The sequence below is a fragment of the Oryzias latipes genome, chromosome 19 (genome assembly GCF_002234675.1).
Source record: "Oryzias latipes chromosome 19, ASM223467v1".
Taxonomy (NCBI): domain Eukaryota; kingdom Metazoa; phylum Chordata; class Actinopteri; order Beloniformes; family Adrianichthyidae; genus Oryzias; species Oryzias latipes.
This window is the reverse complement of record NC_019877.2, coordinates 14,041,291-14,163,186: the sequence shown is the minus strand read 5'-3', so window position 1 is coordinate 14,163,186 and position 121,896 is coordinate 14,041,291. Positions and strand designations below refer to the sequence as shown.

The window sequence follows — 121,896 nt, the reverse complement described above, 5'->3', positions numbered from 1 at the left end:
GATGTTATCATTCAGCAGTCAAGGTATTTCTCAATTAACTTGTTTTAGACCATCACACATGATTATTTTATTTTTTCATTTCTTACTTTTTGAATAAAAACTACTTTTGTATCACTACCCCTCTAATGCGCAACATGGGTACAAAATGACCCACATTCATTTTCTGTGTTATTTCTCATATGGCTCAGTATTTACACATTATAACTTTGAAATAAATTACATCTAATCATTTATTCCTCCATATATATTCAAAATATCTTGTTTTTTGTGCCTCTTGAGCACCATGCATGATAATAAAGCAGTGGATGGCAACAGTCGGAAGAAGAAACCAGAAGTGATCCAATACTATAACAAATCAAAATGAGGTGTGGACAAAATGGATCAAATGGTTAGAAACTATTAATGTCAGCGGAGAACACAGAGGTGGCCCATGGTTCTCTGGTACAACATGCTGGATGTTGCCACCCTCTATGCCTTCACTGCACAACGCTCTGGCTGTTTGGGTGGTGTCAGCGATGTTTTTAATCAGGGAGCTGGGCAAAGAGCTTGTCATGCCACATATGAAGAGGTGCACTGAGGGCACACCCCAACACCAAAAGCATGTTTGGGCAGCAGTAGCTCAGGTGGTTGATCAAGCCAGCCAATGATCGGCGGTTCGATCCCCGCTCCCTTCCAATCAACTGTCGTTGTGTCCTTGGGCAAGACACTTCACCCTCCTTGCCTCCAGTGCAGCTCCACTGGTGTGTGAATGTGCCTGAATGATCCTGGTGATGGTCAGTGGGACCGTAGGCGCCAGCCACGCCTGTGTCAGTCTGCCCCAGGGCAGCTGTGGCTACATCAGTAGTTACCATCACCAAGTATGAATGAGGAGTGAATGAATAATGGACACAATGGAAGAACTTTGAGCGTCTGGAAAAGTGGAGATAAATCTAATCCATTCTTATTATGAAAATACAGGCAATCTGTGCCAGTGTGTGCAGAGCACAAATATCACATTATAATTTGTGAGGAATATGAAAACAAAGGTCGCAATTTGTGCACACGGATGTGCCATACCAGTTTAAAGTTGTTAAAATACTGGAACAATTCCGATTGTTAGACATGTTATGCTATCAGGGGTATGTGTTACAAAATGAAAATAACCATGTTTCAATTAAAGACATTAATGTTTGACCCAACTCATTGCAAAAATATTACTTCAAAACAGATGTTATTATGATAGTATTAAGTAATTTGATTAAAATCACACTTGAATGACTGGGTCTTTTTTGATCCGTGTATGTAAATTTGTTGTAAAAACCATTCTTATACATAAAGTATGAAAGGAAAAATGAAAATAATAATCTGGGTTAATAAAAAACAAGATATGTAAAGAATTCTTGGAATATATTCAACAGTAAAAAATATATATATTTTTAAAGATACGACAAAATAAAAACTCATTTAATCATGGGCATAAACGTACATAGAAAATGAATGCGGGCCATTTTAGACCCATGTTGCGCATCAAAGGGTTAAACCCGATGGAGCCTCGCGCCACGGCGGGAGCCGGACGTCGCCAGCCGGGGATCCAGCAGCGGCAGAGGAGACCGCGGAGCCGCGCGGACTCACTGAGAGGACAGTTGGCTTGTTTTTAAACGGCTGCGTGGCAACGCTGCGCGAGGAGGAGGAGGAGGGAGTGGGGCAAGGTGGTGGGGCAGCGTCGACCCACTGAGACCCAAAGAGCAGAACGAGTCGAAACGCTCATGGCATTGAAACGGCAGATGGAGTGAAAGAGGGAGGGGAAAAAAAGCTTGTTTCTTGCACCTGCTAGCTTTGAGTGGAAGCAGCTGTCGCCGCTAGCCGCTGCCGAGAGTGAGCGGCGGGCTTCAGGTGGAGGGAGACGCGTTCAGGTGCCGCCGCGGAGCAGGATGCTTCGGTGCCCCGTCTCCTGCCGCTGATGTCCATTATCCTTCACCCGGACAACAAAACAATCATGAAGGACACAGGAGAGTCGAAAGATCAGCAACTGACTGTGAGTTGGAGCTATTTTATGAAACTTTTTTTTAAACATGTAAAAAAAAAATGTTTTAAGCATATTTATTAAGTCAGTCGAAGGAGCCATTTCTACTACAACTTTAAACGCAACGTTTTAGTCAAAATACTAATGTCTCGTGCCATTTTCCTTTGATGTCCCCGGCACAACCATGTTCTGCTTGTATTTTTAGTCCAGTTATATCAATGTTAAAACCAATCGTCTGCTTGTCATAGTTTTCTCCAATTCTAATTCTGCTGTTGGTATAATATTCTTATTTTATTCTGCCATGTGCTCTGAGCCTAAACCTAAATTATTGAAGCCACCTGACTCCTCTCATTCAGCTCCTAATACACCTTGAGGGCAGTGTTGACAGAGAAAGAAACGACCCTTTTTTTGTGCCATATCTAGCACCTGGAGAAAAGGAAAGTTGTGTCCTTTTTTCACGTGAGTCATAAAATTAAGATCAAAATTCATCTATCTCCTATTTCAGTGTCACTATGGACATAAAGTTGGGTAAAATGTGGCTCCCCATAAAACCACAATAAAATTCATTTATGGTTTTAAAGCAATTTTTTCCCTTATAATTTAGCTTTTAAAGACTTAAAAAAAATTTGATCTTGTTAAGTAAAAAAGGCTTGTTTGTTAAAGATATCCATCGAGTTATGAAAATGCGAAGGCTTAATGGAGCTCTAAATATTTATCAAAATAAAATACATCCTTTTTCTGTTTCTTTTTATTGTTTGTATTGTTTAAATTTACATTTAAAAAGACATAACCGTTTCTTGCTAATCAGATTAGAACTGTTTTTTTGACACGGAAATGTATGGGAAGTGTCTAAATGTACTTGACATATAAACATCGGGTATTACGTGTATTTGTCCGTATAATGGAAAGGTCACCTGTTGTAGCCTAATGCTGTGTGTTGTTTGTCGTCTTCTTAAGAGCACAACACCTGTGCTGCACACGCTTATTCTAAAATAATCTTAATCTGGGGGCCACAAAAGAGACAAAATGGTGGACTTTTATATTGTGTGTTTGTAGAACAGCTCTAATATTCAAAATCATCAAATTCTACTTTTATATATTTAGATTTATGTATAGATCTTTTGCTAATGGGCATTAAACCATGAAAACACAGCTGTAGAAGTGGACCTTATACAAAAAACAATTGAATTCTTTATTTTAAGTCAAAGAATTATTTGTTCTGTTGTGTGCTACAGGTTGCCTTAAGAATCCGACCCCTCAGCGATGCTGAACAGGAGGAGGGGTCCACAATTGTGGCGCACAGAGTGGACGACCAGGTGAGAAGGACACCCTTAACGCTTATCCGCATCTACTCCTCTGACGGATAGCTTTGCCATCCGTGTGCGTGCACAACAAAAAGCGTCTAGCTCTGGGTTTGGCTTTGTGCCCCCCCCCCCCCCCCCTCCTACCAATCATGGGCTCAGACAGATAAGGTGTCTGCGGGGACCTGGGTGAAACCGGCAGCTCTTTTTTAGGAACTTGTTTGCGAAGCTCAAATGTCACAATTCATTTGTAAGTAAATGCGGGATGAGTCAGACAACAAGATGACCTTTCCGGCTGAAGAAAGGAAAGTCTTTTTATAAAAGTGCGCCTCAGAAGCAAACGCCTGGGGTTAATTTAATATCAGCGACGGCAGAGCTCTGCAGCACTTCTCCCATAAAAAATTCATGCAGATGGTTCTGCAGTTTTCTATTGTAGCTGCTTTTTATGAATTAAATTACAGCCAGGTATAACTCCAGTAATTAATATAGCAGACACCTAAAGATAGGACTGTTCTGTGAGAGCGAGGGCTGAGTATTGTCATTTTATTGTCATTTTATTGTCATATTATTATTCATGTATTTCTTATCTTTTACGATATGTTTCTATGTTGAGCCAAACATTTAAGAAATAATACAAACGAAAACCATTGGAACTTATTTAAATGATTTTTAAAAACCACCACACTGCAACTTGCACACATGGCGTGTGGAAGCTGCACATATGTGAAAGCCCCATTAAGGCCTTATTTACCATTAGACCTTGTTTGCAGCAGTCCCCTTGGAGACCATTTAGCAGAGTGTGGAATTATTATGACGGCAGTGCAAATGCTAATAAGCGGAACCCTGCAGCGGTGTCTCCTGTCTCGTTTGAAGCTGATTGAAGCGTTCGTGTGCTCGCACGAGGTGCGTTTCCGAAGCGGGCCAACAAAGGCAAATGTCGCGGAAACTGACCGGGTCACACATTCTAACAGACAATAGCCGTAACTGTCGGGGTGTACAGGTAAGGCTGTGATGAGAACAGCTTTCTCTTGTCGAGAAAAGTTCCTCTTGGAGAATGGGAGAATTGCCCTCCCTGAGATCTCCGACTTGTTTGTGAGGTGTAGCTTAATTACAGCAGCTCTAGGGGACCACATCAGCACTTGTGTCTATCATGACGTTATTAAAATAGGCTTGGACTCAGGGGATTAAAGCATAACAACAGGATGGTAGTTATGGTGCTGACACAGCCCCCATAACAGGTTCTTGCCGCTCCCACACACTTCAGCAAGAAGACAGTGTTTTTGTGTTTGTTTTGTGTGTATCTTTTGCTCAACTTGCTGAGGAGTCGTGAAATGTGGCGTCCATGCTGCATGGTTTCTGTTAGGTGATATCCCGTCCACTCAGGCACCTTCAGCATGAAGGATTAGTGAGGCTTACGATGCTTGTAATTGAGAGTGGGAGTGTTTTTAATGCGCAGGTTTACCTGGGGCTGTCCCCCACCTGGATGTTAAAGCCAGGGGTGGGGGGTTGGGCTCAACAACCACTTTGATATACGATTGATCGAATCTGTTTAGACATCCAGACATCCTTTAATGGCTTCTGTGTTTGCAGCTCCTTTTAAAACTTGTATCGATCAGTTTGTTTACAAGACAGTAAACATACAGAGACCATATGGTCAACGTGTTGTGCTCAGACAGATTAGCAGCCTTGGTAGCTGACTTGGCTGACTGGACAATAGTAGCCAGATCCGTCTGTAATGGTAGAAAGCAGACAACTTAAGGCTGGTTAAGCCTGTAGGGATGAGCTCATTGGATTGGTTTTTAGCTCAGGTTAAGCCTTCTGCCACCTGCTCTTTTTATTTCCCCCCCAGCAACATCCCCAAGGGTCTGGCTGTTGTATCTCCTACATCACATCAGGCATGTGATGCCCAATCTAGAATATGCTAAATGCACAATTGTCAACAGCAGTATTGCTCAAGGTGGACAAGAAGGGAGGTGCCTTTTTCTTGTTTTTCTGCTGTTTAATTGCACATTTCGCAAGAGGTTTGGTGCGAAATGTCAAAGTGGTGCAAGTCTTGCAAATCTTGCTCCAGGCTTTTTGTTTTAAAGCTCTTTTGCCATAAATAGAATACTTGGTTTCATATCATCCCAGCCGGGAACAGACCAATAATTTCACGTCCATTATCAATTTTCAAACTGTTGAAACTTCTGTGAATTAAGGGGGCGTCCTCTATACATCACAACTACATCCAAGTCCCTGATTGATCAAAGTTCGACCTGGTTTAATTCGCAACATGCTTTCAGTGGCTGCTCGTTTTGTACGTAGAGCCGGAAAACGGGCATAGAAACCTGCGTAGCTAGACGAGAACGCCAGAGTTCTCTAAGCGCGGAAGCCCGAAATGGGCGTTTGCATAACTTTTCATTGGAAGCTTGAATTCGCTTTGCCAAGGGCGATCTGGACGTCACACACAGCTGCTTCAAGGAAGCATGAAATGTTGCCAACAAGAAAAAAAAAATCACCCCCAGATCAAATAGGTTAATATTATAATTATATGTAATAAATTTCAATTTGAAAAAAATAAATAAACTGTGCTAAGTCATGATTGGTTTCTAAAAGGGAACAAAACAACATTAGGGTTAAGAGGTCACACCTTAAGCCATGCTAAGTTTAGCCCCTGAGAGAGGAAGATAGCTTAGACGGTGTTATCTAACTACAAATGGATTTTAAAACCACAAAAACTTTGACCAAATGACTTCTTTCTCATCTCACATTCAGCCCCTGTCTTTCCTACCACAACTACTAAACTGTTGATCATGGGTCCTGCAGAGGTTGGTATGTTGCTCAGCAGGGAATGCTTTATGGTAAAGCCTCGTTGCTATGGAGACGCATTGACAACGTTTGGCCACATTTTGCGTTTTATTTCAAATACGCGTTCCATGCTCGAGACACGGACATAACACGAAATCCGCGGAAGAGTTTTTGTTTTTCAGGGGCTGAAAAGACTCTTAATGGGGATCATTAGCGCCGCTGGGATTGTCTGTGCAACCTGAAGTGTAAGCACAGAAGCAATAAAGCAACTTTATCACAGCACCAGTCGTGACATTTTACGACCAACAGTTACTCTGCTGTTGTGTGAGGAGAGCAAAGAAGCAAGACTTTCTCCTCCTGTAGCCTCCAACACCATAAACAGTATTCATCTGCATTTGTTAAATCCCAGTATGTTTTCAATTTGGGCATTTTTTGTCTTTGGGGATCACAATACCTTCAGTTTCATATTTAATAAGAATGTCAGTGAAGAAAATGCTTTATGGATCCACACCAGACTTCATGTATTTTTCCTTATTCCAATGTTTTTGCTCAAAAACTAAACTTTAATCCATAAAGTACTTTACATAGCATTTAAATTTGCCGTTGTTTACGAATAACATAAAAAAAATCAAGTGAAAAGTAGGCAGGACGCACTTTGTCTTGGAATTTTCGTATTTTCTGTTAGCTCAATCGACGCGACGTGTTTGCACAGCTTGACGTCTCTACAATGGAGAGAACAGCAACACAAATAAGTGTGGCCTTTTCTGACGATTTAATGTTCAAACACAGATACAAAAGCAGAATTGGATTGAAAGTTTGACAGAAGGACCCAAAGGCCAGAAAAACATGTTGTCTTTTTGGCACGCTCAAGTCTTATCAATTGTGCTATCTTGTTGGGTCCAAATAACCCCACTCCCAACATTAAAGTGCCTTCGACTTGTTTGGGAGTGGGGTCATCTGGACCCCACAAGAAAGCACAAAAGTTTTTTTTTTGTTTTTAACAAAAACTAGGTCAATCTGTCGTTCCAGATTCAGTGCCACTCTGGTACTGGTGCTGGACTCCACCTGTGTGCTTTTTGGCTTGGGTGTTGCTAGACCCCACCTCTCCCTGTAGTCTCTTTTGCAGCCGCTCATTGTGTGTTTTTGTTTGTGTTGCTGTGCGTTGTGTGTGACCTCCAGTCGCCCACTGTGGTTTAACACTCTTGATCTTCGTTAGAGAGCTGACCATGCAAGTAGACTAGACACTAAAGTAGGCTGGTTGTTAACTCTGCTGGACTGCTTATGGCTCTTACATAAAGAGGAGACACTCGAGAAGGCCAATAGGTTCAGCCTTTAATTCCATTTTTTTAGAGACAACACATAAACACATGTGGCTATGAGCTGTCGGAGGGGAAAATAGTTTGCATCATAATGTTCGATCAGGGCTTCTGAAGGTGGATGAGAGGGAAAACGCAAAGGACGTTGATACATATATAACGAAAATGTAGAAAAAAAAGGGTCCAGGGGATCACATCCCAGATGTTTTCTGGGTAAAGGTTAAATCACAAGGTATTTTATGTAGCTTAAACCAGATTTCATTTCCTTTTTTAATTGTTGCAATTATTACAATTTGGGTTTAAATCCTCCAAATGTCAATTCAAAGACATTACAGCTGGTGATCAGAAGTCTGACTGACACAAAGGTTAGTGTCACATGTTTCACGTTTCTTGTCCTGTGTCTGTTTCCTCAGTACGCATTCTGATGCACACGTCTCTTTTATCAGGCAGTGATTCGTCCTTCATTAAAAATATATGGAATTTTAGCTTCAATGATAGAGTTTGACAGGAAAACCTAAATTCTATAATAGAATCAAATATGAAGTCGAAAATAGTTTGACCTGCCTGTTCTCTGTTTTTAGGTCCCTTTTGTTTCTGTAAGATGATAATTTGCACCACATAAAACACAGGTTAATGTAGCATTTTTTTTATTAAAATCTAGGGATGATTGATTAAAATGAATTAGAATTTACATGGAGAATATAAGTCATCAGATCAATGAATAGATTTTCCTTTTACTTACCGTTAATTTAGAATTCTCTATTTTTTCTAATAAAAGTTCTAAAATTAAACTGACTTTGTGAGTCAAAAAAGGTTGTTTGTCTTTCTTTTTTTGCTGTTTAAAAAAAAGGTATGAGTGCATCATTTGAAACTTTTTGAAATGCTTCTGTCTAGCGTGAAAATCTTTGCTTTCTGACGGAGGGGAAAGGATCCGACTGGCAGAAAATAACGGGATGTTGATCATAATTTAGCCATTGCTGTGATTACATCTGAGAGTTGATGTGAAGGGACACCGACACGCCGCTGCCGATTGAATCCATAAGCAGCATCTTTTTGAAAAGATGCAAAAAAAAAAAAAAGCTCTCAACGTCATTACTTACTAATGTTCAACACCTTTATTCCTTCTTTGGGATAAATATATGACTGTCCAATTACTGTTAGAAAGTCCTATCTAACACCAAATAATGCACCATCACACTGTGTGCCTAAAGTCCAGAGGCAAAAATGAAAAATAAATTGCACACCATGTTATGTTTCTTATTTTGTTCAACCAATGTCTTCAAGTCACATGCATTCTAGCTAATTAGGATGACTTAAAAATTTGGAATAAAAGAAAAAACATTTTCAGGTGAAATAGTTAATAATAATAGATCTTACTTATAATGCACCTTTCATTAAGCATATCCTCATTCATTAAGCATAAGTGCTACAACAGGATATGAAAGATGAAAGCTCAATAGAAATTAGCACATAGTGATACAAAACTAACTTTAAATTATATAAGCAGCACTAAACAAGCACTGTTTCCAACAAAATACCTATAAACACTATGGTTGTGTCTGAAATCCTTCACTAATCGCTATATACAATTCTAAAATTCAGTACCCTAGTAAATTTCCCAGAAGTCTCTGTGAAAAACCAACACTGACTAGATTGATGAATATAGACTAGAGTTTTCATGTGAAAAAAGCCATAAAAAATGTATTCATATAAACCATCCAATCTTTCATCATCAGAACCCAGTGGATACGATGTTTACTTTGGGAAATTGGTGAGATCATATTGTGTGTTAAAAACAAACAAAAAAGAAAAATAGAAAAGTAGTGAGCCTGGTGTCTAATCTAACACATTCAATTTACAACATTTGGCAAAAAAGCTTAAATCGTTAACTTGGTGTCAAAAATGGCTAGTTGCTTAAGTCAACATTTTTGTGTGATACGGACAGCAGCATTTGGCCTGAAACAATGTTCGACAAAAAAAAGAATCCCTCAGTCCGATGCAACTTTTCATTCATTTACAATCCTGTTTTGAAGTTACTGCACAAACATACTGAGCATTACAAAAGGCATCGTTATCCAGAGGCGTTTTCTTCACATAAGCCTGTTTATTTCTCAGTAGAAGTCTATGGGATTTTGGCTTCTTGGAATCAGTGGGTACTTCCTATTTAGAATCTCAGAGGGGAGGGGTCACTTAGTCCAGTTCTCAATACAGTCAGTGTGGTTGACCCATGAAGACCTTTGGACTAGAACTCTCCACTTTGCAATGTGAGTACACTTCTTGGTTTTGTTGTCTGGGTAATTAATGATTAGCCTAGTTTGGCTCTTACGGGCGCGCTGTGGCTTCAGATTTTCCATCAAATGAGGCATCCTGCCAGACTCGTCAAGTCATCCAAACAATAGAAAACAGAAAATATGTTTGCTTGAAGATCTTGAGGAATACAATTTTGTGTTTTTCAATAAAAGTATCCGCTGCACAGACACGTGATTTTTTTTTTCTATCTTGTTAAATTCCTCCAGGAAAATATCACAGCAAGAGTAGAGAACATCAAAACATAAAACTACAGAGAATCCAGTTGGTCTTTCCAAATGAGCTGCTATGTGACTAAAAAGCTGGAGACCACATTATGTCTACTGTTAAGCCTCGCTGTCACCTCTTGAGGAACCACTTCCAACCATTTGTTAACCATGGCTGGAGCTGTTATATAACTTCCCCTGACAGACAGAGCTTGCTGTCAGGTGCTCTGTATCAGGTGCTCTATGGTCCAGCAGACACCTCTAATCATGAAGCCCCTGAAACAGGATAGTGGTTGGTATTGTTAGGGTGCAGAGGGCAGCACTGAGGGTTTCTATCAAATGACCGCCTGCAATTGTGTCTGTCGTGGATTTTCCAAAGCTTTGGTTGTGCTTCTGAAAGAGCAGATTGAAAGGTCTTCATGAAAGCCACTGCTTGAACTTGATTGCCTTTTTTTTTTCCTCCTTTGTGATCTTGAGCCTTTGTTTTTTTTTTATTTTGTTTGTTAGTTTGTTTGTTTTTCTCGACGCACAGTTGCCGTTGTTAAATGTATGGCTTTTTGTCGTCATGTTGCCCACAGATACTAAAGGGAGGACTTGCACACAGAGATAAACGTACCTCTATCCAGTTCTATACCTGCCTATTTCTATTTAGAGGAACAAAAGCTGGAGACTGTTGTTACTGTGAGAGATGAGGTTAAAAAAGATAAATGCTCTCATAATTTGTGATCACCATTTACCCGAAAATGTATGGGGGGTTTTTTTGTGTGGAAAAAGCAAAAAAAAAAAAAATAACAGAAGAGCATTGCCACAATTAGGCAGGATTTGAACCAGGAACTTTTTTGCTACTGTGCAGAAAAAAGCAACCTTCATTAAGAATATGATGAACGCTGAGTAGTAATTCGGTCAGAAATGATTTCCTGAATAGAAATGAAAAACATAGTTTCTTCTCATTTCTCTATTTGGTGGTGATGACTAATAGCTACCTCATTGTCCACAATGGCTTTCTTGAGTCATAATGTTGCTTCAAAGATAATGGGTGACAAACAAAAAAGCTATTCTGGGTTTTTCAAGTCTCAACAAACCAAATGGTCTTTTTGTCCATGGAGATACTTTAAGAATCTTTTCTGTCTTCAACCTAGCTTCTTTATTTGTCTTTTATTTGATCAAACTCAGGACCAAAAACGTGTTTTGTGAGAAACACTTCCATGGCAACCAGAGAATAGTTAAAGGGACGATCATTTAGGTTGCGGTGGATGAGATGCAGAGATCAACACACCAATGGAAGTGTGACACATGGACAGAACGCATTTACGATCAACCCTTTCAGCTCTTTAACGTCAGCTGGTGAAGGCACCATAAAGACAAGACCTAAATGTAAACAATAAAGCCTCAGCTGAACTGATGGTTTGGCTCTGTCACTTTGATTTAGATGACGTCTGATGTTTTCAAGCTAGAATTTTGTTTTTTTTCTGTTTATATCTGTTTTTATGTACAAATCTAATGTTTAAGTCCTCCTCCTTTTCTTTGCACTCATCAGCTTAAGCCTTAGTCACATGCATCTGCTGCTGCTGGTTTTTGGTTGCCCAAGACCATGGAGGGTCATACATAGAAGTGGCCGCATCAGAAGGGAAGCACAGGTGTTTCGTACAGTTCCACAGTTCCCTTGAGGCTCATACAGCCACCTCTAGGGACATCATAAAAAGTTGAATTGTTGTGCGTGAGGTAAATCTATCTGAAGTACTCATAAGGCTAATGAAAGTTGCACGGACTTATGACGTATGTATGATGATGACGTCACACTGTAGTCATTAGTACTATGCAATTACTGGCCCCTTACTGATTGAGCACAAATGCAGCACACGTACTTGGTGTACGTACACATTGTATGCCATACAAACGATGCTCTGATTGTCTAATTTTCTCATTTGTAACAGTCAGGCTGCACGCAAGCAGTGCGCACTTACCACGTCAACAGGCCTTACAGGCCTCCTGCATCTCCCCTTCTTCACCTTTACGTTTTGGATAGTGCTGCATTCAAATCAAAACCGATTTGAGCATCAGATATGCATCCATCAAACTTGATATGCAATGCTTGTCCAAAAATATGTTCAGAAACTAGACGCTCCAGATGCGTGTGGGAGGAGCTACCATCAAGTTTTTAGCCTTGCTGCCCCGCATTAGTCAAAGGAAGGAAAAATTAGAAAAAGAACAAAATCAGCAGACCTTTTTATTGTTGTTTTGGTGAAAAGAAGAACAAAAATCATAAAGCTCAGGAGGAAAACGATCAGATTCTCCTTCATATTGGTTTTGGACTCCACCTGGGCCTAAGCCTGATTGGTTAACACAACATATCTTTTTCAGCAGTCTAGATATTTGAACTCTGGACTCACCAAGATCCCCAAAACGTGCCGTACTGCCTTAAACACACTGCCAGACCCAAGGCTCCAGACTACGACCAATTGGTTGCATTTTGCGACCAAAATTTTAGAGTGTGCGACTAAATTTTACATCCAGTCGCACATGTGCTACCAGTAAATTTGCCTCCCCCACCCTTTTTATTTTTAATACATTAAACGTAGAAGGGGCACGTCAATGATCAATGAAATAATCAATGAGACGCGAGCCCACACGCACGCAGGCAGACACACACACTCACGCACATACTTATGAAACACGAGCACACATTCGCGTGTGTGCTCATAGGGGGTGGGGCCTAGAGATGTTCGCGCGCGCGTAAACATCTGTGGGAAGGAAACGGAGACAAATGTCATCACAACCTGATATGTGCGCGCGCCTGAGCTATGGGTAAGCTAACTATTGATTTATTCTTCCGACCTGCAGCTGGTGTACCAGGGCCAGAGTCTACAGCAGGGGTCTCAAACTCGCGGCCCGCCAGTTAGTATGTAAGACACTTTTTCAGTGTCGTGCGCGGAGTTGACCAACCAATCACAGTGGGGTTTATGACTCTTGGGGAGCGTGACAATGACAGGGTTTGAAAGCAGGAAACCTGACAGCCCCCTCCCCTGACCACATTAAGGAGTTCCTTACTTTCCTTTAGAACGTATTTTTTCGCTTGTAATTTTTAAATACATGCAGTCCGTGCTCAAATTTCCTGTGGGTCACACAGAACCGGAGGAAAATTTAGGTTTTGGTTACGGTTACGGCGGCGCATCAAACGGTTTATGCACGGCTGTTAGGGCAGCTCACCGCTCCCGCGGAAGTCGGGTCAGCTGAGGAGAATACATGTCCCACACCTACATGCGTGACAGCTAACGGGGCTTGAACTTTAAATATGTGCGAGTGACAAGATTTAGTCTTAGACGCGCTGAAAATACGTGGGGAAAATGCAACGATAGACGTTTTTAAAATGATCCAGTGCCGCGCCTGGATCGTTGGGGAGACCAGGCGGCGCGGGGGGGTTAAAGGCGAATGAAGGACAACAGGAAATTGGAGTTGTCCTTACCATTCAATTTAGTTTTAATATTCCTCTCCCCCTCAGTATGATCTGTGTTATTATATATTTTATACTTATTTGAATGTTTTGTAATGTATGTAGCCTTTTTTTAATCAATTGGTATTTTAAATTGTTTTGATTGATCACTGAACTAAAAAAACCATCAGGACACATGTCCCATAATGCATTGTTTTGTAGTCATCAGGGCAGCTTTCAGTCAGTGCAGTACTAAATTTCCAGCTGTGTTAGCTCAGGTTGGGGTCTTGCTCCCACCCTTTTCTCTGATATTTTTGTTTTGATTGACAGGTGATGTTGGAGCAAAAACAAAAATATACGTCACACACCAGGTGATGTGCGCAGCGTTGAGTCCACCTGGGTGATGTCAAACACACTTTTGGTGTCACCAACATACAGTTCCATCTGTTTTCTTTACTTATTTGTACTGTCATGACAGCGATGGTGCTGTCAGTTTACCTTGTTGCATCTTCAAAAGTGCAGATTAAAATGTGACACTAAATTTGAAACGGCACATTGTAATTTTTGCATCTATTATTAAAGTATTTATTAGTAATACAGTGGAAATTAGTAGATTTGGTTAGCCTGTTGATTTACGGGATGCGCCCCTAAATTTTCTGGTTGTGCCCCTAAAATTTTCAGTTAGGGGCCACTGTGCTCCTAGTAAAAAAAGTTAGTCTGGAGCCCTGAGACCACCGCAGTACACAGTTTCCGCTGCTCAAATCTAGGGATGGGTATCGTTAAGGTTTTAAGGGTACGACTACTTTTATTGATACTGCTTAACGATACGGTATTTTAACGATACTCTTATCGATACTTTTTAAGACGAAAAATAAATAAATAACAAATTAAGAACATAGTATTTGATTTCCTCATTACGCAACAACATTGTTTTTTTAACAAAGCATTTTACTTTATACATGATGTTCCAAAACAGACCTGGAATGCACCAGGCCGACCAGGGGTCGGCAACCTGTACCTCTCAAAGAGCCATTTAGATCAGTTTCCTACTGAGATGAAAGCACAGGGAGCCACAACACTAGGTGTGTCGATCGCATCGCGATAGTTAAAAATAAAATTCAATTGAAAGGATGGAAACAAATTCACTTTGATGCAGACTCCTTTCTATTTATTTATTTTTCTTTAAATCCAGTAAACCCAATAAGTTATTATTAATTTTATGGATGACAGCTATTTTTTATTAGGAAGCAGCTGTTAGTTTGGATTACGATTCTGGATTCATAAGCGGCGAGTCTAAGCCCGGCCCCCGCCTCTCTACTGTTCTTTTATTTCCCCCGCGTGCACGCTGGAGGGGGGATCCAGCGTGTTCTACACAGACGGCGCAATATACGCTCATCAGCGGTGGTACTCATGTGTCTGATTGACTATCCATCCCAAAACAGCTGCAGACACGCCCCCTCCGTGCGTTCACATGATAGTTATTACAAAACCACAGAGAGCCGCAGCACAGGGGGGAAAGCGCCACATGTTGCTCCGGAGCCGCCGGTTGCCGACCCCTGGTTTAGCTCTTTCAGCCATTGTATATCTTTGGTAGCGTTCGTGTGTGCGCTGCCTTGTCTTGTGTGTGTGTACTTGTGGGACACAAGAAAAATGCGGTCAGGTCAGATCTTACGGATACTGCGGTCTTGAAGAATGTTGCCCCGGGGCTCGTTCAAGACCGGGGCTCGGCACCCATCCCTACTAAAATCGCACCCCAGGCCTCAGATCATATTGGTACATTGACTTTATGCTGAAACTGGAGGCCCTTGACACGTGAATCCCATTCAGTGTGAACGCTGCTTAAGTGTTCGCTACAACGCAGCATACCCGTAGAAACATATGAACATTTTCACGCCACAAGGTCACCAAGTGATCTATGACTTTGATATTTCGTGTGGGCCATACAGTTTTGCCCATTTTTGACCACCTGACAGCTCGTACCAAGCTGTAAAGGCATTTGTGACTAAGACTTAATGTGTCTTTTTCTTCTGTTTACATGGACATGATTGCACAGGCCAGTGGACAATTACAGGAATACTAATTTGCCTCTTGTCTGGTGTAATATTCCCAGAGTTGAGGCTGTAACAATATAGGTGATTTGAAATTTCTCCTTTGTCTTCTATCATAGACTACCTGTTATTTGGATGTAATGAACCTGCACTTGTAAAAGTGTCTATCCACCAGCTGACCTTTGTTTTTTGAGCTGGCAGTGTTTGTTGCCTGGCACATAAGGGCGGGGGCCCCCTCGTCAGAGGACCGGCTGGCTCTCCGAAACCGCGCCACGTCCAGGGCTTTGAATTATGAATCTAGAGCAGGAGCGAGCGGCACCACTATCAGTGGGATGGCCAACCGAGTGATCCCTGTCGCTTTAATGAGCGGCGCATCAGGTGCTGTCGATCAGCCAAGAGAGGCACATGCGGCGGTGGCTGCCTGCTCTTTGTGCTGTTCAAAAACCTCCATCACACTAATTGGTTTCATGTCATTGCATAAGCAAGCTGTTGTTTGACTTTTGCTCTTTGCAAGGATATGAATATTTTAGGAGCCTCACGTTTCATAGGGTAGGAATCCACGCTGAGTGATGCCTCGACTTCAAATGAAAAGTGTCGTTGGTATGTTTGTAACAGCAGGCTGCATTTACTTTTGACTCCCTCTGGTCAAAAGGGATGACTGCTTCAGTGACACTGAAGATGGCGGTGGAGTTGATTGACAGCTGGGGTCTATTTACATCGAATGCTGCAGAGAATGCATTGTTTTTCTGCACCAATAATATGAAGATCAATTTTTCAAATTATACGGAATTCACGCTTCTGGCTCTAAGTTGGGCAATTTATTTAATTTCTCTCTTCCATCTGCAGTATAAAGAGATTTTTTTAAATTATGCAACAAAGTTATTTCCATTATTTTTACTCTTATGACTGACAAAAATAATAGACTGCAACTATGAGCCAGAAACAATCCAAAACAAGTTCTAAACACAAAACACAGTATAAATGTCCTGGAGAAAGAGCGCATTGCTTAAATCCCATTGTGAAATGCAAAGAAGCAGGGGCTGTTTACGTTTATGGACTGACAAATGTCGCACTTTCTAATTTGACAACAGTCTGGTCTGGTACTTGAGTACCTTAGGTGGACCTCTCACATTGACCCACTCCAGGAAAAGGCTCAGCAGAGGTTGTACTTCCTGCAACAACCTAAGAAGTTCAACCTGCCTCAGGTGCTGCTGACTGTCTTCTACATTGCAATAATGCAGTCTATCCTGACCACATCCATCATGGTCTGGTTTGGATCAGCAACTAGATGCGACAGGGACGGATCATCAGAATCATCAGATCTGCTGAGAGGATTATTGGTTCCAGCCTTCCCTCCATTCAGAACCTGTACTGGTCCAGGGTCAGGAACCGGGCTGGTAGAATCGCAAAAGACGCCTCTCATCCCGGACAATATCTTTTCAGCCTCCTCCCGTCAGGGCGGTGTTTTAGAACAATGTACACCAAAACCACTCGCCACAAGGTCGGCTTCTTTTCCAGAACCGTCACTCTGATGAACTCCTGACCAGTCACAGAGCACGGAACAGAAACACGAGAATTTTAACACCAAAACTACTGTTGTATTTTTATTTATCTTCATTTTTTTTATTATTAAACCTCTTGTTGTTACCCTTTTACACCTATTCTATACCTTGCTTGGTTTGCACAAGAGCATAAGACACCAAAGCCAAATTCCTTGTATATGCACTGTACTTGGCCAATAAAGCTGTTTCTGATTTACCACCACTGGCCAGTAAAGATGGAATTTCCGGCTCTTAAGAGGTTCTTTGGGATGTACTCAATTCAAAGACTAGCTCATTTAGCTTATCTTTACATTCATTCACTTTTTAGAAGCCAGCCTGGAAAGAATAAGCAGGAGGAACGATGCACTAAGATCTTATATTATATAATAATTTTGAACTTAAATTTCACACCAAAAATCAAATTTTAGTTATTCTAAAATATTAATTGTAGCTTGATTTGACTTGTGGTCAAGAATGTAAAAGTCTGATTCATTTAAAATGTTTCACTGCCATGTCCCTTGGTGTTAATACTGAGATCACTATTGACCCTTGGTATTAAGAGTGTTTATATGTGAAAAACTACCTTGACTTATGTTATTAATGCAACACCTAAACACAAAAAAAGAATAAAGCAGTTTACAATGAAGCTCCATACAAAAGCTTCAGTGAAACATTTTCCCAGAAGAACATTTTTAACAAAACAAAAAAGCTCAGAACAATAACATAATATTAACCAAAGTACATAATATTCCCAAAATGATAAAGCTGCTCCATGCCTCACGGCCTTTACTTCTTGTCTTTCGGCAAATTCTCATTGAGGAAGACGAGCGATCTCACTTTTGCCGGCTTCAGACGACTTCTCCTCTGTGTGAATATTTCTCCAACTTTTGAGAAAATTCTTTCGGCTGGAACTGATGTGGCCACAATGCAAAGCTTCTTGGCCACGAGTTTGCTAAGCCTAGGGTACACGGGGCCCCGAATTTTCCACCATATGAGAGGATCTTCATTTTTTGGAAGAAGAGGCTCCTCTAGGTAGCCCCGCACCTCCATAACAGCGTCTGCCGTGGGGTTACGAGTTGCCATTGTTTCAGCTACCTGCTCCCAGAGGTGGGAAATAAAATATTTTTGTTAGATTATTAGACTATTATTATTAAAGAAAGAAAAAAGACTTTTGACCATCCTTACGTCCTCATGGAAATAGCTCCAAACAATTGATTCTGGATCACCACTGCCTGCTTCTTCCTCCTGGACCGGTTGCTGGATGGGTTTGCTGGTGCTAGTTGTTAGGCTTGCTGCTGCAGCTGATACTCTTTGAAAAGCCTCGTCCGCAGTGCCACCATCCACGAATGCCATCCTTTTGAATCTTGGGTCCAGCGCAGCAGCATCAGCAAGGATGTAGTCGAATTCGATTCTGTAGAATCTAGCTGACATGCCAGAGGAAAGGGCGTTGACCATGTCTTGTGCTGGTTGTGTTGTTGCCCTCCTCTGGAAATCCGCCGTGGCTCTCTGCAACCCCCTGACCAGCAGTATTACTTTGGAGGCAGTCATGTAGCTAGTGAGAGAAAAACATTTTTTTTATAACAACACAATTATTATAAAGTTGTACCGACAATAATAAATGCTATGCTGTATTCAAATAGTCATAATTTAGCATCAGAAAATGTACATGCATGCTAGAATAAAGGCCAGTTGATCCACATACCTTTCTGCAATGAGCTCAACGGTGACCTCTTCAAAAGGCTTCAAGAGGGTGCATATTTCCTGCAATGTAACCCATTCCTCTGGAGATAAAGGCTGGACAGGTGCATTGGTAACAGCCAGGGTGTAGACAATGGGGTTTTTGTTGATGAGGAAACTTTGCAACATGTAATATGTTGAGTTCCATCTTGTGACACAGTCTCGTTTGGGTCGTAGTACGTCCATGTTCATTTGGAGCTGTGTTTCCTTCAGTTGTTGCGCTCCCTCTGTGCTTCCACGAAAGTATTCCACTGCTTCTCTAACTTTATTAATGATGGATTGTGGACCTTTAAGAGCATTTCTTACAACAAGATTGATGGTGTGTGCCAGGCACGGGAGGTGGGTCCATCCTGTTAACTGAATGGCCTCTGTGATGTTCGGGGTGTTGTCTGTTATGCAGCACACCACTTTCTTGTCGACCTCCCACTCTGCTGCAACACCGAGGAGCTTCTTTGCCAAGTTACCTGTGTGCTGCTCATTAAATTCAAAGCAGTCCAGGAGGCAGGAGGACATACGAAAGTCTTCAACAAAGTGACACGTTACAGACACGAATGACGTTGCAGCCTGTGACGTCCAACAGTCTGTTGTGAAGCAAACTGCTGACACTCTGGACAGTCTTGTCTTCAGTGATGCTACTTCTGTCTCATACATGTGAGACACTTTCTGGGTCAGTGCCCCCCAACATGGAAGAACGTAGGAGGGGTTGAGAGCGTAGCAGAAGTTTTCAAAGCCTCTGTCTTCCACAATTTTAAATGGTTGGAAATCACTAACTATCATCTTTGCCAGCTCTTCGTCTATCTCCCCCTGTTTCAATGGGGTCAGTGCAGGAAGGGAGAAGTCCCGACAAAGGCAGGTTTGTTCATGTGTTGGTGAGGGCCCAGTTGTAACAGGGGCTGATGGTGTAGCTGTGGTTTCAGGGACTGCAGCATTACTATAGCACCTCCCTGATGTGGAGACAGACGCTGTGGTTTCTGGGACTGCAGCGTTAGTATTGAGTCTGCCTGAGGTGGAGACAGACGCTGTGGTTTCTGTGACTGCGGCATTCGGACAGCGTCTGCCTGAGGCGGAGGCAAACGTACAGGCACTCTCCACTTCATCGTCAGAATAATGCTCTCTCTTCACCTCTGTGATTTTAACAATGGAGTGTTGAGTTTTTAAATGCCTGTGTAAATTGTTTGTGGAGCCTGACTTATATGAGATTATTTTATGGCAAATATTGCACTTAGACTTACTGTCTGCCTCAAGCGAAAAGTGCATCCAAATGCTGCTCCTCTTTCTGTGGCTCATTTTGCACGATGACAGATGGCCCTTCCCCCTCCTCCTGCTGCGCTTGAACGCACGCCGCTCTCTGCCGACACTCCCTTTTGTTTCTTTTCTTTTCCTCCCGTGAATTGAGCATGCACAGCTCATGTAGCATATAAGGAGGAGCTTTTTTGGGGCATCTGCGTAAACCAAAACTCTGAACAAGAGAGGGAAAAAAAGAACGAAGGAAGGAACGGCTCACAGCCAATCATGACTCGGTTCCCGTCGTTCATGTTAATGAAGCGTTCAGAAGAGTCCGTTCATTCGCGAACGTCACAACTCTACTGGCCAATGTCCCCCCCGCATCTGTTCAGACTTCCTGTTTCCTGTGCTTTGGCTGGACCTTGACGTGTCTTCCAAGGAGCAGCCGCAGCAGCTGCTGTTCCCATCCGTCCACTCCCTGCTGCTGCTTTCATTGGTGGCGTGACGTTCTGTATTTAGGCGACAGTCGGGTAGAGGAAGAGTTTCCTCGAATGTTAGCTTCGTTTAGAGGAGGAGCTGAAAATGATGACGTCACTCCCCTGCCAGAATTTGTGTCCCCTGTTGCTATGGTCGCAGCACAACTTCTGGCATCGTTGATTTGTGACTTTGTGTTGTTGCACTCATATTTTGCCCCCAAAAGTCTAGAAAGAAGGTTGATGTTTATAGTATACTTTATTCTGGGATATTCAGTTTCGAGAGGGGAGCACGACCCCCCCCACTAAAAAAAAGGAGGAAAAAAAACATTGCCAGCCCCCCCCCCCCCTACATGCAGTTTTGCTAGAGCAGTTTTCGCGTACAGTTAATGAAATTAGCTCTGGTGGGGGGGGGGCCTGCAGGTGACTTAAACAGGTAGAGATGGGGGGAGGGGCTTAGAAAAAAAACAGGATTCTGCATCAAATTGAATTTGTTTCCATCAACGCACTCATCTTAACTCTAGGTGTTTGACAGACAGAAAAATTGGAAGTGGAAGAAAAACACTCCAAGCATTAAAGAAATCCGGCGGTGTCCAAAGTTGATGCTTGCTAGGCGCCAAATACGACCAAATTTACTGTTGAGGGAGTAAAAATTTGAGCAACATTTGGCTAATGATGATTTGCACTGAGACTAGTCTTGTTGGCTTATTGGTGGATTTCATCTTCTGCTGTTCTCATATACAGTCAGTGCTTCAGATGAAATGCACACAATCATTTGTCTTTTTTTGTTCAGTTTTATGTGACACTCGTGCACAAAAACAGAAGAATATGTCCTTTAGTTTCCATCGATGTTCATTCATTCATGGAAATGACCAGACTTCATTCATTCATAATTTGTGTCAGGGCGTGTTAACTGTGAACTAACACAGGTGGGGTGAGGACGCTGTCCAGTGTTCTGTCTAGGGCGTCAGACTAGCCTCTGGTTTGGACAGAGATAGAGATAGTTTTGAGAGAGTGTGGAGATTCAGGAGAAATTGTTGTTGCTGTTGTTTTTTTGTTTTTTTTTCTTATAAAACCATTAATGTGTCCCTTAAACACACTGGCCTGATCACAATGTTATAAAAGCACGATCCCGGTGAAACTGACCTGTTCTTCACCCCAGAGGGTTTATTTGTCAGAATCTTAATTCTAAGCCGAGTACAGTCTAACGTCAAGGGCAGCTGCATGTGTTGGTAACGTGCGAAAGGCTCTCTGTGATCTATTATGGGCATCTTAACCCGGCGTCCTCACTCAGGTGTTTAGTGCAGCGTCAGTAGAGCCTCTCCTCAGAGGACGCACCAAACGAGTGGTTTGGAAGGAGCAGCTGCTGTTTGTGTGAGCGCATGCTGATGCTGTGGATGAACTGCAACTCCAGAAAGGCCACAGGCAGGACTCCAGTTATTGACTCGCTTAATGATGGCTCTTAGTGCAGCGCGGGCATCTGATACCCACTACACCTCCTGCGGTTATGTAAGAGCATTGCTGCAGGCTCACGAGCTATTTTAGGTTTCACGGGTAAAGCATGCATATGCAGCAAGGCGGGAGGGATTGAAAAGAGAAGAAAAACAAAATAAATAGTAAAATTTTAGGTCTTTTGATCCACAATGCTGTTGTACCAGTGAGTATAATCTAAAAATCAAAAACAAAGGCTGGTAAAAGTTATTAAAAAGTCTAATAAAAGTCCACACAAAACAGGCAGACAAAAGCTCTATGTGTCTATTTGTGCAACAGCAGCACATCCTTCACAGTCGCTGTAGCAGCAGCAGCTGTCCCAGCATGCTCAGTCTTCTGGGCGGAGTTCTACAGACATGAAGAGCAGAGGCTATTCCTGAGCACCTGTTCACCTGAGGGTTTCCAGCATCTTGCTTACGAACCAGGAAGGGCTTAAACTCCCGGGGTGCTCTTCTTTCTATCCATAGTGGCTGCCGCAAACTTTTCACACCCCTTCGGACTGACCAGCAGGCTGGCCGTGTCCTTCTGGGCCTCTCTTCTCGCTTCCCCCAAGCTCCCCTCTTTTTGTGCTTCTTTGGTCTGGACCCTCTCCCTGCTTCCGGGGATGTGTCCAGCTTATTTGCAAAACCGATTGTCCTGCTGACAGCTAAGAGAACCCTAAAACACCAAACATCACATAGAAATCCATGTGAAAACCTTAAAATACTCCACCCTGTGACATGACTAGAATAACTGTGAACAAATATTAAGATAACCACAGCATAAAGAATATGCTAACAAATCAACTAAACTCTTGATGTCATTAAAAATCCCTAAATACATCGAATTTTTTTGTTTTTTTTTTTTTTTTTTTATTGTACATTTTTCAATTTACAGACATTCACAGTCACTTGCACAATAAACAATTGTTAATATCTAACACACATTTAAGACCGAAAAAACAAAAAACAGTAATATTTTTAACAATGTGTGTACCTTTTTTTTTTACATCGAATTGGGGGTCTCTTTGAAACATCTCACCTAAGCTGGGCGCTTCTGCTTCTGCATTGCTGTCAGTAGCAAACACTGAAACACACACCTACACTGCCCTCTAGTGGTTATTAGTGGGAAAATAGCAAACCATTTATTTTTGAAAAGATCACATAAAAGTCGTATAAACTATGCAAAAAACACAAGTTATACTCCAAAAAAGTACAGTCAAAAGTTTTGTCTAATTCAAGGTATGTATTACACCAAAATTGACACACTTGTTTTTTCATGCTGACATTATAAAAAAAAGGTTTATAAAAGATTTAACAGACTTTCGATTTTAAAATAATACTGCGTCTTTTCTCCAAAGAGTATCTTCCACGACTGCAGCTAAGTGTGAGGGGAAAAAAACACGAAATCTTTGTCATTTCTAGCAGTTCATTTCTTGTCTCTCCTTTGTTGTTTTGTGTCCACTGTTGCGTTCTCCCCTCATCACCCTCGCCCCCTTGCCTTCATGAGTTGTTGGTTTATTATGAGGGAAATCTCTGCTCTTGAATTTGAATTGAGAGGCTTTATTTTTTTTTTTTTTTTTTTTTTTTTTTTTTTAACTTGTCCTGTCCAACAGCTGGGCAGACAGATGAGAGCTGAGGGCCTCTTGTGTTGGACAGATTTTACTTTAACAAGAGGGGTTATTAATCTTCAGACAAATCAAAGGTATGTCTGGATAAACCCCTTTTGTAATTGAGGCCAGACTTTATTAATTTCAATCATGTCTGAAAATCTTTGGTGTTGGACCGGACGGAAAAGGAAAGAGGGGAAGAAGAGAGAGGGACGATAGAGAGAGGGGGGGTAGGGGGTGATAATAGGAGGGGAAGGGGGATAAGACCATGAAGCAGCATAAAGCAACAAGTTTACTGGTTGTTAATCATTATGGTAACGTTCAAATGTAGTACAATAAGGGCGGAGCCTGTCCACACACACACTCAAATGTTATAAACACACCTGCTAGCTGCAAAAAATGTCCACCTGTCGACATATATACAAAACAGATAGTGTTCACACGCATACTTATGCCTTAAAACCAACTAGTGTGAAATATTTCAGTCATTCAGTCATGCAAACTGTAAGTGCAAAGGTGAGCTAACACCTGTGCTCAGGTGAGTGTTTATGTTCTTCTAAAATGGATGGTGGAACGTGGAAAGAAGGAGGGAGAGTGCCCAGCCATCCCCACCCCAAGACCCCCACCGCAGCAGCAGCGGCAGCCGGAATCCCCCCAACGCCACACGGGAACCGGCAGGGAACAACCGCCGCCCGGGCGACCAAGCCCGCCACCCAGGCCAGGGCCAGCAGGACCGCCGCAAGGCCCCCAGAGCCAGAGAGCAGGGAAGCACGGAGGGAGAGAGAGCGCCGCCCCAGCCCAACCAGGAGAGCAGCCCCCCCGCCGCGCCGGGAGAACCCAACGCAGGGCCCCACCGGAGACGGACGCCCACAGCCCCAGACGAGCACCCCACCACCACCCAGGAGTTCCGGGCATCCCCCCGCCCCAACCCCAGGTACGAGCCAGGACCCCCCAAGGGAGACCCGCTCCGCGCTCCAGGCAGCCATCCGCCCGGCCCGCGGCCGGTCCAGGGAGGAGCGGGGCAGGGGCCCGCCGCCCCCGCCCAAGAGGGGGGGAACCCCGGGGAAAAAAAAGAGGGCCCACAAGGGGTGTTGTAAATATGGCCCGACCAGGCTCGGCCACAGTTGGAAATATGGCGGGGCCCAGCGCCCAGGAGCAAGGACCAGAACCCACCCCCCAGGGACACGAACACTCCCGGCTCAGATGTAATGTGAACCCCCCCGCCGCGCGGAGAGAGCACCGCCGGGCCCAGGAAGCCGGCACCCCGGGGACACGGCCGCCGTTGCAAAGGGGCCCGTACCCCCCACCAGGGAAGAGGCAGGGGACAGATGGTCCTAGGTCCCACCTTCCTTGCAAAATGTGTGTGCGTGTATGTGTGTTTGAGAGGGTGTGTGTGTGCATGTGTGTGTGTTTATGTTGGAATGTATATATTGAGGGGGGAGGGGTGTGTGTGCTAAGGGGGGTGCAGTTAAAATTGGCGGGTAGGGCACTGAGGGGACATCTCCTGATTACTCACAGTGACGTCCCCTCACCCTCCCCACCAAGGGACCCTAAATGTCTAAGGTGTTTTGAATTGAGAGGCTTTAGAGTGAGTGACTCAGTGGGGGATTATCAAACACGCTTCTGCATTATACCTCTCAGTGGAGCCTCCAGGTTTGTAGCCTATCAACATGGATCCCACCCTGCAAAACTGGAACTGCATAACACCTAGTCTGTCATATATCAGAATAGAGCTGTGAAAGAAAAAACTGTAGGTGGCAGTCATGCCCTAGTAAACATTAGAAAAAGAACAGAAGAAGCCCCTCCCTGCCGTTTCCCTGCTTGTCCGGTGTGAACACCACAGGCTGATTGTGCGTTCATGAAACCGTATATAGCTCCTTCTTGAACATGCAACACATGCCCAGTGTGAACGTAGCATAAGGATGGCAAACATGTGGAGGGAGTTATTTCCCTTGGATTGAGTGCAGCACTCTACTCTATAGTCATTTATATTCAACACTAAAACAACCATTTTATCATGATGTGTCACTTCAGTTTACCTTTCCACTGCTAAAAAGGATGCAGTGGCCAGTTCTCCACGCTTCCTATAAGGAAGTTTGACCTTCTACGCGCTGACATGAGAACTCCACGTTGGGTCATTATGTGTCTGAGGAGAGCAGCAGAGCTCTGCAAGTGGATGTCAATCTGCATAAACACACAGAAAGGTTGCCCGTGCCACAGAGACGTTTACTGTGGAGCACAGACCGCCATTCCCATTCTCCTTCCATTCCGTCTATTTTTGATGACATTTCCCAACATTTGAGCTCTGGGTTCTTTTCCATCAGTCTGATCATAATGAGCATCTGGACAGATCTTTTCCCGTGCTCCATGTCTTTTTATCACTGCTTTGATTGGATTTAATGTCTGGATAGTCACAATTAGAAACATTAAAGGGATGGTTGTTGATGATCACAGCTTAAACAAAAGTGTAAAAATTCATGTTTTATCAGAGGAATTGTATCTGCGATCAATCTCTGTCCTCCAGATTTAAGTAGAATTTTTTTTATTGTGTTCATATCCATATATATGTTTGCCGCCTTCCTGAACCGACACATGCTTGTTAGCAATTTTGACGGACAGACGGATACATCATTAAAGTAATTGGATGTTTAAATGTCAGCACAGTCTTAGAAGCTAACCGCCCACTCACGCCACCTTCCTTTTCTGTGATTTTACTTTCCTTTTTTTGTTTTGTTTTTTCCTCGCCATCAGATGATAGTTTTGATGGATCCCATGGAAGACCCCGATGACATCCTGCGTGCCAACCGCTCCAGAGAGAAGACATACCTGTTTGATGTGGCGTTCGATTTTTCAGCCAGTCAGGTTAGTCCGACGTTCAAGTCATGTATTGGCTGAAGAGAACAGAATATTTGCTTTTTCTTAGTTCATGTGCTTGGATCTCCTGCTCAGGAAGAGGTGTACCGAGCTACAACCAAACCCCTGATCGAAGGCCTCATATCAGGATACAACGCCACAGTGTTCGCATACGGACCCACAGGTCTGTGCTGCACGTGACACAACACTGTAGTCAGCTGCTAACGTGCTTGGAGGATGATGAGACATGCTGTTGGCACATGTACCACTGCCACTTCTGTCTTATGCCCGGCTGTTGCATTTCAAGAAGCTATGAAGGACTGGCGGAGTGCTGTCAGTACATCAAGTCCTACTCGAAGCTGCAGAAGATGTTCAAAAAGCGGCTTCATTTGCATTGCAAACACTCTTAGATTAGCATAAATTAGAAATGTAAAAATGTCATCGTTTTTTTAAACATCTGAATAAAATGATTTCCATTTTATTACAGCCACTTACCAATACACAAATAGATTTTTTTTTAAATTTAAGCTTGTTTTTAATGAAATATAATTTTGTTTTGGTGTCTTGTGTTGTCAGGGTGTGGGAAGACCTATACCATGTTGGGGACGGACAAAGAACCGGGTATTTACGTCCGAACGCTCAACGATCTGTTCCACGCCATCGAGGAAACCAGTGACGACATGCTCTACAGTGTCTCCATGTCTTATCTTGAGGCAAGTCTCCAAAAAAAAGAGAAAAAAATGACATCCAGGCTTTTATTCTGGACATGAATCCAAATGGTCAAGTGGATCCAACACTACTGTGGCATAAATCAGGACTCATCACCCCTTCATGGTTGACTTTATTTCCAGTTTAAAACAATTCTAATGTTCTGGATTTAATTGTATGTTGTGAATCAGACATACTGCATATTGTGTCTGCTTATGTCCTAATCATAGTTGTGAACTTGTTCTGTTATGAACTTCTGTTATGACAGAAAAATGGCTGAAGTTCTACTTTTTTCCCCTCTTGGTAGCATTTTCTCTGTGAATTACGTCCTACTTTGAAACAAGCACTTTATGTTTGAAGCCATAAGTGTAATTAACAGTGAAACAAGATTTGATGCTCTAATTAGAATCAGCCACAATTCATTATAGTTGTAGTTTTTAGTCTGAGTGGGTGTGGAGCAGAAAACGCTTCCCACTCTGACTGCAGCCTGGACTGACAAAAAGCTTTTCATTTGTTGTGTGAAAAACCTAAGTTTTAAACTAAAAATGGGACTTTTCGTGTCAGCAGTTGGTCTCGCTTTAGTGTCGGTCATTTTGATTGATGGTTTTGTGTTCAGCTATTCTTGTACACAACAGGTTTCTCAGGCAGCACCTACAGTACAGACCAACCGTTTGGACACACCTTCTCATTCAAATGAATGAATGATCACTTTAGATCTGTAGATTTCTTACATTTAAGTTAAAGGTAAAAAGCACTCTACAAGACCTTTTTAAACTGTGCTTTTTTTTTAATCTACCACTGTTGTGGAATCATCATTAACAGTCTAGATAATTTAAGGTTCTCTTGATATTTTTAAGCTATGGTGCAGTCATTTTTTGAAACTCTGAAATATCCACAATTGTGTTTTTTGCATTTGGTTGTTGAAGACTCCCAAAACTTCTATCTTTTCAGTTATGGTATAAAAAAACCTCATGGTTTAGTTTTTCAGGTTTCCATAAACTCACACTATCTGCTCCAAATAGATGAGAACTTCCTTATTTAGATTCCTGCTCAAATGTTGCTTTTCTCCTTTTAAAAACAGCTTAGGAACGACTGTCAGACTTAAATTTGATTTAAAAAAAAACTGTAATTGTTGCTTAGAGAAAAAATAATAATAACTGAGCTTCTGAAAAATTTGACACCCAAATAAAAAGCGATGAAGAATGACTAATAAAGCTGATGTTGATTCTTAGAGTTGAAATGGTATAAAGATGTGAAGAGCTGTCAAGTCCTCTCAAAGTCCACAGGTTGTTGAGCGTCGTCTCATCGCCGGCGAAGGGCGTTCTTCGTGTTTTGTGTTAGTGATTATCGCCGTGCAGCGCCTGGACAAAATGTTCCCATGAGACAGACAACACGGACACCATCTGTGACGTTTATTGATCCTTTTGTGGATAAGCTTCCACTCAGAAGTCCACGGCAGATGTGTGTTTGCCGTCACTGTGGTCAGTCTGTTTCCACAGCTACCTCCGCATTTACAGGCTTCATTGTATCTTAATGGCCGATTGAGCAAAACGCAAACATCAGATCCTTTCCTCATCTTCAAACCTCTTTTCCACATCAGGTTTCAGAAATGTATACAAACATGTAGAGACACCCAGGTGGATGGTAATATTTTTTGGGTTATAAATACTTATAAATAACAAAACCAACTTATTTTGATCCATGCTTACTTTTCTTTTGTCGATATTTTTTCCTTTTGATTTTAAGGTCCAGAAAAGTGTTGAAAAAAAGTACATTTTTAGTTTTACTTTACATCTGAAAAAAACCTTTTAAAGCTTTATTTATATTTGTAAGGATGACAAAAACAACTCTATTTTCTGGCGTCAGACCGCATAAAACAATCGTTATGTCTGGATGTGTCGTAGTGAGCCAACATCTTTTTAGACTGATGGAAGATTGTCATCTGGTGGACACTAGCCCCAATTTTCATTTTTAATCAAATGAAAGCACGTCCACCTGCCACCCAATGAGTTTTTAAATTAATAACTTGGGTAAAAATTTAGCAAATGATTTTAGGTTTAAGTTCTAATCTTTAATCTTAGAAAACAAGAAGAATTTGACCATAAGTCAGAGGTTTCTAGCTCATATTTTTTTATTTGTCACCATAGATCTACAATGAAATGATCCGTGACCTTCTGAACCCATCATCTGGCTTCTTAGACCTCAGAGAAGACTCAAAGGGCGTCATTCAGGTTGCAGGCATCACTGAGGTGTCCACCATCAACGCTCAAGAGGTTAGAGGGCAGCTGACTCTGCGCGGGCTGACACTGACGCGGAGTGAACCAAAACACCATGTCCTTTCAGATCATGGAGTTGCTGGTGAAGGGCAACAAACAGCGCACGCAGGAGCCGACCGCCGCCAACCAGACATCGTCCCGCTCCCACGCCGTGCTGCAAGTGGCGGTCAAACAGCAGAGCCGCTCTCGCGACGTCTCGCAGGAGGTCCGCTTCGCTCGCCTTTTCATGATCGACCTCGCTGGCTCGGAACGAGCAGCACAGGTGTGTGTACGTAACAGAGGAAAGTGGACACAGGCGGAGGTTTTCTTTGAAACTGCGAGGTAGCTTTTGTAGAGTTTTAGGATCCAGTTTGCGTGTCTAACAAAGAAATGCAGCATTTCATTTATGCTTTCAGGATCAAAACAAAGTTAAACCCCTTTGTTATTTAATCAAGAAGGACCCATCCTAATCTTTACTATTTTAAAAGCTGTTTGCTGTTTTTTAGCCACAAAAAAAACAAAAAACTGTCATTTTCTTAGACATAGTTTCTGCAGAGCAGCAGTCATCATTAGACATTTGAGTTGTGGGTGGGAGTGTTGGTGCAGAGCAACCCCCCCTCCCCTTCCCATCGATCACAACTGAGCAATCTGTTTACAAGGTCTCCAACTAGCTTACAGTCCCTCACATGGATGAGGTTAAGCGAGTAGCTTGGGTTTATATGCTCTGGAGAGCTCTACAGAGGCGCCATGTCTGGGATCACCTGATAATTCAGTCTCTCCTGGTGCGGCGTTCGTCCCAGCAGCGGGAGCTGCGCCTCGGTTACGGCCGTTTAAATGTTACTTCCATCCGGAAAGTAACCAGTTAACTTCAGAAAGGGGAAAGATAAAACTGGAGCATCATAAGCCCATGGAGCTGCAGCGATCGTGCCTGCTATGACGGCACCCATAGTGGCTCTGCGTCTGCCAGGCAACCAACCACCGGCGGGCAAGCATAGCAAGCTCCGCCGTGACGCACGCTAGCTCTGCCAGACCCTGGGCAGCAGAGTTGGCTAGCTAGCTCCCTACTCTGTCCACTGGGCGGCTGGCTAGCATGATGGGCTCGATCCCTCCTACTCCATGGGCTCTGTGACAGGCTGGCGACCTGTACAGGGTGTAACCTGCCTTTGCTCAACAGTAACCGGGGCGGTCTCCGGCAACCCCGCCATCCCCAGCCGGTTAAGAAGATGGATAGAAGTTCAGGACAAAACTCTTTGCATCGAGCGGCCATGTTGGATTTTCTTTTCTACCTTTAGATCGCAGCGCCCGACACCCAAATCGCGCCGCAGGACCCCAGATCGTGTCTGTATATCAACTTAACATTAAAACTCTACGCCCCTGATGCACGAACCGCATCTGGCGTGAATGCAGCATTAAACTGAGCTTTAAACCATATTTGTCACCTGTAGTAACTGGTCATTTTGCCGGGGGAAAAAGAAAGAAAAAACCCAACTTTTGGCTTATGGTAGATTGTTCAGAGCATGTCAAGAAAAGAGTCTGATCTGAACAACAAAATCTAGCTACCAAGGGAACCCTGACTGACCCATTTCCTGTGGAAGCACAACTAAGCCTTTTATTCTCAGGTCCAGAGACAGAATCACTGCACAAACTCCAGCGCTTTGCTGCAGGTCGACCAACATGTGGGTCTGTTGTTAGTCACAGCTGTCACAGTTTGTTTTTACCGCACTGCTTGGGTTCTCCTTTTTGTTTATTGCACAAAAGTTGTCCAATTGAAATTCTTATGCAGATTTAGTTTTATTTGTGTTGCTCCGTAACGAACTGGCAACAAGTGGAGCAACCTGGAAGACTAAAGCAAGGTTCTTGAATTCTACCCAAATTGGTGGTTTTATAAATTCCTGTTTCCATAATGTGGTCACACCGTATTGTTCTATGCAGCAAGGCAGGAAAAAAAGAACATCAGACATTGTGTAACATGTTGCCTTTGTTGTGTATTTCCAGTGTTGTTTATACAGGTCAAGCTGGATCTCTGTCGTCTCTTTTCACAGCTATGATCTTTCATGTTATACTATCATGGCCTTCTTTCAGACTCAGAATAGAGGTCAAAGGTTGAAAGAAGGAGCCCACATCAACCGCTCCCTGCTCGCTTTGGGCAACTGTATCAACGCTCTGAGCGACAAAAATGGAAACAAATACGTCAACTACCGAGACAGCAAGTTGACGCGCCTCCTAAAGGTAACGCCGCTCATTCCTGTAGACCTTCGGCTTTACATTTTTGCATGTTTTAAGCATTCTCCGTCGTTGTTTTTAGGATTCCTTGGGTGGGAACAGCCGAACGGTCATGATCGCTCACATCAGCCCGGCATCCACAGCTTTCGAGGAGTCCCGGAACACCCTGACGTACGCTGACCGTGCCAAAAGCATTCGAACGCGGGTAAATCCACAAATACAAATCACTTTTTCATGCCAGTGTTTGATAATGACATGGTGTGTGCTTCTTTGGCCGTTTTAGGTGAAGAAGAACCTGATGAATGTGTCTTACCACATTGCTCAGTACACTAACATCATCTCAGACCTGCGCTGCGAGATCGAGCGACTCAAAAAGAAGATCGCAGAGCAGTCGAGCCGCCAGCTCAGCTCCGAGCGAGCCGACATCCGCAACGTCCAGGGTACATTGTCCTCCCATTTTAATGCTGGACACGGATGTCTTCCGTGTAAACCGTAGTGACTGCTCTCTCCTCTGCACCTCCTGCAGCAGAGGTCCAGGCCCACGCCGGCCTGCAAAGCCGAGCGGATATGGAGCAGTTGCGGGAGCAGCTTCTGCACGCTTTCCGCCAGCAGATGGACATCAGGAAGAGCCTGATGGAGCTGGAGAACTCCAACATGGAGATCCAGATCGATAAATCCAAACACCTCCTCATCATTACAGAGTCAGCATTTCAGATTTGTGAAATGATAGCAGCTCATAACTACAATAATATAACAGAATAAAACATTTCCTCCGCCTTTTTAAACTAGGACCTCTGATACGTCTTTAAAATTTCCACTTCTTTTCTCCTTCCTTAGCTGGGAGCAGGAGAGGAGCAGGCGCAGGAGCAAGTGGCGAGCAGAGAGGAGAAAGGAGAGCGTCAAGAAGGATGAAAGCGAGAAGGATTCTGACTCCACTGAGTCTCCCCCAGACACCACAGAGACCCAGGACGTGCTGCTGGCCCGAGAAAACCTCACCTTCCTGGCTGCAGAACAGAAGAAGATTCAGAAGCAGAAGGTTGGCTTGGTTCTTGTCTCCTCTCTGGATAGTATCACCAAACTGTTGTCGATTTTGCTTCTTGCTTGCTGTCATCAGAATCTGCTGGAGCACCAGTTTGTGGAGCTGCGGGATCAAGCCCGACGCCTGGAGGAGCTGCTGCCTCGGAGGGTGAGCTCAGAGGAGCAGCGGGAGGTCCTGGGCCTCCTCTGTAAGGTCCACGAGCTGGAGATCGAGAACGCCGAGATGCAGTCGCACGCGCTGCTGAAAGACAACGTCATCCGACAGAAAAACTTTGTGGTGCAGCGCTTTGAGCAGTACAGTCACCTGTGTGATGAGATCATTCAGCAGCAGAGACAGTTTATCGACGGTGAGTTCAATGTTAGGGGAGAAATGGGGACCTGGGATCTCAGCATGAGTGACTTTCGGTTACCTTCTTCCAGACCACAGTCTGCCAGTGCCTCCATATCTCCAGGAGCTCTATGACATGTATATGAGGGAGCTTGATGACAGGAAGCTGGACAGAGTCATGGCCCTCGATAAGATGTCCATCCGACACACCATCAAGGTAACCAAAGCATGACAGAGCAGAATATTCGACCACACAGGAATCCAGCTAATACAAATACTTTTCACCTTTTCCAGGACGGCTCCCTGCCGAGGATCGCCCTTCCTGTTCTGGGTAGCGACAGCATGCAGGACATAGACTCAGACCAGGACAGCCTTCGCAACATGTCCGACAACAACCGAGGACAGGCGCGGATGCGCAGACACACCCTGCCCCCCATCCTGCCTGAACCTGAGCTGTAAGAAGCTACTGCCGGAATCCTCCATCGATCTCAGATGTAACGCTCATTCCATGTTCCAACCTTTGTCTGGCAGAGGTTTTAGGGGCAGCCCTCACGTCAGGCCCATGAAGACCTCCTCTGTGATGACTCCACCCCCAATCCACATCAACGGGAAAGGCAACAGAGAGGTACCAACACCCTCATGAGTCACCTGAAAGTGGATGGGAATTCACTCACAATGGATTTCTGTTTAGACTACGATTCCCTTTAATCGTCTAATCTCCAAACCCTCCTCCTGATTTCCTGTTGGAAGAACACATTAAAGATGTGAGGCATCCACTTTTTTCAAATCAAACAAAAACAAATCACATAAATGCAGCTTCCAGTGATCAGAAAGACAAGGAATTACATATTTTCGGCACTATAATGCACGTGTAAAAGCTAACATTTATTTTAAAAATAACCTGAAATGTGGAAATGACGGCTGACATCAGCGTTATAAAACCATGTTCAGAAGAAACTTCAACTTGTTTTAATACTCTGGGATTTAAATTTTATGGAGTAAAAACCAAAATAAAAAGCAATTATTTTAGTTTCTGGATGAAGGTTATCTTTTTATTAGCCAGATGATGTTTGTCAGTCAGACCCTCCCCAGCTGATTTTCAGATGGAGGAGGAAGAACAGGTGCCACCATCTGAGGAGTCCGACGGCGAGGACGCCAACAAGGCTGACTTTCCCTTTTATGGCGGAACAGAAAGGACGGGGGGGGGGACTTTGCCAGCCGCTAAATTCCAGCATCATTGAGGTGCAAAGTGCCCCTGGTGTGGGAGGCGGAGCCTATCTATCATCTGTCAGGATTCCTTTTTTTTTTTTTTTTTTTTTTTTTTTTTTTTTAACTTGTCCTGTCCAACAGCTAGGCAAACAGATGAGAGCTGAGGGCCTCTTGTGTTGGACATATTTTATTTTAACAAGAGGGGTTATTCATCTTCAGACAAACCAAAGGTATGTCTGAATAAACCCCCTTTTGTAATTGAGGCCAAACTTTATTAATTTCAATCATGTTTGAAAATCTTTGGTGTTGGACCGGACGGAAAAGGAAAGAGGGGAAGAAGAGAGAGGGACGTTAGAGAGAGGGGGGGGTAGGAGGGTGATAATCGGAGGGGAAAGGGGGTAAGACCATGAAGCAGCATAGAGCAGACAGGCTTACTGGTTGTTTATCGTTACGGTACGGTTCAAATGTAGTACAAAAAGGGCAGGGCCTGTTCACACACACTCAAATATTGTCAACACACCTGCTAGCCGCAAAAATGTCCACATGTCAACATGCACACAAAACAGATAGTGTTCACGAACGCATACCTATGCCTTTAAACCAACTAGTGTGAAATCTTTCATTCATTCAATCATGCAAACTATTAGTGCAAAGGTGAGCCAACACCTGTGCTCAGGTGAGTGTTTATGTTCTTCTAAAATGGATGGTGGAATGTGAAAAGAAGGAGGAGGAGCACCCAGCCACACCCATACCCCCGCCGCAGCAGCAGCGGCAGCCGGAATTCCCCCAACGCCACACGGGAACAGGCAGGGAACAACCGCCCCCCGGGCGACCAAGACCGCCACCCAGGCCAGGGCCAGCAGGACCGCCGCGAGGCCCCCAGAGCCAGAGAGCAGGGAGGCGCAGAGGGAAAGAGAGCGCCGCCCCAGCCCAGCCAGGAAAGCAGCCCCCCGCCGCGCCGGAAGAGCCCAACGCAGGGCCCCACCGGAGAGGGACGCCCACAGCCCCAGACGAGCACCCCACCACCACCCAGGAGTTCCGGGCATCCCCCCGCCCCGACCCCAGGTACGAGCCAGGACCCCCCAAGGGAGACCCGCTCCGCACTCCAGGCAGCCACCCACCCGGCCCACGGTTGGTCCAGGTAGGAGCAAGGCAGAGGCCCGCCGCCCCCGCCCAGGAGGGGGGAACCCCGGGGAAAAAAGGGCGGCCCACAAGGGATGTTATAAATATGGCCCGACCAGGCTCGGCCATGTTGGAAGTTTGGCGGGGCCCAGCGCCCAGGGGCAAGGACCAGGACCCACCCCCCAGGGACACGAACACCCCCGGCTCTGGTGTAATATGAACCCCCCCACCGCGCGGAGAGAGCACCGCCGGGCCCAGGGAGCCGGCACCCAAGGGACACGGCCGCCATCGCCAAGAGGCCCACATCCCCCACCAGGGAAGGGGTAGGGGACAGATGGACCCAGGTCCCACCTTCCTTGTAAAATGTGTGTGCGTGTATGGGTGCTTGAGAGGGTGTTTGTGTGCATGTGTGTGTGTTTATGTTTGAATGTATATATTGAAGGGGGAGGGGTGTGTGTACTAAGGGGGGTGCAGTTAAAATTGGCGAGTAGGGCACTAAGGGGACATCTCCTGATTACTCACAGTGATGTCCCCTCACCCTCCACACCAAGGGGCCCTAAGTGTCTAAGGTGCGGTTAAAATTGGCGGGTAGGGTGCCAGGAGGACATCTGCTGCTTGCTTGCAGTGATGTCCAAGCACCCCCCCTACCAAGGACCCTACATGTCTAAGGTGCAAATAAAACCGAAAGAGGGGGGGCCCACTCCATACGGCAACCATAGGAGGGGGGCCACTCCCAAGTAGCCCCCCCCCAAGGCGCATCGCAGGCTAGACCCCCCACCCCCTCACCCTAATATGAGGTTATATAAGGAAGGGGGTAAGTTGGGGACAGCTGGTAGACTGTCCCCCGGTGGTCAAACAGCCGTCCCCCAGCCCACCCCCAGCAAAGGGGCCAGGGCCACCCAGCCCAGGGGCCCACCCCCGGAGGCGCCGACACCCCAGGCCCGGCACCACCCGCCCCACACAGAGAGAGAGGAGCCAGAAAGCGTCGCCCCCCCCCGGAGCAAGCCCAGGCCCCCACCCCCAGACGCCGGCCCTAGAAGAGCTGTGGTCAGGCCTCGACGGGACCGAGGAGGCCAACCGGCCGAGGCAACCACTGATTGCCTCAGCGGAGACCCCGACCCGTTAGCCCCCCCGACCCGTACTAATAATGGGCCCCCCCTCCCCCCCAGAACGCCCCCCCACAGGACAGGGCCGACAAGCCCCCCACCCCACCCCACCCCAGACCCCGCAGCCGAAGCGGGTGACACCCAGAGCGACCGGGGGCCCCGAGAGGGTTGTCCCGTCCCGTCCCAGAGCCAGGGAAGGGCCGATCCCAGCCCCAGGTGCAGATGGGCAGCCCATCCGGCGCCGCTGGGCCCCCCCCACCCGAGCAGGGCCCCCCGCCAACCCCCCCCAGCACAGGCAAAGGGACCACCCCCCCAAGCCAAGCCAGACCACCACCCCACCCCCCCACCACGCACCCCCACACCCAAGCCCAGAGGACCACGCAGCGCCCCAGCCCGCCCCACCCAGGCACCGGACCCGACCCCCCGACCAACGGAGCCCCCCACCGCCCCCGCCAGGCACCGGAAGCCCCGACCCCCACCCCAAACCACGGCAGAAGGGCAAGGAGCAGCGACGACCAAGCCCCCCACCCCCTAAGTCATGGAGTCAACCACAGGAGACCAGAGAGACTGAATTCTTTCAAAGTTACTTGAGCTTTGGGCTGACATTTTTTCCAAGCTGATATGATCAAACAGCAGATTTCTGTGTTGACTAATGTTTATATTTTTCTTGTTTTTCCAATTTATTAAAATAGTTTTTTTGGCAATACAAAGAGTTATGAAAATGATGGATGCTAATCCTTCTTCTATATCGATGGCACTCATGTCACCAAGCACACAAAGTGACGGTGAGGCAGTGATTGAAACCTTAAGCCAGACTGATAGATCGGCACATACCTGCTGCCAGAGAGCCTGGACAGGAGTGCAGAACCACAGTGCGTGCATGTAGCTGTCGGGTAGATTATTATCACAGTGCTCGCAAATGTCTGAGTTACTGAGACCCATCTTGAACATCCTCTGTCCAGTGTAGTAAATTCTGTGAAGAGTTTTGAGATGGATTAGCTGCAGATTTGGACTTTTTGTCAGTTTAAAGGTGTTTAGACAGAGTTCTGACCAGAAGCTTTCATCTGTGCTGATGCTCAAATCTGCATCCCATTTTTTTGTTGGAAGGGCAATATTGTTATCTAAATTACATAAAAGTTTGTATATTTTGGAGAGAGTTCTATTCATTGAAAAATTAATCAGAGTGGTAACTACATCTGGTAGCTTTAAATCGTCGTCTTTAATTTTATACTTTTTAGTAATACTTGATTTAAGTTGCTGATATTCCAAGAAGTTATTTATTCCATGTTTGTCTTGAAGTTCCTGGGGAGTTATGAATCTTCTATCAATAATTACGTGCTCTAGTTGTTTTATGCCCCCTGCTTGCCAAGCTGGGAAGTGAATCATTTTTTTGTTAATAAGGATGTCCGGGTTGTTCCAGATGGGTGTCATTTTGCACGGTTGAATTGATGATTTTGATATTTTGAGAAATTCCCACCAGGCTGTTAAGGTGGCATTTATATTAATGCTTTTGAAACAATCCTGTTTTTTAACTGTTTGGCTAATAAATGGTAGCTGTGAAAGGTTGATCTTTCCACATAACGCCTGTTCCAAGTCTAACCATGAGTTGGTTTCTGGATTATTTTTTAACCATTTTAAGATATATTGTAATCTATTTGCAAGAAAGTATTTGTGGAAATTAGGTAGTTCTAATCCTCCACAGCTTTTTGCAGATTTTAAAGTTTTTAGACTAATTCTTGCAGGTTTGTTGTTCCATAGAAAGCTTGATATGGATGAGTCTAATGTTTTGAACCATTTTAATGGCGGTTGTGTGGGAATCATTGAGAAGAGATAATTAACTTTGGGTAAGATTTTCATTTTAACCGTGGCTACCTTGCCCATAAGGGACAGAGGCAGGTTGGTCCAGCGTGTTAGATCGTCCTGTATGCTTTTCAGTAATGGGGTGTGGTTTAGCTGCACCAGTTCTGATAGTTTGGGGGAAAAGTAGATACCCAGATATTTGATATTTCCTGTTTTAACTGGAATTGTGAGTCTTTGTTCCATATTCCTGTTGAGTGGTAATAAAACAGACTTATTCCAGTTAATGGAATAGTCTGATATGGAGGAGAATTCATTTATGATCATTGCTGTTTCATTTACAGATTGTAAATTCCTTAAAAACAGTAATATGTCATCCGCATAAAGACTAATTTTATGATGGCTGTGTTTGGTTTTTATTCCTATAATGCTCTCATTCTGTCTTATTGCTGCAGCTAAAGGCTCAATGAATATAGCAAAAAGAGAAGGAGAGAGTGGGCAACCCTGTCTGGTTCCTCTTCCAAGAAAAAACCTGTTTGAAGTCTGTTTATTGGTTCTAACTGATGCATTGGGGTTGTGATATAATATTTTGATCCAATTGATGAATGATTCTCCAAAACCAAACTTATGGAGGGCAGCAATAAGGAACTTCCAATTAACTCTGTCAAAAGCTTTTTCAGCATCCAGCGATAGTACCGTCATTTCCTGGTTTTCAATGGTGGCAAAGTCTATTATATTAACTAGTCTACGGACATTATCATCCGAGTGTCTGCCTTTGATGAATCCAGTCTGGTCGAAGTGAATTATGTGAGGAGTGATTTTTTCTATTCTCTGTGCTAGTGCTTTGCAGATAATTTTTACATCTGCATTGATTAGAGAAATAGGGCGATAGCTTGAAGGACTAGTGGGATCTTTGTCTGGTTTTAGAAGAAGAATTATGTTGGCTGAGTTCATGTTAGGTGGCATTGATTGGCTCTCATTAATAGATGTGACAGTTTTATAAAATGTTGGTGCCAGTTGTTCCCAGAATTCTTTATAAAACTCAGCAGGAAAGCCGTCAGGCCCTGGTGCTTTACCATTGGGCATAAATAACAGAGCTTCATGAAGTTCAGACAGCGAGAGCGGAGAATCTAAGTTTGTGATTTGATCCTCATTTAGCCTGGGTAGGTTTACATTGTTAAGAAATGAGTCAATACTTTGCTCTGACGGATTGATCTGCGGTGTGTACAGGTTTTTATAAAAGTTTTCAAATGCTTTATTAATTTTGACCGGGTCATGGGTGACATTTCCTGTTTGGTCCATAATAGAGGTGATTGATGATTTTTCTCTATTAATTTTAAGCTGATTAGCCAGAAATTTGCCAGATTTATTAGAGTTTTCAAATCTTTCAAGTCGTAGCCTTTGTATTTGAAATTGTGTTTGTTTATTGATGATGTCATTTAACTGCAGCTTTAAATTTTTCAGATCTCCCAGAATGTGTTCCTGTGCAGAAGCAGCAGAAGCAGTCTCCAGGGTTTTGATTTTATTTTCTAATTCTAATAAATCTGCTTTCTCTTTGCGTTTTTTGTGCGTTGAATAAGAAATGATTTTCCCTCTCATGACTGCCTTTGCTGTTTCCCAAAGAACGCACGGTGGGACGTCTGGAGTATTGTTGAAGTCTAAGAAGGTTGCCCACTCTTTTTTAAAGAATTCAAGAAATTCCTGGTCCTTTAACAGAGACGTATTAAACCTCCAGGTTGTACCAGAGGGTGTGGATTTTTCCCTAGAAATGTTTACAGAGACTGGTGCATGATCACTGATAATAATTGGATGGATATTGGAGCTTTGAATATTTTTTAAAAGAGAGTTACTGATTAATAAATAGTCTAAACGGGAGTGTGAGTGGTGAACTGGAGAAAAAAAGGTGAACCCTTTAGTGCTTGGATGACATGAGCGCCACGCGTCGCAGAGACCCAGATCATTCATGTACTGCTTTAGAATACTTGCAGATCGCCATGTACGCTGGTTTGCTGCTGTGCTGAGTCTGTCAAGTTCAGGGTCCAAAACAAGGTTGAAGTCTCCTCCTATAATGATTGTGGAGTCAGAGTGAACTGAGAGTGAGGTGAAGAATCTGTGAAAGAAGGAAGAGTCGTCAACATTAGGCCCGTATACACTCACTATACAAAAGTCCTTGTTCTGAATGGATATATTAATGATTACAAATCTGCCTTCTGGGTCAGTAACTGTATCCTTATGAGTAAAATTAAGATTTTTATTAATTAAAACAGCAACTCCTCGTTGTTTGGAGTTGTAACTGGCAGAGTATATAACTGGAAATTGTAAGCAGCACATAAGGTGATTCAAAGAATTTGATAAATGGGTCTCCTGCAGTAGAGCTATATCTGCTTTTAGACCATCCAGGTGATTTAACACTTTCAGTCTCTTTGGCTCAGAGCCAAGTCCACGCACATTCCAGCTAACGATGTTAAGACTGTTCATAACTGCTCTGACTGAAAAGGTGTAAAGCTAAGTAGTGCTTGTGTACCAGTCCGTGTGCGCGTGCCCGCATTGAGAAGCGCTGTGCGCGTGAACGTTTTCTGGCTATGTGAGCTGCGTGTCGCGTGCGTCCTATGAGAGCCTGTGTGAGGTGATTGGAGTATGTCGGCGTGTGTGTGCGGGATCGCATGTGCACGCCCCTGTGTGCGCTTGTGTGTGCGCGCGCCCGCTCCGTGCATAAATAAATACTTACCGAGGATGAGTTGCTTCCAGGTGATTTACATATAATGAGGGGGGAGAGGGGGGGGGAGAGTAAAGGAAAGAAAAAAAGAGATAGAAGGGAAAACGAAAACAACAACAAAACAACAATAGAAACATCAGTGGGACTGAGGTGACGAAGAGAAAAAAAGACTGTTTTCCTGCGATCGAGGTGTGGATTATTGATGATCCGGTTTTCCATTCATTGAAGTAAGTTTAGCGGGTTTCTTCTGGGCAGCGCAGATGTTCTCAGCGCGGATCTGAAAGCCTTCAGCACAGCCAGGGGGTGATCTCCGGGTCCCGGAACAGCCGGCCGTCCACGTAAAGTTTGTCAACGGCCACAATCGCTCTCGAACCAGCAGCAAGATGCTTCCTCCTCAGCGGGAACAGGATCTTCCTTCTGCGGAGGATTTCTGCCGGGAACTGATCATTCACGCTGTAATGCGTGCCTTTCAGTTCCCGTCCGCGGCCCTTCACCAACTCCTTCTGTTTGAAATGTTCGAATTTAGCCACAATAGGACGCGGGCGCTGGTGGTCGGACCTTCTTCCTCCGAGGCGGTGAACCCTGTGGAAAGAGATCTTCTGCACCTCCTCCTTGGGGAGCTTCAGGTGGACCTGTAAAAAGGATCTGACGGTGGCCTTGGGGTCTTCTCCTGCCTCCTCTGGAACCCCCGCGACCACTAGATTGTCCCTCATGCTCCTCGACTGAAGATCCAGGAGGGTTTCCTTGATGGATCGGTTCTCCTCGGAGAGACGGGCGGTGTCATTGCCCAGGGTCTTCACGGTCTCTCTGAGGGCCTGGTTCTCCGCTGCGAGCTCCCGCACCTGCTGCTGGCTGAATTCCAGAGACTCCCGCAGACCTTGAAATTCTCTATGGAGGATCTCCAGCAGATTGAGGCGGCCATCAAAGCTGGAGAGCTTTTTGTCAATCGAATCCAGGATATCGCTCATTCCGCTGCCTGGAGAGGACACAGCCCCGGGAGAGTCCTCAGGCCGTTCACGCTTGGCGGAGGGGGTGGTGGTGGCGGTTCTGGGCTTCACCATGTTGCAGGTATTAAAACACTCGTCAATGAATTTCTCCAGGTCCTCCAGGCTGACAGAAGCTTAATACTCTTAACAGGTTATGTTAGTTAGCAGGAAATATTTTAATATGGCGGAAAAATGAAACAAGATCGAAAATGTTTGTTCAAATGCTTACGCGCCGCCAAGTCGACTCACCACACTCGTCTCGCTGGGTCTCGCGATACTACAGCATCACCTCATGTTCCATCATCTGTCAGGATTCCAATGACCATCTTCTTATGTTTTGGATGGGGAGTCCCACTCCTCGCTGTTGTAGGCCACCACTCTGTGCCGGTCCCCGGCCAAGATAAAATATAGGGGGGTGTCAGGAAGGGCATGCGGTGAAAAATCCTCTGCCAAACCGCCACAGCGAATCAACGAAAGCTGATTCGCCGTGGCGACCCCTGAAGGGATATGCAGACAGCTGAACAGCAACTTCTTTTAAATTGAAAATGCAAGTAGAGAAACATGGGGATCTTGGCCCTGGTTTCTGAAGGGTTAAAATCATAAAAAATGGGGGGAAAAAATGCGTAAGAAGAAAAAACCTCATCGTTTAAGTTTCACCTGGGTATAAGTCAATCCTCCTGCAAAATATGCAAAAAATGTGACTCATACTCCGAAGAATACATTAGTAGAAAATGTGTGATGTTCTGTCAAATGCTGTTAAAATGTTTTGTTTTTGTAGAGTAAATATTTTAGAGTTGAGCTGTGAGTCAGAACAGAATGGTGCTAAATGTCTGGTCCTAAAAGACTCTTCTGCATGTTTTTCTCTGCAGCCTCTGGCTCCTGACAGTTTCCTGAGCTACAGCCTTCTCAGCCACAGCGTCAGCAGCCACCTGGACTCCTCGCCCGAGAGCAGCGAGGCCGGCGCCGACATCCACCTGCCACGAAATGGTAAGACGACCCCTACAGCAGCATTGTTCCGGACGGGATGGGGATTCCTGCAGTCCGACAGCCTTTAGTCGGCTTTAGCAGTAATGCCAGCGCATTTAGGAGCTGCAAATGTCGTTTAAAGAGGAGGAGTGAAGTGTGTGACCTGCTGAGTGAAATTTTAAATCTGCACAGAGCGCCAACAGATCAGAAAGGGAGGTCAGAGCATTGCGGTAAAAGCGGCGCGTCGGCGCTCCAAAGCCCTGGAGGTGGATGTGCTGCGGCTGCCGCACGCCCCCTCCCCTTTGGACCCCAAGAAGCAAAAGAGCAACCTCTCCTTGAGCGAGGCGCCCCCTAGAGGCTTCCCGACCCGGTGTGGCAGGCAACCCAGCCCCGAGCTGAGACATGCCACCTCAGACGACAACCTGTCCAGCAGCACAGGGGAGGGGCCCGGCCTGCAGGCCACCTGGACGCGCCCCCGCAACCGTCAGGTCCCCACCAAGACGCAGACACCTCGTGAGGTCGACTTTGAAGCTCGCCGCAAGAAGAGGCGTTCACGGTCGTTTGAGGTTACCGGTCAAGCCGTGAGTGTCTTCAAGTTTGTTTAGATTTTTATGGAAACATCTCAACTGTGAAAAATGGATAATAATACTGTATTTTTCAGAGTATAAGTCACGTTTCTTTTTTTTTCTTTCAAAAGTTTGGCCTTAGCTGTGACTTATAGTCCAAAAAATACAAAAAAGAATCTTTTTCTTTTATCTTTCAGCTGCCTCATGCTAAAACAACCACAGCTCAGAGGTTTCGCCCTCTGGACAGCACATCTGACCCCCACCTCCACATCAACGGCCCCCATGCCCCCATGCTTCGCCCCCACTGCAGAGCAGCCCCGCCCCTCACTAAAGTCCGGCCCCCCCACATCACCCAGCAAGCAGGTAAACTCAGAACAGCAGAACGCTGGAATTCTTCTGGTTTCCATCAAACGTTTTTTTATTTTGTTTGTGTTTTTTTACTCGATCCACAGGCTGCAACGCCGAGTCCTCCACCAGCACGGCGAACAACCCGAAGCGAGGAGCTCAGCTGCGGCAGCCCCTCCTCTATATCACCACCACAGGCGCCGGGGCCCAGCGCACGCGCAGACACTGAGTCCGGAGCAGCTGCCTGAGCCTGAAGGGACGACCTCTGACAAAGAAAACACCGATAGAATGTAGGACACTAACCAGACGCAGGCTGGATGCCTCAGCCCTGCACCCCCCCGTATGTTAATGATCGGGGGTGCAGACAGAATTAAAGTCTTAAGTAGACAGTGGGTGTGTCTTCTGTCAAACGTATTCGCTTTAGCTTTCACGCTGCGATGGTGTCAAGCTCAGATTACCAGTAGCTGTAGTTCTGTATTTTCAGGTTTTGATGAATGTGTCGTTTCTCTAAAGGTTAGTGTTTGCGATGAGCCCTTCTGACTTAAGCTTTCAAAGTAAAGGGAAGAAAACCAACAGCGCCTGCTGCTGGTTTGGAGTTTCGGCCTTCTGTCACAGTCAGCATCAGTGTTAGTTGTAGTCAGTGTTTTATTTTGAAAGGCTCCTTTAGAGTAAAGTTTTACACCCAAAAAAAGGTTTGTGTAGTTGACATATCTGCAGATGTTTTATTTCCAGATTAGCTGTTTTTAAGGATAATATTTAACAGTTGCCTTTTCTTTTAATATATTGACATTTTCATATTTACTACTTTCTATTCTGTTTTTTTTGTACATTTTTTTTTACTTGTATCAAAATAAATGTAAAAATCTTTAGTCTGATTTTATTCTTGGGAGGCTGGGTTACCACGTTGGAGAGTCTTAACTTGTTCAGTTTGACCTGTCCAGGTATCTCCTGCAGTATTTGCTCAAAGCGACACTGAGACGTGTGAAGAAATAGGAAAAAGTGACGCTTTCAGCCTCACAAGTATTGAATTCAGTGCTAGGATGTTTTATTTATGTTCTCCCAGACTCTCCAGACCCACAAAAAACCTGGATTAAGTTCTCACTTGGATCAAGTAAACGCTCAGAGATTGGTTTTCCCGTGGACCACGTCATACTTAAAGTATAAAAAAAAGCAAACTGTAAAATATTTTTACAGTTTTTATTTAAAGACCCGCTTAGTTATAGATGACGGGGAGTGGGGGCAGGGCCCACAACTCAGAGGTGAATTTCCTAATATTTCCTGCTTCTCTATAGAAACAATGTCTTTTTTTTTTATTTGAGCTAAAAATCATATTTAAAAGACCACCCAGAACATTTTCAAATGATGATCGGAACGGGACCTTTGAAAAAAAAAAGAGCTTATTCTCCTTTACCCGTTCTTCTAGATCAAAAACAACATTATTAGTTTGATTTATTACACTGATTTATCCAAATAACTGCAATCATTGTAAGATGTTTGTTATTATCAAGCAAAAATGCCATGGACCAATTTGAGACTAAAGGAATATTTTATATTTCACAACAAAAAAGTAAAAAACAAAATTCTGCACCTTTAATTAGCTACCAAAGGAGCACATTTTAGTGATTTATGTAGTCTGTGGAGCTTATCGTAATTAACATTTATTCAACTACAAAAACACATTTAGTGCTTTCTTGCCTATATTTTTGTAGGAATATTTTGGCAACTGGATTTCGAAACAGAAATGTGTGGTGTTGTACTAAGAAATGTCCGCTAGGTGGTGCACACAGGCAACAGGTGGAAAGAGAAATACTTTTTAACGGTTCGTGAAAATTATACTGAAGTACTTTAAAATAATAAATTCTCAAGTAAAAGTTAAAAAAATTAATGATTTGATTCGTTACGTGGAATTGGGCAAAAAAAATATTAATAAATCATAAGTTAAAGTACATCTGCGGACGTTATTTGTTTACTGAGAAACAAAAAGATTAAGCTCACTTGCAGTTTTTTTTCTTTTATGGAAAAACAAGCGGCCAATAATAATACTGTCCTCACATATTAGTATTTTGATCCCACAAAATAGTATTTTAGTATCTTTAATTTCTACTACTACTTCTAATTTGTGGTAACGATATGCTCACGTGTGGCTATAAAATGCTTAGTTATAAGCAAAAAATACTTAATTGTGCCCATAATAACTAATTTGTATGCACAACACTAATTTGTGTACAAATGCTAATTTGTGAGCACAAAATGTTAATCTTTGATCACAAAATATTAACATACGTGCACAAAAATGCTAAATGCCCATTGTAAGGTTTTTTGTTTGTTTTGTTTTTGTAATTTTTATTTATTACATTGTGAATATAAAAGGCCCAAAACATTCGACTTTTAAGTAAAATGACATAACATTTTCTAAACAAAATGGCTTAAAAAATTGTCGACAGTTGCTCCAAACATTTCTGTATCTAAATGTGATAAAAGCAAAGTGAAAGTTGAATTATCTTCAAATGTTTCCTGATAAACCTTAATCGGAAATCCAGCCCCCTGTTGTCCTTTAATATTTCATCTGTCCAATGAGAGCTTGCTCTCAGTTTGATTGACGTACAAGTCCACCAATGAGATGTGAGTATTTCTGATCGCCGACGCTGGCAAGACTGATTTGCAACCCGCCGATGTAACAACATAGAAGAAGGAAAATGTCGCCGGCGTCGATTCGGACCGTTCTAGGATCAGCGTCCTTTGAAGACTGAAGCAGCAGATACTTGGTGAGTGGGACAGCCGCCACTAGTTGCACTCAAAGTTACGTTTGATCCGTAGCCCGGAAATATTGCCTTGAAGCGCTCCTTCTAGGCCAAATATTGAATGTTTGCACCAACATCGACCGATGGCAGCCATGATGGATGATACTTAGAAAAAGGGGGGAAAAAAACAAATAAACTAGTCTGGTGTTTCCTGTTTTTTTATTTTAATTTGTAGCTTACGTGATGAAAAACCAATATATGTTATCAAATAGCCACTTTAGCCGTTTTAAAAGCCCAAATTGCTGCTGCCTTTTCCCTTTTTTGTTGTCATTTTACAGCACTTCTTGGTTAGTACAACCATAACTGTGCACTCCTAACGTCGTGATGATCCCTCCGCACTGTTGTCGAAAATTATAGGTCCTTTCATTTTTAGAGTAGGCCCACACAGCAGCCTGACACAGTCAAAGAACATAAGCATTTCAAACTTTATTCATTTTGTTTTAGAAAATATAAGAATATATTATAAAGAAAAATAAATAAAAACAAGATTTTTTTGGGTAACAGTGAAGGTCATTTCATGTCCCTATTTACCCCTGGGCACAAAATGTCTATTAGATAAATCATATACATCTATAATAATTATTTACTGGACATTTCAGACTATTTTGGTACTTTATTATAAGATGAAACTGCAGTTTTATTTTATATGTAATAAAGGTTTTAAAAAGTACAAATTAGACATATATCCGCATATAGAGGTGTCCTACACATCTGTTTGTAGCCATTAAATGAATGAATGTTTATTAGATATTTTTTAATTGTTTTTATTTTTGTTTGTCTACATATGAAATGAACTCTTCAGTTTTGAATCCATCCATCTTTTGAATCATTTTGGGGTTCTAGTTAGACAACCCAACTACTGTTGGGCAAAGGTGGGGAACACCCTGGACTGGTCGCAGGTTCAAACACACACACACACACCCACACACACACACACACACACACACCCACACCTCGGGTAATTTGAGGGACACCAATGACCCTATGAAGCATGTTTTAGTACTGTGGGAGGAAGCAGGAGGGCCCACAGAAACCCCATGCCTGTAGAGGAGAAAGAGGTCTCAGCTGGGATTCGAACCAGGACTTTTACCGTTAGGCCAGAATGCTAACCACTACACCTGTAATATTACACTTACCATATTTTTCAAAGATACGTTGTAGTTATTTGTAATTTTTTTATACAGTTTGGGTGGGGGTGGGATTTTTACTTTTCTAATTAATAGCAACAACCTGGCAGAATTGTTCTGAAGCGACACATAGGATGAAGAACGAACATGTCATCACTTGTTCCTCAATGAGCGATATTTTAAGCCTTCACATCTCTCCGTTTGGAGGGCTGAATGTAGGGGTAAGGAGGGGAAGAATTCGGATTCGTCCAATCAGATCGTCCGTTAGCATTTTGAATCTTGTTGTCTGTGTCTTCACAAATACTGTGCTCCGTTGTGTTTTCAAAAGTTTAAAAGATGGCCTGCAAAGTCCACTGAATTGCCATTAATGCACCTTCTAAAATTATTTTTCATGGTATTTCATACTCTATCATGAAAAATGGTGGCTTGTTTATTATGTGCAAGGCATGATGGGACCGCGAACTGATCAGCTTTGGAAAGGTTGTCTGCTACAGATCTGAACAAAGATGTGCAATAGACTCCTATGAATGTTGATTATGGGATGTATACGCTTATCTTTAGCTGTAAATGTTCAAATTGAATAGAATTGCCCAACGGGTTAAGTTGAGATAAAAAATGAAACTCGTAGGTTTCTGTATTTACTTTGAAAGAACTACCTGAAGTTCTAACGATAAACATGTTTATTTCTTTTTTTTCCCCAGAATATAATATTACGTTTGTTTCTCTCGTCAGTGGATGACGATTGTCTTCAAACAGGAACAAAAAAAGAGCATCTTATAAGATTTGAGCTCATTTTCCTTTTTTTAAGCTCATCTGTAAACATTTCAGATGTTGTAGCAATTCGATATGAACTTCTGACGTAACCTGGACTTTAAATATTGCTTTCTGGAGCAGAAATAACTTGTTAGAAAGAAGAAGAAAAAATGGACCCGTCTACTGGTATGATGGGTCTGGGTGCTCAGGGGAACATGGTTTTCACTGTTGTAAAACCCGTTATGGGCATTTTCCAAGTGTCTTCAGAGCAAGGCAGCAATGTATCACAAAGCAGCATGGGCCTGCAGAGTTTATCAGAAAATACAATAGTTCTACCTCCAGCACACAGCAGTCTGGACCAAAACCAGCTGGAGATGCAGAGCATTCAGACCCATAACGAACCCCAGATTCAGGTTTCTGTGCCGGTCCTGACTGAAGATCCATCGCAGAGTCAGGAGCTGGCACAGAACGCGGGTCCAAACGCACAGCCAAACAGCCAGGTTCCCTTCGCGGAGGTGTCGTCCCTTCTGGATCCCAACATGAAAGGCTCGAAGGCTCGTAAGTACATCATCTACCAGTGAAAAGTACATATCTACAGTCAGCACCATAAATATTTGGACAGAGACACTTTTCTTCTAATTTTGTTTCTGTACATTACCACAGTGAATTTTAAATAAAACAACTCGGATGTCATTGAAGTGCAGACTTTCAGCTTTTATTCCATGGGTTGAACAAAATATTGCATAAAAATGTGAAAAACTAAAGCATTTTTTAAACTCAATCCCTTCATTTCATAGGCTCTTAAGTAATTGGACAATTGACTTCCATGCTATTGCATGGGCAGGTGTGAGCAATTACCTTGTTATTTCATTATGAGTGAAACAGATAAAAGGCCTGGAGTTGATTAGAGGACTCGTGCTTGCATTTTGAAGATTATGTTGTGAACAGACAACATGCGGTCAAAGGAGCTCTCCATGCAGGTGAAAGGAGCCATCATTAAGCTGAGAAAACAGAAAAAAAATCATACGAGATATTGCTACAGTATTAGGAGTGGCAAAATCAACAGTGTGGTACATCCTGAGAAAGAAAGAAAGCACTGGTGAACTCAGCAACGCAAAAAGACCTGGACGTCCACGGAAGACAACAGTGGGGGATGATTGCAGAAATCATTTCCATGGTGAAGAGGAACCCGTTCACAACAGCCAACCAAGTGAACAACACTCTCCAGGAGGTAGGCGTATCATAAAAAGAAGACTGCATGAAAGTAGATACAGAGGCTACACTGCAAGATGCAAGCCACTCATAAGCCTCAAGAATAGGAAGGCTAGATTGGACTTTGCTAAAAAGCATCTAAAAAAGCCAGCACAGTTCTGGAAAAACATTCTTTGGACAGATGAAACCAAAACCAACCTCTACCAGAATGATGGTAGGAGAAAAGTATGGAGAAGGCGTGGAGAAGCTCATGATCCAAAGCACGCTACATCATCAGTAAAACACTGTGGAGGCAGTGTGATGGTCTGGGCGTACATGGCTGCTAGTGGCACTGGGACACTAGTGTTTATTGATGACGTGACACAGGACAGAGGCAGCACAATGAAGGCTGAGGTGTTCAGAGACATACCGTCTGCACAGATCCAGATGAATGCAGCCAAACTGATTGGGCGGCATTTCATAATACAGATGGACAACGACCCAAAACATACAGCCAAAGCAACTCAGGAGTTTATTACAGCAAAGAAGTGGAATATTCTTGAATGGCCAAGTTAGTCACCTGATCTTAACCCAATTGAAGATACATTTCACTTGTTGAAGACTAAACTTCAGACAGAAAGGCCCACAAACAAACAGTAACTGGAAGCTGCTGCAGTAATGGCCTGGCAGAGCATTCAGAAGGAGAAAACCCAGCATCTGGTGATGTCCATGAGTTCAAGACTTCAGGCTGTCATTGCCAACAAAGGGTTTACAACCAAATATTAGTAATGACCATTTTGTTTTCAGTTATCTCAATTACTTATGAGCCCATGAAATGAAGGGATTGGGTTTAAAAAAATGCTTTAGTTTTTCAAATTTTTATGCAATCTTTTTGTTTAACCCATGGAATAAAAGCTGAAAGTCTGCACTTCAATAGTGACATCTGAGTTGTTTTATTTAAAATTCACTGTGGTAATGTACAGGAACTAAATTAGAAAGAAAATGACTGTCTAAATATTTATGGTCCTGACTGTATTGTTAAAGTGCGACGCTGCCTTCCTGCTTTCATGTTCTTTCTTTCCGCATCCCCAGGTAAATACCTCATCTCGTATGAGGAAATTAAACGGCGCCTGCAGGCTCCGGAAAAGATGTCCCTGCGCTCTTTGGCGGCGTACACTCGGGTCAGCAGAGGCCCGGCCAGCAAGAAAACCCTCCTGGAGTCGCTGAATGTCCTCGGCCTCACGCCCAGCACCACCACCTCCGTGTCCTCCTCCTTCTCCAAACTCACTGAAGGTGACAGGTGTGTGTGTGTGTGTATGTGTGTGCGAGTGTTTGTGTGTGCTCAGCAACATAACAGAAGTTCATTCCTTTGTACTTTCGGGTTCCTTTAGGCGACACAAGAACTTTGTGTGAAGATATGAAGGATTTTGCTCACGATTACATCGATTATAGCAACATGGCCAAACAGCTCATTCCTGAGACAAACACAGTTCAACACTGGTCCAAACTCATCGAAACCAAGTAAGAATGTCACTAAGGTATTTGGATCAATTTGGAACTGGTGAGATCACTTGAAAGCTTCTTCTTTTCTCCCAGAAACCACCTGGAGGACATGAGGAAGTGTTTTAAAGACCCGGTTAACAGCGGCGCGTTTGAAAATGTCACTCACGGCCTCGGCCTTGGAATGCTGGACGTAGCCCTGGACATGATCGTTATGGTGGTCGACCAGCAAATTCGCATCCTGTCCGGGGCGGCGGCGTCCGACCCAGCCGACTCGGCCCCGCCCCTGCGGCGCATCCGCAGGCGCCACCGGAAGATCTGTTCGTCCGAGAAAGCTCACACGGCGTCTGGGGGGACGAGAGATCAGGGCAAGAACGCTGCCAAAGCAAAGGGTCGGGTCAGAGCCAGGAAGAAAATGAAACAGGACTCCGGACTCCCAGGTCCTTCGGAGACCCAAGCAGGCCAGGCCAAGCCGGACCCCGTGGAGAGTAATGTCCTGACCTTTGTCTCTGTGGGCTATGAGACGGTGGCAGGCGGTCTCAATGCAGTTCAGACTGTTTGACAGCTGCTCTTATGGCTGCACTAACCCAGCAAACCATCCTTCTGAGAGATGTCATGAGCGTTGTAGCACAAAAATGTCTGTTTCTTCTTCCAGAAAAGCACATTCAGTTTGGCTCCTTGGTGATCGACTCAAGCAGGCCCTTTGTTTTTGTTTTACTTTTTACTATTTCTGACCAGAAACAGCTGTGATTAAGGCCTGGCCCACTGCTACGGTCTGTCTAGTTATCGTCTCTCCTTTGATTATAATCAGGGTTCATGTTTTTAGGTTTTGGTGTTAATATCTTTTTTTTTCTTCTATCTTCTAAACCATAGAAATTGTGAACTTTGGCTCTTAAAATGATCCAAACGGTGACCAAAAACCATGACGGTCGGGACTGCTGGTTCTGTTATGGTTCCGTGGTTGACGGCTTCCACTAAAACTATCAGTTGGTGTTTTCACAAAGTGAATATGTGTCAGAAAAATCTTTTTTTCTTTTTCTTTGCTATTTTTCTGGTAATCAATTTATATTCATTGACCAAAAAAAGGGTAATTTGCTCAATTATTCTGCGCACGCAGTTTACAATAAAATTGGTGGATTCGCATTGAGCTCTGTAGTTTAATGTAACACCGATTTTTAAACTCTAATCTCATCATTTTTGCTGAGTGTACAGAAATGATCCACAAATGCTGTATTATTTATGGTATTTATATCTTTGTTTTCCGTGTAAATGAATGTTAATCTGGTCTGGGGTCTGTTAAATTCTCTTAGCCTCTCCGATTATTAAATGCTGCTCGGAATTATAACCTAATCACTCATTTTCTTTAAGTGTTAAATACGAAAAAAGGTTTTTCTGATCTAAAATATGCAAATATAATTGTGGATCTGGTTCAGCGTTTATGTCATCCTGTGTTTTTTAGGAAACAGACGTTGGTTTATTTAGCATTTCTATGCAGCACAGTAGCTGGCAGTGCAATGTCTACTATTTTCTGCTGTATTTATTCTGATCTCTGTTGAAAGAAATTGAAGATCTGATTAAACTCATAATTCCTCTTTTTTGTTTTTCACATTTTTTTTGTTGTGAAAGAAGAGAACTTATAGTGCCAAATTTGATAATATATATATTTTTGTTTAAGTAACCTTTTGCCTATTTTAGAAGAAAAAGTCTAACTATTGACTGTTAACCCGTCTGTTCAAACACAAAAGAGCTGGAAAGTTGCCCCTTTACCACCTCTGCAGGAAAACAGATGTCACCTGCTCCTCACCTGTGCGTGTTGTGGTAACGGCTCAGATCTTCTGGAATCTGAAAGGCATTATGGGAGATTTTGGGGCGGGAGTGATGCGCTGAGTAGAGTCAGCCAAGTGTTAAAGCCTCATCTAATGGCACACAGCCATTGGCCGAGGGCACAGCTTTAGCGAGGATTTGCTTTGCATTAACCCTGAGAGGAAACACGCAGCCAGCTGGAGCACAAAAGCAGGAGTAAACAAAGACGAAGAAGAAGAAGCTTCCATCATCTTTGCTCCAAACACCAGCACATGTGAGGTGGAGGTGGGGCGTTGACGTCCTCAAAGAAACTGGTACCCAAAGAGCGCAGAGGAGACTGCTTTTTCCACTAAAGTTGTTTTGCAAAAATGTCAACCTGACAGAGTTTCTCCACCAGAGGTGTAGAGACGGCAGGACGCAGCGGAATGGGGCACCCTAGGGTGCCACTCTCCCACAAACCTGCAGGAACGCACAGGGATAAGAGCGTGTCCAGTCGACTGCAGCCCTGCACGCCCAACGGTGAGTGGACGACTCCACGCTCAAGTATTGACAGATTTCGTGTTGAATTTGCCTTTTTAAGAACAGATTTAAAAAGAAACTGTTAAGGGGGGAGAAAGCCCCTCATTTCCATCGATTCTTAAAAATCTTGGCCCACCTTTACCTGGTTTCCCTTTCACAATCACCTGAAGACCCAATCAGATGAAAATCGTGTTGATGGAGGACATATATGAACATAATTAAGCTTAAAATGGCATTTCTCAGTATTTCTTTATCCAAATTGTTTTGAATCAGGAGCAGAGAAATAAATGCTGTTTGTAAAAGCTTGTTAGGTCCAAACTACTATCGGTGGGCCACGAGCTCCGTTCCATTCCGATGCATCCGCTTGCAGACAAATAGATCCGTGTACGTCTTGGTTTTCCTCGTCTGATCTGGAATCTGTACTGCTGGTTGGCTCCAATATTGCTCGCCATTTTTGCTCCACCACTAGGTTGGGGCTGGGAGGAGAGAGCATAAACAGTGGGATGACGGGATAGATGGGGGTGGGGTTACTAAATGCCAACTCAGAAGGTAATTTCTAAAGAACTCCTGAAGGTCTGTAAAAACTATGTTCAAGAAAATGATAAGTTTTGAGATTTAGGCTAAAAACAGCAACATCATGATTAATGTTTTAAAATGAATCAAAAGAGGTTTAGAGTGGGACTTTAAAGGACTAAAGTCTGTCTGCATCAAATATTTTTCCAAACCCACCTTCATTTAGACGCATTTTATTACTCCTGGGCTTTTTAAGCAGCTTAATTAGACGTGTCAGAGGTGAACTGTGGAGTTTCCAAACACTTGAGCTGTTTCAGACGCTGCCGAGGCAAACAACACCTCCTCCAGGTTTCAAGAATCCCTTAGTGTTTAAATTGATTTTTCGATTTTTTTTGGATGAATTTGAATAAAGAGAGACAACAACCATCCAGCAAAGGTGGATTTCCATCATTTCACAGAAAAAAAAGTGGTTTTGCTGTCTTTACTAGTAAAAATGAAAAGTGTAAAACTATATAACCTTTATTTGAAAAAGACCTGAAATCAAATAACAGGAATTAATTTTAACCAATAGTTTATGTAATGATCTAAAGATCTGAGTGTTTCAGGTTTTGGCAAATGTGTGTCTTCAGTTCATAAAATGTCAGAAAAGTCATTGTATTCATCACTTTTGTTAAATTTATGGATAAAAAGTATTTTTTTTTTATCAATATGACAAAGTTATGGGTGGTTTACGTATCAATTTTCCCTTTTCTTTAGCGCTAATTTCACATTATTAGAATCGAAACTTCAGAAAGTTTTTTCATATATTTTTATTAAACCTATAATTTCTTCATTTTTCCTATTGCTAACTAGCAAAAATAACTAAACAAAAGGAAGGTTTTTCTTTGTCAGTTGTATATTTATTGTATATTTATTCAAGGTCATACAAGTTTGTCTACATATTTTTTTTTATTCATTCCAATCATTTATAGTTTTTTGTATAACCTACTTTAAAGCATTAGGAACATAAACATGTGTGTGTTGTTGTATTTAGATCCTTTTTTGGGGGATATTTAAACTTTCAGACTTTGACTACTTTTCTTTTAAGACAGGGGTGTACAAACGTTTTGCAAAGATCTGATGAGATAAAAATGTGTGAGGGCCAACCAATCAGCCTGCATTTCTTGAACCCTTATATAAACATTAAATGATAATGAACTCTGGGATACTTTTCATTTCTTCACAAAGAACAAACATAAAAATACATTTTCATATTTAAAGACCAGAAATAAAATAATGATAAACTTTGTCTGGAAAATCAAATTAAATGTTGCATATTATTTACTATTAAATTATCACTTGGAACTTTTACATTGAAATTGTGTAAACAGATAAATAATTATCTTATTTAGAAGTACAAACCACTTTGGTTTTGAGCACAGAAACAGATAAATGTGTTCCTCTTGTTTGGCCCTTAAGGCTTTGAATGTCAAGGAGCCACAACGGCTTATAATGTAACTCAGCCAATCACAATCATGAAATCTATTAATTTTATGACAGGAGTGTGCGGGTCGGGCCGGGAGAATTTGAACTCTGGCCGGACTTTGGACATGCCTTTGTTTGAAAGATTTTTCATTTCACTTGTACTCTGCTTGCTTTTTGCCCCCTCCCCTGGTCCCATCCCGCAGATGGATGTTGCACGTTTCACTTCTGTCATATTGTAACTGTTTTTTAATTGGTTTGGTGCATCCTAAGTCCTTTACTTAAAGGCATCTTTACGTGAGTTTCTCTGTCCCCACAGATAACTTGAACAATGCACTGGGTACTATCCGAGTTCTTGGGATCGAGCTGATTGAGGATGAACTTAAACCCCACCTGAACACCGTGCTGACAAACATTAAAGAAAGGAGTAAGCCCGTTCTCTTCCTCTAGGATTATTTGTTTTAACAGCGTTTGTTGCAGCTTGGCGTTGATTTTTAGTTTACATGTCTTTTATTTAAATGTAGTGTGACGCACAATGCAGGTGCTTTTAAAGCCACATGAGCTTGTCATTTTCATGTCAATTAAACAGCATGCATACAACATGTAGTCTGCATAATAACATTTAATTTAAATAATCAACCTGTTACAAAACAGGTGGTTTAAAAAAGAAAGTTTAAGGTCTTAAGCTGTGTTTATATCTCAGCATGAGAGCTGCAGGATCAGAGATAAAGAGGGGTCACATGCTGCTGAAACAGAGCAGAAGATTAAAGCAGAAATCGGCTAAAGCTGCATGCATCTCTCAATACAGAGCCTTATCAAGGCATGCTGGGATTTTTATGTTCAATTCTATTTGTGTTCAGAGAAGGGCGCCGCTGAGCAGGTTGTCATCAGTGGGATTTTGCCAATCTTGGCCCTGTCTCTGCGGAGCAGAGGACCGCTGACGTTATTGACTGCACAGCTGGTGGCTGAACTTGCCAAAGAATGTAAGTGAAATCTGAGAATCCCTCGAAGTCACATTTTTTTATGTACGTCAGTTAGATTTGGGTTTTTTTTCTTTCTGTTTCTTATCAGCTGTGGTCCGTAAAGGATTTGGAGACGCCGGCTTGGTGACGGCTCTGCTGTCAGTGTTGACCAGCAAAAATGAGGAGCTGCTCATCTACGCTGTAACGGCCATCTCTCGCATGTCTTATGACAGCTGTAAGTACAGAAAAACTTCTGAGACAATAAGATTTGTTTAAAAAAAAAACTCGTGTATAAATGTGTCAAAAAAAAAGTTGATGAAAAACTTGGTGTTGGTGTTTATATGGCACAAAATGTGCACAATTAGAATAACAAGGTCACAATTGGCTTGGTTGAGAAATCTAGTTACCTAGACGACATGTAAACAGGAAATTTGGTTTCCCTAAACAGAGCAGAACCTCTCAGGATAGACTTTAGTTCAATCAGATTTCCTACAAAAAAAAACCCGTCAAGCATGTTAAAGGTCAAATGCGCCAAGTCTGCAGTTGGGACAAAAAATAAACTGTGTTTTGAGGTTTTCTATAGCCACCAATTCAGTTGTAATTTACGTTTAACTCTTTAACACCATCGCTGCCGGCATGTGACGTATAAAAAGCACACGCTCTTTAACATACCTTAAATCTTCAACCGTTTATGCAATCGATGTGAATCAGCTTATTCTAATGTGTTAAAAAGCGGCTTTTCATATCATGTCATCTTTTCATTTTATATCATATAATACGCGACAAGTGCGTATTATCAGAAATTAATCCACGCCGTGGAAGTTTGAAGTGTCCGGCACTTTGCAGGCCAGTAACCCGATTATACCATGGTCACTTACAAAAGAAACAAATACTCAGTTTTTAGCTATTAATTCTTTTTAAATTTTCGGTTTGGATCGCTTGTTTCACAAAAAGCGGACTATTTCTTGTGATGTATGGTAATGGCTGAGCTGGCACGGACTGCAGCGGCAAAGGAAAGGGAAATATATATGCTCATCATCACGATGTGTTAAATAAAGCATCAGTTCAGAGAGAAAGTTCACCTCTTACCGCTTGTTTCTGTCCAGATGATGAAGCTAAAGTTTGTTTTAAAGAAGCCGGCGCAGTGATACAGAAGATTTAAGATATGTGACCGGAAATTCTTTTTTAGACGTGCATTATCACTGTGCATTATCATTGCGCATTATCACTGTGCATTATCACTGTGCATTATCACTGTGCATTATCACTGTGCATTATCATTGCGCATTATCACTGTGCATTATCATTGTGCATTATCACTGTGCATTATCACTGTGCATTATCACTGTGCATTATCACTGTGCATTATCATTGTGCGTTATCATTGTGCGTTATCACTGTGCATTATAACTGTGTTATCACTGTGCATTATCACTGTGCATTATCACTGTGCATTATCATTGTGCATTATCACTGTGCATTATCACTGTGCGTTATCACTGTGCGTTATCACTGTGTTATCACTGTGCATTATCACTGTGCATTATCATTGTGCATTATCACTGTGCATTATCACTGTGCATTATCACTGTGCATTATCACTGTGCATTATCATTGTGCATTATCATTGTGCATTATCACTGTGCATTATCACTGTGCGTTATCACTGTGCATTATAACTGTGTTATCACTGTGCGTTATCACTGTGCATTATAACTGTGTTATCACTGTGCATTATCACTGTGCATTATCACTGTGCATTATCACTGTGCATTATCACTGTGCATTATCACTGTGCATTATCACTGTGCGTTATCGCTGTGCATTATAACTGTGTTATCACTGTGCATTATCATTGTGCATTATCACTGTGCATTATCACTGTGCATTATCACTGTGCATTATCACTGTGCATTATCATTGTGCGTTATCATTGTGCATTATCACTGTGCATTATCACTGTGCATTATCACTGTGCATTATCACTGTGCATTATCACTGTGCATTATCACTGTGCATTATCATTGTGCGTTATCATTGTGCATTATCACTGTGCATTATCACTGTGCATTATCACTGTGCATTATCACTGTGCATAATCATTGTGCATTATCACTGTGCGTTATCACTGTGCGTTATCACTTTTCAATCCACACCCAGCACCCAATCAGAATCGAGAATTCACCTGGACTATGGTAAAAGCACTGTTATACAACGGACGTTATGTGTATGCCACAGAATCAGCCACTTTACATTGACTGGGTAAACACTTCACTAATGTAAAGTATTGCATATCAGTGCAAGGCTGCTTTTCTCTGCTTAAGATTCACTTGATTTACGTTAGTTGTGTAAACGGCTAGAGTTTGTCAAAAAAACATCAACACTTGGGTTAATCTTATTATTATTTACATTTACATTGTGAATTGAGCAACCCACCTGGTGGTTTCTTGGTAAAATGGTCAGAATTCATCATCGTTTGGTTTATAAATGCACTTCAACCGAGAAGTTGTGATGTTGATAGTTGGTGCTCCATCTGGATTTCCATTTGAAAGCAAAGTGCTGAATTCCTGTAACCAGTTCAATGTCTGCCCTGAGACTGGAAGGTTGTGAGTTCAAATCCCAAAGATTCTAAAAATGGGACCCTCTGCTTGACACTCAGCATTAATGGGTGGGATTGGGGGGTTAAATTACCAAATGGTTCCCGAGTGTGTCTGCAGCTCACTGCTCCTATTATAGTCCTATTAGCTGTTACACACCTGGGTGTGTGACAGCTAATAGGACTATAACACTCTTCAACACAAGTTTTTGATTCACTTAACATTTCACAAACCAGATTACTCATGTAGCCCACATCAGTATTGAGTGTTTTTTTTTCTCCTCAGCTAAGCAGCAGGAGCTGTTACTTCGCAGAGGGGCGGTACCTCGCCTCGTGGCCATCCTGCTCAGATATACAGACAAGGAGGTTCTGGAGGAGGTATGCCTCAAGGCGCTTTGTAATGTCAGCGGCATGGGAATGGCCGAGGAGGCCGGGATGACCTGGGAGAGGGGGCCGTCCCTGAGGCCGGGGGAGTCGGTGTTTCACGGCGTTTCTCCTCACACCTGCGGCTTTGCCTTCTCTGTGATTCTGGTTCGCGTCTCCCAGTGGGGACCTGGTCAGTTTTTGGTCAGCATAGAGAACTTTCAGCGCTGCTCCTCATCCTTCTGGAACCTTCACGGGAACAAACGGGCCACAGGCTGGTTCCCCTTCTTCAGCGTGGGAAGCTGCTCTAATTTCTTTAAGCTGATGAAGTTCTCTACCAGGAACATTCCTCGAACGAAGAGCCTGAAGACTCGCGTGTTCCATACCTTCCTCTGACAGCTCGAAAACTCTTCACACGGTGGCCTGAAGCTCCAACAAAGCTTTTTCTGTGAAAAACTGTATAATATGTTTAGTGGGCTAGCTCTTCTTAGCAGCATAAATTGATTGCAGCATCTTTTTTTTATCCAAACTAATTTATATATATATATGTAGATTTATAAATGTACAATTTTTTTTTCTAGGATTCAAACCAACTAATTTAAACAAAAACTGAATATTACTTATAAAATGTGTCAGAAATATGAAAACGGAGAACTTTCCCTAAAACAGTAATGATGTGTAGTTCCCTCTTCAAATGGAATGGCACTCACTGTAAAGTCTGATTGCTTTAAGCGCATTAATGGAACTACACATAAAACTAACATTATTCAAGAAAAAAAGGCATTTTATTTACAGAATGACACATGATGCTCTTTATTTTTACTGTGCCATTGTTTTTTTTCAAGGCAATCCAACCATAAATAGTACATTAATGTAAAAATGTTCAAGACATGAAGATGCCCATGATGCTGCTTTCTTCACAAGTGCTTAGAATGATGAAAAATATTTGTTAGCAGGAGTCAAATGTGAACATTTCTTAGATTAGTTAGTGTGATGAAACATTTTTAACTGTCACTGTTTCTGGAAGTTCTGCCATTTAAAATATAAGAGGATTCTGTGTTGTTCATTATAGATCAGTGAGGTGCGGTGAGGTTGACGTCATCAGATTTACAAACATATGAACCCGAACAGAGAAGCTTGATTGAAAAAAATTAAGGTTAAAGTGTGTTGTTTAAAATTTCCTTTCAACGTTTTTCTTTCATAGAAAAAAACCCACAAAAACTGTTATTATTGACTTACTTTTAATTATAAATGAAGTCAACTGCCCCTCCTTCTGAAGAAACACATGGATGACCTGTTTGTAGAAGTTTTCCTTTACTTTCCTCAGTTATAAAAGTCTCTCTGTCTCTGGAGATCTCTGTCAGTGACGTTTCTAAACAAATTCCTAAGTTTACATTTATAATCCTCCATTAAGAAAATCATGCCTAACTATATTAAAGAATAACTGGAAGGCTGCACTACAATTGTGTCACATTCTCTGACACATGCGTGCCTCACCTAGTGTGTTTCTTTTTTTTTTAAATTTTTTTTTAACTTGTCCTGTCCAACAGCTAGGCAGACAGATGAGAGCTGAGGGCCTCTTGTGTTGGACATATTTTACTTTAACAAGAGGGGTTATTAATCTTCAGACAAACCAAAGGTATGTCTGAATAAACCCCTTTTGTAATTGAGGCCAAACTTTATTATTTCAACCATGTTTGAAAATCTTTGGTGTTGGACCGGACGGAAAAGAAAAGAAGGGAAGAAGAGAGAGGGACGTTAGAGAGAGGGGGGGGGGGGATAAGACCATGAAGCAGCATAAAGCAACAAGTTTACTGGTTGTTAATCATTATGGTAAGGTTCAAATGTAGTACAAAAAGGGCGGGGCCTATCCACACACACACTCAAATGTTATAAACACACCTGCTAGCTGCAAAAATGTCCACCTGTCGACATGTACACAAAACAGATAGTGTTCACACGCATACTTATGCCTTAAAACCAACTAGTGTGAAATATTTCAGTCATTCAATCATGCAAACTGTTAGTGCAAAGGTGAGGTAACACCTGTGCTCAGGTGAGTGGTTATGTTCTTCTAAAATGGATGGTGGAACGTGACAAGAAGGAGGGAGAGTGCCCAGCCATCCCCACCCCAAGACCCCCACCGCAGCAGCAGCGGCAGCCGAAATCCCCCCAACGCCACACGGGAACCGGCAGGGAACAACCGCCGCCCGGGCGACCAAGCCCGCCACCCAGGCCAGGGCCAGCAGGACCGCCGCAAGGCCCCCAGAGCCAGAGAGCAGGGAGGCACGGAGGGAAAGAGAGCGCCGCCCCAGCCCAACCAGGAGAGCAGCCCCCCCGCCGCGCCGGGAGCGCCCAACGCAGGGCCCCACCGGAGAAGGACGCCCACAGCCCCAGACGAGCACCCCACCACCACCCAGGAGTTCCGGGCATCCCCCCGCCCCCACCCCAGGTACGAGCCAGGACCCCCCAAGGGAGACCCGCTCCGCACTCCAGGCAGCCATCCGCCTGGCCCACGGTTGGTCCAGGGAGGAGCAAGGCAGGGGCCCGCCGCCCCCGCCCAGGAGGGGGAACCCCGGGGAAAAAAGAGGGCCCACAAGGGGTGTTATAAATATGGCCCGACCAGGCTCGGCCATGTTGGAAGTTTGGCGGGGCCCAGCGCTCAGGGGCAGGGACCAGGACCCACCCCCCAGGGACACGAACACCCCCGGCTCAGGTGTGTTTCTAATGCGCATTTTTACCAGATGAAAAAGACTAAATGAGTCACAAACTGACACCAATGTAACTAAATTGTTGGCAAGAAATAAGCAAATGAAGTAATAATACACAAAGCGTCTTTTATGACGATAGATAGATCGAAACAGTGAAGTGCATGTGTCAGCTGCAGCTCCAGTCAGTGTGTGGGGCGCAGGGTAGGTACGGGCGACTGGTGCCTCACCTGCCGTTTCTCCTATTTGAACAGGAAATTTGTAAATTTGCTACTTTTCTTTTTTTTCTTTTCATAAGAACATTGAAAACCAGCACAAAAAGTGATCATAGAAAAAAATGTCTACAAATGACTATATGTTTTTTTTTTTTTATAAAAGTAACATTACCTTTATTTTATTTATATATTTTTAAACTATATTGACTGCACATCATTGTTATAGATACACTTCAAATATGAGAGACAGAATATGAAAAAATAATGCAGGAGATCACATGATATGTTTTTTTAAAAGTTTATTTGTATAATGGTGCATAATTTTGTTTTTAACTTACAAACAAGCAGGAATTCTGCCCTCAAACACTTTTGTCCCCCAGTTGTTACCTGTTTGAACTGGTTATCTGTACAAAAGACACCTGTTCACAGCCTTAACCCAAATGTCCAAATGACCCGATCCTTACAATGACATGTTCTCCCTACCATGACAAAGGTGGATAAAGGTGAAAAGGATTTCATGTGATCCATGGACACCAGTGAAGATCACAAATCATTGAAGAAAAAAAGGTTTAGCGCTCTGTCTTGTGGGGTCTAGATGACCCCACTCCCAATGTTATAAGTGCCTAGGATAGCACAAGGGTTACACAGTCAGACTGCAGCCTCTCCGCCCTGATCTAGACCAAAGAGTTGTCGATGGACACCAGGAACAAGATTGTAGACCTGAAAAATACTGGGATGAACCAATCTACAAAAGAGAACTGAAGAGAGCTGGGATAATAGTAAAAATGGTAACTATAGCAACACTCATAACATACCCTGCTGACCTCCAATGGTCATCCTGCTTAAGTCAGCACATGTCCAGGCCCAGCTAAAGTTTTCCAAAGACCATATTGTTGATCTAGCAGAGGATTGGCAGAACATCATGTTGTCAGATGAGACTAAAACTCTTTGGAAGAAATGCTACTCGCCGTGTTTGGAGGGGGAAGAATGTGAAGTTGTATCCGAAGAAATCACAACACCCACAGTGAAGAATGGAGGTGGAAACATCATGCTCTTGGGCTGCTTTTCTACAAAGAGGACAGGACGACTGATCTGTATTGAGGAAAGTGAGATTTTGTCGAAAACCTCCTTCCATCTTTGAGAGCCCTGAAGATAAAAATTCTTTTAGCAAGACAATGGCTATGTTCACACTGCAGGCTGAACTCATCCAATTCCGATTCTTTTGCCCCTATCTGATCTGTATCTGATCTTTTCATGACAGTCTGAACGACACAGATACGATCTTTTGAAATGTGACCCAGGCCACTTGGGTATGTGGTCCCGAATCCGATACGTATCCGATCTTTTGAAATGCTACCTCCGTCTGAACGGCCAGACCACATGTATCCGACCCGTACGTCATTGATACGCTACAAACGTCATCATTCTGCATTGAAGCAGGCGGGAACGAGAACATAAACATCAACCATGGCGGACGATGCGGCTGAGACCAGTCAGTGGAAGGGAAGCGAGGTCACCGATTGGATTAATATTTGGGGTGACAGCTCTATTCCGGCCAAACTCGAGGGCTCTTATCGCAACCGGGCAGTTTTTGAAAAACTTTCCAGCGAAATGGCCGAGCGTGGTGTTGAACCTTTCCAGGGATGACTTTTTTGTCGTTTCAGACCGTGGTCAGAAGGGCGGGGGACCGAAGGCAGGTCCTCCTTCAGGGTTCACTTCCCCGTTGGGACCCTCAGATTCTCCAGAGCGGGTTAATAAAGAGTCAATAGCATTTATTCTGGGGGAAACCTTCTTTTATCAATGTTCTCCTTCCTCCGTAATACACAACATGAATGCGCGCCCCCACTACCCCTCTCACTCCCTCCTGCGCTGCAAGCGCTCTCTCCTCTCTCTTACACACACACACACGCGCGCGGCCCCAGCACATACACATCCCCAATCCACAACAGTGGGTACAGACAATCCTGGCTCCAATGCCTTTGTAACCCTTGTGCTATCGTAGGCACTTTAACATTGGGAGTTGGGTCATCTAGACCCACTAGACAGTGCGCTAAACTTCTTTTCTTCAATGATTTGTGATCTTCACTGGTGTCCATGGATTACATGAAATTTTTCCACCTTTATCCACCTTTGTCATGGTAGGGAGAACACGTCAATGTAAGGGTGAGGTCATCTAAGATAGCACAAGGGTTAAAATTTGTGAAAATAAATTTAATACTCCAAAAAGAGCCCTGCTGTTGACAACACTGTTGTTGACATCCATTGCTAACGTTAGCTACTTCCCGCAAACAACGAGTGACGCTGTTCCCCGTTGAGTACTCTTCTGGGCATGCGGGTCACTTCTGGGTCATTTCACGGTCACACAGGAGATCACAAAAGTATCTATCCATCCATCCATCCATCCGTCCGTCCATCCAATTTCGCTGCATGTGCTCTAAGATAAATTTAGGTATAGATTCATAAATAAGTATAAATAAGTGATAGACAAACATATTTGGACTATAAAGCTGTGAAATTACTGCATGAATTTTAGAATTTATTGGCCAAATATTTACTTTTCTATAAAAATGTAATTATAAAAGATCGTTTTAAGATACTTTATTTTTACTTTGTTAATATGATATTATAAATGTTATTTAATATCAACATTTTTAAAAACAACATGAGTTAAAGAAACCATTGTGAAACTTGTTTTGGGTAAATATCACTTAGAAATAAATATTTCTGGAAAAAAAGTCTGGATTTTATACTGATGCATTATTTTGAAGTTTTTTTTAAAGAATAAATTGAAAAGCTACATTTGTATGATTGAAAACGTGTTCGTAATAGCAATACAATGGTTACGAATTCAATCTTTATTTATAAAGCACTTTTCATGCAGCAGTAACACAAAGGGCTTTACAGGTTTAAAACTATCCAAAATAAAACTACAAAACCCTTCTGACCCCTTGAACCTGTAAAAAGAGGCATAAAATGACACATGCATCAAACTTAAAGTGTGAAAAGAGATAGAAACCAGCATGGAAGCCTGGCTTGATGCTGATGTGAGGAAGTGATCCCAGAGGAAATTACCATGACCGTCTTATCAAGGTTTAAGAGCAATATTTTTTTTTTAGGAATAAAGCAATGTTTTGAATGCATGTTTATTTTAAAATCCATGAGTTTTTTTTCTACAATATTTTTAATTTTGTAATGTTTATTTATATTTATTTATTTATTTATTATTATTATTATTATTAGGTACATTTTTGAGCTCCTTAGTTTTATGGCTGTGATCTGAAATTATCGATAGTTTGTCTTGCATGGATTGCTCAAAACAGACAAGTGGAGGCATCACAACAATCCCATCATTTTGATTTACTATAGAAATACTGTCCTTTACTAAAAAGCTCTTCTTCTTTAGGTCAAACTAGGTCCACAATGACTGAGCAATTTTATTCAGCAAAAATGCTCTCACATTATTGGATGATTTCTGGGACATCGCCTTTAGAGAAAAAATGCGATCAGTCACATTCATCACACGGCTTGATGAATATGCAAACACGGCCTCATTTGTTTGTCCTTCCTCTCACAGAGTGTCAGCCTCCGAATCTGTCCTTTTTATAACCAGTGTCAATATCATATTTCACCACTAGATGGCAATCTCACACTTTAAAGGAGCCTTTCCAAGTGTGTGCAGAAGATTATAAAATAATGGTTCTTTTGTAAAGAAACCAACTCACACAGTGTGTGTCAACACATCTGAATGTGCAAAGCTAAGACTATTTAAAAAGGATAAAGACCTTATTTAAAACACAGGCAGAAAAAAAGAAACCCTCGTTCCCAATTTTCCTCCCATTCCTCCGTATCTAATTACGCCTCTTATTGGTTCCATCTCGCCGCAGGCGTCCAACTGCAAGGGCACATCGTCTAATCAATCCAAACTTCATTACTCAGGGAACCACTTTAATATTTGATGTGAGATGATGCGGGTGTTGGAACGCACAGTAAGCGGGGCACAAGAGGCATTTATTCATGACTGACTGTGTCATTCTCTGCTGCTGCCGAAGTGCGTTTTTGACAAACTTTTCCACTGACAGACATACATTCTTGTACAACTGCTGGATCATCAAAGGTCATTAAAAGATGATTATTTAACATTTAATTCAAATTGAGAAAGTTTCAAGTACAAATATTGCTGTCAGCAAACCCTTTGTTTTGGTTACTGGTTTGCCCTTGTGCTATCCCTAGCATGACAAAGGTGGATAAAGGTGGATTTCATGTAATCCATGGACACCAGTGGATTGGAGGGATGAAACCCTCCATGTATGGGAGGAGCTTTCTCTCTTGTGTCTTAACATCTGTGGTCTATATCTCTTCTTTTGGCCATCTTATAAGCTTTCTTGTAATCAATCCAGGCTGTGCACATATAGGTGTGTCGTGACCTGCAGTCTTGAGCAACTGTTCTGTTAACCTGGAAGTTGGTGTATGGCTTCTCTGGAGTCTCTACCAATGCCCATCTGTGCATTACTCATGTATTGATCCATGTGCCTATTTATCTTGGTAACAATGATGCCTGAAATGAGCTTCCATGTTGTTCCTATTTGGATGGAACTCAACCCTTCAAAGTAACCTTCTGGGTCAGGATTGTTCCCCCTTCCGTTAGCCATTCGGGGTGAGTTCCATCTCTTAGCAGCTGGTTCATTTTCGCTGCCAGGCGCTCGTGGAGTGCAGTGAGCTTCTTTAGCCAGTAGGCATGTATCATGTCAGGTCCCGGTGATGTCCAGTTCTTCATACCTGAGACTCTTTCTTGGACGTCTGCCACTGTGATGGTTACTGGATTCTGTTCTGGGAGGTTCCTATGTTCTTTTCTCAGAGAGACCAGCCACTGGGCATTGCTGTTATGTGCTGTCTCTTTCTCCCATATACTATTCCAGTACTCTTCAGATTCCAGCCTTGGTGGGTCCGCTCTGCTGTTTTGACCCTGCCAATGAGCGTACACTTTCATAGGTTGATTTGAGAACAGCCTGTTTATCCATCTGGCTTCATTGTCTCTTGTATACCTCCTTAGGCAGCTGCTAAAGGCCAGGAGCCTTTGCTTGGCAGTTTCCAGTGCTTCAGATATGGGCATCTGGCTGTATCTCTTAGGTTCTTGCTTTTTCGTTGCACCTCTTTAGGCCTCTGTCATCTGTCTCACATCCCTCCAAACTGCCTTTATTTTAGCCTACAATCGTTGCTTTCTCCCATGGCTGCTCTTATAGCCAAGCATTTCAAGGATAAGCGCCACTGAGATGTAAACCAGTTCATTAGTTTCTGTTATTGATTGTTGTGGTAGGAATTACCCTCAATGCTTCACTCACAGTTTCCAGGTGACTTTCAGGTGGTACATCACTTAACCATTGTAGCTGGTGATGGGGTTGCCTGGTGTTTATTCTAGACATGATCTTGTCTTTCAGGTCAGTTGCTGCCTGTCATGATTTGGGTTTCTTTCTATTGGTTTTTGCTTACGGTCTTGTTTTCCATGTTTGAGTTCTGTTTCCTGTTTTATTTTGAAAGGTTTCCTGTTTTGTCGTGCTTTTGAGTTTTACTCCCATGGTCCCAATCACGTCTGATCATGTTCACCTGTGTCGTGTCATTACTGTTTGTATTTTAGTCTTGTCTCTGCCTTCCTCTTGTGCTGGTCCATTAATGTCTCTAACGTCTCTTCCCTGACTCCCTAGCTGTCATGTCTATGTCTGTCTTCTTATTCTGTCTTCTTCAAGTTTTGCCCACGGTGAGTTTTGTTACCCTGCTCTGCAGCGCCTTTTGTTAAATAAACCCCTTGCCCTAGAACCGTGTGTCTCCGTCTCTGCATTTCGGGTCCTTCACACTCACCAGCCCTCCCTACCTGACACTGCCTCGCTCAGGGTATCTATAGTTATTGGGGCTGTGTTCCTAAGCTCAGGTTGAAAGTGTGGTATAGTCACACTTCCATGTGACCAGCAAAGGTTTCATATGAGTTTATGTTTTTCTGGATCAAAGCCTGGACACTTTGAACATTATTTGCACTCAGGCGCTGAAGGTTAAGCCATTGGCGAGTGCATATGCATGTAAACTGATGAAGATGTATCTTTAGATTTACCAACATGATTTTTAAAAACTTTTCCAACAGTATTTTATCTATTTAAAAATATATATTTTTTAAATCTGTAGCCACATATAAATGTGTATAAATTTGCACAAATTAGACAGCAAAAACATTTTTTTTGTGTTACTTTTATTGTTGCTTTCATGAACTAGGTTCAGTGTGGTAGTTTGTTGCCTCAGTTTGTGTGCAACCTTGTGATGTGTCAGACACATGAAGTGTTTAATCAATCGCTGCACTTCCACCTTGTAATCGCAGATGCAGGAAGCGTGCATATATTACTTTTAATATAAAACTTATTAATAATGCATGATGGATTCTGCATTCAATGCCCTCAAACCAAGATAACATGGCTGAAGACTGTTTTATTGCTTGTCTTTCTAAGTTAGTCATTAAAACGTGATTCTTCTTGTTTTGCAGGGAAACAGCTTCGCATAATTACACTAAAGTTTCATCCGTCTCCTGATTAACGCTTCTGTCGCCTCTCAGTTGTGGAGCTGGCAACTTCTAACCTGCAGAATCGTTCAACAACAATACCTTCATCTGCAACAAAGTCCTTCGTCATACAATATAATTTGTGCTCATCATGGTTCCTTATTCCACAGAAGTCCAAGTTTATTGCAAAAATAAAAAACACCACCTGGCGAATGACGTGGTAGAAGTGTGAAACTTGCATTTCTTAGCCTTTTCCCTTGTGCTATCATAGGCACTTTGACATTGGGAGTTGGGTCATCTAGACCCACTAGACAGAGCTCTGAACCTTTTTTCTTCAATGATTTGTGATCTTAACTGGTGTCCATGGATTACATGACATCTTTCCACCTTTATCCACCTTTGTCATGGTAGGGAGAACACGTCAATGCAAGGGTGGGGTCACCTAAGATAGCACAAGGATTAAGCTCACAATACACCAGCTACTCTGCTAGTCAGTGTCAGATCCTGTTGTTTCATTATGTAATGTTTGAGTTCTTTGGTTGGTTTTAGGTTAATGTTTGTTTCTTTTTTAATGTTAAAGTAATTTTTAAGTTTTGTTTTTACCAGTTGAGTTCTCCCAAATGTACGGAGCCTGTGAAGGGTAAAAAACATAATGAAATTGTTCCCAAGAAAAAGTATTTCCTTCCCACGAAATTATTAGATAAGATTTAGGAGGCCCGAGTTGGCAATCACCCCATCCTACAGTGGCGCTCTGTCTGCCGGCCAGCCAGCGACACCTGGACAGTTTCTGATAACCCATTGAGTTAACAAAATGGATGCAAACTGTATACCTGTGCAGAGTTGTTGGTCACGTGACTCATTTCATTCTAAAAAAAAAAGGGTTTCCATTGTAGTTTTGTATTATTGCTGTAAGCCACTTATCTTGTTTTATCTAACTGGAAGCATATAAGTTCACATCCAGTTGAAAATATGGGGTGAGTAAAGGGTCACAATTACCGAAATTTCCGGACTATAAGCCGCTACTTTTTTCCTGCGCTTACAGCCCTGCGGCTTATTCAGTGACGCGGCTAGTTTATGGATTTAATTGGCGGCCGCCATGTACGTACTTTCGGACTCAGTGCATGGTTCGAATTCTCTATCCAACTCCAAGCAACATGTCATTTATTTTTCAACACACCTCTTAGCAGCCAAACAGCATGGACTTGAGTTCAGGTCTTAGACACTTCAGTCATGGTTCTGGCCGCATCCCAGAATCCTTTGGTGCCATTAGACCAAACGTGCACGTGATCGCCACTATATTATGATGCAGCTTTCAAGTTAATAGCAATCGTTAAAGGCAGCGTAAAAAAATCCACCAACCGGTTTGGAAAAGCCGGTCAGCTGCTGACGGAAAAGCTGCAATCTGCAGCTGGGCTGCACTTAAATATGTGGGAATAACATCAGCCTTTATTTTGTCGGGACACGACTGGAAACACAAATTGACGTGATCGTTTTAACTGTTTCTAAGGACTGAGCGGAATTTTGCATTGAAAAGCTCACGGCCTCTGTGTGAGCTGGAGACGTGTGTGACCTCATCCACAAAACGTACAGTATTGAGTCCGATTGCTCTGCACAGACACGATTTGCTCCGTCCACCGGCGCAATGGGGACGAAGCGCTACTCCCTGGAGCCGCCCTGGCCAGGGGTGTCGGAGAAGATAGGAAGGGGAGACAAGGAGCGCGCGGGGCGAGCGCGGAGCGCAGAGGCGTCGAGCCATTCTGCAGGCTGCAGCCAGGGCTTACTCGAGGCGTCCGCGGAGCAACAGTGTTTGTTGTGGAAGGAAACTTCTGACGCATGCGCCGCGCTGAGGCGCGCACTTTTCAGTCGCCGCTGCTTCATTTTACTGGTGTGTTTTTTTTTAACCAGCCCCGTTACCACCATAATGCTGCCGCGACACAAGCGGAAGGATAGCTGTTCTTCCGTTCACCCCTCCATCCACTGCTGCTCCTTGCTCATTCTTAAACACGTACAACAGTTTGGCGAGCCGGGCGTTGGCCCCGCCTTTAGCCCCTAAGACTCATGGGAAATGGGGTATCACGGATGTAAATTTCCTCATCATAACTGAGGGATGTAATGTTGATTATATGGTTACTTTTTGTAATTTTATGTATGATACCTAGATTGTCAATAAGTAAAAAAAACTAAAAAAAATGAAATAAAAAAACCCATAACTGAGGAACTTGTGAACAGAATATGGTGTTTGGCAGATGTGGGTGTATTCAAGAACATGAGTCTGAGGCAAAGCTGTCTCCTCCCACAGTGTGCTAATGAAATGCACTCAGATTGGGAGTCAGAACGAGATTTGTCAGGCTGACCATGTTACGTAATGCATGCGGCTTGTACACTGACGCAGCTTGTGTATGTTTAAAAGCAGTTAAACACGTGAAAATGGGTGGGTGCGGCTAGTAATCGGGTGCGCTTTGTAGTCCGGAATTTACGGTACCCTATTTCATGAGAACGAATTACTGTTTCGTGGGAAGAAATTACTATTTTTTTTACCCATGTCAGGTTGTGGGCTCCTTACAAATGAGAAAAGCAGAATACAATGTTCAACTTTTGAGTCAGTTCAATTCAATTAAATTCAATTTTATTTGTTTAGCCCAAATTCACAACAACAGTTGTCTCGATGGGCTTCGTATCGGTAATTGAAAAAGTAAAATATAAAATCAAAAGGATCATGAATACATAGAATTCAATAGTAAAATACTAAATAGACTTAACAAACAGACCAAAATAAACGGGCATCCCTGCCCTTAGACCCTCCTTCGCGGTAAGGAAAAACGCCTACAAAAAAAATACGGATTCCGGAAAAAACAGGTGAAAGAAACCTCAGGGGTGTCCACATGAAGGAGGGGATCCTCCCCCAGGACGGACAGGCAATAGAGAACCTATAGAGAAGAGTTAACTTATCTAACCCTACAACTACATATTTAAAGTCCAGCAGACAAGCTTCATCTAGATGGAGTTGGGGGGACGGCCGGGGGCGCGAGTCGAGTCGGAGACAGGATTCACAGCCAGGTGTCAGAGCAGGAGCAGAGGCGAGCCAGAAACGAGGTACAAGGTCAGGTACAGAAGCACGGATGAGCTAACTGGAATCTGGAAGCACTCCCACTCACCCGGAGGGGAGAGAGAAAGAGGGAGAGTACAGGAATCGCACTGCACCAACAGAGGGAACTAAATGATGAATAATGATCAAGAATAGAGAGAGGGAGGGTAGAAGTAGATGAGAAAAGAGGACAAAACCCCAGTGCACCATAGTTACCCCAGCTTCAAAATTACTAGCAGCTTACTAACAACTAATTGTTATTGTTATTAAGTTTAATTTAAACACATTAACATTAAGTTAAATAATCTCTGAATCCTAGCTAATCTGACAATAAGCCTGTCCAAAGAGGAATGTTTTGACCCTAACTTTGAATGTAGAAACTGTGTCGGCCTCTCTTACATGAGCTGGGAGCTTATTCCATAAAACAGGGGCTTGGTGGCTAAACGCTCTACCTCCAACTGTACTTTTACTAATTCAAGGAACCACAAGCAGTCCTGCATTTTGGGAGCGAAGTGTTCTATTTGGATGGTAAGGGACTATGAGGTCAAGTCAGTTGAAGGCAGATCAGTGGATGTACCGACTCGTTTCTTCACTGAAGGCTTTGCTGATGAGACAGGAGACAGTTCATGACCGATGAAAAACCGCTTTGCTGTGAAATGTGGCAACAAATCAGTTAACCTACAGGGGGGAAAAAAATGTTCTAAACAAGAGAAAACCTAAAAAAAAAAAAGTTAGATAAAAAATTTGTCAACCTCAAACTACAACAGGTGTGGAGATTTTAGTATCATGATGTTGGACTGCTTTCCTTTGGACTTGATAGACTTCATTATTTATTTAACGCACTATAAGGTGCACTTAAAAACCTTAGCTTTTTTCAAAAAACGAAAAAAAAGTCAAAACGTTGAACACATTTTTTATATTTACTTTTAATTGGAAATAATGCCTGGCAGAAGGGGTTCATTTTGATTTGAAGACTTTGCGTTGCCAAAACTTGACGAGAACAATGAAGACTTGATGATTTGAGTGGTAACAGCACTAAACTTCTTGTTTCTGTTGGCATCATGGTCAGCTTGTCTTTGTGTGGAGGGGTATCAGAGAGCAGAATGGCTTAATTAAACACCAGCTTCTTCCTTTCTATTTCTGTACCCACATCACAAGCAAACTCAGCGCTGAGGTATCGCTCTCCTGCTGCTCTGAGCGACAGAATAAGGCTAGTACCAGAGCAGGTAGACCCAACCCTCAGGCTCCCGTTCAGGCAGTTGCCTGTGCATGTAGATGTGTGTGCATGAGAGCGAGTAGAGGGCCATCTGCCGTGGCCCATTATGTCCATCACAGCAGGGCCTTTCCACACAGCACATAACCTCATGGATGTTGTGACACAAATCCTGTAAGCAACGACAGGGTGAGGCCAACTGTGGGCTTTGTTTCATTTGCTGCTTTGTTTAATGGATGTTTGGAGAGAATGTCGCCTCCTGACATGGCCTGTGGGGGGCGGGGGCAGCACGAAGGGCAGAGCAGCGGTGCACAGATATGCTGTGGCAGATGGCTGATTGGAGATTATCACTGTGGAAGAATATGCTGGGAAGTCAATTAGTGGAGGGGAGAGTGACATGCAGATGGGTAGAGTGTTCGTCTTTTATTATCAGTGCAAGTATTGAAAAATATTTTTGTCCAAAAGAACAAAACCCCCTATTCACATTTTTATTTTCAATTCAAAATCCAGTCTAAATAAAACTGTTTTTCCAGACTTGTTGGAAATGGCAGCTTGCATTTTTAGCTCCAAACTGCACAAGAGGTTATCGTGTCTAAAAACTGCGGTAGGTCACTTTTAATCAATGATGAAACTTAAAGAATGGGTTTAAGTCTATCTTGGGAGGTTAGGGGGGACGACTGCATTGCAGAGACGGCTACAAACCAAAAAAGACAGAACTCAGAACCTAGATGACAGCAGCAGCCAGACAGGAATGAAAAAGACCTTGAGCTGGTATTTTTAGCACGTCCCTTCATGCCCAGTTCAGTATCATTTCAGATTTAAAGTCTTCTTACATCTGTTAGTCTTAATAATAAAAGGACCAATATAGCAAAAATTAGTCTATTTAGGTGTACAAGTATACTTAGCTAATACTAAAAGTGAGGCAGTATACTTGAAGTTTACTTTTTATATACTACCTACTTATTGTAAACTTAAAATGTTCCAATTTGGTCTGAAATATTCAAATTGAACGGATTTATATTTGGAGCCCAATAAACACAAGCATGGAAGGAATATTTGGCTCAGGCAGAATGAGGAAATCTGGAGCGACAAGGAGCAGTAACAACCTTTGTTCAACAGGGGGCCCACTGGCACTAGGAAGAAGAGATGGTTAGGGACGCAGGCAGAATCAACCATGGAATCAAGCAGGAACATGCGTGAATCTTACTTGGCGGTAAAAAACTCGTGAACGTGGATCAGCCGATGAAGGCACAGTGGGGGTAGAGCGAGTACAAGACAGAGGGCTGATGTTGAGAATGACGAGTGAGAATCTCCTTCGGGCAGTCCGAGTTGCAGGTGGTAACTAGCATAGGGCAAGGATGATGGGGCAAGACTCTTAGGTCAAGGAGTCCAGAGCAGGGGATTGGTCAGAGACAGAAACACAGGTCATTAATTCATGAACCGGGCACTTGATCCAGGAGCAGGTTGAGACAAACTGTATGGATGGACTTTGTGATCTATCTCTGATGTTTGTGAGAGGACTTCCCCCAGACCAATCCCTGAAGCATCCACTTTCATGATGAACTGTCAGTTAAGATCAGGCATGGATAGATTGTAGTGCAGGCAAGTTTGCAAAACCCAAAAACCTTTTGTAATTGTTTTCTTGAGGTAAGAACGGGCCAATAGCACTGCTTCACTCTTTGGGGGGCCCATCATGATCATGTCTCTGGCCACAAGGAGTCCGAGGAATGATGAGGTAGAAGTGTGAAACTTGCATTTCTTAGCCTTAAAAAAGAGTTTGTTTTGCAAGAGTCTCTGTAACACTTGCCGCACGTGTTACCTAACTTTTTAAGGCTCTATGATTTGCTGGAAAGTATTCCTTATGGCAACATGGCAACAGGCTGTGCCTCCCTCATCTGACCGCACATCACTGGGCAGGGGCATTTGTTGGACCAAATGGCATCACAAGATATTCATAATGACCTGCTGGGGGTGTCGAAAGCATGCAGAGGCAGGCCTCTATAATAGGTACATGGACGTAGGTCTCCATCTTTTTTCTTAACAAAAAAGAAACCTGCTCCAGCAGGTGAGGAGGAGAAATGACAGAGACTTGAAGCCAAAGCATCATCAATGTACTTTTGGATGGCTTGTTGTTTGGGAGTGGAAAGAGAATATAGCCGCCTTGGTGGAGTGGTGCCTGGCAGCAAATCAATTGCAAGGTCTGAGAGGTGGAAAGAAGGTCGCCCTGGTCTTACTAAAGACCTCCTTCAGGTTGTGGTAGATCACAGGAACCTTGGATAGATCAGGATTTTCATCTGCAGTGGAGGCTGGTATATCTCTGTGACCTGGTTTAGCTGCTGTTAGACACTTTATGGATAGGATGATGCCTGGTTGATTGAGTCATTCAACAACTGAGGAGAAATCTAAGTGGATAGGACATCCTTTACTCTCTGTAGTCCTTGTTAAAAAATATTAAACAGAGCAGATTCATTCCATGTAGTGTTAGCAGCTAGAGTGCGAAATTCAATAGCAAAACAGTTTGCAGAGCGGTTACCTTGCTTGATGCATGGGAGTCGGACACCGGCTTCTTCTGAGGGTTTCAGTGGATCAAAAACCCTTCTTAACTCAGTGGGAATACTCTCAATCGATGAACCAGAAACAAATTTTGTCTCCCACTCTGCTATTTCCCTCTGGGCTGCTTCACCAGACAAAAGGGAAATCACGAAGGCCACCTTAGACCTCCAAGTATGAAAAGAGGAGGGCTTGGAGGACAACTGAATGGAGCAATGAAATAGAAAAACTTGACAATGTTGTGGTTCTCCGGAGAATCTTTTGGGTGCAGGTACATGTGGTTCTGCAGTTGTAGCATGAGCTACATTAGCAAGGGGAGGAGGTCAGTTGGTGGCGGTGGTTCATTTTTTTGCATTATTTCGTTAACAGTTCTGTTTAACTGCAAAAAATTTGCTGCATGAGCATTCAGAGCATCCTCTACCTGAGATTCCCATTTCATGGCCTGATTGGGATCCATATTGGTGAGTTTGTACTGAAAGGATTTGTGTTTGGACCCCAATGGACATGAGCACAGAAGGAGTATAGGAGGCTTTAATTTGACTCAGGCAGGATGAGGAAATCTGGAGCGACAAGGAGCAGTAGCAACCTCTGGTTGAAAGGACAGAGAGCTAATGTTGTAGAGTAAGAATGTCCTTCAGGCTGTCAAAGTTGCAGGTGGAAATGGCACAGTGCAAGGATGCTGGAACAAGACTTGTAGGTCAGGGGGTCCAGAGCAGAGGATTGGTCCAAGACAGAAACACAGGTCATGAATTCAAGAGTTTTCATGAACAGGGCACTTGATCTAGGAGCAGTTCGAGACAAACTGACACTGACTGCAGACCAGCAACTCCTAATAAAGCAAGAGAGAAAGTGTCGCTAATCACTTGATTGCCTTCCTCACTGACTGTGTGGATGAGGCATGAGCGCAGCCATGACAGAGTTACTTCCTACACTGTACATAGTTAATATTATACCCTTTAATACCTCAGTGTACTACATACTTCAAGTGTACTACTTTTACTACTTTACTACTTGTTTTTATTACTTTACTTATTACTTTTTTATTACTACAATGTAGTGGTATCCATCTGTTTTTTTTACTTGTTACTAACAAGGTTGATATTGACAGGTATCGTGAATATGCTAATGCAGCTAACATGGCTAACGTCTAAGTTCTAGAGTTACTGTGAATGCAGGTAAAAAAAATTCTGACTGACAGACTTATTTCTGACTGTTTTGTCTCACTGACTGCGCCTGAAGCTAAGTACAAAACGCCCAATCATTGAATGTGCATTGAAAGTTGAATCAGGTGTAACTTTGCCCAAGCAAGGACTCAGATTTATTGAGTGACATAGGGATCCATTCCCTTTAGTTTATGGAACTAGTTGAAATTGATCATGGAAAAGGAATTAATAATTGAAATTTGTGTGCGACTGGAATTATATCACACCAAGTCTTTCATACTTCGTAACAAATAGTCTGGAGCAAGATTCATGAGATTTGCACCACTTTGACATTTTGCATCAGCCTTTTCCAACTGGCGGACATGTGTGATAAATAGTAAAAGCCCTTAACTGCTTGTCTAGTGTGAACATAATGAATGCACATTCAAAAATGCGATTTCAGCATGTTCTCAAAAATACTGTAACTTTTTAAAAGTAAATGTCAATATAATTTTTTTTTGTGAGTAAGAAAACTGCTACCAAATCTTCAAAATATTAGCATGTCTATCCATATAGTATCTATACCTGTTGTATAGAGGGTCACTTGAGTATGTCCCATAAATCACAGGGTAAAAGCAAAGTGCACCCTGGACAGGTCACTATTCCACATGAGTGCAAAAAACCTTAAATAGGTTTCACGGCGCAGAGTTCCAGTTATCGATGTGAAAAACATTTCCAATACAAAAGTGCATGATTGAAATGCCCCTTAAATCATGATGGAGCTGCCTTTAGCCAGTACAACAAGAAGAAAAGTAATCAAGCTGGGAAAGCTTATTTCTGAGGCGGGCCAATTAGTTTCGATACGGAGGAAATAACTTGTCACTTAATGTATGAAGGGCAGATGAAGGGAGGAGAAGGAGCAAAGAAAGGGAAGCGTTTATGCTAATATGTCTCAGTTCTGCTCCTTGTCCTGGATTTGCAAGGCCTGGAGGGGGGCAAACTTGACAGTGAAAACCACGTGTGACCCCTGGAGAAGCACTGTGCCTGACACTTGGATGATTGACTGTTCTGCAGAGGAGGACATGCAAATGATTTCAACTTTTCCACAGTGCAAGGTGCAAATTTAGCTTGGGACATCTTAACCTTGCATCAAGTCAGAAAGAAAGCTTGAAAGACTGCGAGTAATTGGCACAGAGCTATAATGAGAAAATTAAACTGCAATGAATATGATTTGGAATCAGTATAATAATAAAGTGATACACAGGACTCTTGTACAGTGGTGTGGGCACCTTAGCTATGAAATTGCTTACATTTCAACAGGGGGTCACAGTACTTTATTCTAAAATAAAGACAATACAGTGTTTCCTTGCAATATTGCAGTTTACCTTTGCGGTCTAGCTGTTTCACAGATTTTTTTCAGTAAAAATGTGCGTGCTTTTTTTTTAACAGCACTCTGTTCTGTGTCCTGATTGGTTATAAGCCTTGTCAATCACACAATGCCGTGTCTTCTGTACAAAATGCTTTCAGTTTGCCAAATCTACATAAATCTTTGATCACAAGTAGATGTTTGTTTCGATTCTTTGGGCGCCTGTGGTAAATAGGTAGAGCGGGCAACCTCTGAACAGAAGACCGCGGGTTCGGTTCCTGCCCTGTCTGCCCAAGTGTCAAGTGCCTTGGATAAGACATTTAACCCCACATTGCTCCCGGTGGTTAAGGTTTGGCGCCAGAAAATTGTGAAAAATGTTCATGTCTGTCTTAGAAAAGTGTAGAAAGTGTGTAGTGAGAAGTTTGACAGTCTGAAAACATGTGTAATCCTACTTCGCAGAGTTCACCAATAGCAGGTTATTTATGCCGCAGCTGCTGTGGCGGGGGTCTTGGTGTGGGGATGACTGTTTATGTTCTTCTAAAATGGATGATGGAATGTAGAAATGCCCAATCACTTGACCACAGGTGTTAGCTCACCTTGGCACTAATGTTTTGCGTGATCAAATGAAATATTTCACACTAGTTGGTTTGAAGGCATATAGACTTGTATTCTGAACCTAACTGTAATGATTCTAGCCATCCATAAACTTGTTGCTGTATGCTGCTTCATGGTTTTACCCCCTTCCCCCCTCTATGATCACCCTCCCATCCCCCCTCTCTAACATCTCTCTCTCTCTTCCTCCCTCCTTTCCTTTTCCGTCCAGTCCAACTGAAAAGATTTTCAAATATGATTAAAATGAATAAAGTTTGGCCTCAATTACAAAAAGGGTTTATCCAGACATACCTCTGGTTTGTCTGAAGATTCATAACCCCTATTGTTAAAGTAAAATGTGTCCAACACAAGAGGCCTTCAGCTCTCATCTGCTTGCCCAGGACAAGTTTAAAAAAAAAAAACTGGGGTTAGGAGAGGTTATAAGCTAGCATGAGAGAATGTAAATAAAGGGATAATGGAAAATGAAGGCAGGCTTACTGCATGCCAACAGCCCCACTCACAACTCAGAGGTGATTTTCTAATAAACTCCTGCTGCTCTATAGAAAATATGTCCTTGAAAATGACAGGTTTTTTATTCTGGCTAAAATTGGCATAATTATAAGACCACTGGAAATGCTTTTACAATACATCAAATTATGGTTGCAGTGGGACTTTAAATTGAATAAACTAATTTAGGAGTTGTCCTATTTAAAATACACACCATTCAGATTTATGATCAGAATATTGAGGTTCATGTTTCATACGGGTAGAATGATTTTCTAAAATCCACGAGGGGTCCTCTTGAAGACATACTTCTTCCAATAGCATCTACTTTGCTAAAAAAAAAACAGCGAACCCACCGGACACGTGTTGCCTCCACACTTATCTCGTATTCCTCATTGCAATTTTTCCTTATCACTTGTGTTGCTCTATTTACCGATGGCTTGCCTTCTTTTCTTGGCTCCTTTTTTTCGGATATTTTTAAAAAGTAACTTTGAATGAATATATTAATCAAGTCCAGACGCTGCGGAGTGAGCAGTGTTGCAACTTAACCTTATCAATTGTACGCAAATCTTGGTTTTGCCAAAGAACACTGCAAAAAAAGTGACTAAAGTGGTGGAATTTGCTCTATCCCAAAATCCTCAGCCTAAATCCTCAGACTATTAAAGAAATGATGACGTAAATGTTGGCTTATGAGGAGAAAACTCATCAAAGTAATGTTACTTTTGAAGTAGTGTCAAAAGTTTGAGTTTAAGCTGCTCACTAGTGGTAGTCATTTTTATATTTGTAGACGTTTTGTCAAATAATGTGCATGTTTTGGGTTGATTGGATGGGGCAATAGCTGACCGAGGGACAAAGAAACTAATTGTATGTTCTGATGTACTGCTGACATTGAGTGACACCACACTCAATTGTAAGTACACTCATTAGGAACAAAGAAAATATCTTATGCTGATGTTGATGCTATTTGAACTGTGTCCATTTGGGCTATTGCAAAAACAACTATTCTAAGAGATAACAGTGTCATAAAAGTTTCATGAAATTGCAGTAAACAAGCATTTTCAGTATGTCTTTCCACCAAAAAGTGATGAATGACTGATTGAAGCCAGGCAGAATCCTGCTCTTCAGGAAACATCTCAGGCCTAATTAAGATATTTGCTGATTACAGACTCGCCTGATTAGGCTGTTCATTATGTCCCAGGGTGAGAGCTTTCACACTGGCTGCAGACTATCATTGATGTCACTGAATATCATCAGATGGATGAAAGCTTAATGGAGCATATTGGAGTACATTGTTTCACTTTGAACCATTTGGAAAACATCGTCAACAAGTATAGGTCTGATTACCCACAAGGAATACCGCCACCAAACAAGAACTTATGTTTTTTCCACTGGCCCCATTTCCCATATCTCAGCAGCGCGAAAGACAAAGCTGCCAGGCGTCCCTCTTTGTCCTCCTCCTCTGTTATTTCCTCTCGTCTCGCCTGATCTGTCAACGAGCGTTTCCAAGCCATCACTCTGTCTGACAGACGGACAGTCTCTGAGTCGTCAGTCACTCTACCGCCTCGCAGAAACCCTCAGTGCCAGCTGGCAGGGACCCTTTCTGCCACAGACGCCAAAACAGCAAATGAAAAAAGGCCCCATGCTACCAATCCGAAGAGACGCAGGAGAATACCATGTGTTCCGATTAGGGCCTTCCTTTCCTTATGAGGTCGTGAGCAATGCTATCATGTGTTGCAAAACAAGGTTTGCGAAACAAAGGATTTGACCTTTAAGTTGTGCAGAAGGCTTTCAAAATTGCTGCAAACACAAAGAGACTGCATTCTCTGTGATCAAAGTTCACGACACCTTCAAGTTGAAGAGGTAGGATACAGGTTTCATCTTATGGGTCGCTCCGGGAACCAGCAGGGATGTTTACAGATGTACACAATTTTGCAGCAGAAAGCTTTTCTTTCACCGAAAACAAATGTAGAGTAGATTGACGTGTTTTTCTGCATGCATGAGTTTTTATACCAACAACTGTACCCTTTTAAGACAAGGTCTTGAATACATACAACAACAAGCAGCTCTTCAAAGTGCTTTCAGGAAGACATAAAAGCAAAACAAAAGTGATATGAGTAAAAAAACAGAAAAATAAACCCACAATGCACAATGAACATGTGAGGGCATTATAAAAATAGAATGATGCTAAGTTTTAAAAAAAAATCTCTTTTGAAGGTAATTGAAGAATCTGGGAAGGTATTAATAGATTAAATTGAGCTTGAGGACATGTTGAGAGATGTGCTGACATGTTTCCAGTCTCAAAGATTCCCCTGGCAGCTGTTGATAATCATTTTATTTATTTATACTTTTGTCTTTGTGCCTTACTCTTTAGAATGGAAGCCAGTACATCGTGCACCAGGTCGTAGGCCATGAGTCTGACTTGCTTTTATTCAGGATCCCAAACCCAGGATCCTATCTTCCACTAAATGTTTCCAAAGCTTGTATTTAATGGACCAACAGATGCAAGAAAGACATTTTCAACTCCTCCCTCAACTTTGTTATTGTCCCCAAACATATCAGAAGCCTCTCTAAAAATCCCAGTGGCACAGAAACCTGTTGTTCTTCATCAAAAAAACTTCCTTCAGTGGCTTTCACTTTTGTTTTTAAGTTGTCAAACTACGGATCAGAGCTAACCTCCCTTGGCTCTCTAGTGTTTGCTTGTATTGTACCAAAGGATCCACAGATGTTGTCTCTACAACGTTCCATCCAGTTTGGAAATTGTCCCGTGGATCTCAGTGTTGACACTGATAGCAGTTTAGTGAAGTTCATCCTCTGAATGTCTAACATGTAGTTGCCAGCAATTCATGTAGTACCATTTCTGTGCCTTCCTTCATTTCCCATCATCCCTTTGTTTACATTCTCTCTCACTAGCTTAACCCTTGTGCTATCCTTGGCACTTCAACATTGGGAGTTGGGTCATCTAGACCCACAAGACAGTGCGCTGAACCTTTTTTCACCAATGATTTGTGATCTTCACTGGTGTCCATGGATTACATGAAATCTTTCCACCTTTATCCACCTTTGTCATGGTAGGAATAACACGTCAATGCAAGGGTGAGGTCATCTAAAATAGCACAAGGGTTACAGTCCCTCAAAACCTCAACCTAAGTTTTGCGGTGCAACAAACATGGCGAGTAATAATGGAGCTATTCAGCTGTATAGTTTAGAGCCAGCTGCCAGCTCATACAAGGAAATCTAAGACGTACCTTTACAAGGATGCATCGGAGTGGAGGGGAGCAGCGAGCAGGTGGCCTGCCAACTTTAGCACCTGCGTGACAGCTATGAGCTTTTTCTGTCAGCATTTTTTGTCTGCCCCTGATTCACAATGATCTCAATAAAGAAATACTCAGAAATGCAATTTTAAGCTTGTTTTTGTGTATATGCTATCCTTCACCAGAGGTGCCTAAATAACGCAGGGACATTGACATTCCATAACTCTTCAACCATTCACGCGAACAACGTGAATCCGCTGATTCTGACGCAGAGAAAAGTATCTTTTCATATCAGCTTTGCAACATTATGTAGACTGCCAGACTTTCGAATGGAATAAATCCTTTTGACCAGCGCAGAACTCTCTAAAATACTGGAAACTGCCATAGAAGAAAAAATGGCAAGTTCCGCTGTAAACAAACAAAGCTGCGGCATATAGGAAGTTGATCTTCTAAACCTGCCTTTATTATTGTTATGATAATTATTAAGTGCCTGTTTGTTCATAATTTTGTTAATAGGTGCAGCCAGCGCTTTATTCTTGGTCGAACAAAGCCGGAAGAAGGGTTAGGGTTAGGCTAATACATGCTTACAACATTTATCCATGGATGCATTTCAAATCTATGCGGGTAATGCTGCGATGTGCATCTTGGCTGCACGTAAATATGAGGGAATAACATCAGCTTTTATTTTGTCTGGACATGACTGGTAAGAAAAATTCACATGATTGTTAACACGGTTTCTCAGGAGCGTGCGGAGCGACATTTCTGAATTCAAAAGCTGCCTCCGCCAGCTCACACACCGTCCCAAAACACAGTTCTCCCGGAGGACTGCGGTCTGAAGCCTCCTCCGGAGCGCACACCATAGCAAAGCACCCTGCTCCCAAACACAAAGCTACGAGTCCAGCTGCTCTGCTCAGAGACACGGTTTCCTTGCATGGAGCCGGTCCTGTTTGCAGTCCAAAGCCTCCTCTGGAGAGCCACACTAGGCATGACGTAAAGGCCAGCGCAGTAATGACCCACAATCAAAATAAATTGTTTACATGCACCACGATCGGATCAACAATCGGCAAACCCACCTATCTCGATCGTAAGGAAATTTTGATCCGAATAAGTCTGATTGGTTCAGAGTATTCTGAACGGTGTGTTTACATAAAGCATTTTTATTCTGATCAGGCGTTTATTCAGATGACTTTTGTTCATGTAACCACAGCTACTGTGCTAAAACTCTGAAGTTAAAGGGTTAAACTTCGATAATCTTTAAACAAGAGAGAAAAGCGTGAAAACTAAATTGAAAAAAACCATAAAAGTGTGTAGTGAGGGGTTTTACAGCCTTAAAACATCTGTAATCCTATGAGTTCACCAATCCGGTTATTTTTAGAATGTAACTCCCACAATAAATGAGGGAATCCTGTGCTGGATTTTTTGATACTCATCCAATTTGTTCTTTTTTTTTTGTGCGACATTGTGTTAGCCTTACCGAACTCAAGGATGATGGCAGGATGATAATTATTGCTGTTGCCTGTAGATTAGATTTACTGGTCCTTTTGGCAAGATATCTAAGAAGAGCTGAAGAGTAAACAGAATTATGCAAGTAAAATACTTAATGAAGGAGAAAAAAAATATTACACTCACAAATAGTTCTGTAATAAGTAAAAAAAAGGATACATTTTTAAAAAGAGAAATTGCAGGTATTCAGTATTTCTAGAACATATTTCCCAGTTGTTTATTTAAATTGCATTTCTTATTATTATTTTGACCATATGAAATCAACATACAGACCTAGTGTTTTTCATAGTGATGGGGCAGAAAAGGCACAGTACATAAAGCCTTCCGGTATAACAGATACTACAGGAGCCTATTTTAGTCTTTTGTAGCATAAAAATAAGGGGGGGGGGGGGATTATGACTAACCTTAGAAGTTTATCCTGAAAACTCTCTTAAAGGGTTTGTCATGGAGGATTCATGAAGAAAATAAAATACCAAGGCAGTAGAGAACATTAACAAAGCCTCTCATAAATCACAAAGAGATTCAAAAATAATGAAAATGTGGATAGGAAGGGGGTGGAGGAGTAGTTGGCGTTCTTGTCGCAGGACCCCCCTGTGTGGAGTTTGCATGTTCTCCCTGTGCAGGCATGGGTTTTCTCCAGGCACTCCAGCTTCCTCCCACATAAAAAACATGCTTCATAGGTTAATTGGTTATTCTAAAGTAGTCCCTTTGTGTGCATGAGGGAGCGATTGTGTGCCTTGCGGCACACTGGTGGCCTGTCCAGGGGTGCACCCAACCCTTGCTCAACAGTTGCCAGAACAGGCTCCAGTATCACCCTTGACCCCAAAGGGACACAGCAGGTTAAGAGAATTGAAGGATAGGATACAAAGTTTGATCCCATCATATTTCCAAATGCACCTGTAGAAGCTCTCACTTCTGAAAGCTTTTTATGTTGAACTGATGTTCCGCTCTTTTTTCTCCAGATGTCTGTTTGTCCCCTCAGGTTGCTCCCTGGCAGAATTTAGCACACACGATCTTTGGTCACGCCTGTGGCGTGTCCCTCCAAGGCAACTTCCATCGAGGCAGTACAATAAAGACGTGAGGTTCTAAATGTATTTCCCCTCAAATCATGACGGATAGCTGCATGGCACTTGAAAAACACAAACAGTGTAAGGACGGTGTGTGTGTGTATGTGTGTGTGTGTGCGCGCATCTCAGCATGTCTCAGTGTGTTTGTGTAAATGAACAGGCAGCCCCTCTCGATATAGATATCCCCACCAGAGCTATCATGCTTAATAATGTGTCAGTGAAGATTGATGGTCAGCTAAAGGGATGCGGCAGGCTTGTTTGTGTGTGAGAGTGTGTGTGCGTTTGCGGGAGCATCGCTGGTTTTGTGTAAGCATTTTGTTCCTCATTATTTGTATGAGAATAAATACTTCCCAGGCTTTTATACGGCCCTGCATAACATTCAAAGAATGTTTTCTTCCTCTGATTTTGGGATAACCAGATAATTTTATCATTATATAGAAGTTATAATTTACATAAATGATATTTTTTTAAAGATGGCATCATTTATTTATTTATTTATTTATTTATCTTGATTTAACTGAAATGATCTTCTTAAAATAATTAAAAATGTTCTCTAGCTTTATCAAACTTGATGTTTAATTACTGGCCCCTTATACAAAACTAGCTCTGTTATAGATAAGGAAAGCCATGTCTATAGTTTACCCATGGGCGGAGCTATGGGGGTAAGGGGGGCCTTCCAATCTGCTGTTCTTATTTGCCACCCTTCCAAAGTCTTTAGCCCATCCCCATGTTCTAACTCCATCACTGAGTGCACTGAGGCCAAATGTCTCTGAAGTCTATTCATATTAAATCGTTAGGATGCAAGCAAATGCTTTAACCTTTTAGGACATGAGCTCTTGTTTGATTTGCCTTTTTTTGTTTCTCTTTGACAGGGCCCCTGTTAGGATGAAGTTTGAAAATGTTCATATATGTCTGAGAAAAGTGTAGAAAGTGAGAAGTTTTACAGCTTTAAAACTTCTGGAATCCTAATTTGTGGATTTCACGTATTGGACTGGGAGTAACAATGACTATGGGACTATGTAGTAGCAAACATTCAAACTTGAACTTTGAAGGCCAAAGAGGAGAAGGGTTCCATGTGAACAGCAGTTGAAAATGGGTCAATCTGTCCTAGGGGATGGTCGAATGTCATTTTGAATCACAGGGCGATGGTCTCTGTTACCCGTGGCCTGATCAAAAGAATCTGGTATAGATCCCTGAACCTGCAGTGGCTGAGACAGGCGCTGCAAGGCGTCCAGTGGTGCAAACAGACCTGGAGAAGCCGATGGGAGCCCCGGGGAGAGTTCTCTTTTCTTTGTAAAGGGCAGGTCACCGTGGAATGGGTTTGCTCCAAGAGAGGGATCCATGCCCTGAAAGGGGTGCTGTTCTGGCGGCATCTATCTAGCCCTTAAAAATCCGGGGTAGAGGGTGTAAGTCTCGTGCCAGGCTGTACCCATATCCGCAGCAGGTCTCCAAGATGAACAGCCTCTGGCATTTTAGATCAAGGGAGATAAGGGAAGGAGGTAAATCAGATCCATAACTCTTGGATAAAGGCTGGCTCTAAGGGTTGGGTCTGTCGGGCGAAGCAGGGCTGGGCTCGTACTGCGGCCAGAGGACCTCCTCTCCCTGCTACCGAGGGAGTGAAGGGACGGCCCATCCCATGGGGGCTCCTTCCCACCTGGCTTGTCCAGGTGGATCGGGTCTCTTGCACAGCAGTGTCCAGCACCATGCGATAGGCGGGTCGCAGGAGGGTTCGGGAACAGTGTGTGGGGCTGCGACTCTGGAAACGGTTAATTTTATAACATAACCCCCTTGATAAACAATAGAACACTGTTTGTATACATTTATGTTGTTATGTATATAGCATAGAAAGCTGTTTTTTCAGAGAATGATTTCTAATAAGTCACCCTGATGAAAAAAACTGTGATTTTGATATGACAGAACAGTTTATTCCTGATCTCGAGATGAAGACCTTAAACAAAGTCTTAGATAATTTGGTCCCTCCCAGCTTCTGTACCTTTATTGCTGCATGAAAATAAAGAAAGGCTGATCATACAGACAAAAGGGGTGAAGAATCTCAGCAATCAAATCACGAAAACTGCTTATACTCCTCTGCTTTTTCCAATCAGAACACTTTTCCTATTTTCAAACCGCGTTTCTGCCTCTGTGTTGGCCACTCTTTTATTTACTATGTTCAGCAAAACCAAATAAACAGAATCACACAGTGCAGGTCATTCTTCCAGCCTGTTGGTAGTAACTCCACTTTATGAAACCACAAGTGACCACAAGAACAAAACTAACCACAGAGCCACTAAATCCTGTTAACAATTGCTCTGTGTGGGATTCTATTTGAAGTGGCATCAAGAGCAGAGAGTAGTCCAAATATTCAACACTGCTGGTTACACAGATGCCCACAAAGTGACCTTGCTGTGTGTGTTGTGTGTGTGTAAGTTCACATTGAGTGTTTGCTTACAGGCTGCTAAACAGAATGTAAAAATCCCAGCACTCCTGCTGAACACACTGAGGCCAAATGTTGAGCCAATTGCTTTTAAAACTAAAAAATATGAACCCCCCCCAAAATCAATAAATTAAAAATATTGTTTTATTTTTAAAAAGTTAAAGGGAAATAGAATAGGTTAGAATTGGTATGTTGTCAAAAAATATTATAATATATAATATATATATATATATAATATAAATTTTTTTTTTTTTTTGTCAGTTTACATAATTAATATTGTCTGTCAATAAAAAGAAAATTAAAATGACTGTAGTTCTTGTAATAAGTCTGATCCTTTTTTCTTTGACTAAAAGGTGAAACATAATCAGGCTTTTTGGATGTTTTTTGTGTCTTTTTGTTACATTTATTAATTATCTAGTGATTTCAAAGTTGGGATTTTATATGAAAAAAAAATCCAAATTAAATCTGATGTTTAAGACATAAATGGTTTCCATATGAGCTACTTAATTCCAAGTACTTTGTTAAAATCTAAAACTAGGAAGTAAGTTATAGGCTAACATGAAATAATACTAACACAGTAATTTCATAATGATTTTCACGATACCCATTTACACTGTGCAGGATAAGAGCAACATTGGCATAAAATACAGAAAGATGTCTTAGAAATATTAGTAGTTTGGCAGCTTGAAAGAAGAACATTTTACCAATAACAACTTGCTACAAAGAGTTCTAGGTCTTATTGAAACAAAAGTGGTGGTGCTGCAGAGTTTGCAGGTCCAAGGAATAAAAACCCTCAGAAATAACATTAAATACATACAATACTGTGATGAGTTGTAGATGAAAAACATGTCTGTTGTTGGTAGGACATGACATTTGAAGCAACACAGGCTTCTCCAATCTTTGGAATTAAATAAACTCAAATAACTCAAAAAACAGAGCTGGCTTTCCCTCATAATCACACGTTTCTGTAATTACAGGTGTTGAAACTGGCTTTCAGAAAATAATTAATGTGTAATATTTGCAGTGCAAGTATACAGAAGTGAAACCACTCAGTGAATGCAGGTGAGTGGTTGTGTGTAAAGCTGTCTTTCACAAGCTGTCATGTGTAAGTCTCTGTCTGCAGGAAAGGCCTTTGGTTTTGAGCATCCGTAATGTCGTTGCATGTTGACCATCGTTCTCATGGGGCTAACGCAAATGTAGCCCATACCTATCCATTTTCCCCTCCATCTATCACCAATGGTCCAAGCAGAAATCAACATGTGAGGCTTCATTTCTTTTTATTTATTTTGTTAAATTTGACTGTTTTTACATAGTTTAAGATCCCTTCAATGCCTTGTTGTCCTTCTATCCCTCTCCGCCATTGCCTTTCACTCCTTTTCCATTGTGTTGTTCTCTCCATTTGTTGCTTATTGACCATTTGTGTCCCTTTACCTGTATCTTTCACCCTTCATCTTGCTCCATGTCCCAACATGGTGCCCATTGAATGAAGATGAATGTCCCCCTACAGAGATATGATATCCCTTAGCAAGCCTGAGTCAATATGGCAGCATGTAACAAGGACAGATCCTCTCCTAGATGGAGAGATTAAACACAGACAGCATGGTGGAGAAGGAAAAAAACACACACAAAAAGGAAACATCTTTTGTGGCAGATTGGTAAACATACAAGCCTTATGACCTTGTGTTTCTGTTTAGATGAGTTATTTTGGATTTTTTTCCAAAATGTAGATTTAATGGTACCAACCAAGGTCTTCTTATTTTTAAGATGAGTAAAGCTAACATCCATTACTAATATTTGACCAAAAAGTATGCAGATGAACTTGTTCGTGAAGCAAACCCCCAATAGCTTAATTTTTGTTAAATGTGGAAAGTACAAAGGGTAAATTTTAGAATTCACATTTGTGGGTATGAAGCAAAAACTTAATTAATTCAGATTATTTTTAGAAAGTTTATTTTCTTTTCTTATTTTTTTTTTTTACTAGAGATTAGTGATTTATTACAAGCTTTTATAGTTTATTTTAGTGTGGATCTTTTTCCTAACCAGTCTTGTTACATTTTTAGACTCTTTTAGTCCCTCTGATCAAACCTTATCTATCATACATGTTTGTGGGTATGATATAAAATGTCAATGAAGTTCAAACTGCATAAAATCGCAGCTCATCATCCATCACCTCCAACTATGCAGACACACTTACCAATGATTCAGTCCCGCCAATCTTTGAACAGTTTGACTCACTGTTTAATGACCCGTATCTTCCTGTTTGATTGTTTTGGTTGTGCAGTCGTTTTGTTGAATCAAATGATCATTCTTCACGGCAAATGTTGAGAAGATGCTCCACGCTTTGATAAACAACCAAATGTCAACAATCCAAAGTGTGAATTCTTGCACAAATGAGCAACGTCCAAACGTTTGACTGTGTGTGCATGTGTGCGTGGCTGTGCAGACTCCATGTGACAGGCCAATTCATTGTGTTGTGACAGTAATTGTGAGCAATTGTATTGATTGGTCCTGATGGAGGCTGAGATATCAAGCAGAAGGACACTTGTTTCTGACTGTCAAACTCACTCTTTTAAACCCACTCTATACACACACATACAGGTTTTCATGTTTTATGGGGAGGTTTTTTTTTATTTAATTTTCATCCATCAAACGCAAACACACAGCCATAGGGTTGATTGAAAAGGCCAAATCAGAGGACAAAAACTGAAACTAATCACCAAATTAGGTGATTACACAACAGTCTCTACGTTTTTCTTTAACTGGACGCTTTTGATTTCTTTTTGGGGTTTATCACAACAGAGTCTTGTCCTTCATGTCAAAAAGGCCTTTTCTGAATCCTTTAAAAAATGATAAACCCTTGTGCTATCCTAGGCACTTTAACATTGGGAATTGGGTCATCTAGAACCACTAGACAGTGCTCTGAACCTTTTTTCTTCAATGATTTGTGATCTTCACTGGTGTCCATGGATGACATGAAATCTTTCCTACTTTATTCCACCTTTGTCATGGTAGGGAGAACACGTCAATGCAAGGGTGGGATAGCACAAGGGTTAAAAAGGTCCAAGGAAGCCCAAGAAAACCTACACATACGGAGCAGGCAAACTCCACACAGAAAGGTCCCAGCTTGAATTGGACCAGACCCTTGTGAGGCAATGGCGCTAACCACTGTGCCACCTCGCAATACAAATTGAAATTATTTGATGAAAATTTAAAGCCAGTAAACAGAACAGATAACTCCCTAAAATATGGCTTTTGTCATACCCTGAGCTATGCTTGCACAGATGCCATACAGAGACTTTTTTCAGCAGACTCCTTGGCAAATTTAGGCTGATTTAGGTCTGATTTGATACAAGTTTGTTGCAAATTTAGCCCTATACTGATTTTCTGCATTAAAATATTCTCTGTTACTGTCACGGCTGTGGCCGAATTTGATTTTGTTTTGTTTGTTTGTTCTGTGTTTTGTGTATTATTTCTGTATCAGAGTGGGACTTGTGTTTTTTGTGGATCTTCGTGTGTCTGTTTTTGTCTGATTATTTTCAGGTGTGGTGGAAAGGGTGTGGCCTCCCATTGGACCAGCTGGTGGAGGCAACCTTTAAAGCCACCATTTGGACATCCAGTCGGTGGGAAGGGAGCCTTGCTGCAACAGTCTCCACCGCAGCTTGGCCCTCTTCTCCACTTGTTTTAGTTTGTGTTGCACTTCGTAGTTCTTTGTAGTTTGTGAGTTTGTCTGTGCCCACTCTGTTTAGTCCTTTGGTTTATAATTTTGTTTAAGTGAAGCTGTAGGGGTGAACCGCCATTTTGTTTAGTACATGTTTTCTCCTGTTTTTGTTAGGTTAGGGAGGTTAGTGTTTTGTCTTTGATTTCCCTTTTCTTTCTTTTGCAGGTAAGATTACATGTTTCAGTTAGGTGGGGTTTTGTTTGTTATTTTGGCCTGGGTTCACCCTGAAGCCTTTTAGCTTCACTTTTAGTTATTGCTGGTTGTTGTTTATTTGTAAATAAAACTTTATATTATATTATATGGAGACATTTGTTTGGTGGTTTGTGTTGCAGTCAACTTATTAGCCAAAAGCGTTACTTTTTTATGTTATGCCCCCCTATTTACCCCTAGACACATAAGGGGGCATAACAGTTACTTTGGACAAACAAAGAAAGAACTCCAATGGCAGATTTAAAATCCCTACCATCCCAGTAGTCTTTTAATTATGATTATGCTGTTTTTAGTCAAAATATAATTTTTAAAAAAATCTGTGAAATTTCTAGGCCATTAGCTGCGTTTACATGGACAATATTAATCGGAAAGAAAACCTACTCAGAAGAAAAATGCGTCATGTAAGTACACCTTTTGGAATAGTCTGCCCCGATCAGATTTGTTCGGATCAAAATTTCTTTCCGATCGAGATAGGTGGGTTATGCCGTTTGTTTATCCGATTGTTGTGCATGTGAACAGTTCATACTGATCGTTTGTCACTACTGCTCTGGTTTTACGTCATGCATAGACGGTGTTTCGCTCAAGAGAAAGCTTTGGAGCTCAAACAGGACTGACCGGCTGCTCTGCGGACGCCTGGTGCGAAGCGCGGAGCGCCGCTCCACCCTCACCCCGCTGGTTCCTTGCCTCTCCCTTCTCTTACACCCCTCGCAATCGGGGTGCCGGGGAGGAGCGCTTCGTGACGTCAGGACCCTGCGCGGTCCGGACTCGGGTGCCGGCGGACCTAGCAAACCGTGTCTCTGAGCAGAGCAGCCGGACTTCTAACTTTGTGTTTGACGGGAGGGGACGATACTTTGTTACGTGTGCGTTTTGTTGTTTTGTTATGTGTGGGAGATTTTGGACTGCGATCCGTCCCCGCCGCTCTCGGTTAGCAAGCTGCTCGAGCAGAACTGGGACCACCAGCTCACACAACGGCTTTGAGGCGGTGTGAGAGCTTTTCAAAGCAGAAATGCCGCACAGTCCTTAGAAACCGTTCAAACAATCACCTAGATTTGTTTCCAGTCGTGTCCCGGCAAAATAAAGGGTGATGTTATTCCCACATATTTACGTGCAGCCTAGATGCAAATTGCGGTATTTCCCGCATTGATTTTATGTTCATGTAAGGCTAATTGTTGTTAGCGCATGTTAGCCTTCCCTTAACACTTCTTCCAGCTCCGTTCTGCAACAAAAATAGCACTGACTCCTTTGCGCTTCATAATAACAATAACAATAATAAAAGCACGTTTAGAAGATCATCTCGTATATTTCGGAGCAGCCACATATCTATGTATGTGGCAGCTCAGCTTGTTTACAGCGGGACTAATTTCCTCTTCCGGTATTTTAGAGAGAAGTGCGCATGTGCAAATGATTTATTCCAACCGAAAGTGTGGCCTCACATAAATGTTTCTGTAATCGGAAAAGGTTTTTCTGGGCCCATGTACACGGTTGAATTCTAATCCGATCTTTGATCCGATCAAGATATTTTGCACATGTAACCGCGGCTATACTTTCAGCATAGCGGCAGTTTTAATTCAAATTTTACCTCTGAGTTGTGGGCGGGACTCTTGGCGCAGAGCATATCCGACCACCCTTCCCATCACCCATCTGTTTACATGCTATCCCACTAGCTTACAGCCCCAACACCTCCAACCAAACATTACTGCTGCAACGAAAATAGCTACACTGACCAAAAATATAAACGCAACACTTTTGTTATTGCTCCAATTTTTTATGGTATGAACTCAAAGATGTGAAATATTATCCACATACACAAAATAACCAGTTCTCTGAAATATTGTTCACAAATCTGTCTAAATCTGTGATAATGAGCACTTCTCCTTTGCCAAGACAATCCATCCCACCTCATAGGTGTGCCATATCAAGATGCTGATTAGACGGCATGAGAATTGCACAGGTGTGCCTTAGACTGGCCAAAAGAAAAGGCCACTCGGAGATCTTCAGTTTTGTATTATTGAGGGGGTCAGGGGACTCAGACAACCAGTCAGTATCTGGTGTGACCACCATTTGCCTCATGAAGTGCGACACATCTCCTTCGCATAGAGTTGATCAGGTTGTCTATTGTGACCTGTGGAATGTTGGTCCACTCTTCTTCAATGGCTGTGCGAAGTTGCTGGATATTGGCAGGAACTGGAACACGCTGTCGTATACGCCGATCCAGAGCATCACAAACATGCTCAATGGGTGACATGTCCGGTGAGTATGCTGGCCATGCAAGAACTGGGATGTTTTCAGCTTCCAAGAATTGTGTACAGATCCTTGCAACATGTGCATTAGCATGCTGCAACATGAGGTGATGTTGTTGGATGTACGGCACAACAATGGGCCCCAGGATCTCGTCACGGTATCTCTGTGCATTCAAAATGCTATCAATTAAATGCACCTGTGTTCTTCGCCCGTAACATATGCCTGCCCATACCATAACCCCACCACCACCATGGGCTACTCGATCCACATCATTGACATCAGAAAACCGCTCACCCACACAACGCCACACACGCTGTCTGCCATCTGCCCTAAACAGGGTAAACTGGGATTCATCCGTGAAGAGAACACCTCTCCAACGTGCCAGACGCCATCGCATGTGAGCATTTGCCCACTCAAGTCGGTTACGACGACGAACTGGAGTGAGGTCGAGACCTCGATGAGGACGACGAGCGTGCAGATGAGCTTCCCTGAAACGGTTTCTGACAGTTTGTGCAGAAATTCTGTGGTTATGCAAACCGATTGTTTCAGCAACTGTCCGAGTGGCTGGTCTCAGACAATCTTGGAGGTGGACATGCTGGATGTGGAGGTCTTGGGCTGGTGTGGTTACACGTGGTCTGCGGTTGTGAGGCCGGTTGGATGTGCTGCCAAATTCTCGGAAACGCCTTTGGAGACGGCTTATGGTGGAGAAATGGACATTCAATTCCCTAGCAACAGCTCTGGTGGACAGTCCTGCTATCAGCATGCCAATTGCACGCTCCCTCAAAACTTGCGACATCTGTGGCATTGTGCTGTGTGATACACCTGAAGATTTCAGAGTGGCCTTTTCTTGTGGCCAGTCTAAGGCACACCTGTGCAATAATCATGCTGTCTATTCAGCATCTTGATATGGCACACCTGTGAGGTGGGATGGATTGTCTTGGCAAAGGAGAAGTGCTCACTATCAAAGATTTAGACAGATTTGTGAACAATATTTCAGAGAACTGGTTATTTTGTGTATGTGGAAAATGTTTCACATCTTTGAGTTCATACCATAAGAAATGGGAGCAATAACAAAAGTGTTGCGTTTATATTTTTGGTCAGTGTAGTAAAATTGGAGCTATCCAGTCATACAGTTTTAAGCCAGATGCAAGCTCAGACGAGGAAAATGAAGACACATCAGAATTGAGCCAAGCATCATATTTTCTATGTAACAAATAAAATCGTTTTCAATTGTCTTTTGTTCGTTTGCTCCTGATTCACAGCAATTTGAAATATTCAGAATTGAAAAATTTGAGCTTAATTTTCTTTATATATGTCCTCCCTTCTCAGAAAACGGACACAAGAAACTGATATAAACAGTAAAAACTTTTTTTTTTAGGGTGGGTTCTTATGTCTGAAAATAAACTGACACAAAGAAGAACAGCTTACTCAGATTTTTCTTAAATTAAGCACTAAAAAAGGTATTAACCGCAGTGGTTCGGTGTGATGTCCCACAGTTGTTACTATTCAATAAAATCCTAGTGTTGGTCTGCTGTATTTTTTTGGTCAAGGGCTTGCTTGATTTCTTGATAATGACTGTTTAAAACATTTTTTTTTTTCATTTTTGATGACCTAATTGCTGTTCCACCTGCCAGCAAGATTAGGGACCCTTCGGGTGTTCTGAGGTGTCTGAGCTGACTGCCTGGCGGTCTGTTTGCTCTCAATCTGTCGCTGCTGCAGCCTTTCTGGCAAAAAAATAAGGAAATAAAACTAAAGGAGACATTTTGTGTATGTCGGCTGCTACAGGAGGCGATGGGATACCATGCCATCCTTCAGGCGGCACCACGACAGGCCCCATCTGCCAACCAAAACAGAGGGAATGGCTGGACCAATTCTGGCACACGCGACCTCGCCACCTCTCTTTAAGAATCCCTGACTTCTCTCCATTGTCCTCATATGCATTCACCTCATCTGGAGTCTTTCTTCGCCCTTACCTAATCTACCCACACAGCAAACACGAACCTGCATGTTTCTATGATTTTAAATATTTATCTGATTCAAATGTTACCCCTCACATTGTCCAAGTTTTATTTATTCTACTTTTGTAGTAAATCCTTTCATACCCATCCATTTTTTTAAACAGGTGGCTGGATTAGCAACATTATCAGACTGATTTTTACACATGAAATAGAAAAACAAAAAGCATGCCTCACTTAATATCTGCCCCGTCTTTTTGGGGGCCTCCAATATGCCAATTGAGGGCAGAAAAAGGAGTCAGGCTTTAAGAAGGAGGGGGTGTCGAAGTCTGGATAAAGCTGACAACAAGTAGTCAGATCTCATGTTCAGCCTGGCTTCGGACCAGTTAATTAAAGGATGATTATCAGCCTTTGAGTGCTGCTGTTTGACTGACAGCCGTTCTCATCAGGTTACAATGAGTAATTCCCACAAAATAATGAACATAAATGCATCGTAACACAAAAGCGTGCCTAGAGTCCATAAATGGCAGGTGCAGTCCAGACAGATCCTGTTTGAGCATCATGTTGCTTCCCTTGACCTGTTCAAGTGCAGCCGTGCATGATGTTAATGTTGGGCCCAGGCTAAGCAGATTCAGCCCTCGCACAACATTTTGGCAACAGCAGCAAGAGCCACATTAGCCCTTGTGCTATCTCAGATTACCCCACCCTTACATTGACGTGTTCTCCCTACCATGACAAAGGTGGATAAAGGTGGAAAGATTTCACAATCCATGGACACCAGTGAGGTTCACAAATCATTGAAGAAAATAGGTTCAGCGCACTGTCTAGTGGGTCTAGATGACTCAACTCCCAACGTTTAAGTGGCTAGGATAGGGTTAGTCATAACAGATGTACCTTGCAACTCTTAGGCTACTGCAAGTTCTCTTACTTGATTTAGCTGCCGTGACGTCATGATGGCGTCAGTCTGTCAGCTTTGATTTAGGTGAATGAGACACTTGACCTCATCAGGGCAAACTACTAACCCGCCAAGGTTAGCAGCAGCATAAAAAGTGAGTTTGAAAGTGTTGACGCTGGTTGTTATAGTGATAAAAACATGGAGGTACATTTGGTTCTTGCAGTCAACCTTTGTCCTTTTTCCTGAAGCTCAAATTGGGTCTCTAACCCAACCAGCAAGGCCAAGTAGGCCCCACATGGTTTGAAAGTGGGCAGAAAATGAGTGCCGCAGTTTCTGTGGTAGCCCCACTTGTGTTTGTCCACATTGGCTCAAGTGGGCACTAAGTAGGGTAAACAAGCCCACCGAACCTGCGGACAAACCCATTCGGGGCCCACATTTTCTGCCCACTTTTAAACCATATGGGGCCCACTTGGCCTTGCTGGCTCGGTAAGAAACTCTTTCCACATTTTTTCTGTAAATTAGATTATAGATACTTGGTTAAAAAATGCAAGCTTATTTATAAAGTACTTAAAAAAACAACAACCTGTTTTTGAAAATGTTGGGGCAACTGATAAAGGCATATTTTTTACTTTACACACCTGATGCTACGTTCACACTAGGCTCAGAAATTTGGATTCAAGCCACCAATTTCAATGACAAGTCTATGTAAATGTGCATGGATGCATGCTTTGTGCTTCCGTGTTCAAAACCCTCACATTCACGCGTTGCTACACAAGTTGTAAAGTCTGTTTTCCGTCTCTATGTACAAATTGCCATTTGTTACTATTCAATAAAATAGGCAAGGTAAAGGCAAACCAGTTAAACTTTGACCATCAGGGACTTGGATTTGGTAGTGACGTATGGGTAGTGTCCCTCTCAATACACGAAAGTGCCAACTGTTTGTAAAGTGATCAAGGGGGAGAAACCAATATTTGGGGTTTGTGAGAGAAAAAGCTTGAAGCAAGATTACACCGCTTTAAGATTTCGCAGCAAGTCTGTGTTTCGACACATACATGCACCAGTATCAGGTGCATGTATTCAGACCTGTGTCAACACCGTATGCTAAAAGCACGCTCGAGAATGACCATTTAGCGTGTTCTTGAAAGCGCACAACATGCCCAGTGTGCATGTAGCATGAGTGTGAAATTTTTTCTACGTATTAGACTCATTCTTTGAGGGAGAAAGGTCAACTACGGTCACAGGAACACTTTCAAACCATATTTCTATACTGTCATTATTTGTTTGATATATAACATGTACAACAAGCAAGTGAAGCAGCTGGCCGTGCCTCCCTTATCCATCTACCAATCAGAAGCCAATTTGAATAGGAGAGAGAGCAAACAATGCTTTCACCATTTCTCTTGCATTAATTTCTAATTTTGGATCTCGCAGGGCATTACTTTTTTTTTTTGAGGGGGTTGGGGGGAGTTCCGGCCTTTGGGGGGGGATCAGCCTGGGGATCCGCCCTCTCCCCCCCATGCCTTTGTTTAACCATGGTCAGCACATTGTTCTGTGTCTCATCCACATATTTTTCCTTTTTTTGTTTTATTGTTAGGTTTGAGCTTTGAAACACATTCCATTTGCTGTTACGCATATAAACAAATTATTCAAAATATAATCTTAAGAGTTTGAATAAATTGCAACAAAAAAACGTTACCGTCACAGTATAGAGACCCATCTGACCCATCAGTTTGTGAATGATGGCATCATCCCACAGTTTCATTATAACCCTTGTACTATCTTAGATGACCCCACCCTTACTTTGACGTGTTATGCCTACCATGACAAAGGTGGATAAAAGTGAAATGATTTCATGTAATCCATGGACACCAGTGAAGATCACAAATCATTGAAGAAAAAAGGTTCAGAGCACTGTCTAGTCAAGTGGGTCTAGATGACCCGAATCCCAACGTTAAAGTGCCTAGGATAGCACAAGGGTTCCACAATATTGGCAATATTGGTTTTTATTTATAATGTTTAAGAACGTATTACCGTTCAGTTATTTTTAGATAACATTGCATTATAATTTAGGTTAAATTTACATCCAGATAAACTAGGAGAGTTTACATGGAAATCGTGTTAACTTATATGGTGCGTTTCTGCCTTTAAGTTTTAATTGGTTAGAAATAATTTTAAGAATTTCAAAAATACAAACTGAGATAAAAGCACCTTTTCCCAAATAAGATTAGTCTGGTTATGATGACCAAAAAATAGGATTTACACTTTTTTTTTAATTTGGTTCTACAAACATAATCAAATAAGATTATAAGAGTAAAACACATCAAAATGAATTGAAAAGAGGTACAAAACTATTATCATTTTTGGTTTCCACTGTTTTTCAAGATGCTGAAACCTCTCTGAATTAATTAAATTCTGACAAACAGGTAAGTTTTGTTCAAATAATTCACAGATTTCATATATAAAATGGAATTAAAATGATATTCTTGCCTTGTGTGAGACTTAGGGCAGAAATACTCTGCTTAGATTTCAGGTATTAGCGGCTCTGTAATTATCATTTGTGTCATTATGGGCCTTCATCTCTCCCTCCTTTCATCCCTCCTTCTCTTCTTCCATCTCCCATTGGCAAAATGTAATCATCAGAATGATCAATCTTGGCTGACTGCCTAAGGCACAGACTTGTAATACCTGCAATGACAGAAAGTATTCATCCCCATAGTTTGCTCATTAAATCAACACTGCACCGGTCCAAACACTTCCACTTCAACCTACTGCACAGCTTGTTCTCTGTTTTCATCCAAAGCACTCCCTGTTACAAGATTAAGAGTATTACTCTACTTTGATAAATCATTTTCCTTCATCTTTATGGATAAAATTTAATATTCTTCTACTTTTGGTATCAGAAAAGAAAACATTTTAATTTGATCATTTGAGTGTATTAAAAATCATCTGAAAAACATCTTCAGAGCTTCCAGGTTCTAATGAATTACCTGGAATCTCAAAGAAAGACTCATTCAGTCTACTTTTTCATAAAGTTATTCAGAAATGCTGCAGAAAAAGATTTTTTAAACTGGAAGAGGAGGGCCTGTTGAACAAAAGTGGTTGGTGCCTGTGGCTGACCCCTCAACATCTCTGTCTTGGTTCCCATCTGGAAGAGCTGGATCAGTTGACCTATATGTCTTTGTTTCGATTTCTGAACTTGTAACTTAAGCCCAACTAGGTACTTTTTTATATTTTTATAAGAATAAAAGATAAGAGTAATTTTATTGATCCCAATGTGGGGAAATTCAATTGGTACAACTGTGGGGATCAGGCATCAGGTGTAAAGATGTACAGTAAACCCTTGTTTTTCGCGCGGGTTACGTTCCAAAAAGAACCCGTGATAGGCAAAATCTGTAAAGTAGAAACCTCTATTTTTTTAACAAGTATTATACAATTAAATACTCTATCATACATTGAAAAGAAAGAACAAACCATTTTACAGGCTCAAACATTTGTTTCACTAATAAAAGTACTTTGGAAAAGTTTTTTTTCAACAAAAATCTTCTGTACTGTACTGTCAAATAATAATTTTAATCAATGTGAACAGAAGGCTTCAAATCGCGGAAATTAGCCCCGCCCACCGCGACCCGAGTAATTAGATTAAACGGGAGAAAATTTAAAATGATTATGAATAAAATACAAAGTACAGTGGGACAAATAGTGACTGAGGTGTATTTCACTGCTCTTCAGACTGAGCCGCTGCATCCTCACTCCGCTCTGCAGTGTTTTCTTCTTTTGAAGCCCGCGGTGCAGGTGTGTTTGTTCGGGAGAAGAACATAGTGATAGGCAGTTGTTGTTGCTCTTTTTTCTATGGGTTTTAGAGAAACTCGAAGTTGCAAGAGAATTTGCACATAAGTAATGTAATGTGGGCAAACTGTTTTACGTACGTGAACATATTAAACTGCAACTTTATTGACGCACAGGTAGAGAAGAAGCGGAGTGTCTTTTTAGCCAATCAGAATGCAGAAGACAATGCGCGATGTAAATCCGTGAAGTAGCGAAACCGTGAAAAGTAAACCGTGTTATAGCGAGGGATCACTGTAGTGTTATTGATTTGACTATGACCACTGTTGTAGGTCTACAGTTTGTCAAAAATGAATGGAACTAGTAAGAATTTAGATCCAGAAAACATTTATAGCAGCACATAAGTAAGTCTCCTGACTAAAAGGGCTGAATGGTACAAAAAGGTCTTAATTCATAGTCCACATATCCTCCATGAGTCGCCCCAGTGTTTAAAAAAAGTTACTCAAAAAAAGCCCAGCGCCAAATAGAGACTGCATCGTGGACGGAATGGTGATGGGTTGGGTTAAGGTACCGTTTTCACTGCCACGAATGTGGGCAACAACACCAGATGAACATTTCAGGATGTATTATCCATTTGGCACGATATGGATTTTTGGCTGGCATAACGTTTTTCAGTTGTTGACACAATGAACGTAATTCCATCGGATTCTGAGGAAAACATGTTTGCGCTAATATGAAACACTTTACAGCACCGAAGTGCTCATGTAATCCATGTAAAACACCAAACTTGATGCAGAGAAAATCAGCTTTTCATATCGGCTTTTTGCTGTTATGCAACACTTTATGTAAAGCGGATATGAAAAAGCCCTTTTTTTTTTTCAATGTTAGAATCAGCTGTTTCATGTTGATCTTGAAAACGGTTGAGGATTGAGATATTTACGGTAGCCTATTTCAAACAGCATGCTAGATGTTGCTGGCAACAGCTCCAGTGTTGAAGGGTTAAAGCAGGACATCACGTTACTGTAAGCATAAAAAACAGGTACGGTAGACATTTACTGAACTTTCTTCCTGATGATGTCACCAGCTCTGGCTTGCACCAAATTACACAGCAAAGGGCTCAAAATGTACTGAAACGTAGGGTTCAAACTCCGGCATGTAGGTATACATGATTGACTTGAGATTGGTTAAAATCAAGAAAAGGTTGAAATAAATTAAAAGATAAAAATAAAGCTGTTCAAGTTCAAATATTAGCCCTGGCATTTGATACAAAAATGATTTGGATGGCCCCCGTGTTTAAAACTTGAAGGTGACTGGTGTCCTTTGACATCTCTTCAAACGCAGCATTTATTGAAGTCATCATTGCGTCATTAAGAGAAGGGCCACTATTAGAAAACACGCAGTATTTCCTTTCTGCTCCTCTTTTCTGATCACAAACATACTACAGGTACAGACAAATCTGGACAGACAATCTGGAAGACAGACCAAAGTAATGAGCCACAGGTGTGGCAGCAGCTGATCACCAGAGGGGCAGTTCTAGCAAAAACACTCACTGACAACCCAGAATCCTTCTCAGACAGCTGTCGCGCCATAAGAGCACAGAAAAGGGCAGGCTCCTTAAATCCTTGCTGTTCCTCTTTGATGACTCATATCAATCAAATGGAGACCCAGCAGCTCAGTCTGTGATGACACACTGCCAGCAAGTCCCATTAACAGCTGAGTAACGACACCATTATTAGGAGCAGTGTGTTTGCATTGCCAGCTTACCAAAACGCAATATACTCATTGATGCATATTCCGTTGAATACAAAAACCATTTTAAAAGATCTGTCAGAATTAGTCCAGCAGGGAACCGTGCAGAATCAAAGTCTTTAATTCAGCACTGAACTGAATGAAAACCAAGGCTAGATTTCTCATGATTCTCAAGAGGCAACAGAAAATAAGCTCACAATGATTGGAGGAAACACACAGACTATATACACAGGTGAACTGATGACATGAGTGAACACAGGTGTAGCCAAGAAGATGCCAGGTGGGAGAGAAAATTTACAGCAAGGAAAAAACCCAGGAGACAATGAGCTGGAAACAGAGGATAACAAACTGAAACATAATTACACAAACCACCCTAAATACCCCACAGAGAGAGGTGCAAAAAACCATGAAGAACGTTGTTCATCATGACTCACAAGACAGTTTGGCCCAATGGCAGAACCAAACATTTCAAATGTTCAAAGCCGTCTTCCACTCATTCTCTTCTCTGATCCTAAGGTAGACATCAGCATTGATCCAGCTTAATGGTTGCAAGCCTCATCTTTTCATGCATAAAAGTCCAAATATTTTGCAGAGCACCGTAGGGAATTGAACCCTACCCTGCTAAAGCAGGCATAACATTATCAGTGTCTTTATTTTTTAGACCAAACATGAAAGGAACCTATGATAGCCTTGTACTTCAACCAAGTTTCCGCTTACTGGACTGTCTGCACCCCCTTCCACTTCCTCCCCTGAGTCCAGACTGAAATGGTGAAAATTCAAACTGAACCGTTTAGAAAGCTGCATAGCTCCTAGTCTGAGTTTGTTTCAGCTGTGAAAAGGACCCACTCTCCGAGCACCGCTCACTCCATAATAGTCTAGATGCCATTCTAAGGCTGCTGAAGTCAAACCTCTGTGTATGGCCGCCCAAAGCAGTTCTGTCTATCAAAGTTACAAACAGAATCAAACATGTAGCCATGGAGCTCATTTGGCGTGAGCCCAACATGCTGGAAGTAACAGCCATTACAAGCTAGTTCAGGAGTCCCTCCTCCAGTTCTGGCTCCAGGCTGGGACCCAGGTCAATCTTGGGAGGAATAATTGTATCCTGTAATAAAATGTTTTTTTTGTTTGAATCGCCCTTAGTCTGGCCCGTCCCGTTTACCATGAAACAGTCCAACAGGGCAAATGCTTCCAGCAACACAACTCCTGGGGTCATTCGGGCACGCAAACCCCTCCACCACGATAAGGTGGCTATTCAGGGAGGGGAATACATCAGTCACTAGCTAATTACTAACAATTACTGTGGGGAAACCAACGTTCTCAGAGAAAACCCACAGGACTGCCAGGATTTGTTTGACTAATATTCCTATAAATTTGGTGACTGATAATTTATTTTATTAGATAAAAATGAATGATTTTATTTTTTTAAGTGATTTTTTCTTGCTATAAAGGTCACAAAATATTTACTAATACATTTGTAAAAGTGGGGGGGACCGAAGCGCTCGAAGGAAACCCACGCAGACGTGGTCCTGTCAGTCAACGATTGAGGCCCCTGTTGTTGAAGCTCATTTTGGGGATTTTTCCACAGAGTCTAGAGAAACTTTTAGGGAGGAGGACATTCTTCTCGGGTTTGGAGGTCCAGACTTGGCAGTCAGTGGCCGAATTGTTAAAGGACCTTTGAAATTTTAAATCAGGTTTCATGTGAAATGTGTTTATGATATTGGAAAATGACGGCTAGATTTAGTAAATGTGTTTAGACAACTGGTTATTTGGTTCAGGGGATTGGCTTTTGTGTTTTATCCTTTGAGAAAAACTGTAATAGAGTAAGTTTTATGTTGGTAATGGTAGAGTCAGACTATTTTGATGTGCAGACTAGCATTTGTTGATTCTAGCACTTTAATCCAAAAAAAAGGATCATTGAGTCGAGGTATTGCACAAGGCGCTGCGATATCCGGCACTTTGTATGGCTTATTTTATTTATTTTTTTGGTTCAAGATTGCCTAGATTTTGTATTTTGTTGCTATCCATAAATCTAGTGTAGTCTTTTTTTCTCCTTTTTTATACAACATTCAAAGTTGCCTTTTGAAGATAAAAGGAACCATAAGCTTTGGTTTTGGATTCAACCGTCAGCTTGTGCTGGTTTTAAACAAGCCTAAATGCCCTTTCAATGTTTTTGAAGCCAAGTGAGATGTACCAAATGTTGCAGTTCACCAACTGACCACTAGAGGCTGGTTTTAAAGGAAGCAGTTTCCCACTGACTTCCATGTTATAAAGTCCAACTTTACAAAAAAAAAAGAAGCCTCATTAAAACAACTTTTTAAAAACGAACTTTGCTTTTACCCATCACAACTTTAGCAGGTTTACTTATTTGAGTCAGCCATTGAGTTTTAATTATAGTTCAAGTTAATCAAGAGTGTTTTATTGTTCTTTTGATTGATGGGCAGGTGGACCCATGGACGCCTCTATCAACCTTTGCTTTTTTGTTTGGGCAAATCCATTTTTTTTAATGTTTTTGTGTTTAGCAGAACACATGGCTGTTAACATTCAAATGTATGTTTACCAATGAAATATCATGGCATCATCAATATCATTACAAATAGGTGACTTCATTAATTATTGCCCAGTGTACATGCGTATACAACACACCACTGTAAGTGGAAGTATCAGAGGGCCAAACCATAATGTTGAAGTACTGGAGAACACGTCAATTAAAGTTCATTAAATACATTTCCTTTCTAAAGAATCAGGCTGATAGTGTGAGAAACTCAAAATTTGCTGTAAATGATCACTTATCACATTTTTTTCTAACACAATTATCAGACATCTTGCTTTGACAAGCTTCCTGATCACTCTCATTTTTGCATCACTACAAGTCAACAAAATGGTCTGAAACTTCTTTACTGACTTCTGAACCCTTTTACACCTTCCTCTCGGACGTCCCTGACAGTCACTGTGAGCTTCAGGCTGGACTTCATGCATCAAAGCCGACAAGGAGAACCAGGTATGGTGTCTCTAGAAGACCCCTCCTTTGGTTTCCATCTGTTAAACAGTGGGGTTCAACAGAGAAGACCCATAATCTGAGTGTCAGAAACGCAACAGCCGGAAGCAACACTGATTAAGATCACCTGTGTTGATGCTATTAGGCGTCCGCATGCTGAGTGTTAATATAAGAGACGGTCGGTTCCCGGAAACTGACGGCCTTGTTCTTCTGTTCAGATGTTTAAACTAACCTCCACTGTTTCCATAGAAAAAGGTCATTTTCTTCACATGTTTTCACTCCAGAAAGTTAATTTATTTTTAAAATAAAACTGTTTTGGTCTTTAACCCACTTTTTTTTTCCTAATCAGTCTCGTCTCGTCTCTTCCCTGAAACCAAAACTTCAAGCACACTATCCTTGAATTTTATTTACATTTTAATTGACATAGAATCACATAAAAACAGAATCATAATAAAAACAGTAATTTATGCTGATGATTTAATGGAATAAAGGGAAATTCATTTTTATTTAAAATGATGGTAAATATGTTAGATATGGTACATATTATGTTAGAGGAAAATTAAACTTGATGACAAACATTCACCAAACGCATTTATCTATGATTACACATTGAACTTATGATGTTTTAAATGATAGCACCTAACAGGACATTTGATGTTTGTGGTCTTCCCCATTCATTCACTCCATGAACACACCATATTTTTCGCAACATAAGATGCTCCAGATTATGAGGTGTACTGTCGTTTAAAAAAAAAAAAAACATAAGGTTTTTAAGCGCACCTTATAGTGTGGAAAATACAGTAATGTTGGTCGTTTTTGAGAAATTTACCAAGCATGCCACTAATTTACAATCATTCAAATACTCTTACACAAATATGCTTTATTTTATTATAAATATCTATTTAATAGAGAATGTTATCAATGATGTGTATTTTTTGTGGGGGTTGTATAAAATTGTACCTCAGTAAACTGAAAAAAACAACCTCTTTAAAATCTGTATTACCTTCAATAATTAAAATTACTATTGAAAAATATTGCAACTTTAATTGCATCCTTTCAGAAATTTTGTCACAACTTTAGGTTTTTGTGTGCCACAACAATCATAGAAAAATAACCTGCAAAATCCTAAAGATACTGATATTTATTGCAGTCCTTTTATTTGTCCACCAGACTAGAAATAATATTATTATCAATTTCTGAAAAAAACGTCTAAAGTTCTTGATGGCAAGATTGGAATTAAATGAGAAAAAAAACGTTTCCATGTTTATTCCACTTATTGCACATAACCTACTTTTATTTTGCTAAAACCAGCATTTTTTGTGTTTCAATCAAATGTGGAATAGGAGCTGGTATTATGGGTTTAAACATGCACAAAAAATCTGTAAAAATAAATAAATAAAGGCAAACAAAAGCAGACATTTGTTACAATATTATTAGACATTTTGGAAAAAAATTACCAGACAGGAAAACTTAATTTTCCTTAACAAAAGCCCAATGTCTGCCACAATTTGTTTCAACTGAAATGTTGCAGTTTTAATCTTAAAGCAAAGAGATTGGAGCTTGAATGACAAGAAAGGCTCAGCCTGAAAAAGCAGCTAAAAACCTTTTTAAGATAGCTTTTTCATAATTCTTTATTTATATTCTGTGTTTTATTGTGAAGCACTTTGTGATTTGTGAAAGGAGCAATAAAAATAAAGTCTTTTATATTATTATTAAAATATAAAATTTGTGCTTTAATGATAGTGCCATAAGTTAAAATCCCTCATTTTGACTTATGGCACTTATTGACCCAAACTATTGTACTATTTTCACAAACCCCCAGAGTCATGTTCATACAGACATGTGCAGGCAGCAAGCACAAATTAAAAGTGTTTTTCTCTGAGATTACATGAATTTTCTTCTGCCAAATCATTTTCTCATGAATGAACTGACATGATCTATTTGACGCTTTGTACCTATGCTTTATGTAGAAAACACAGTTGACTTATTGAAACATAAATCATGTGAGGTTCACTTGTCAGATGTATTTCGAAACTGCAACTGAATCAAGAATTTCTTTTGTAATGTATTAACAAACTGTTGTTAACAAACTCTAATCCAGGAAAAACGCTCCATAATTTACCTCAGCTACAGGTGCTACCATCTATCCTTTACGCCTTAGTTACATGCACCCGTACAGGGGTTTACCTGTACAGGTGCTGTGGGTTTTTGGAAAATCGTAGAGAGGAGCAGCAGCATCTTAAAGGGAGCGCAGATCTTGTAGTTCCCCTGTGGCTCGTGTGGCCACCTCAAGCGACGTCATGAAAATGGAAAGTACCATTGTTGCTGGTAATTGCACCCTGAAGCGTTTGTCAGGATAATGTACATTACAACTGTTCTGTATGTGCATACATGTGTGAATCCACAAAAAGTTGGGTCATCAAAATCACTTTCTTTTCGGATGTTTCTCTGTCCGAATTTCTGAAAGTCTGAGATACTGTATTTAAATTTTTTACAAAGCTGAAACGCTCAAGTTCTCCACAATTGTCAAGCTCCACGGTGTGCAAATGTACACACAGTGGAGTTTGGTAAATGTTCCTTCACTTTTAAAATATTTCAGAAAAAAAAACCATTTTTTTTTTAATTAAAACACAAAAAGAAAATTTTCAGACTTTTAAAAGTGTTTGGCATAAATATGCATAAAGCCACATGCGTTGCTCCCAACCAACACCCAATTTGTCTGTAGGTCAATCTTATTGAGAAACTAATATTCAAACATTCATGAGCAGTTTTGGCCAGCCAATCAAGACACACGTAGTAGAGACCTCGGTGGAGAAATAAAAATGCAATCTTTGTGTTCTCCAGCTTTAAGGGTCTGATAAAGCCTTCGGCTTAGACATTTTTTAAAGCTGGTGTGTTACCATAGAAAGTCAAATACTGTGGATTTAATATAAAATATTAGCTGTTTAGATGCTAACTTTTTAAAATAAGATACATTTGACAATAATAAATTACTTTTGTATAAAATATTGAACAGGAAAAAGAAAAAAGGTAGTCAGAGTAAAACACATAAATATTCCATTCAATTATGTAGTACTGTAGGTCTTTGAAACAAAATGTTTTCACCTGTAATACATTTATTAGAATAATTGTCAGGACTTGCAATTTATGTATTATTGTATGTACATTTTGTATTTTTCCATGTAAAATCTGATTTTTTTTCTTAATAAACATTGGAGGAAACGGGGACATTTCTTCTGCCACCAGCCTCCAATTGTCATTTGAGGAAATGCGACATTTGAAACTTCTGTTGTTGTTTTTTTTTATCACATTCCACAACAAAAGGTTGGGGATCAATCAGAACTTAGCAAAGATTTAAGGAAGCACAAAAATCAATGGTACTTTTTTTTTTTTTGAGAATTTTGAAACACTTTGAATTGGAAAAAGGTCAGAAGCAATCTCAAGCACAAAGTACTGCCAGCTTCCTAAAAACTTCTGTTCAGTCACTCCGAGCTTTGGGCTGCCCCAGACAGGTTAGCAGAAATCCAGCTGTCTTAATAAATGGGACCTGTTCTTCTTTTGAAACTCGTGGGGCTTTGCAGAAACAATCAATGCAGACTTCTGGTAATGGGGGGTTTATAGGAGAGTGAGCAGGCAAAGGTCATTCTTCACTAAGCAGCACATGACACCCCACCTATAAAAAAAAGACACCTAAATGACTCGCACACTGAGCAACTTCCCCTCGAGCCATCCCTGCGTTCAAAAGTAATGGCAGCATCATATTGGCTTTGTTAGACAGACTGAAAGCTCAATCAGGGGAAGGATGGGGGCAGTCCTATGGTTGACTGGCTATGATCTTCGTTTCAGGTTTCGAATTTTTTTTTAAACAGATGAATGAAATATTTTTAGCCAATTTTTAAGTTCTGTTTAGTTTTACTTTCAGTGTTTCAATGTTGCCCTCTGTCTCTTTATAGCTGACGATAATAGTTATAACCTAAAGTATTTGCACTTTGTTGTAAAAAACGAAGATCCAACAGCTAGAGAGAGTGTGTAAACAGAGAGCTCTCAGCCATTGGGAGGGGAAGAGGGCCACAGGGTTGCTCCAATGCTCCCATCCACAACTCAGAGGTGAATTTCTAATGAACTACTGCCGCACTGCGGAAACTATATCCTAGAAAATGACACAGGTTTTTGGGATTTTGGCTGAAAATAGTATAATTATGACTGAAAGACCACTGGGTACGTGTTAACAGCAGATAAAGAGAGATGATCGGAGAGGGACTTTAGTTTTCTTTGGTTGCAATTCTTTAGTTACATTTCTCTTTATAATAAATCAATAACAGTACGAGGCAACTTGACAAATCTAAGGCTAAAATTATAATAAAAGACAGGATTCGATAAAAGTCATGCTTTAACATGGAGCTCTGCCCTACATTTATCAAACATTAAGGGGTTTTTTCAAATGTTTCTGACTCTGACCCCTGATGCTGTTTGGCTTTTGTTTGAGCATTCTTTTTGTTTTGTTTTTAAGAATAACTTTTTTATCCTCCTGATTTGCAGCTCTTGCATCCTTCAACAGTCTCCTACATTGACATGAAAATTATCTTTCTAAAACTTTCAGTTGTCAGTCTCATGCCAGGATTTTATTTCATTGACAAAAAACCTGCAAATTCTGACAAAAACACTGAAGCAAGTTAAATGACAATTTTCAGTAGAAATCTGTGACATCTTCCTTTTTTCTCTTTTTCTAAAATGAATGAATTTCCCCATTAGAAAATATTCGGTTTAGACACACCATGAACTCTTACAAAATTCTTTTATCTAGCCAACAGCAGCTGAGACTTATAATTCTGCAATAAATATGGGTCATCTTACCCCCAGTCTGTTATTACCAACCTGTGCTTTGCCATTAATAAATCTCCCAATGAGACCTTTAATAGTCCAGCGAGCCTTAATTTAACATTACCCACATATTTAATCATAGCTTTGAGCTAAGACTGCTCTGGAACATTTTTAAGATATTTTAGACACTGGTGATAAAAATAGCTGTTTTTTGACAATACAATGAAGCAAATGGAAGATTTTCACTATTTAAAAATGTTTCAGAAACATTATTCAATGCATGTGTGTGTTTGGATTTGATGAATACAGTGATCTAATCTTAGGTTATTCTAGTGATCATGGAAAAAGTATAATCTGATTCTTCCTTATGCCTTAATTCAATGGTCTCCAACCGTTTTTAGGCCACGGACCAGTTTAATGTCACACAATATTTTCACAGACAGGTCCGAACTGAGGCGATGGTTGCGTTTAATATTTTTAAGCTTCTGGTTTCTGAAAAAAATGTTTTTCAAATTTAAATGCTTCTACAAGAAATGTAGTTTAAATTTTTTACAGATGACAAAAATTCAGTGAAACAAAGTTGTTGATTTGTAGAAGTTGTTTCTGATTTCTAAAAAAAAAGTAAAAGCAACATTTTTTCCATTTTTCCACCCCATATAATATAACTATAACACTAAAAACTAAACCCAGTCTGAGATCATCTTTCAAGGCAAAGCTTTTTCCTGATGTTTCCGTCACATTGTACTGCCACATCAGTGAAATGGAAACATGCAAACCAGGAACAGAAAAGATGCCAACTACAGCTTCATTTTTTTTATAGTCAGATTTATTTCTGCTGTTATGTGATTACTCCCAGTTTCAGATTTTAGCAGGTCTAACTGAAAGTTTTGATTATTTCCCTTACTTGGAGGATTGTACTGTTTAGTTTTGTTTTAGTTATTGTCATTTTTTTTGTCTGTCTCTGTCAGTCACACCTGGTTCAAGTTGATAATCATCCACAGCTGTCTTCATTTCTAGTTAACTCCCCTCAGTGTATTTAGGTATGAGATTATCAGGGTATTCTGGTCAGGTCCTCTGTGTAGTTGACCTATTTCTTCCTTCTGTTGTGCATATTGTTGTTATGTCTAAGTTTATATAAAAGTGTTTGCCACAAGCCAGTCCTCTTGCAATTTGATGCCACCTTTTTCTGACAGATCTAGTTAGAATATAAAAGAGAAAGAAGGAAAATAAGACATTTTAATCTTTTTAGGAATGTAAATACTTGGCCAAAAACATAAACAATTTTGATAAATTAGGTAAATTAAAAACATGCAAACATAGCGCCATGCATGGATTAATACACAAGTAAACCAAAAGAAACTTCAATGTATGCAAAAGAAACCATCCTAAAATATAGTTCACCTAAATTTCATTATTTACTAACACTAACCTTTGAGCCATTTTATCAAATGAAAAAAAAAGTGAACAGTGGCTCCTAGGGTAAAAGAGGGGAAAAAAAAGTCTTGCAGAGGGCAAAAGACAAACATCAGAAGTGGCCTTGAGCAGACATGTTCCCATAGAAACGTTCAGTTCAAATTAGTTTATTTATGAAATGCGAGTTCACAAGAGGGAAAGTCATTGCAATTGCAAACATTCTAAATCTTTTCAAACCAATTCAACCTATTTCAAAAAAGTCAGATAGTTTAATTGTCCTTTCTGTGTATGTTCTCCCTATGCATGTGTTGGCCCATTCCAGCTTCCTTTCACAGTCCAAAAACATGCTTTGAGGCTACAGGAAATATCAAGTGCCATTATCGCTCTGTGAACTTGTGTGTAGAGTAACAATGTTCAAGCTTTCTTTTCTTTTGTGAGCATGCTGCAAGTGACAGGTTGTACTGTACACTTATGCAGTAGTGAAATAGGTGAGACACAGGTGTGTCAAATGGATTTTTCATTTTTTTTCTCACATCCTGCGTTCAGCCTGACTGTTGGAAAGTAGGCAGTTTGTGTGGGCATCCTTCGGGCGTCCTACAGAAAATCACCAATCTGTCTCTTCCCGAGGTCAAAGGTCAATGAAACTTCCGTGACGGTTGTAGATTAAAGCTGGCGGCATGTGAGTGAAATTTCGTAAAGATTGCTCGAACTGTAGTTTCCTTTTCCCATATTCCCAATAATTTCAAAACTTACCTTGGATATTCCCAATGCATGTGTAGTTTTGTTAGTGTATTTTGAATTTTTTTTTTTTTTGTGTCTAAACGATTTTTACAGTTTCGCCTTCCACAATGTCATTGCTTTTTGGGGAGAGGTTGCTCACTATGTCCAGAATTTCTTTTTCGTCGTTACTAGGTGTGTGCAATTTTTTTTGTGTGATTTCCAGCATGAGGCGGAAGTAAGATTTTTGCTCATAAGTGCAGAAATGTTTCTGTCTGCAAAAACATTATGTTCCTTACGGTCAGTGACTGCTTCAGGCCAAAAGAATCTTGTATTTGAAGCACTAACATCTTTGGAGGCAGACTTGGAAAGCAGTCGTAGTACTTGATAGAAACACAGGCCATTCTTTAAGAGCTCCATCTTACATTCTCTCCCTGGAGGGCTTAACCTACCTTTAACCCCAATTACTAACCTTAACCTAACAATTAAGACTTAAGTGTCTTTACATTTGCTGAATCCAGCTGAGGAAAAATCAAATTAGGAGACCAATTTTGTTCCCGTTTAGGGATGGCATCCTCAGTCAGCAGTTCCAAATTACCCCTGAAACCAAACACATAAAGTCCAGGAAGAAGATATTTAAAAGAAACCACCATTGGGCAGAGTTTAGTTTGACTTTCAATTTGCAGTTGCTGCATGGACTCATTTTTTTAGTTTGGGGGGGTTTCAGGGCACAAGATATGATTGAGGATGTAGAGCATGAAGACACTCGAGAAAAAGCTCATTGCTATTCCACACTTTTTTTTTTTTTTTATTACAGAAGGCTTTTATTTTCCATTATTCTGTTGTCTTAACATTTGTTTTTTGTTTCATAAAATCATGTAAAAAATAATAGGAAACTGAGGTCAATAATGTCAGGTGAATGTTAGGTAAAGTGCTGCACCTTTTCTATTCAAATTGCGCGTCAAAAAGCTTGACAGCCTGTCAATGTGCTCGACAAGTAATGTGACGTAATAAGGCCTTGTTTCACTCGGTCACATGATTGTTAGTACAGTGATCCCTCGCTATGACGCGGTTTACTTTTCACGGTTTTGCTACTTCACGGATTTGCATCGTGCTTTGTGTTCTGCATTCTGATTGGCTAAAAAGTCACTCCGCTTCTTCTCTATTTGTGCGTCAATAATGTTGCAGTTTAATATGTACACGTATTATGTACACGTATTTAAAACATTTCCATTTTGCCATATTTACATTACGTACATAAAAATTCTCTTGCAATTTTGAGTTTCTCTAAAACCCATAATGTCGACAAAATGCTGTGGACCGCCAAAAGCACCTGCGACAACAACTGCCTACCACTGTGTTCTTAGGTTTCTAAAGTACTTTGTTTTGTGAAACAAATGCTTGAGCCTTTAAAATGGTTTGTTCTTTCTTTTCAATGTATAATAGAGTATTTCATTGTATAATAAAAACAATGTAAAACAAAATTAAGGTTTCTACTTCACAGATTTTGCCTATCACGGGTTCTTTTTGGAACGTAACCCCGCGAAAAACAAGGGTTTACTGTATACTCACATCACTACTGAGCAACATTTTCTGGTTAAAAAACATCGATGCAATTTCGACAAGGTAGTCTCGAGGTGGACATCTCTACTTCTTCTTTTTCTACTGTTTACTAGCGCATTTCCGCCATCTACAGTTGGAAAAGGCTTAAGGTGCGAAATGTCAATGCGGTGCTAATGTAGTGAATCTTGCTTCTTTCACAGCTCTATCCCAATATATGAAAGATTTGGTGTCAATTAATTCTGTCCAGGCCCAAACCACAATTTTTAATTTTTCCTCCAAAATCAATGGAATTCTATGAATAAAAAGGAACGCCATCCATACATCACCCCCAAATTTGAGTCCCTGATTTGATCAAAGTTTGATCTATCTTGCCTTTAATGGCCGCGTTTTAAAAATAGAGCCTGAAAATGGTTGTGGAGACTTGCAAATAACCTATAATGCGAAAGTCCAAAACACGCAAATACGCACGTTTACATAGAGTTTTCAATGGAAGTAGCCACTAGAACTTTTGTTGCCGATGGCAGTGTAAATGTAGCTTTACAGTGCATATCCACCCATAAAGGTAGTTATGACTGAGGCTTAAAAAAGCCGAGCAGAGGAAAAACGGCAAGTTCTTAACATTAAACCAAAGTAGGTCTTTAGTAGTGAAAATCATTGATTTTAGACATTTGGTTTTGCAGTCTTTTATTATTATTTTTATTGTGTAGCCACATTTTTGGTTAAAAAATAATTGCAAATAATTCTCCCAAACTGCTTTCTCTCAATGGTGAGACCCACTACAATCAGACGATAGTTGCTTTTACAAAGTAAACCAATGAAACACACAGAAAAACCTTTATTGAACTAATGACAGTGGGTAATTTGGTCCATGACTGACTGCTCTCAGACACAAGAAAAGTTTGAATTTCATCACCTTGGAGCTTTTCTATCTTTGATCAAGTTTTGTAGATTAGCTAGATGTGATTATTGTGAATTACACAGTATTAAGTGCTGTGCAGTAATTACTGCCTTACTGTGTGAATGTTTTTAGGAGATGGATTCATCTGGGTTTATTTGAATGCAGGCGAGTTCACTGGAGAAATAAAATCAGCAGGGACAAAGTAAACAAACAGCCAGTTGTTGTTTTTTTTAGATTTACTTCTTTGCTTGACATTATTTGTTTTCGGTTTTTGTTTTAAGGTAGGGAACTGGGAAATGTAATGACATAAAATAAATTAACAATATATTTTTTATACAAATGTGACCTTGTCTACATTTAGAGACATGTTTGTGCAATGGTTGTCACAAATTGGCTTGAAGGAAATTGAAGATAACAAGCATGACAGAAAATAACACTGTCAATGCTTAAAGATTAACATTTTAAATGTGTATTTATTTATTGGAAGCTGGCGGAATAGCCTCCAGCATTTTGACACGTTTTTTTTTTATCAGCTTTTTTTGCATGCAACTTTGGAAAAGTTGTTTAACAGATAGGAAAACTTGTTAAAGAAAAAAGGCTGGATGACGGGGTTCGACATGCCTTAAGTTCTCTTTACACTAACCTCTCACTAGGAAAGCCCAAGAGGGGGATAGAAGGAAGGTAGGAGGCAACTGGAGCCCTGTCCTCTCATTTGCCGTCCATCGGCGCTGTCGGTTCCCCAGCCAGTTGTTGGATGTCCCATCCACCAGGGCTAATCTAGCTGGCCCACAGGGCTCAGTTCTACAACCCATCCTGTTTATGCTTTACATGCTGGCCTTAGAAAACATAAACAGGAAACGCAGCATTAATTTTCACTTTAATGCAGATGATACACAGTTGTATTTATCTATGACCAGAATGACCATGAGAAACTGAATGCCTGTATCAGAGACATCAAAACCTGGATGAAAATGCGTTACCTCCTCCTAAACCCAGAAAAACGGATGTCATCATACTAGGTCCTAAAAACCTAAGAGATGCTCTGTCTGATCAGATAATCTGCGGCGTATATATTGCCTCCAATTCTACAGTTAGAAACTTAGGGGTTTTATTTGACCAAGATTTATCATTTAAGGCTCACATATCACAGGCGTGTAAAACTGCATTTTTTTCACCTACGAAATATAGCTGAAATCAGAAATATATTATCTTAAGTGGTGCTTACAAACTCGTGCATGCATTTGCTATTTCTAGGCTGGATTATTGTAACGCTCTGCTAGCAGCATGTTCTAAAAGTTCCTTAAGAAGTCTTCAGCTTGTTCAGAATGCAGCAGCTAAATTGTTAGCAGGAACTAGCAGAAGAGAGCATCACTCCTGTGTTAGCTTCTGTTCAGCCTAATCACAGAGGCCAATGGATCTCAAAAATAAAATGCATTTCACTAAAAAAAAAAAAAAAAGAAAACGTTTTTTTTTTCAATTTTGCACAGATTGAATATTTTACATCTGACACTGAAGCAATCCCAATAATAAACTCAAGAGGTGCTACAGAAAAAAATTAACACCCTGCCTAAAATGTAAATATGCAAATCCCTGAAAAATTAAACTAAGTTAAACTTGAAACATTTGTGAACATAAGAATTTAGAGTTAACCTCCCTTTCTCTCCTTAAACTTCACCTGACCATCAATATCAGGATTCAAATCCTGTGCAGCAACACATTTACTGTCATTCAAGTGTGCAAAACACAATGAAATGTCCAAGAGTCTTTTCCTGGTTTGCTGCCGGAATTTGTGGCATCGCCTGCCTTCTTCCTGACCTTTAATTGACAGTGACCAGACTGACATCATGTGACCAGTTCATTCTAACGTAGTCTGGTGCAGTAACTAGAGAGCTGACTATGTCATCAGCTGTTGTTGTGTCCATCAACTCAAGAAACTCAACTGTGACATCTCTTTAACACCTCTAATAAATATGCACAGCTGTGCAATATCTGTATATGTGCTTTCATCAATAGTGACCAAAAATGCAATAAATGACTGGATTCCTTCATTTGGCGCCCAAGTCTCCTCAGAGATGTTGGATCTGCAATCCTGATCCTTGACAGACTCATGTTGGCAAAGGTCGACTGCTTTTTGGGGCACAAGACTTCTGCAGCATTCTGCATTTTTTTAATAAGTTCACCATCCAAAACTGGTTTGGATGTTTGCTCCAACTTGTTTGCAATAAGGTAGCTGCTGTCACTGCTCCATTACTGACGTCACGGCTACAGTAAATGCAGACGGTTATTTTGTCAGTCCAGCTAATAGTTGGTAAATCTTCTCTTTTCTTAACTCAAAATGGTGAAACTTTTCTTTATGGTGAGTCTCATAGTGGTGCTGAATGTTTTGTTCTTTGAGCACCTGCTGATGACAAACCAAGCATGCAGATTTTGCATTCAACTCTGTGAACAAATAACTCTGTCCATTCTTCCTGGAAAGCTCAACACTCCACTTGAACCTTTTTTTTCTTTTTGACAACATTTTGGTCATTAGGGTGTCACTACTGATCATTCTTATAGCAATGCAACAGTGGTGGGGCTGGCGCGGAACCAAACTAAATGTTACTCAGACACAGAGCTGTTAGGTTTTGCTTTTGACACGTGCAGAGATGAGCAGTTTCACCTGTTTTGCTTTTCCTTTATTATTGGCGGAATTGCGCATTTTGGGTATTTCTTTTAAAAATCATAACTTGCCACAGGATTGGACTAGAAACTTGCTTTTTTTTAAACACTCTTGTAATTTTTACTACTTATGACTGGGCCAGATTGAACCATCTGGTGGGCCGGATATGGCCCACAGGCCGTATGTTTGACACGCATGGGCTAGCTAGTTATCACAGAGTATTTAACTTGTTTGAATTACATTTAATGACGATAACAATTAGTTGTAAGTAGGCTGCTAGAAATTAGAAGCAGGGGAAAGTATATGGTGCACTGGGGTTCTGTCCTATATTCTCATCTACTGATGTAAGCTAATTCGTCTCTGAGAATCCTGCTACACCACCTGTCCATCATGGGGGAGGATCTCTCATTCATGTGGACATCCCTGAGGTTACTTCTTTTTTTTTCTGGATTGTTTTTTTAAGAAAGTTTTTCCTTACAGAGAAGGAGGGTCTAAGGGATGCCCAGTTTAGTTTGGTCTGTATAGTTTTCTTTAGCCATTACCTACGGAATTCCATTACTTCCTGTTTTTTTTATGATTTCATGTTTATTATACAGTGTGAATCCCACGATTATTGTTGTAATATTGTGACGGGGTCCCGTCAGGAAATAATGCAGAGGAGCCAAGGTGAGGAGGTTCTGTCTTTATTCAGGAACAGTTACTTCACGCAGGGTCACACAGCGCATGACACCTCTGTCTCACTCCTCTTCACTTCCTGCGATAATCCCTTTTGAAGAGCGAGCCCCTCCCATTGGGCGTGGCTCTTAATTATTGTCCAGGTGGCACCACAGGTAGTAATTTTTAACATAAAATACATGAATACATAAATAATAAAACACAGTGTGGCCCCCCGTCATCTGAAGGTGCCACACCGTCACAGGCTTTATAAATAAAATTGAATTGATTGGAATTGAATATGCTTAAGACTTGTAAACAGTTGTGTGGATGCCTTGTGATCTCTGTGTGTTTGTAATGTAATGTATTTGACACTCATCCCATGACTTTATCACCCGCCTCCCCCACTGTCCTGTCCGAGTGGCTAAAACTCAATAAAGTTTACAAAAGAGGTTTATTTTAAGGCACTCACCTGATTGTACAAGCAAAACATGTCCATCAAAAGAGGCAGTCAGCTGGATAGGACAAAAAATCCAAAAAACAAATGCCATAAAAAAACTGGCCAAGTAACAACTGTAATGGTTCAAAATACAAAAGTTTTCTTTCTAAAATCACCAACTCATAGAATGCTGTATTGTTGCTAAGGGTAAGCTATGTTCACGCCGGGCTCAAAAACGCTTGTTCAAACAACCACTTTCAATAAAAGGTCTATAGAAACGTGCGTATATTTACATTTTGGGCTTCTGGATCCAAAAATTTTGCGTTTGTTAATTTTTGGGCCTGACGTTAAACCCAGTTAAACTTTTACCAATCATAGACTTGTATTTGCTAGTGACAAATAGTGATGTCCTTTTAAAAATGCAGAGGTGCCAACCGTTGGAAAATTGATCATGGAGGAGAAATTTATAATTGCTGTATGTGTCTGGCCAGATTTATATGACATATATTGGAATTGAGCTGTAAAAGAGAAAGCAGGGAGCAAGATTCACAAGATTTGCACCGTTTTACATTAAGCCTTTACCAGCTTTAGGTAAATGCTCTAGTATGCACAACTTCAGTTCCTCTAGTCATGTGACTGATTGAGCAGTTCAAAATGCTGTGGTCTGGGGGGGTTTTCAGCACAAAACACTGGAGTAACTCACTGTGTAACCAAAAATATGACATGTACACTTGTATTTTCTCACTTGTTAATTAGAAAGCAGCTTTAACGGAGTACGATAGTCTCTAACAGCATATAGAGGTATCTATATTTTGACACTTTGTCAGTGTACAAAATAGTGATGGGAGTATCAATACCAAAGTTTGGCTTTTAGTATTAACAGGTCGAGAACTTCTAACCAACTTTGACTAATTTCTCCTCCTGCTTTCCTTGACTAGTTTTTGAGCATGGGCACTTCAATTGAAATCCCTTTCAAATTTACACCAACAAAAAAAATCAATTTTCAAACCTTGAAAACACAAAACAAAACCAAAACAGTTTCCTCATTTGCCATTGTTTTTACCAATAAAATAAAACTTTGCAAAATTGGTTTCCACTGCATTTTTCTTCCAGATTTTGAATGTTCTTTTTTTTTTAATTCCCAGTTTTCTTAAAATTTATTTTACAGTGGACAAGAACTCATGGCCTTTTTTTGTAATTTACTGTATACATTTACATAATGGCAGTATTTTTTTCAATCGGTCTTTTGTTTGCTGCAAAACAAAGAGTTTGGGTTACAAGGTTTAAAAAAATAAAATGGTAGCACACCTGAATTTTCCAATACCCTATGAGAAGAGAGTATGATTAATTTATTTCCCAGTTATTCTCCTTTTCTGGCATTGGATAGCCCCTTCTTTAGACAGAAGTTCATATTTAAAAAAAAACATTGGAGCATGGCTGATTGGATACAGCAGACAGTCCTTCCTTATAAAACCAGAGATAAGAAAGAGTGGGAGCTCTCTCCTGGCATGTGTGCATGTTCACCTGTCAGCGCTGAAACTGATCAAGTGTGTAAAATTGTCTCAACGTCAGACTCTTCTGATCTTTTCCTTTCATGTTTCACTTTTTTCTTTCATCTAACAAGATTTCTGTCTATCTTTTGTAATCATTTTCTTTTGTCTTATTTTTTCTGATCCCAAATCTTTCCTTTTGGCTTGAAAGGTTCCTCTTCTATGTCTTTGCTTCTATTTTTTCTCCTGATGATTGGCTCTTCTACTTTTTATCTGTTTTGTTGTCTGTTACTCTTACTTTTCCTGTGTCGTTCTTATCTTGTTTCCTATTTTGTTATTTATTGCTTCGATCCCATTTCCTCTCCAGTGGTTCAGAATTTGCTGTTTCTCCAGCCTTCTCTCTCTTTATTATATCCAAACCAACGATTTTGGTCAGATTTCTGGCAGATAGTGACTTCGCTCCCTGAGCACCGACAGGTTCGACAGGCTTCACATCCCCAACTTAGAGCTGAATGAACCAAGAGAGATCTGAAAGTCTTAACATCTTTTTCTAAGCTACATGTATTTGATGTTTGGAGAGTGGAAAGGAAAAAGACAATGACAATGATAATGGTCACAGGGAGGCTCAGGCTTTTGGAAAAAGTTTTAATGTGCTTGTTTATGATCTTAAAAACACCAACTGACTGGAATTAAACAAAGATTTGTTGTATTTCTTACAGATATTCGCAGTGGTAGTAAAAGGCATTAGTAAAGCTCCAGAACAGATTTTTATCAGTTTAACAGTTGAGGTTGTCTATATTTAACAAAGATGACTTGCTCTCTGTCTTTGTGGGTTTAATGTGTCATTCAGGCAGCAGAAAGATAAGATATTTGGATTTAAGAAACATCTTCACTACGACAACTTCTATCGGGATCATTGTTGCCGTTTCCTGGAGTGCTCACAGGTTAAAATTGTTCCACTAATATAATTATTTCTGCACTATAAGGCACACCTAAAAGCCTTAATTGTTTCAATAAACAGTAGTGTGCCATATAATCTAGAGTGCGTTATTTATGGATTAATTTGGCTTGTGTTGTACTGATGTTGAGAGCTACTGTGCTCTGTCAAAATATCAGGTTTTTTAAAAAGTTGCGAACAAGGTAATGGGAATAACAGGTAGCGATGTCGCGCTATGTTTTTTCTTTTTCTGTGTTACTAACAAGGTTTAGAGTTAGCGTTGTCACAGTAAAATTACTTTCAGCGATATCAGTCTGTTTTTCTACGTGTTGCAAACAAGATTGGGGGTTAGGATGACTTACTTCTGCTGGAGAAATCCTCTGCTCCTATACTTAAGCTGGTTGAGCACTCTGTCCTACAAGCTGAATTTCAGGGGCTGCAACTCTGAGTGTTTGAAGCTGTGTTGTGGTTCTCCACTGATACACAGGTACCTGTTGCCGGTATTTTTTTAACCTAATACACTAACATGGTAAATGTGGCTAACGCATTGTGTGTTACAAAGAAGTTCCAGTGTTGCTGTATTTAATAAAGTCTGACTGACGGAGAGACTTTTCTCTGACTCTTTTGTCGCGCTTAATGTGCCTCATAATCGGGCACGTCCTTTAATGGAGAAAATACTGTAGTTATAACTTTTGCATATCTAACATGCTAGACAGACATTGCAGGCTCTGTTCCAACACTACAGCCCCTCTGAGGATCTAAGGACGTTTTTAAAGTTTTGACATTTATAATTTAAAGGTTGCTATGCATTAGTTTCATAGTCCAAATTTTCCCTTTTTAAAATTAATTTATTGAATTGATTAATTATAAAATAACATAATCTATTTGTTGGATCGTATATTGAATTGTCTCTTCATTTTTCCATTACAAAAATTCAAATTACAAATTGCAAAAATCAGAAACTGTTTCAGAATGATTATAAGAAACTTCCACTGAGTTTTAGGATGGGGGGGAAAAAAAGGATGTTAAGGCCCAAAAATAGACCAACACGCCTGCAAAAAATAAAACCAATAAACATTGGGGGACATTGCAAAGTGGTGATCTATATTTCTGGACTGAACCAAAATTACATTTTTAATTTCGTCTGTCCCAAGACCTTTCGTAAGATATTTGTCATGTCAAATGATTTGCAAATATACTCAAATGGATGAAATTTATCAATTATTATTATTATTATTTTATTTATTTATTATATATTTTGCATGGACACACCAGAAAGAGTATGATCTGATCCGTTTCCATGTTTAAAATGAGAGAAACAAACTTTGTGATAA

General features: G+C 41.5%; 4 protein-coding genes across 8 annotated transcripts; 3 read left to right on the top strand and 1 right to left on the bottom strand.

The window, feature by feature from the left end:
• The first annotated feature begins 1,531 nt into the window (after positions 1-1,531).
• kif19 (kinesin family member 19) lies at positions 1,532-44,360 on the top strand. 3 transcript variants are annotated; one of them, XM_020711997.2, is made up of 20 exons: positions 1,535-2,014; positions 3,238-3,318; positions 26,203-26,313; positions 26,401-26,488; positions 26,881-27,017; positions 29,160-29,285; positions 29,356-29,550; positions 31,350-31,496; positions 31,573-31,695; positions 31,774-31,930; positions 32,020-32,191; positions 32,328-32,526; positions 32,605-32,875; positions 32,949-33,073; positions 33,151-33,311; positions 33,388-33,481; positions 42,662-42,779; positions 42,951-43,339; positions 43,522-43,687; positions 43,777-44,360. In XM_020711997.2, the coding sequence occupies exons 1-20, from the start codon at positions 1,940-1,942 to the stop codon at positions 43,896-43,898; spliced, it is 3,057 nt and encodes a 1,018-aa protein (XP_020567656.1). In that variant the 5' UTR covers positions 1,535-1,939; the 3' UTR covers positions 43,899-44,360. The 3 variants fall into 3 exon arrangements, with proteins under 3 accessions (XP_011486646.1, XP_020567656.1, XP_004080661.1); XM_004080613.4 differs by having other exon boundaries at positions 1,536-2,014; positions 32,017-32,191; XM_011488344.3 differs by having other exon boundaries at positions 1,532-2,014; positions 32,017-32,191; positions 32,328-32,875.
• Positions 17,306-20,664, bottom strand: LOC105356577 (zinc finger BED domain-containing protein 1-like). Its single transcript, XM_011488343.3, has 3 exons — positions 18,641-20,664; positions 18,124-18,490; positions 17,306-18,033 (listed from the first exon to the last, which is right to left on the bottom strand). Exons 1-3 carry the CDS (start codon positions 20,083-20,085, stop codon positions 17,725-17,727), a joined length of 2,121 nt encoding a protein of 706 aa, XP_011486645.1. The 5' UTR covers positions 20,086-20,664; the 3' UTR covers positions 17,306-17,724.
• A 1,947-nt stretch (positions 44,361-46,307) lies between the features above and the next one.
• On the top strand, positions 46,308-52,635 carry LOC101166751. Of its 3 annotated transcripts, none has more exons than XM_004080612.4 (5): positions 46,308-46,434; positions 48,299-48,908; positions 50,634-50,834; positions 50,933-51,062; positions 51,138-52,635. In XM_004080612.4, the coding sequence occupies exons 2-5, from the start codon at positions 48,521-48,523 to the stop codon at positions 51,601-51,603; spliced, it is 1,185 nt and encodes a 394-aa protein (XP_004080660.1). In that variant the 5' UTR covers positions 46,308-46,434; positions 48,299-48,520; the 3' UTR covers positions 51,604-52,635. The 3 variants fall into 3 exon arrangements, with proteins under 3 accessions (XP_004080660.1, XP_020567679.1, XP_011486644.1); XM_011488342.3 differs by having other exon boundaries at positions 46,309-46,434; positions 48,693-48,908; XM_020712020.2 differs by having other exon boundaries at positions 46,308-48,908.
• A 52-nt stretch (positions 52,636-52,687) lies between these two features.
• LOC101159048 (rap1 GTPase-GDP dissociation stimulator 1-like) lies at positions 52,688-60,310 on the top strand. Its single transcript, XM_004080584.4, has 6 exons — positions 52,688-53,158; positions 53,242-53,363; positions 55,657-55,764; positions 56,198-56,320; positions 56,409-56,534; positions 59,182-60,310. Exons 2-6 carry the CDS (start codon positions 53,270-53,272, stop codon positions 59,652-59,654), a joined length of 924 nt encoding a protein of 307 aa, XP_004080632.1. The 5' UTR covers positions 52,688-53,158; positions 53,242-53,269; the 3' UTR covers positions 59,655-60,310.
• Positions 60,311-121,896: the final 61,586 nt, after the last annotated feature.

What these genes read in the sequence shown, in the direction of transcription:
- LOC101166751 (XM_004080612.4), top strand. Translation starts at nt 48,521, where the DNA reads ATGGACCCGTCTACTGGTATGATGGGTCTGGGTGCTCAGGGGAACATG. An exon ending in CATGAAAGGCTCGAAGGCTC is followed by an intron (nt 48,909 to 50,633) that starts GTAAGTACATCA and finishes CCGCATCCCCAG; the next exon opens with GTAAATACCTCATCTCGTAT. An exon ending in TCCAAACTCATCGAAACCAA is followed by an intron (nt 51,063 to 51,137) that starts GTAAGAATGTCA and finishes CTTTTCTCCCAG; the next exon opens with AAACCACCTGGAGGACATGA.
- kif19 (XM_011488344.3), top strand. Translation starts at nt 1,940, where the DNA reads ATGTCCATTATCCTTCACCCGGACAACAAAACAATCATGAAGGACACA. An exon ending in CGACATCCGCAACGTCCAGG is followed by an intron (nt 31,931 to 32,016) that starts GTACATTGTCCT and finishes CACCTCCTGCAG; the next exon opens with CAGAGGTCCAGGCCCACGCC. An exon ending in TTGAGGTTACCGGTCAAGCC is followed by an intron (nt 43,340 to 43,521) that starts GTGAGTGTCTTC and finishes TTTATCTTTCAG; the next exon opens with CTGCCTCATGCTAAAACAAC.
- LOC101159048 (XM_004080584.4), top strand. Translation starts at nt 53,270, where the DNA reads ATGGGGCACCCTAGGGTGCCACTCTCCCACAAACCTGCAGGAACGCAC. An exon ending in GACAAACATTAAAGAAAGGA is followed by an intron (nt 55,765 to 56,197) that starts GTAAGCCCGTTC and finishes ATTTGTGTTCAG; the next exon opens with AGAAGGGCGCCGCTGAGCAG. An exon ending in GGCTGAACTTGCCAAAGAAT is followed by an intron (nt 56,321 to 56,408) that starts GTAAGTGAAATC and finishes GTTTCTTATCAG; the next exon opens with CTGTGGTCCGTAAAGGATTT.
- LOC105356577 (XM_011488343.3), bottom strand. Translation starts at nt 20,085, where the DNA reads ATGAGCTGTGCATGCTCAATTCACGGGAGGAAAAGAAAAGAAACAAAA. An exon ending in GTTGAGCTCATTGCAGAAAG is followed by an intron (nt 18,491 to 18,640) that starts GTATGTGGATCA and finishes TTCTCTCACTAG; the next exon opens with CTACATGACTGCCTCCAAAG. An exon ending in GGAGCTATTTCCATGAGGAC is followed by an intron (nt 18,034 to 18,123) that starts GTAAGGATGGTC and finishes CTCTGGGAGCAG; the next exon opens with GTAGCTGAAACAATGGCAAC.